At 48.7% G+C, this 138,170-nt stretch overlaps 6 protein-coding genes, 2 long non-coding RNA genes and 2 other non-coding genes across 25 annotated transcripts; 8 read left to right on the plus strand and 2 right to left on the minus strand.

The window, feature by feature from the left end:
• The first annotated feature begins 3,687 nt into the window (after positions 1-3,687).
• On the plus strand, positions 3,688-36,448 carry SRCAP (Snf2 related CREBBP activator protein). 6 transcript variants are annotated; one of them, XM_060123374.1, is made up of 35 exons: positions 3,725-4,019; positions 5,461-5,534; positions 6,105-6,367; positions 7,785-8,036; positions 9,368-9,553; positions 9,791-9,931; positions 11,303-11,525; positions 11,641-11,918; positions 12,561-12,654; positions 12,793-12,882; positions 13,375-13,563; positions 13,653-13,981; positions 14,458-14,635; positions 15,530-15,666; positions 15,893-16,062; positions 16,179-16,371; positions 18,141-18,277; positions 18,366-18,552; positions 20,064-20,233; positions 20,653-20,918; positions 21,130-21,417; positions 21,940-22,104; positions 22,379-22,564; positions 22,782-23,048; positions 23,394-24,889; positions 28,034-28,299; positions 28,436-28,638; positions 30,428-30,597; positions 30,747-30,943; positions 31,039-31,153; positions 31,362-31,481; positions 32,819-33,013; positions 33,170-33,253; positions 33,357-33,492; positions 34,175-34,434. In XM_060123374.1, the coding sequence occupies exons 3-35, from the start codon at positions 6,314-6,316 to the stop codon at positions 34,288-34,290; spliced, it is 7,278 nt and encodes a 2,425-aa protein (XP_059979357.1). In that variant the 5' UTR covers positions 3,725-4,019; positions 5,461-5,534; positions 6,105-6,313; the 3' UTR covers positions 34,291-34,434. The 6 variants fall into 6 exon arrangements, with proteins under 6 accessions (XP_059979355.1, XP_059979357.1, XP_059979358.1 ...); XM_060123375.1 differs by having other exon boundaries at positions 33,357-33,404; positions 34,175-34,371; XM_060123372.1 differs by having other exon boundaries at positions 3,688-3,793; positions 33,357-36,448.
• LOC132506552 (small nucleolar RNA SNORA30/SNORA37 family) lies at positions 12,340-12,470 on the plus strand. Its single transcript, XR_009535877.1, has one exon. It is a non-coding gene; the product is annotated as a small nucleolar RNA SNORA30/SNORA37 family (small nucleolar RNA).
• A 52-nt stretch (positions 36,449-36,500) lies between the features above and the next one.
• On the plus strand, positions 36,501-39,981 carry TMEM265 (transmembrane protein 265). Its single transcript, XM_060123407.1, has 4 exons — positions 36,501-36,630; positions 36,799-37,015; positions 38,064-38,234; positions 39,511-39,981. The coding sequence occupies exons 3-4, from the start codon at positions 38,067-38,069 to the stop codon at positions 39,670-39,672; spliced, it is 330 nt and encodes a 109-aa protein (XP_059979390.1). The 5' UTR covers positions 36,501-36,630; positions 36,799-37,015; positions 38,064-38,066; the 3' UTR covers positions 39,673-39,981.
• A 3,973-nt stretch (positions 39,982-43,954) lies between these two features.
• On the plus strand, positions 43,955-56,333 carry PHKG2 (phosphorylase kinase catalytic subunit gamma 2). Of its 3 annotated transcripts, none has more exons than XM_060123395.1 (10): positions 43,960-44,416; positions 44,821-44,933; positions 51,496-51,671; positions 51,927-51,981; positions 53,011-53,076; positions 53,160-53,323; positions 55,135-55,225; positions 55,321-55,474; positions 55,547-55,672; positions 55,771-56,333. In XM_060123395.1, the coding sequence occupies exons 2-10, from the start codon at positions 44,839-44,841 to the stop codon at positions 56,062-56,064; spliced, it is 1,221 nt and encodes a 406-aa protein (XP_059979378.1). In that variant the 5' UTR covers positions 43,960-44,416; positions 44,821-44,838; the 3' UTR covers positions 56,065-56,333. The 3 variants fall into 3 exon arrangements, with proteins under 3 accessions (XP_059979379.1, XP_059979378.1, XP_059979377.1); XM_060123394.1 differs by having other exon boundaries at positions 43,962-44,489; XM_060123396.1 differs by lacking the exon at positions 53,011-53,076 and having other exon boundaries at positions 43,955-44,489.
• A 53-nt stretch (positions 56,334-56,386) lies between these two features.
• CFAP119 (cilia and flagella associated protein 119) lies at positions 56,387-60,923 on the minus strand. 6 transcript variants are annotated; one of them, XM_060123400.1, is made up of 9 exons: positions 60,322-60,788; positions 59,958-59,989; positions 59,310-59,375; positions 58,968-59,137; positions 58,314-58,384; positions 58,013-58,129; positions 57,862-57,931; positions 57,700-57,789; positions 56,387-56,621 (listed from the first exon to the last, which is right to left on the minus strand). In XM_060123400.1, exons 1-9 carry the CDS (start codon positions 60,523-60,525, stop codon positions 56,446-56,448), a joined length of 996 nt encoding a protein of 331 aa, XP_059979383.1. In that variant the 5' UTR covers positions 60,526-60,788; the 3' UTR covers positions 56,387-56,445. The 6 variants fall into 6 exon arrangements, 5 of the variants coding, with proteins under 5 accessions (XP_059979383.1, XP_059979381.1, XP_059979382.1 ...); XM_060123398.1 differs by having other exon boundaries at positions 57,862-58,129; positions 60,322-60,893; XM_060123399.1 differs by having other exon boundaries at positions 57,700-57,931; positions 60,322-60,783.
• Positions 60,924-61,020: 97 nt separating this feature from the next.
• Positions 61,021-73,404, plus strand: RNF40 (ring finger protein 40). The gene is made up of 20 exons (XM_060123379.1): positions 61,021-61,109; positions 61,219-61,422; positions 61,851-62,018; positions 62,153-62,294; positions 62,955-63,161; positions 63,729-63,850; positions 63,972-64,118; positions 64,216-64,290; positions 65,268-65,387; positions 65,485-65,664; positions 65,871-66,006; positions 66,859-66,980; positions 67,066-67,493; positions 67,580-67,697; positions 67,820-67,969; positions 68,148-68,360; positions 68,441-68,566; positions 69,809-69,949; positions 70,040-70,141; positions 72,159-73,404. The coding sequence occupies exons 2-20, from the start codon at positions 61,291-61,293 to the stop codon at positions 72,333-72,335; spliced, it is 3,006 nt and encodes a 1,001-aa protein (XP_059979362.1). The 5' UTR covers positions 61,021-61,109; positions 61,219-61,290; the 3' UTR covers positions 72,336-73,404.
• A 3,296-nt stretch (positions 73,405-76,700) lies between these two features.
• Positions 76,701-85,542, minus strand: ZNF629 (zinc finger protein 629). Of its 3 annotated transcripts, none has more exons than XM_060123381.1 (3): positions 85,355-85,542; positions 82,756-82,863; positions 76,701-82,601 (listed from the first exon to the last, which is right to left on the minus strand). In XM_060123381.1, the coding sequence occupies exons 2-3, from the start codon at positions 82,826-82,828 to the stop codon at positions 80,068-80,070; spliced, it is 2,607 nt and encodes an 868-aa protein (XP_059979364.1). In that variant the 5' UTR covers positions 82,829-82,863; positions 85,355-85,542; the 3' UTR covers positions 76,701-80,067. The 3 variants fall into 3 exon arrangements, with proteins under 3 accessions (XP_059979364.1, XP_059979365.1, XP_059979363.1); XM_060123382.1 differs by having other exon boundaries at positions 76,701-82,620; XM_060123380.1 differs by having other exon boundaries at positions 76,701-82,863.
• Positions 85,543-90,027: 4,485 nt separating this feature from the next.
• LOC132505372 (uncharacterized) lies at positions 90,028-94,137 on the plus strand. Of its 2 annotated transcripts, none has more exons than XR_009535384.1 (3): positions 90,028-90,193; positions 91,212-91,332; positions 92,439-94,137. It is a non-coding gene; the product is annotated as an uncharacterized LOC132505372 (long non-coding RNA). The 2 variants fall into 2 exon arrangements; XR_009535385.1 differs by lacking the exon at positions 90,028-90,193 and adding an exon at positions 90,442-90,586.
• Positions 94,138-96,510: 2,373 nt separating this feature from the next.
• On the plus strand, positions 96,511-106,924 carry LOC132505371 (uncharacterized). Its single transcript, XR_009535382.1, has 4 exons — positions 96,511-96,748; positions 98,125-98,201; positions 103,430-103,554; positions 106,819-106,924. It is a non-coding gene; the product is annotated as an uncharacterized LOC132505371 (long non-coding RNA).
• Positions 106,925-133,516: 26,592 nt separating this feature from the next.
• Positions 133,517-133,589, plus strand: TRNAK-UUU (transfer RNA lysine (anticodon UUU)). The gene has a single exon. It is a non-coding gene; the product is annotated as a tRNA-Lys (tRNA).
• The last annotated feature ends 4,581 nt before the right edge of the window (positions 133,590-138,170 follow it).

Consider the following 138,170-nt stretch of genomic DNA (forward strand, 5'->3'; position numbering starts at 1 on the left):
TGCCACAACTACTAAAGCCCACGCACCTGGAGCCAGTGCTCCACAACAAGAGAAGCCACCGCAAGGAGAAGCCCGCGAACCGCAACGACGAGTAGCCCCTGCTCACTGCAACTAGAGAAAGCCTGCACACAGCAACGAAGACCCAACACAGCCAAAAATAAAAAAATTATTTTTTATAAAAAGGCCGAGCACCGCAACGAAGAGTAGCCCCCACTCGCCACAACTAGAGAAAGCGTGTGCACAGCAACGAAGACCCAACGCAGCCAAAAAAAAAAAAAAAAAAGTCATCATTGCCACATACAAGGTCATCTAGATTTTCTCCTGTGTTATCTTCTAGGAATTTTATAGTTTTGTGCTTTACATTTAAGTGTGTGATCCATTTTGAGTTAATTTTTGTGAAGGGTATAAGATCTGTGTCTAGATTAAATTTTTGCATGTGGATGTCCAGTCGTTCCAGCGCCATTTGTTGAAAAGACTACCTTTGTTCTATTGTATCGCCTTTGCTCCTTTGTCAAAGATCAGTAGACTATATTTATGTGGGTCTATTTCTGGGCTCTCTTTTCTGTTCCATTGATCTGTCTATTCTTTTGCCAATACCACACTGTCTTGATTACTGCAGGTAAGGCTTGAAGTCTGGTAGTGTCAGTCTTGCAACTTGGTTCTCCTTCAATACTGTTTTGGCTGTTCTGATCTTTTGCCTCTCCATACAAATTTTAGAATCAGCTTGTTGATATCCACAAAGTAACTTGCTGGGATTTTGATTGGATTGCATTGAATCTATAGATCAAGTTGGGAAGAACTGGCATCTTGACAATATTGAGTCTTCATTATTCACTTTTCATTCAACCAAAATTTCATTTGCCTAATGGAACAATCTCTTCTTCACAGGGTTGTTTGAAATGGTTTTCATATATTAATTATCTAGAGATACTGTGAATGCTGTGACAATGTACCTGCTCTCAAGGAGTTTATCTTTTAGTGGGAAGGGGGCAGACAATAAACAAACATACAAATAAATTAATAACTTCAGGTAAGGGTTGTGAAAAAGGCATGTGATAAAGAGTGACAGGCAGTGAAAGGGCTATTTAATGTCAGGGAACTTCTCTGAGGAGGCAACATTTGAACTAAGACCTTCATGAAAAGGAAGAGTTGGCCATGAGAAAAATTTTTATTATTTTGGGGGATCTGAGTTCCCCGACCAGGGACTGAACCCAGGCCCACGCAGTGAAAGCGTTGAGTTTTAACCACTGGATCGCCAGGGAATTCCAAGAAAAATTTTTAGATGGAGGGAACAATGGAGATGAAGGCTCTGGAAGCAGAAATGAATTGGATGGATGGTTTGGAGAAGGGCATGGTGGCTATAGTATAGTGAACAAGGGGTAAATGAGGTTAAAAAAAATAGACAGGGATCATATCCTGTAGGTTATTTTATTGAAAAAAAAAGTATAAAATACATGTTGTGAGATACATAAAGTGTACAAATTTTACGTGCACATTTCAGTGAATGTTTACATCTGTATACACCCCTGGATGTGACCTCATCCAGATCAAGATATAGGACAGGAGTCAGCAAACTTTTTATTGTAAGATGCCAGATAGAAAATAGTTTAGGCTTTGTGGGCTATGGTCTCTGCTGCAACTACTCAGCTCTGCTACTATAGCAGGAAAGCAGCCACAGTTGCTATGTAACGAAGAGGCATGGTCAGATTCCCATAAACCTTTAGTTGCGGGCACTGAAATTTGAATAACTTGTAATTTTAACATATCACAAAATATTTTTTCTTCTTTTGATTTTTTCCTCAACCATTTGAAAATGTAAAAACCATTCTTAGCTTGCCAGCTGTACAGAAACAGGTGGTGGGCAAGACTTGCCCTTTGGGCCATAGTTTACCAACCTGATACATTTCTAGTATCCCCCTTGTGCATCTTTCCAGTTAAAACCTTTCTCTCCCAATGGTTATTGTTCTGATTTTTATCACCATCAATTAATTTTGTCTGCTCTTGAACTTTATATAATTGGAATCATATGTATTTACTCTCGTGTCTGGCTTCTTCAGCTCAACATAATGTCTGTCCTATGGGAATTTTAAACCATGATACATCATTTTCATTTAAGAGAACTAGGATGATCTTAAGTGTGAGAGCATGATGATCTGATTTATATGAAAAGGTCACTCTGGTTGCTGTGTGGAGAACGGAGTAAAGGGAAACAGGAGTGGAAGTGGGAGGCCCAGTCAGGAGTAATCCAAGCCAAGAGATGATGGTGGCTGGACCAGGGTTATAGTCAATGAAAATGGAAGACAGACTTTAGACTTACCTTGAGTTTGAGCTCACATATCCAATACGTTATTTCTGTGTTTCATAAGGTGTGATAATACTAGTAAATTTCCTGAATAATCTTTCTGAGACTGGCATAGTGAATTGTCAGGTATAAACCATGTCTTTACCCTCAAGGGGTTAACAACAGTTTTGGGCGTGGGGTGGACAGACCATGAATCCAGATACAATGCAATCAGTTCTTTATGGAGCCCAGGAGGCTATGGGAGCCAGAAGGGTAGTCAAGAGAGATCATCTGGGGGTTGTGGCCCTTGAGCTAAATTCTGAAGGAAAAATATCGAAAAAGGGTAAAAAAGTATATGGGAAGGCCAAGAAATGTGAGCTCTCTTGGGAGTTCAGTGCGGTTCTATGGAGTCTCAGAAATATGTAAGCTTGGCCTGGAAAGATTTTGAACTGGGCCTAAATGGATGGGCACTTACCCACTTTTTCAATCAAACAATCCATCCTTGATACTTCTGTGTGCCCTGAGGCTCCAGCATAGGACAGAGGTAGCAAACTGACAGCCTGTGGCTGAATCTGATGTATTTTGCCCCTCTTTGCTTTATTTACACTACCTTCCTGGTCCTCCTAGGTTTTTGAGTTTTCAACCCCTGGTTTTTGCTGTAACAAAAACAGTACTTGAAATCAACGACACAGAGAGAGAATCAGCTCTTTGAGTAGAATGGGGAAGAGCTCAACTGAGTGGATGAAGAGGAGCTGAATGAGAGCTTTATCTGGGATTCTGTACCTGGCTCCTAGGGTGGGCTTTAGGTGGTAAATTTTGTGTTTGTATCCTTGTGACTTTGACTGCTTTGTTATGAATCTTCGTTCTGGACTCTGTCACTAGTTAATCTATGAGCCTCAAATCATTTGTAAAATGGAGCACTGCTGGGATTAAAAGAGATAATCAAGTGCACAAAGTGGCCTCAATAGAAGGTATCTGTTATTATTATTTTATTTCGGGGTGACGGTATCATATTCCCAAAGGGGTTCTTAACCTAAAAAGTTGGCTAACAGATGGCATAAGTGCTTAGGAGTTACTGGGAATACCATCCTTGTGTAAAACGAAGCAGCTCTACATAAGTGGACTGTCGTGGGAATCCAGAGGCCCAGGTTCCACTACTAACTTGTTGAAAGTACCTGAGAAATTGCTTCAGCTTTCTGGGTGATCTATTAAAAAAAAGTGGGGTGTATCGATCCGAGTTGGCAGCCGCAGAGCACCCCAGCGGCAGGTTCCGTGGTGGAGGGTAAAAGCTTTCCGCCGCGGACCAAGCGGCGAGCCTCCGGGAGGACTACATCTCCCAGCCTGCCTTGCACTTCGGACAGCGCCCTACGCTAGCACGCGAACCTCTCCGCTCCCCGAACCTCCTGTTACTGTCTCTCGCGAGAAGACGGGCCGCGCCGGCGGTAGCGATAGTGAGCTGTGGTGGTGGCGGTGGTGTTGGTGGTGGCGGCCGAGACGGCGGCGGCCATTTTGGTGAGGCCTCGGAAGCGGCGGTGGCGGTTCGCTGCGAGTAGCGTCTCCCATTTTTCCCACCCACCGCCCGCATCTCTGTGCCGCGAGAGGAAGCAGTGGAAGCAAGGCGGTGACAGTAACCGCGGGCCCCAGGGGAATTTAAAGGCCGCGAAGGCGGCGGCCAAGAGGGGGCCCTCCCCCCTCCTCGGCGGGAGGGGGGGTGGTGCGCACGCCCCCGAGGACGCAGGTAAGGAGAGGGAGACAAGATGGCGGACGCCCCACAGCTCCCCCTCCCCTTACGGGTGACTGCGCGCGCATCTTTCCGCCACCGCCTCCCCTCCCACCTTCCCGGGGTGCTGCGCGCGCACCTTCGGCCGGGGCCCCGGGGCCGGTGCGCGAGGCTGTCGGCGCGCGCCCATAGCGACAGGCTGAGGGGGGCCAGGCCGGCCGGTTCTGGGCCCGGGCGCGTCTCCTCTCCCCTCCTGCCCGTCTGCGCACGCGTGCCTGAGCGAGCGAGCGAGCCCTGAGAGGACGGACCCAGGTGCGCTCCTGCCCGCCCACCAACCCCAGTCCCCCCTAAGGGGCGCGCGGGAAGAGGAAGGGGGGCGTGGGACGAGTAGTCGGGGCCCGCGCCCACCATATCCAGTCAGGAGCCAGGACCTGGCGGCACGAACCCTCCCTTATCTCAGCCTTTCGCGGTCTGGTGGTGGGGGCTCCCTGACGGGCAGGGATGAGAGGCTTCCTAGTCCTGCGACCCTTGGGTGCGTGGGCTTGGGTTCTGGCGGGAGCCCCCGGGCGGTGCGCGCAGCCGGCTCTCTCCGCCTCCAGGCGCGCACGCGCGGGCCCCTCCCCCAGTCGCGCACGTTGGGTGGGGTGGGAGTCTAGGAGGGGGCGGGGCTATCTTAGGGCTAGTGGCAAGTTGGGGCAGAGGTCAGGGGTCACGCTGGGTCAGGCTGTGGGGACGGGTTGGGAGACGGTAATAAAGCCGGGGGTCGAGAGTTCAAGCTTCTTGAATTCTGGTTAGCTCGATTCCAGTGACTCTGTTGTGGAAGGTGGAGTGAATCGAAGGCTGCACTGTGGTTAAAGAATTTCCTTAAACACTGGAGAAACACTTCCGGGCCTTGTGTGGGTTTACCCTGCCTATTTCCGGGGTATGGTTCTTTGCTGCTCGGGCTTCCTTACCTTTGCTCCTCTAAGGTCTCCTGCTCTAGTTCTGCTGTTTGGGGAAGTGTCATATGGCGCAGGTATAGGAGTCGCAGGGCCTGCCCTGAGGAAGGGTGGATCCTCCTACGTTTAGCCCTCACTGGAAAGGAGAGCCGGCTGCCAGGCAGCCAGCACCTTTTGAGCTTATGGATGTGACAGCTTTTTTGGCTTTGTTAATTTGTCCTCCATTCAGAAGTTGGAGCCTTTTACCCTTAAGCTTTTTAAACTTGTTTGGGGGGCTTCACTTCCCTGCTTCTCCTCCCCAGCCAGAATCTCATGTTACTAGGGAATTCTGTTTTCACAAAACGTGGTTTGTTTTCATTTTTCTGAAATGTGATTTTTTTTTACTACTGTAGTTCTCTTCCGCCTTTAAACTGATTTGAGTATATTTAAAAGCCTCAAAAGTTGGTGTAAAGAAGGCTTTGATGGGTGTTGGTAAATGTGGATTAGTTCCTCACTGCCGTTTTCCTCCCTTTTTGTTTCAGGCGTGATTCCCCTCAGTACGGCGGCACCGTGGAAGTACAGACTTTCACAGGGGGTGTGGTCTCAGCTCACACAGGTGAGGGCTCATATACCATTTCATGTGCTGATGCTAATGGGAAAGATGTTTGAGATAATGATTGTGGTGCAATAACAGATCTGGGACTATGGAGAGAGAAAGATCTGATCACCCTGACTCTACCAAGGAGAGTAGCACGTTCTCTTGGTTTTGGCATCAGACTGTCTAGGTTTGTCCTCCTCCTCCTACTTCCTTACTGTGACCTTATGCAAGTCTTCTGGTCTCTTTGTATTCTGATTTCCTAATTTATAAAACAGAGGAAATATTAGAATGTAAGCTAAGTTTATGTCAGCGGTCTTTTCTGCGTAGCTCTGTTTTTGGTATGTAGAAGGAGCTAAGTAAGCATTTATCATAGCATGAAATGTATCTGGTTTATAAGGTAGATGTGAGGATTATAGAACACATCAAGTAAGTACTCAGTAAAGTATTTGACACATAGTAGATGCTCAAGAAACGTAAGCTATAATCATTGTGTTTGATTATCTTTATTTGTTAGTGTTATCCCTGTTTTTTAAGAAGATTCTTTAATCTTTCTAAATCCCATTTCTACTCTTTTTTACCCTACTTTAGGTGCTCCAGAGGCCGGTGAACCTGAGTGGAGGCTGGGACGCCCTAGTGGGCCCCGGGCCCTGGAAGGCGGGTCCCGGTGGCCGGTGGCCCAGAATGAGGCCAGCTCCCAGCATGCCCTGCAGCCGGACGCCAGCCCCTCGGCCAGCAGCAGTGGTGACAACGACCCAGTCGTTCTTCAGGCATCCAAAGAGGAGCCTGGGAGTGGGACCATGCAGAGCAGCCCCTCCCCTGCTCACCCTCAGCTCCCAATCTTGCAAACACAGGTTTGAAAGTGGGGAGGGTTCCTTCTCTGCTTCTGCTTTGTGGGCTGCTGGCTTTGAGGCAGAAGAAATGTGGCAGGTCTTAGCCGGGTTTCCATGATCCTAGCTACCTTGGTAACTGAGTTTGGAGAATCTTTGATGCTCAGGTGGGCTGTCAAGCCTGTTGGATACTCATATTCTACTTGACATTAATATAATGTTGATCTCTAAGAGCATGGAAATTCCTCGTTACCTGAAAAAAGTTGAATTAAGCCAGGTTGGAAATGGGGTTTGTGACAAAATGCTTTTAAGACTGCGTACTTTGAGAATAGCTCGGTTTCTTTTGGAACTGTAATGAGGTAAGCCTTATGGATGGTGTGTAGTATTCATTCTTTTCTCATACTGAGGGAGTGCTGGAGGTAGAAGAAAATCATGACTTTTAAAAAACTGGACAGACCTAGGTTTCCCGTACAGTAGGCTTTTGATGGTTATGGGTTTGATATGATTTTCCTGAGCAGCTGGGGAATTATGCGACATAATGTTTTTCTTCATTTAGTTGAGGTAGGAGTTTGAGTGGCCCACTATGAGGCTTGTGTGCCAGAGTGAATTTCATGAGTTCCCTCACTGTGCACATTTAAGTAGGACTTCGTTCTATACTCATTATTGCTTATGCGGTACCTTGTAATAGGTGGATATTTGAGAACAGTGACTAATCCTCCCTTTCCTCATCTACCTCTCCAGTAAAGGAAACTACCGAGGCTGGCGATGAACATAAAGAGGTTTAGGTGATCTTGGATTTTTTGATGCTTTTTGAATTTGGTGGTAGCTCAGATTTATTCGCATGGGTGAATCTGTCATACTTGCTGTGAAAAGGAGGGAAAAACAGGGAGTTGTTTATGTGAGTGAAATCATTGAGGTTCTGAAAAGATCATTAAAATTTGAGGTCATGTGCTATAGTAGTAGTCTTGAATTTGGGAATCATGTAAATGTCAGGCTCTAATTCCTCTTGCATGCCAAGTGTTTACTGGAAACTTGGCTTTGCCGTCTTGAGTACCTTATTAAAACTTTATCCCAAATGTTGTGTTTATAAAAATGAGGTTGAGGGGCTTCCCTGGTGGCGCAGTGGTTGGGAGTCCACCTGCCGATGCAGGGGACGCGGGTTCGTGCCCCGGTCCGGGAGGATCCCACATGCCGCGGAGCGGCTGGGCCCATGGGCCATGGCCGCTGAGCCAGCACGTCCGGAGCCTGTGCTCTGCAACGAGAGAGGCCACGACAGTGAGAGGCCCACATAATGCAAAAAAAAAAAAACAAAAAACAAAAATGAGGTTGATACCTTACTCCAGAGCTTTTTCTTGTGGAGATAGAATGAAGGAATGTACTTAAAACCCATGGTAGAGTGCTGCTAAGCATTCATCTTATCTGTCATTTCTCCCTTTTCTAGATGGTGTCGGACGGCATGACAGGCAGCAATCCTGTGTCCCCTGCCTCATCCAGTTCCCCAGCCTCTAGTGGGGCAGGTGGCATCTCCCCCCAGCATATAGCTCAAGATTCCTCTTTGGATGGACCTCCAGGGCCCCCAGATGGTGCCACAGTGCCCCTGGAGGGGCTCAGCTTACCCCAGGCTGCTGACCTGGCTAACAAGGGCCCAAAGTGGGAGAAGAGCCATGCTGAGATTGCAGAGCAGGCCAAGCATGTATGTATTGGGAAGGCCCATGAGGCTTCTTGGGAGTCTTCCTCCCTGAACTCCTATGTCCCATGGGTATTTTACATTTCTTTCCTTATCTTTGATTTACAGTACAGTCTCTGCTTTGATCTTGAACAAGTTTCTTGAACTCTGAGCCTCATTTTCTTTTTTTTAAAATAGGGATGGTGTAGTAGTGAATAGGCTGATAAAAGGTTTAAGTTAAAGGAGAAAATAGACACAAAAGTGCTTTGTAAGCTATGAGCCTCCTAAGATTTATTGGTTTCTACTTCACGTTTTTCTCCTGTAGTCTCTGTTAAACTTACCAGAGGTAAATGTTGTCTCTGGGCCAGCAACATCAGCATTACCTGGGAACTTATTAGAAATGCAAATTCTTCGTACCCTTCTTCTACCTACCCATTTAAAACTCTAGGCGTGGGGTCCAGCACTGTCTTAAAAAGCACTACAGATGATTCTGATGCATGCTCAAACTTGAGAGCCATTGGTCTAATATCCATGTCTTTCTTGGTGTTTCCTTGGTGACCATCAGGCCATTTAGTTCCTTGTCTCCTCTGTGGCTGTTAGTTCCTTTGATTTAGTTTTTGTCAGGAGAGGACAAAAATAATGAGGGCAGTTGTCCTGAGTTTATAAGTCACCTCTGTTAAATAAAAATTTCAAGTGCTTTCATTTTTCTTTTTATGATATAACGAGTGTAGAAACGTTGTTATCTTTTTGTAATACTAACCACTGTTAATCTTTTTGTGTATAACTGTTCAGTATTTTCCACAAAAAAGTACATTTTTTTAAAAAAGTACATTTTTATAAAAATAATATTTTTTAAAAACTAACTGGATTATGTAAATTGGATTTTATAGCATATTTTTAAGTACGAACATATACTCTTGTGTAAGTAGAATTCTGCGGCAGTGAAGGTCCCTTCAGTGTATCTAGAGTCAGTAAGGAAGCATGCTTTCCTTGTTCTCTGGGAAGCTTCCCTTGGATATGTTTTCCTAAGTTGTGCCTATATTCATAAGGTATGGAGTGTGAAAAAATGGAAAAAGCATGAAATCTGGTGTGTGGAGTCAGACGTATTTTTAATTCCCAGTACTTATCAGCTCCTATCTTTGTAATCTCAAGTAAATCACTCAATCTCCCTGATCTTCTTTTTGCTCACCTGAAGAGCGTATAATATCAACTCATAGGATTGGTATGTGGACTCAAGACAAGCATATAACACTCAGTCCAGTCAGTGCCTGTACGTAGTCAGAGGTCAGGGATTCAGCCGTGGTCATGAGGTGAAGTATATGTCAAGTAACTTGATTGACCTAGCTCTTCCTCATTAGGAGGCTGAGATTGAGACTCGGATTGCTGAGCTGCGGAAGGAGGGTTTCTGGTCACTGAAGAGACTGCCTAAAGTGCCCGAGCCTCCCCGCCCCAAGGGCCACTGGGACTATCTGTGCGAGGAGATGCAGTGGCTCTCTGCCGACTTTGCTCAGGAGCGCCGTTGGAAACGGGGTGTGGCCCGTAAGGTATGTCCTCAACTGGACCTACTACTTTCCATTTTGTTTTCAGGTTTGCTTTTTCTTGATGGGTAGGTTGGTTGGAAGGGAACCAAACATAATGGTGTACAGTGCTTGTAAATGCTTCTAGTCTCGAGAGGCAAGCTCTGACTTCCCAGGTTTCTTGGCTTTGACTTTTCTCTTTACCCTTGACTTGGGGATGGGCCAAGCGTCTGGCCTTGGAGTGTTTTCACCTCATCCCCACAGGTGGTGCGAATGGTGATCCGGCACCACGAGGAGCAGCGGCAGAAAGAGGAACGGGCCCGGAGGGAGGAGCAGGCCAAGCTGCGCCGAATCGCCTCAACCATGGCCAAGGATGTTAGGCAGTTTTGGAGCAATGTGGAGAAGGTAGGCAGCAGAGATTGGGAAAGGGAAATGCCTTGGGGTTGACTGGTGGGTAGCATGGTAGCAGGAATGATCAAAAGTTCTCCTGGGGAGAGTGGATAATTATTTCATGCAACTCTGATGACGTTTCTGTTGTGTGCTGGACCTTTCAAGCATTGAGTTCTACGAGGAAGAGAGAAGTACAATGGAAAAATATGGGTCCTGCATTTGGGGATTGCTAATAGGACTTCTTGACTCCCCTTGGCCATCTGTCCTTTGCAGCCCGTTCAGCGTGCTTTTTTCAAGTGTGTGCCATTTACCTGCTTAAATACCATCAAAGTTCTCATTAACTGAATTGTTCTCATTTATTAAGTTGTAATTGTTTCTTTTTTTTAAATGTCATTTTGTTTATTTTCTTTTATCTTTTTGGGCTGTGTCAGGGTCTTCGTTGTGGTGCACAGGCTTCTCTCTAGTTGCGGTGTGTGAGCTCTCTAGTTGTGACGTGTGGGTTTTCTCTCTCTAGTTGTGGCGCCCGGGCTCCAGGGCACACGGGCTCTGTAGTTTGCAGCACGTGGGCTCTGTCATTGAGGCGTGCGAGCTCAGTAGTCATGGTGCGTGGACTTAGTTGAACCACGGCATGTGGGATCTTAGTTCCCCAACCAGGGATCGAACCCATGTCCCCTGCATTGTAAGGGGGATTCTTTACCACTGGACCACCAGGGAAGTTCCTGTAATTATTTCTTAAGTATTACCTGGCTTCTGTCTATATTTTCATTCTTGTATTCTGCCAGTTCCTTTTCTTTTCTTCTTTTTTCTTTTCTTTCTTTTTTTTTTTTTTTTTTTTTGCGGTACGCGGGCCTCTCACGGTTCTGGCCTCTCCCGTTGCGGAGCACAGGCTCCGGATGCGCAGGCTCAGTGGCCATGGCTCACGGGTCCAGCCGCTCCGCAGCATGAGGGATCTTCCCGGACCGGGACACGAACCCGTGTCCCCTGCATCGGCAGGCGGACTCTCAACCACTGCGCCACCAGGGAAGCCCCCTTTTCTTCTTTCCACTTCAAACATTCTCTTGTATGTCCGTGGCCATTTACACATGCTTTTTCTGCTGCAGGGGATGCCTTTTTCCTCATCTTCACTTAGGGAACACCTACTTAATCTTTAAGATTCAGCTCCAGATACATTTGTAAGTCTTTCCCCACTGCCAGAGACTAAGCTGGCTCTTCTCTATCCTGTGCTTCCTTTCTGCTTTCCTCAGAAGCACCCTTAAGGTCATTTAGCTCTTCCCTCCTGAAAAGCCAGCCCAGGGCCTAGCATAGTGGAGGCTTCCCTAAATGTTGAGTAAGAATACATGAGTAAAAGATTATCTCGGTGATCCCTCCATTTCATGCTTGTGTCAGGTGGTGCAATTCAAACAACAGTCCCGGCTTGAGGAAAAGCGGAAAAAAGCCCTGGACCTGCACCTGGACTTCATCGTGGGGCAAACTGAAAAGTACTCAGACCTTCTGTCTCAGAGCCTCAACCAGCCACTAACCTCCAGCAAAGCTGGTTCCTCCCCTTGCCTTGGCTCTTCCTCAGCTGCCTCTAGTCCTCCACCCCCAGTTTCCCGGATGGATGATGAAGGTGTGTGTCCTCTTTAGCTCTGTTACTCTTCCTCATGTACCCTTTCCAGAGCTGAAAACCCACCCTGTGGCTTGCAGGGCCCCGTGGACTTTGTGACCTTGTTCTCCTGCTATAGATGGGGACTTCCAACCCCAAGAGGAGGAGGAAGAGGATGATGAGGAGACGATTGAGGTTGAAGAACAACAGGAAGGCAATGATGCAGAGACCCAGAGGCGTGAGATTGAGCTACTTCGACGTGAGGGAGAACTGCCACTGGAAGAGCTGCTCCGTTCCCTCCCCCCTCAGCTGCTAGGAGGGCCTTCCAGCCCCTCAAGAACCCCCTCATCTCATGATAGTGACACCCGAGATGGGCCTGAAGAAGGTGGTGAAGAAGAGTCCTCTCAGGTGTTGAAGGTATGGGCAGAAGGGGATAGAAGGTGGGTTCAGAGTGGGAGCAGAGGGAGAGCCTTAAGGACTGAGTTCTTCCAGTCTATGAGGTTGGTTGTGGTTTTTAGGAGTCCTCCGTGGTGTGAGCATTTGGGCTCTCATTTGAGGTTGGATAGGAAAGAACCTGGGTTTGGGGCAAGTTACAGTGTGAGATGGCCAGGTTTCTGATGTGTGGAAGAGTGTACTGTACTCTTAGAATTGCTGTGTGAGCTTGAAAAAAAACTTACTTTGGTCCTTGTCGTTTCTGTGAAACGGCCCTAATACTCACTTGCTGGTTTGTAGGTTCGGAGCTGAGATGGTAACCTTGAAGTCTCTTCTGGACCTAAGCTTTTTGTTTTTCCATGTGTCCGAGTGCATGGGGTTGCTGTTGGGGGCCTGTGTTTCTCTTCTGGCACTTTCACAGGTCCTCCCCCGGGCAGTGGGGCCAGGATTTGGTAGCTGGTACTGAAATTGAAAACCCTTGATTGTATCCTTGCCCTGGGACGGTGTCAGTGGCAACTGTCACTCAGTGGGACAGAGAGACTATTCTGTGACATCTTACTCAACGTTGTGTCTTGCTCTTGCTGCTCTAACCATAGGCCTTCTCCTTTTTCATCCTCTGCCAAACAGGTAAAGCCCCCACTCTCCTCTGTCACACAGCGCAACAAACAGCCTTGGCATCCAGATGAGGATGATGAAGAGTTTGCTGCCAATGAAGATGAAGGTCAGGCCTGTTCTCAGTCCTGTTGCCTCTTACCCCTTAAATTGTCTGGACCTAATATTTCAGACTTTCTCACCTCTTCCACTTGGACTGTGTTCTGAGCCTCTGACCCCGTTGATCTTGGTTCATTCTCTTTCCTAGCGGAGGATGAAGAGGATACCATAGCAGCTGAGGAGCAGTTGGAAGGGGAGGTGGATCATGCCATGGAGCTGAGCGAGTTGGCTCGAGAAGGTGACACCAGACATTTTACTGAGTACCCACTTGGTGTCTCTGTGCAGAATGCCAGAGATAAAGAAATGAATAAGACACTCTTATCCCTTCTGGAGATACTCTAGATCTAATGACAGAGACAGATTTATAGATGGTTATAAGTAGAAAATTATGATTGGTTATGATGGAAGTTTGAACAAAGTGATGTGAGAGCTGAGTGGAGGGAAGAACTATTGGAAGAGGATAGTGGCCATGTTTGATCTGAACCTTAAAGGGGAGGTTCCTCAGATTGATGCCGTCCTTCCCAGTGGAAGGCAGGACCATCCACAGTTCTAGCCCACGTTACGGGGCTTGGCTGAAAATAGCTGCTGCTGAAAGTAAACTCTTTTGCCTCCCTTCAGACATGGGCCTAGCAGTGTCTGTAGAAGCTGAGGTAAAATGAACTGGCACCACTCAGACCTCCCCTTCTTCCCCGTGAAGCATGTGAAGGCTTATCCTTCACTTCTCTTCCAGGTGAGCTGTCTGTGGAGGAGCTACTGCAGCAGTACGCAGGAGCCTATGCCTCTGATGCCTCTGCCCCAGGTTCTGGGAGTAGTGAAGAGGAAGATGAAGATGAAGTTGAGGCTAACAGCTCTGACTGTGAACCAGAGGGGGCCACAGAAGCTGAAGAGGCTACTCAAGAGGATAGTAGCAGTCAGTCAGGTGAATGTGTGGTCATGAGGCAAGAGCTGGGGAGGGCAAGACTGGAGGAGTAGGTATGGTGAACACTAAGCCTTGATCTTGTGCTTTAGACTCTGCTGAGGAACAGAGTGAGGATGAGGAAGATGAGCACTCAGAAGAGGAAGAAACAAGCGGGAGTTCGGAATCGGAGGAATCTGAGTCTGAGGAATCTGAGGAGTCCCAGTCACAGAGCCAAGCAGATGAGGAAGAGGAGGAAGATGATGACTTTGGGGTGGAGTACTTGCTTGCCAGGGACGAAGAGCAGAGTGAGGCAGATGGAGGCAGTGGACCTCCCACCCCAGGGCCCACCACCACTCTAGGCCCTAAGAAAGAAATTACTGACATCGCTGCAGCAGCTGAAAGTCTCCAGCCCAAGGGTTATACCTTGGCCACTACCCAGGTATTTCCAGGCCCAAGCTTCTGCTTTCTCATATCTTTTTTTTTTTTTTAATTTATTTATTTATTTATTTTTGGCTGCCTAGGGTCTTCGTTGCTGCGTGCGGGCTTTCTCTTGTTGCGGCGAGTGGGGGCTACTCTTCGTTGTGGTGTGCGGGCTTCTCATTGCGGTGGCTTCTCTCGTTGTGGAGCATGGGCTCTAGGCATGCGGGCTTCAGTGGTTGTGGCACTTGGGCTCAGTAGTTGTGGCTGGCGGGCTCTAGAGAGCAGGCTCAGTAGTTGTGGCACACTGGCTTCGTTGCTCCATGGCATGTGGGATCTTCCCGGACCAGGGCTCGAACCCGTGTCCCCTGCATTGGCAGGTGCATTCTTAACCACTGCGCCACCAGGGAAGCCCCTGCTTTCTCATATCTTGAGTCTCCTGTTTCTCAGTGACAGATTCCTCAATTCCATTGTGTTACCTCTCCTCCTACCTACTAGGTGAAGACACCCATCCCCCTGCTCCTACGGGGCCAGCTCCGGGAGTACCAACACATTGGGCTGGACTGGCTGGTTACTATGTATGAGAAGAAGCTTAATGGCATTCTTGCTGATGAGATGGGGCTAGGCAAGACGATCCAGACCATTTCCCTGCTTGCCCACTTGGCCTGTGAGAAAGGTAACTAGGCCGGGCCCTTCTTCTTGGGTCTCCCTTGGCCAATTTCCTGGGAAGCTTATTTAATGACTTCAACTATAGCACGGTGAAACAGTCTCTTGCTGATAAGTAGCTTCATTGACTCTGGTCAATAACTGTATAGAGAGGTCATTGTAGGCACTAGGATTCCCCAACCCCCCCCCCCAAATTTTGACTTAGTTGATTTACAATTTTCGTTTAGTTTCAGGGGGTACAGCAAAGTGATTTGGTTATACGTATGTATGTATATGTTCTTTTTCAGATTCTTTTTCTTTTAGGTTATTGTAAGATATTGAATGTAATTTATTGTGCTATGTAGTAAATTCTTTTCATCTATTTTACATGTAGTAGTGTGTATCTGTCATTCCCATACGCCTAATTTATCCCTTCTCCCCTTTCCCTTTGGGTAACCATAATTTTGTTTTCTGTGTCTATACGTCTGTTTCTGTTTTGTAAATAAGTTCATTTGTATTATGGTGCTAGGATTCTTAGGAAGGGCCATTAGGACAGAATCGTCAGGGTTTTATACCTGAGTTCCAGAACCCCAAAGTTTGTATTTCCTTACCATCTCTCATCTTTTTAAAATTCCTCTGCCCCAGATCTCTCCGAATCTTACTTTATTTTTTAAAACTGAGTTATAATTAACATTTAACACTATATTTCAGATGTACAGTATAAAGATTTGGTATGTGTATACACTGCAGAATGATCATCATAGTAAGACTAATTAAGGTCCATCATCATACATAGTTACAAAACATTTTGTTTTTTCCTGTGGTGAGAACTTTTAAGATTTACTCTTAGTAATTTCACATGTGCAATACAGTATTATTAACTGCAGTCACCGTGTTGTACATCTCTCATTCTTTCGCTAAACAGGTAACTGGGGTCCCCATTTGATCATTGTCCCCACCAGCGTGATGTTGAACTGGGAGATGGAGCTGAAACGTTGGTGCCCCAGCTTTAAAATCCTTACTTACTATGGAGCCCAGAAGGAGAGGAAGCTCAAGCGGCAGGTTTGCTTCCCCATGTGTTTGCTCCCTTCCCCTATTGATGTTTCCTATACTTTTAGGCCCTTTCCTCAAATGAGTTCCTTTCCCTTCCCTTTCTGTTACCCCATTCTGCTCCTGGGACTTTTCTCCTTTCTCCCAACGTGATTTCTGTCCCTTGAAGATCTTAGGATGTCTTCTTTTTGCTCTTTCTTTTTACCCCACTTTCTGCTACTTTCTCCTGATACTGCAGGGCTGGACCAAGCCCAATGCCTTCCATGTGTGTATCACATCTTACAAGCTGGTGCTGCAGGACCACCAGGCCTTCCGCCGCAAGAACTGGCGCTATCTCATTCTGGATGAGGCTCAGAACATCAAGAACTTCAAGTCTCAGCGCTGGCAGTCATTGCTCAACTTCAACAGGTGGAGATGGAGATGTCTGAGATTCATGGGAGGGTTGACTTGGCCTGCCGGGTGGGATGCTTGCACAGTTGGGACTTTGCTGACCATCCTCCCTGTAATTCCCTGTCTCTTTGCAGCCAGAGACGCCTGCTCCTGACAGGAACACCCTTGCAGAACAGCCTCATGGAACTGTGGTCCTTGATGCACTTTTTGATGCCCCATGTCTTCCAGTCTCATCGCGAGTTCAAGGAATGGTTCTCTAATCCCCTAACTGGCATGATTGAGGGCAGCCAAGAGTACAATGAAGGTCTAGTCAAACGCCTTCACAAGGTAGGGCCTGTACCAGTTTGTCAAGGGCATTGGGAATGGCAAGGAACTAAGGGCAATACTCAGAAAAGCCTTAGGAAGAGGGAAGTCAGTGCTAGGTTGAATTTACCCGGTTGTCAAACTGCAGTGTTCCAGTGACTTAACTCATTGCCAGATTGAGTGACCCCATCTTAGTCATCATTCTGCTTGTTTTCTTTAATGGTAGCGTTTCTGTTTTTATTCTTTGAGTAGAATGATAATGCTGATCAGTTCCTGGCTTGGGTTTCTCTTTACCTGACTTTCCACAATTACATAGTTTTGTTGTGTTCTCTTTTTCTTTTCTTCTTTTATTTTTTTATTTTTGGTCTTCTCTGGCTCCTCTTCCTTTGTCCAGTGTCCAGCTTTTAAATAACATCTCTCAGCATTCTGATCTTTACTTTTTTTTTGTCACCCAGTTTACTTATCTCATCGGCATACTGATTTATATAATTCCTTGACTCTCTAGACCATTCAACCTGTATTTAAATTTCTGATAATGTCTTTAATTGAAAGTTCCTCTTTTTGTGAAATTTTATTTATTTATTTTTGTTATCTGCCCCCCCCAACCCCTTTGAACCCCATCTGATGGACATTTTTATACAGAAAACAATAAAAATTTCCCTCTCAGGGCTTCCCTGGTGGCGCAGTGGTTGAGAGTCCGCCTCCCGATGCAGGGGACACGGGTTCGTGCCCTGTCAGGAAGATCCCACATGCCGCGGAGCGGCTGGGCCCGTGAGCCATGGCCACTGAGCCTGCGCGTCCAGAGCCTGTGCTCCGCAGTGGGAGAGGCCACAACAGTGAGAGGCCTGCGTACCGCAAAAAAAAAAAAAAAAAAAAATTTCCCTCTCAGCTTGGTGCCTTCAGCCTGACATTTTTGGAATACAAGGGGCACTTCCCTCTCTCCTTAGCCCCTGGGGCTCAGCCCTGCCTTGGCAGCTGTCGCCTACCCTGCCAGAAAGTTCCTCTTGAACTCACTCTGTTATAAGCCAAACATCTCAAGCCTTATAGCCTATTATTTCTACTCCATTTTGGTCAATCACACCATCAGTTTGGTAAATCAAACTATTCAGTAGAAACCAAGATGTCTTCCTTAACTATACTTCCTCGTTTTTAAAGTTTTAAGATATTTTTAATATTATTCCTATTTTATTGAGATATAACTGACATATAGCACTGTATAAGTTTAAGGTGTACAACATAATGATGTGACTTATATACATCATGAAATGATTACCACACTAGATTTAGTGAAACTATATCTCTTTATTTTCTCTTTTTTCACTTCTTCCATGTCAAGTTGATGACTGTGTCATATCAGATTTTATCTCCTGAGATCTCAGATTTGTCTTTGGTTTTCTTTGCTGCTGTCAGTGCCACAGATTTGTTCTCAGCTTCTTGGCTGGATTTACTTTCACAGTCTTGTAAATTTACAGTTACTCCTTGGAACTGTAGTTTGACTCATCCCTTCTGCTTAGTTAGTTGCTCTGTCCTCAGTGCCTTCTTTATCACTTCTTGTGTTGTGGTATTATCTTTATGTTCGTCTCTTTCATTATAATAAATTCCTTGAGAGGAGGGCTTGCATCTGATTCACCTTTGTGTGATTGGTTCCCGGCATGCTGCATGGCTCCATGAGTGTTTACTGATGGGCTAAGCCAGCGCTCTGCTGGTCATCAGGCCAAGACCCAGGTAGAGGGTCTAGGCTGGGGTATAGTGCCCGCTGTTCTCCTGTCAGCCTCCTGCTTATTTGCTTTTAGGTTTTGCGGCCTTTTTTGCTGCGCCGAGTTAAGGTGGATGTTGAGAAGCAGATGCCCAAAAAATATGAGCATGTTATCCGCTGCCGGCTCTCCAAGCGCCAGCGCTGTCTCTATGATGACTTCATGGCACAGACCACGTAAGGGAGGACCGAGGGTGGGACTGGGACCCTACAGTGGAGCGGAGGTGACTATCAAGATGTCCTATTTATTTCTCCTTTCTCCCAGAACTAAGGAGACATTAGCCACGGGCCATTTCATGAGCGTCATCAACATTTTGATGCAGCTGCGAAAAGTCTGCAATCATCCAAACCTGTTTGACCCTCGACCCGTTACCTCCCCCTTCATCACTCCAGGCATCTGTTTCAGCACCGCCTCTCTGGTGCTAAGGGCCACTGATGTCCACCCTCTCCAGGTAAGCAGTTGCCTCCAAGGTTATTGGCCCTACCCACCCCTGCACCTCTTTTCTTTATGCTGGAGTCTGACCTTTTGCATACTTACTTGCCCTGTCACCTCAGCATTATTCCAGTTTCATCGTTTTCTAACTGTGTCACTTTGGGCAAGCTAATTATTAACCTTTAACCCTAAATTTGCTTGCCCTTCAAAACTGGGGTTATAAGGCCTATTCTGCAGTATGTTTGTGAGAATTGTGTTAATATTTTTAGAATTGCCTGGCATATTAATAATGCTTAAATATTTTAACTGTTTCTAAGCATATGGTACAGTGGCACTAAGTACATTCACATAGTTGTACAGCCATCACTATCATCCATCTTCAGAAATTTTTTCATCTTTCTAAACTGAAACTCCATACCCATTAAATAATAACTCCGCATTCTCCCTCTGTTCCCAGCACCTGGCAGCCACCATTCTACTTTCTGTTTCTATAAACTTACTATTCTAGGTACTTCATGTATGTGTGATCATACAGTATTTGTCCTTTTGTGACTGGCATATTTACTTAGTAGAATGTCTTCAAGCATGTGTAAGGATTTCCTTGGTTGGGTAATATTCTATTGTACATGTTCTTGTGTATGTGTATACATGTATGTGGGTATGCACATGTATACATTTACATACATAGAGACAAATACCACGTTTATCTGTTCATCAGTGGACACTGCGGTTGTTTCCACCTTTTGGTTACTGTGAATAATGCTGCTGTGAGCATAGGTGTACAAATGTGTGTTTAAGTCCCTACTTTCAATTCTTCTGGGTATATATACACAGAAATGGAATTGCTGCATCATATGATTATTCTATTTTTAATTTTTTGAGCAACAGCTATACTGATTTCCGTAGCAGCTGCACTATTTTACATTCCTACCAGCATTTTGCAAAGGTTCTGAGTTCTCCACATCATTGCCAACACCTGTTTTCTGTTTTTTTGATAACGGCTGTCTGAGTAGGTGAGGTGGTATCTCATTGTGATTTTGATTTCCCTAATGATTAGTTATGTTGAACATCTTTTCACGTGCTTATTGTATATTTTCTCTGGAGAAATGTCTGTTTGAGACCTTTGCCAATTTTTATTTTTATTTTTGGCCACGCTGTGGGGCCTGTGGGATCTTAATTCCCCGAGCAGGGCTTGAACCTGGTTCTTCAGCAGTGAAAGTGCAGAGTCCTAACCACTGGACCGCCAGGAAATTCCCGCCAGTTTTTAAATTGGATTGTTTGTTTTTTTTGTTGAGTTGTAGTAGGACTTTGTGTGTTCTGGATGTTAGCCTCTTACCAGATACATGATTTGCAAATAATTTTGGTCCTAATCTGTGGGTTGCCTTTTCACTTTATTAATAGTGTCTTTTGATGCAGTCTAATTTATCAGTTTTTTTTCTTTTGTTGTCTGTGCTTTTGGTGTGATATCCAAGAAATCATTGCCAAATTGGCTCCTTTGACACTATGCTCTTGTGTTCCTTCTTATGTCAGCGGATAGACATGGGTCGATTTGATCTCATTGGCCTGGAGGGTCGTGTCTCTAGATATGAGGCCGACACATTTCTACCCCAGCACCGCCTTCCCCGCCGGGTTCTGCTAGAGGTGGCTACTGCTCCGGACCCCCCACCCCGGCCCAAGCCAGTCAAGATGAAGGTCAACAGGTACCAGGGCCGAGGAATAAGGAAGTGGGTTCCTAGAAAAAAGTGGCTGCAGCTGGCTGGGGGGAATTGGGGTGGAAAGGTAAGAGTTGGAGGCTAGGCTGGAATATTCATATAGATGGATGAAAAATACTTGGAGGAATCGGGGGATAGAATAACCAGAAGATGGTTTTGGGAGAGGCCCTTGTGTTTGTCACTGATTTTTTTTTTTCTCCCTCCTCTCTCTGCTTCGTGCTTTTTCTTTTTTCGCTTTGTGCTTTTTGGTTATCGGATTTCTTTCCCGCTTTCTCCATTGGGTCTTACCTTTCTCTCCTTTGCTTTTATAATCTGTCTGTTTTTCTGCCTCATCTTCCTTATTAATTTCTTTTCCTATTCTTCACTCTCCCTCCTTCCCTACCCATCCCCTTGTTTTTTCCTCGTAGGATGCTGCAGCCAATGCCCAAGCAAGAAGGCCGGACAGTGGTGGTGGTGAACAGTCCACGGACTCCCCTGGGCCCTGTCCCAGTCCGACCCCCTCCAGGCCCTGAGCTCTCAGCCCAGCCCACGCCTGGCCCAACCCCCCCAGTGCTGCCAGCACCACTGATGGTGTCGGCCTCGCCTTCTGGGCCCCCACTCATTCCGGCATCCCGGCCTCCTGGCCCTGTTCTTTTGCCCCCACTGCAGCCAAACGGTGGGCCTCTTCCCCAGGGTGAGTTCCAAGGGAGCCAGGATGCTGGGGGATACTTCAGGCAGATTGTTCAGATTGGGGGAGAAGTAATGAAATTAGTGTTTGAGGAGCTGGGTTGGAGACAGGGGTGTGGTGTTTGATGGGCTACAAGGGATTATGTATGGAGGTTTCTAGGACCAGGCTGAGGCTTTAGTCAAGGTATATCTGACAGGTGTTTGCTTTGTGTTTACAGTGATGCCATCCCCTCTGGGGGTCTTGAGTGGGACCTCACGGCCTCCCACGCCAACCCTATCCTTGAAGCCAGCCCCACCTGCTCCTGTTCGCCTGAGCCCTGCCCCGCCCCCAGGCTCCTCCAGCCTGTTGAAGCCCCTTACCGTGCCACCGGGCTATACCTTCCCTTCTGCTGCTGTCACCACCACCTGTACCACCACAGCCACGGCTCCCACCACGGCAGTGCCAGCTCCTACTCCTGCTCCACAGCGCCTCATCCTGTCTCCCGATATGCAAGCTCGCCTGCCCTGTAAGTTCCCAGGGCTCTGTGAGGGTGAAGGACTTGAGATGGGAGGAAAGCCTACATGCCATGGAGCTGGAGAGGAAAAGCTCAGGACCATGAGTGTATCATGGTGGCTAACATATATTAGGTATTTTGCCAGGCATTGGTAATTCATAATCAAGTAAGAGCCCTCAAGTAGTTCACAGTCTCTAGTTGGGGAGATGATCCATAGATGAATAAATAGTGGTAAGCCTAGCAGTAGAAAATTATTTGGGGTAAAAGGGCAGTGTAGAGGAGGCAGGTGGTGATTAGCTCAGTATGGTGGAAAGCTGTTAGAGGATGTAAAGGAGATTGCAAAGCAAACAGGTGGGATTGGAAGGAGTAGCATGTCAAAAGCTCAAAGGCTGTAGGTGGAGGCTAAGCTTATTGGAACATGGTAAGTTGAGGGGGAGGGTTGGAGAAACTGGAGACTTGTGCCTCGTGAAGGTCTGTGAAGTGAGTTTGAGCAGAGTGAGCCCCATGTACATTAAGCCTCTTCTTTATTCATAGCAGGTGAAGTGGTCAGCATCGGGCAGTTAGCCTCACTGGCACAGCGGCCAGTGGCTAGTACAGGGGGAAGCAAACCTCTCACCTTCCAAATCCAGGGCAACAAGCTGACTTTGACTGGTGCGCAGGTGCGCCAGCTTGCTGTGGGGCAGCCCCGCCCGCTGCAAAGTAGGTAAAACCCACCCCCTGTCCTGCCTTTTTCCTCCTCCTCTTTGTCCCTTTGTTTTTGTGGCTCTTTTCAGATGTCAGCCTTTATGTTTCTTTCCTTACCTTTTGGTGGGTGGGGCCAAGGGGAATGGTTGGAGGGGGTCTTTTGATCAAGATAGGTATGAGTTTATTCTGGAGAAGTTATTCCCTCTTCGTTCTTTCTCTCTTCTCTTGCCTCTGCCCTCCTCCGGCTGATAGCTGCTTCTTTCTTTCTTTCTCTCTTCCCTTAACCCAGGGAATGTGGTGCACCTGGTGTCAGCAGGGGGGCAGCACCACCTCATCAGCCAGCCTGCCCATGTGGCCCTCATCCAGGCCGTGGCCCCGACCCCTGGCCCTACCCCTGTCTCTGTGCTGCCTTCTTCGACCCCCAGCACCACCCCTGCCCCCACTGGCCTCAGCCTTCCGCTTGCTGCTAACCAGGGTGAGGCTTCTGGCCTTCCTACTTACTTAGCCCTGCTGGCCTTGGTCCTTCCAGGCATGCCCTGGGCTACTGTCTGTCTAGCCTTCCCTCAGTGTTGTTTTCCTTTGCCAGTATCTCTGATATCTGTCTGCTACCCTCTCCTGCCCTTGGACTTCTTCCATCCTTTGGGTCTCTTGTTTCTTTTCTACCTTCCCCTCAATCTAGCTTCCTCTTGCAGTGCCACCAACCATGGTGAATAATACAGGCGTGGTGAAGATTGTAGTGAGACAGGCCCCTCGGGATGGACTGACTCCTGTTCCTCCGTTGGCCCCAGCACCCCGGCCTCCGAGCTCTGGGCTTCCAGCTGTGTTGACTCCACGCCCCACATTAACCCCTGGCCGGCTACCCACACCTGCTCTGGGTACTGCCCGGGCTCCCATACCCACATCCACTCTGGTGAGGCCACTTCTCAAGCTGGTCCACAGTCCTACGCCTGAAGTCAGTGGTGAGTTCAGGTGGCTGAGGCCACAAATTTTTGTCAGGAATGGAGATAGGGTGGCCCAGAGGGTTTCTAAGTCACAATAGATCCTTTCGTTATCAGTATACTGATTTGCATTAGCCCCCAAAATGGTCTGCTGAGCCCTTGCCTAATTCCAAGATACATAAGTTGGAACTTCGGAGGGAAAGGAAATGTTGAATTGTTAGATACCTTGAATCTTTGATCTCATGGTGTGGGAGTGAAGGTCTTCTGGGAAACAGGTGAAGCTTGGGGGTAAGGGAAGGGGTGGGACAGGGTAATAGAAGGAGCAAGAAAAGAATTTGGGGGCTAACTTATCCTCTGTCTCCACAGCTTCAGCACCCGGAGCTGCTCCCTTGACCATCTCTTCTCCTCTCCCCGTGCCATCCTCACTACCTGGGCCAGCCTCTTCTCCAATGCCAGTTCCCAACTCCTCTCCCCTTGCTAGTCCTGTGTCTTCTACAGTCCCAGTTCCAGTATCATCTTCACTCCCCATCTCTGTCTGCACAACGCTTCCGTCCCCAGCCTCAGCTCCACTCACCATCCCCATCTCAGCCCCCTTGCCTGTTTCGGCTTCAGGCCCAGCTCTGTTGACTAATGTGACTCCAACACTGGCAGCGGCTCCTGGACCTCCCTCTTTGGCACCAGTTGGGACTTCTCCATCAGCGTCAGCCTTGACTCTAGGTTTGGCCACAACTCCATCCCTGTCCCCATCTCAGGCACCTGGTCACCCTCTGTTGTTGGCTCCAGCCTCTTCACATGTTCCAGGGTTGAACTCAGCCGTGGCCCCAGCATGTTCACCTGTCCTGGTGCCAGCTTCTGCTCTGGCCAGTCCTTTTCCGGCAGCATCAAATCAAGCTCCAGCTCAGGCTTCCCTTTTGGCTCCAGCACCTACTGCATCTCAGGCTCTAGCCACCTCTCTGGCTCCCATGGTGGCTCCACAGACAGCAATCCTGGCTCCTTCTCCAGCTCCTTCTCTGGCTCCTCTTCCAGTCCTGGCTCCATCACTAGGTCCTACTCCTGTACTGGCTCCATCGCAGACTTCGGTTCCACTTCTGGCTTCATCATCTACTCCAGGAACTCCTTTAGCCTCAGCTTCCTCACTGGTGCCAGCCCCAGCTCCTGTGTTGGTTCCATCATCAGCTCAAACTATGGTACCAGCCCCGGTTCCGTCACCTCTCCCGAGTCCGGCTTCTACGCAGACACTGGCTTTACCCCCAGCTTTAGCATCCACTCTTGGCGGATCGTCTCCATCTCAGACACTCTCTTTGGGAACTGGGAACCCCCAAGGTTCTTTTCCAGCTCAGACATTGTCATTGACTCCAGCAGCATCCCTAGTACCAGCTCCAGCCCAGACACTGTCTTTGGCACCGGGACCACCACTGTGTCCATCTCAGACGCTGTCTTTGGCTCCAGCACCCCCTCTGGCTCCAGTTTCTCCAATGGGCCCGGCCCCAGCTCACACACTGACTTTGGCTACGGTGTCGTCATCTGCTTCACTCCTGGCCCCAGCTTCAGTGCAAACACTGACCTTGAGCCCTGCCCCAGTGCCGGTGCCCACCTTGGGCCCAGCGGCAGCTCAGACTCTGGCACTGGCCCCAGCCTCAACACAGGCCCCAGCTTCCCAGGCATCTTCCCTCGTGGTTTCGGCAACCGGTGCCGCTCCCTTGCCTGTCACCATGGTATCCCGGCTGCCTGTTTCCAAGGATGAGCCTGAGACACTGACATTACGCTCTGGTCCCCCCAGCCCTCCCTCCACTGCTACCTCGTTCAGTGGTCCCCGACCTCGACGCCAGCCCCCACCACCACCTCGTTCCCCTTTCTATCTGGTAAGTTTTACTGCCTCAAAGGAGAGGGAACAGGAAATTGAATTTCTTTGGAGTGTTGCTACAGAGTGGATGGAACAAAATAATGTCACCTTTATCTTGGTAAATTACGAAGCCTAGTTTTGTGGACCTAATACTTGAATGTCACTGGACAAAGCCCTTCCCTGGGCCTTTACTCTTATTTGTAAAATGGGAAGAATAATCCATGTCCTACTTTTCACAGAGGAAGTAATTGAGGACATAATGTGCTTTTAAAACTATTAATCACTGATGTGTTCAAGGCTATCTTGTTACATTTGGTCTCTTTGGTTCTTGCTTACTCTTTTGAGTTAGTGTTGGCATCTAATTGCCCCATTTTACAGATGAAACTAGCCTACTAAATGATGTTTTAAAATTTATACAACTTGTGAGAACACAGATGTGCTGGCTCCATTGCTTTCTCTTCTTCCCCACAAGAGGCAGTCCTCAGAGACAGGAGGATTTTTCTCAGTTGCTAAAACTGTCACCATTAAGTATTTGAACTTCTAGGGGAGAAAGGACACCACGGAATACAGTTCCCTAAAGATCATGAGCGTTTGACTTTGACGGTCATTTGCTGTAGTTTTTTACCTCCATGGTGATTAAGTGGGAAATAAAAAGAACTCTGTCCCTTCATGAGCTTTCTGGTAGCCATTTTTTTCTATCATATATATAGTTGTATATATATTTGGTTAAATAAAAGTTGCAACTCAGAGTAAGTAACCCAGGACCCAATAATGAGAAAGATCTAGTGAGTCCTTCCAGGCCCTCTTGTCTTTTTCTCACTCTGATAATAGAGCTGCTTATTCTCGGCCCCAGTCCCCCACCCTCCCATCTTTGCCACTTGCTTCCACCTTTGGTCTTTCTCTAATGCTGCCAGGTTGGTCTGGCTTTTTGGAAGTAGAGAGAGGAGAGCCTAGATCCTAGCCCAAGGGTGCAACCCCATGGTCTGTGTTAAATTTTCATTGCTCTGCAAGTAGGTAGCAGCTTCTTGATACTTTTTCTTTAAACAGTTTGAGATATAAATCACATACCATACAGTTCACCTATTTAAACCATACAGTTCATTGGCTTTTAGTATATTCACAGAGTTATGCAACCATGACAACAATCAACTTCAGAACATTTTCATTGCCCTAAAAAAAAAGAAACCCCACACCCTTAACCATCATCCCTGACCTTTCCATCCCTCCTAGCTCTAAGTAACTTGTATCTGTAGATTTACTTATGGAGTCATATACGGTTTTTTGTGACTGGCTTCTTTTACTTAATATTTTTGAGGTTCATCCATGTTATGCTATAACTGACATATATATATGTATATATATCAGTACTTCATTTTTTAAAAATTGTTGAATAATATGCCATTGTATGAATATACCACATTTTATATATCTATTCATCAGTTGATTGGGGGACATTTGGTTTGTTTTTTCTTTTTGGCTGTTATGAATAATGCTGCTGTGAACATTCATGTATAAGATTTTGTATCTTTTCATATATGTTCGGTTATATTGGATGTAAATTTAGGAGTGGAATTAACTGGGTTATGGTAACTATGTTTGTTCGAGGAACTGACAAACTGTTTTCCAAAGTGGCTGTACCATTTTACATTCCCACCAGCGCTTGTGAGGGTTCCAGGTTGTCTACATCTTTGCCAAAAACTTGTTATTATTTGTCTTTTTTGATTATAGCCATCCTAGTGGGTTTGAAGTGGTATCCTGTGGTTTTTAAATATTTATTTATTTGGTTGCGCCGGGCCTTAGTTGCAGCGGGGGGCTCCTTAGTTGCAGCTCCAGGGCACTGCAGTTGCAGCTCGCCAGCTCCTTAGTTGTGGCATGCGAACGCTTAGTTGAGGTATGCATGTGGGATCTAGTTCCCTGACCAGGGATCGAACCCGGGCCTCCTGTATTGGGAGCACAGAGTAGAGTCTTATCCACTGCACCACCAGGGAAGTCCCTTTTGTGGTTTTGATTTGCATTTTTCTGATGGCTAATGATGTTGAGCATCTTTTCAGTGGTTGTTAGCCATTTGTATATCTTCTTTGAAGAAATGTCTATTCAGATCCTTTCCCTTTTTTAATTGGGTTATTTTATTCTTTTCCTTTTTGTTATTGAGTTGTAAGAGTTCTTTATTCTTGATACAAGTCCTTTTTCAGGTAGATGATTTGCAAATATTGTCTCCTTTGCTGCTACTTAATGAGAGCTGGCCTTAATGATTTTTCCCTCTGCTAGGATGCTTTCCTTCCTCACTTATTAGACCACCAGGAGCCAAGAGGTCAAGCTTAAGGTAGCAGTCAGGAAGGGAGATTTGGGACACTGCTTTTTTTCAGGACCATCTTGTAGGGTCCAGTCTCCTTCACTATTTGTTCATTCTAATAACATATTTATTGAAAGCCTACTTTGTGCCAGATACTGAGTTGGATACTGGATGATTACAGTGAGGGGCTTACAGTTTAGTGGGTAGAAGATGTTAATCAAAGAATCCTATACATGTAAAACTACAAGTGTGATAAGTGCTACAAAAGAGTTAGGTGGTTTTATAGCCTGTGAAACTGGAAGCACAAAGATGGGAAAGGATTGGGTCAAAGTCATACAGGTATCCTGTCAGCCAGGGCACTCCCCTTTTCTCTCTCGGGGTTACCTAGATGTCTGGTTAGCTGTTCCCATCCCACCCCGTTCCAGTCTGACCTTGGACAAAAACCTGCCATGGATTTGATTAGCCTCTCTGTATCCTGGTCAGCGATTTGAGGAGGGATTTTAATAATTGTTTTGGATCTACTGCAAGAAGATAAATTAACTTGGATATTCCTGGATTTAAGTGTTACATGGGAAAACTCACGCAAATCATCCATTCTATAAGTTTGTCAAACATACGGATCTTAATTTTGAATATTCAGGCACCTGCTTTGGTAGCATACAGGGAAGATCAGTTTTCTTTTGTGGAGAAGTTATTTCATTTAACATTGGGAAAAGAATAACTCCCATTATTGACAATTTGGAAGAACCAAAATAGTGTATTGTTGAATCTTATGGTTTCCACAGATTATGTTTAATTCTGGGAGGAACTGCCAGATTTTCTATAAGGACGCTGATCACTTTTTCTGTGTTTTTCTCCTCTTATCCTCAGGACTCTCTGGAGGAAAAGCGGAAGCAGCAGCGGTCTGAACGCCTGGAACGGATTTTCCAACTTAGTGAGGCTCATGGGGCCCTGGCACCCGTGTATGGGACTGAAGTCTTGGATTTCTGTACCCTGCCCCAACCTGTTGCCAGCCCCATCGGCCCTCGTTCTCCTGGCCCCAGCCACCCCACCTTTTGGACTTATACCGAGGCTGCCCGCCAGGCTGTACTGTTTCCCCAGCAACGACTAGACCAGCTGTCAGAAATCATTGAGAGGTTGGCAGGGCTAAGTGCTAATGGGAAGTGGGTCTTGGGGCCTCTGAGTGGATATAGTGGTTAGGGCTGGTAAAGGTGCTAACTTCTGGGGCCATTCAGAGTTCCATATTTTATACTGCTTGCCTTCTTTTTACAGGTTCATCTTTGTCATGCCTCCTGTGGAGGCACCTCCCCCTTCCTTGCACGCCTGCCACCCACCTCCTTGGCTGGCCCCTCGTCAGGCAGCCTTCCAGGAGCAATTGGCTCGTGAGCTCTGGCCCCGGGCTCGTCCTTTGCACCGTATTGTGTGTAACATGCGTACCCAGTTTCCTGACCTGAGGCTTATCCAGTATGATTGCGGTGAGTTCTTCGGCCAGTGAGGGTCTCTTGACCTCTTTTCTTGTCTTAGCCTGAAGACTGTTACATCAAAGGGATGCTGTACATAAGGTCTCTGTGGATTTCATTAAACATCAGATAGTCTTTTAGGTTATGCTTCTGGGTGAGATGAAGAAATGTAGGCCTCATGATAGATTCTTGGCATTCATGAATTTGACTTTGATGAAAGTTGAAAATGTTTGCTAACTCATTTATTCAGTGATTATTTTGTGAACATGTTACATCATTTGGGATACAATGGCAAATGACATAGCACAGCGTGGAGTTTTCAGATTTATGGGGAAAGGTGTGTGGTGGTATAAGACTGCACAGTAAATAGTAGATTTTGGGGAATTCCCTGGTGGTCCAGTGGTAGGACTCCACGCTTTCACTGCTGAGGGCACAGGTTCCATCCCTGGTTGGGGAATTAAGATCTCGTAAGCCAGGTGGCCAAAAAAAAAAAAAGTAAATAGTAGATTTTGTTTTGGGGAAAGATTTGAACAAGGATGCTTGCCTTTTGAATAGAATCTTATTGGTTAGAAGAAATTTGGCTGCAGGTAACAGAAAACCAACCAACGGTGACTTAAACCACAAGATCATTTATTGTTTACTAAATGAGAAATGCCGAGAATGGTGGTATATGGCTGGTTCAGCAGCTTAGTGGTATCTTCATGGACCCGGGACTTTACCTACTATCCTTAGCTTTTATCTTTTTATTCTCATGGTTATTTCTTCATGGTCTTAAGATGGCTGCTATAACTCCAGGGAGCACACCAGTGCTCCAGGCAGGAAGCAAGGGGCTGAAATAAAACACTCGCAAGTCTTTCATTTTTTTCTGGGAAAGAAAGCCCTCCCAGTTGACTTTGATTCAAAATTCATTGGCTCAGATTGGGCCATATGCCCATCCTTAGAGTAATCACTGACAAAAGGAAAAAGGAACTGTGGCTTATTTAGAACAATAATGATTCATTTTCTGGGGTTGGTTTGGCATGCGCCTTCCGTGGGTATCAAGGGATCTCTGCCAGGTGTCCATAGGATTAATCGGGTTCTGTTAACCGAGAATGGCTGTTGGACAGTAGCGAATAGTTTCTGCCACACTGTGCACAGGTATTTCTATAGTAATATGTTTGTAGATTTCTATAGTAATATGTTTGCAGATTTCTTAAATGTCGTAGAACATAAGAAAGTCAGCAGAATTTTTATTAATATGTGTTCAATAAATATTTTAGTAAAAAGATAATTTTATAACATTTGAAACCATTCAGAATAGGTGAATTGAAAGTCTTTGTTAAAAGTGTTCAAACTGATTGAATCACTATTTTCGTGTTTGATGGGAGGTTAAACTAGATAACCTCATAAGATCCTGCCTCTCTGGTTCTTATCTCAGTGACCTTCCATCCAAGTGAGCTATGACATCAATGGATTTGTTGATGTTTATCTTGTGAATGGCTTGTGCTGCAGCTGGTATAACTCAGTGTAGTACTTGAAGGTCTTTTCTTGCTCATACACCATTGAGGATTTCTTTTTTCCCCCTGAGGGTCTGTATTACCCTGCCCCTAGTTAGACTGAAAGAAGTCAGATCCAAGACAGGAGCAGACTGAAGAGGAAGAACCCTTAAGAGAAGAAAATATATAAAGTTAAATATTTTTGATTCCCCTGGGTTGATCGAAACCCTGGCGTAAAACTTGATCTTTCAACTACACAGGCTTCCAGTGCTGTGTTTTTCCCACTCCAGTTTATAGCTAGCTCCCTGTACCCCTTCATATCTCTTTAGGAAAGTTGCAAACGTTGGCAGTGCTGTTGCGACAGCTCAAGGCGGAGGGCCACCGGGTGCTCATATTCACCCAGATGACCCGAATGCTGGATGTGTTGGAGCAGTTTCTCACCTACCATGGCCACCTCTACTTGCGTCTGGATGGGTCTACTAGAGTTGAACAGAGACAGGTAACCCAGGCATCTCTGGCCCTTAGAGGCTTGCCTCAGCTCTGTCTCCTTTTTCCAGGGTTCAGAGTCCCAGGAGGGGCCCCCACTAAGCCTTGGTGTGTTTTTGGGGATATGTCTCCCAATACTATCTTTTTTTCCTTTTCCTCTAGGCCTTGATGGAACGATTCAATGCAGACAAACGCATATTCTGCTTCATCCTTTCAACTCGGAGTGGGGGTGTGGGCGTGAACCTGACGGGGGCAGACACTGTTGTTTTTTATGACAGCGACTGGAATCCTACCATGGATGCTCAGGCCCAGGATCGCTGTCACCGAATTGGCCAGACCCGAGATGTCCACATATATAGGTATTGCCTAGTCTCCCCTTACCTTACTTTCCCTTTGCTAATAGGGTTTTACTGATGTATTTGGCTGTTTATACATGTCCTTTATCACCCCCTAGGCTTATCAGTGAACGGACAGTGGAAGAGAACATCCTAAAAAAGGCAAACCAGAAGAGAATGTTGGGAGACATGGCAATTGAGGGAGGCAACTTCACCACAGCCTATTTTAAACAGGTACTAAGATCTTCCAGTCTGTGCAAGAGAGAACTGCTATGCCTGTAGGAGTTACTACTGCTTATTAAAAAGGATGCTTTGGCCTCCACAGATCTGCCTCTTCAACTAGTGGTGCTTCTGATACTACTAAGAGCTATCAGCTTCATAGCTATAGATCTGGGACCAACATTCCGTTGGCTCTGACACTTTTCATGTGTTCTTTCCAAAGCAGACCATCCGAGAGCTGTTTGATATGCCTCTGGAGGAACCATCTGGCTCATCTATACCCTCTGCCCCTGAAGATGAGGAAGAGACTGTGGCCAGCAAGCAGACCCATATCCTGGAGCAGGTGAAAAAAGAGTGGGCAGGGACTTCACTGGCCATCCAGTGGTTAAGACTCTGTGCTTCCACTGCAGGGGGCACGGGTTCGATCCCTGGTCGGGGAACAAAGATCCCGCCGCAGAAAAAGAGTGGGCAGTCCCCAGAGTAGAGCTAATGGTTGTAGTGTGTGTTGTCTCTCAGTCTTTTGAGTTTGTCCAAGGGGAAAGAACTATTTCTGCTGCTTCCCAGATTACAGTTGGCCTTTGATAGTTGTGAGTAGATTGTTTATTGGTTCACATGATTTCATAGATAGAACACAGGATATGGAGTCCACGGTTCTAGGTTTGAGCTCCAACAGTGCTTCTTCTTTTTTTTTTTTTTTTTTGCGGTACGCGGGCCTGTCACTGTTGTGGCCTCTCCCGTTGCGGAGCACAGGCTCCGGACACGCAGGCTCAGCGGCCATGGCTCACGGGCCCAGCCGCTCCGCGGCACGTGGGATCCTCCCGGACCGGGGCACAAACCCGTGTCCCCTCCATCGGCAGGTGGACTCTCAACCACTGCACCACCAGGGAAGCCCCAACAGTGCTTCTTAATAGTGTTCATTAAGCCACATCCATTTAGTCTTCTGAGCCTCACTTCCGACTTTTCTGAAATGCTAAATTAGAAGGAAGTAACTGAAGGTTAAATAGCATAGTGGATGTAAGAAGTGCTTTGTATATGGTGTAAAACTCTCATTTCCCAAACATTAATGCATACTGGAATCACTTGGAAGGCTTTGAAAAAGATTGATTCCTAAGTCCCATCTCACAGTCTACTTAAATCATGATTTTGAGTGGTGAGGTCTGGGCATTTGTATTTTTTCAGAAGTAGACAGATGTTTGGGAACTGTAGATGTGGATTATCATGGAGAAATTTTCCCCTACCAAGTGCCTTCCTCTCATGCTCTAGGCTACTTCCCTCAGTGACTTTGCTGTGATCTCCCTGGATATTCATCTCAGGGGAATGATCATATGTTAACCTGTTGTCATGAGGCATCTCAGCGCAAAAAAGAATTGTGGATTATTTTGTATTCACCACTTCTGGGATTGCTTTTTTAAAGAGATTTGAGGCTTACTTGAATGGAAAGTAAGTGGAACTAGAGGTCTCTAAAACAGTTATTTTGTCCCTGGTGGCTCTCCTGGTTGAATCTGTTCCATTCTTTGTGGACCACTGTGTTGCTTTGGTAATTTTGGGGGCCCAGAAGAGAGTTGAGTTCTGATGTAAATCTGGTTTGGTGTAAACGTGGCCTCAAACATTTGCCAGAATCAAATCACAGGATGTAAAGTTCTTTAATTCTCATGGTTATTCTTCCCCACACCCTCATAGGCATTGTGTCGGGCAGAGGATGAAGAGGATATCCGTGCGGCCACCCAGGCCAAGGCTGAACAGGTGGCTGAGCTTGCAGAATTCAATGAGAATGATGGGTTTCCTGCTGCTGACGGAGAGGAGGCTGGTCGGCCTGGGGCTGAAGATGAGGAGATGTCCCGGGCTGAGCAGGAAATTGCTGCCCTTGTAGAACAGGTCTGTGTTGGATCCACTAGTTCTCAACCTCACCCTCCACAACTCCTTCCTCTGGACTCTGCGACCTTCTTTCTGTCTTCTCTGGTGAAAATAATCAAGGGTGATGGGCCCTGGGCACCAGGTCCCTATGTTCATCATCGCTGCTCTTCCCCACAGCTGACCCCCATTGAGCGCTATGCCATGAAATTCCTGGAAGCCTCACTGGAGGAGGTGAGCCGAGAGGAGCTCAAGCAGGCAGAAGTGAGTATGGGGGTGGGGATAGAAGTGGAAAGTGGCTGCTTTCTACCCACTCCCCATGCCTCTTGCCTCCCTCTGACCACTCATTGGGCACTGTTTTTGGTAGGAGCAAGTGGAAGCTGCCCGCAAGGACCTGGACCAAGCGAAGGAGGAGGTGTTCCGCCTACCCCAGGAGGAGGAGGAGGGGCCAGGGGCTGGGGATGAGGTTTCCTGTGGGACTGGTGGAGGCAGCCACCGGCGCAGTAAGAAGGCCAAGGCCCCCGAAAGGCCAGGGACTCGCGTCAGTGAGCGTCTTCGTGGAGCCCGGGCTGAAACTCAAGGGGCAAACCACACTCCTGTCACATCCACGCATCACCCCCGCAGCACCTCCACCCCCCCCTGCTGCAGCCCTGCCAGGGACCGAGTTCCCCGGCCAGCGCCTAGGCCTCGACCCACTCCAGCTTCAGCTCCTGCTGCAATTCCTGCCCCAGTCCCTGCCCCAATCTCTGCCCCAATCCCCATTTCAGCCCCAAATCCAATAACCATGCTTCCTGTCCATATCTTGCCTTCTCCCCCTCTTCCTTCTGCACAGATTCCTCCTTCTTGTTCTTCTGCCTGTACCCCTCCTCCTGCCTGTACCCCTCCACCAGCTCATACCCCACCTCCAGCCCAAACTTCTCTCTTAACTCCTTCCTCCCCTCTCTTGCTTGGTCTACCTTCTGTGCCCATTTCCCCACCAGTCACCAACCTCCCCTTGGGCATGGGGCCTGAGGCAGAGCTGTGTGCACAAGCAATGGCATCTACTGAGTCCCTGGAGCTGGCTGATATGGCCAGTTCCGAGACTTCCCCAATTACTCTTGTGCCCCCTAAGGATCTGTTGCCAGTTGCTGTTGAGATCCTGCCTATGTCAGAGAAGAACCTTTCTCTCACCTCTTCTGCACCTAGCCCAAACCTGGCAGCTGGCAGCGTCCCCAACGGTCAAGAGCAGGAGGTGCCCGAGCCTGCTGAGGCGACCATCCTCTCAGTGCTGCCTGATGGTGAGGAAGTGGCCACGTGTCTGAGTGAGAGCAATAGGCTGGAGCTCCCACCCTCAGCAGCATCTGATGAGCTACTTCAGGAGCCACTGGAGGCTGACAAGAACTCAGAAGAGCTGGTGGAAGCCCAGACCCCAACGTCTACCCCAGAGAAACCACAGGAACTTGTTTCAGCTGAGGCCGCAGCCCCATCAACCTCATCCTCGGCCACCTCCACACCTGAGGGTCCTTCGCCTGCCCGGCCCCCTCGGCGTCGCACCAGTGCCGATGTAGAAATTAGGGGTCAGGGGGCTGGTCGGCCAGGGCAGCCTCCAGGTCCCAAAGTGCTTCGCAAGCTGCCAGGACGGCTAGTGACTGTGGTAGAGGAAAAGGAACTGGTGAGGCGGCGGCGACAGCAGCGGGGAACTGCCAGCACCCTAGTGCCTGGGGTCTCTGAGACTGGTGCCAGCCCGGGAAGCCCATCTACCCGCAGCATGTCGGGGCCAGAATCCTCACCTCCCACCAGTGGTCCCTGTGAAGCTGCTCCCCCATCCACACTGCCCACCCCAACCCAGCAGCCCTTCATAGCTCGCCGTCACATTGAGCTGGGGCTGACTGGTGGGGGCAGCCCAGAAAATGGAGAAGGGGCACTACTTGCCATCACCCCTCCTGCTGTGAAACGTCGCAGGGGGAGGCCCCCCAAGAAGAACAGGTCTCCAGCAGATGCTGGGCGAGGGGTGGATGAGGCACCTTCATCCACCTCTAAGGGAAAAACCAGTGGGGCTGACTCAGTCCCTGGGGCTGAGACCCTTATTGTTGCGGAGCCTGTCCTGGCACCCCAGCTTATTCCTGGGCCCCAGCCTCTTGGACCCCAGCCAGTTCATAGACCCGAGCCTGTCATCCTATCACCTGTGGAGAAAAGAAGGCGTGGGCGGCCCCCTAAGGCCCGAGATTTGCCCATTCCTGGGACCATTTCCTCTCCAGGGGATGGCAGCTTAGAGAGCCGGACACAGCCACTCCCGATACCGCCACCCCTGCCACCGCTCCCACCACTCCTAGCCTGTCCCACTGCTACTGTCGCCAACACTGTCACCACTCTCACCATTTCAACATCCCCACCCAAGCGGAAGCGGGGCCGACCTCCCAAGAATCCACCGTCACCTCGGCCCAGCCAGCTCCCTGTCTTGGACCGCGACAGCTCTCCTGTCCTTGAGAGCTGTGGATTGGGGAAGCAGCGGCAACCCCAGGGCCAGGGGGAGAGTGAGGGTAGTTCATCTGATGAGGATGGAAGCCGCCCCCTCACCCGCCTGGCCCGCTTACGTCTTGAAGCAGAAGGAATGAGGGGACGAAAGAGTGAAGGGTCCATGGTAGTGGCTGTAATTCAGGATGATCTGGATTTAGCGGATAGTGGGCCAGGCGGGTTAGAATTGACACCTCCCGTGGTCTCATTGGCTCCAAAACTGCGTTCGACCCGGCTGCGTCCAGGGTCTCTAGTGCCCCCACTAGAGACTGAGAAGGTGCCTCGCAAACGGGCAGGGGCCCCAGTTGGCTGTGGTCCTGGGCTGGCAAAGCGGAGCCGCCTGCAGCCCCCAAGTCCCCTGGGGCCTGAGGGTTCAGTAGAGGAGTCTGAGGCTGAAGCCTCAGGTGAGGAGGAGGAAGGGGATGGGACCCCACGGCGCCGGCCTGGCCCCCGCCGGCTTGGTGGGGCCACCAACCAAGGGGACCAGCGTATCTTGCGCAGCAGCGCCCCTTCCCACTTGGCTGGCCCTACCATTAGTCACAGAGGCCGTAAAGCCAAGACGTGAGTGGGCTGCCCCCCTTCACCTAGGCTTTCTGCCATGGCCCCTCTCCCTCCATGACCAGGCCTGACTCTGTTAACCACTACTTGAAGTCTTTTGAGGGGGGAATCCTCCAGGGAGACATAGGGGCCTTCTCCCTTCTTTCCACCAAAGTAGGGGGTAGGCAACTGGTTGTCATGGAAACGGGGCTTTTCACATATCCCCTTCCCTTCCACCCCACATGGCTGGGCAGTGTTAAGGGTGGCAAGATAGTCTTTGTCCCCACCCCCTTGTACTTGATTTCCCCAGCTATCTTTCACAGCCCCCCACCCTTAGGGGAAGGGGGAGGGGCTTCTCTACAATGAGTTTTTTTCTTTTTTTTTTTTTTTAAGAAGAAAAAAATAATAAACTTAGTTTCTGTATGAGCATCCGCGTAAGGAGGCTTCTGATTTTCTGGTCTGGTGGAGGGTTGGGTGGGAACTTGGGTATCAGTTTTCTCTTCTCTCTTGCTCTTGCTAAGACCCTAGTACCCGATCTCTAACTCAGAATTATGTATCTTTGAGGCAGAAATCTCCACGCAAGAAGAGGGAAGAATGGCAAATCTTATCTGGTAGGGTACCTTTCCCTAAAGTTTCAATTTTAAGTCATTCAGACTCATACTTTTCCTCTCCTCCCTTCTATTCCCTTGGTTGCTGGACTTTCCTTGGGAGCTATCTGATGCCTCAGACTTTTCCCTGCTTTAATCCCTCTTGCTCAGGTGCTTTCACTCCCTTTCCAGAAGGCAGGCATTCTACCTCCAGTTACTCCATCTAGCCAGACTGGTTTGAATCAGCCACACCCCCTTCCGAGCTTCTGGGGCTCTTCGGATGGTGGCTGGCCACTCAACCCCACCCCTGGGCTTGGCTTGGAGCCCTGAGTCAGCTCCATCTCCACCCAAGCCAAATCAAACCTGAGGCAGGAGCCGAAACTCACAGTTCCTCAAGGCCTATAGCCAGGTAAGAGTCCCCATTTGTTTTTACATTTTCTCTGACCTCAATTCCCTGGACCCTCTCCTTGTGTTCTCCCCTGATGACTGTACTGTGTTTATCTCATCTCAGTTCTTTCCTCACATCCATTCTCCTGCAGCTTTGTGGCACATATCATTCTTGGCTCTTGCCTCTTCTTTTTAACCTTTCCTATCCTTTGTTACTTGTGTTCTGAGAACTGCACATGTTTTCATTTTGTCTAGGGTGAAGGGGAATGGTTGGGGATGAAGGTAGAAAGGCAGCTTGATGCCAGGGCTCTGAGGGCTTGGGAAATAGGGAGATGAGAAATGATTAGGGCATCATTATGCAGGTTTCTGTGTGGCTTATGAGGTCATTCGGACTCAGTGTTAATCTGATTGTGTTGTATGACCCGGGTTAAATGGAGAGAGGAGGTGGAAGGGAGTCAGCATAGCAAGGGAGGCTCTGATTTGGGGAGGGTGAGGTGTTTCTGAAGTTGAGTTTCCTCAGCTACAAAGAGAGCTTAGATGGGTACTTTTCCCCTACTTTCCCCCATCCCCAGCACTGTGTTTTCACATGAAATGGCTGATATCCTTAAAGTGGAGTAGAGGACCTAGGATGCCATTCTCTGATTCCTCCTTAATATTTGAGGGCAGCCTCTAAGGAACTTCAGGGCCCTTTGAAATACAGTTTAAAATCACTGAATTGGGTAGTCTCAGACTCCTAGCAGTTTTTGAGATTCTGTGTTTTTCTACTGCCTCTCAGCATGCACCTGTCATTTTGCTTTTCCCCACTTGCCAAAACAGTAAGTAAAACAGATAATGCTACATTGACACCAGCTTGCCTTTAAAGACTGGGAACCTTAGGCTGAGGAAAAAGGATTCCAGACACACATTTCCTCTCAGTCTATGAGTCACTAGGGGAATTCCCCAGGTAAGGCAGCATTTCTGAGAGTTCGACTAGGCCATGACATGATCAGAGAGGCGGGTAGAGTCTGAGCAAGACTCTACCAGGGGTTCAGTTGTTGGGCTTACAAGTATCTTGACTATATCGCCTACAGGTGATGGAGGACGAGGAGAAGGCAGTGGAGAGCTTGGTGAGCAACACGGAAGCTGCTCGTTCTCCATCCCCCATTCGCTGCTGCTCGCTCCGCCTCCGCTACTTGGCAGCTACTAGCATTATATGTGGCTGCTCTTGCCTGGGAGTCGTGGCCCTTGTGTTTGCCATCAAGGTGAGGAAAGCAATTCCTATGGAAGCAGGGGTGTGGGTGTAGTAAGGCAATGGTTCTGTATACCCGATCTATCTATATTGATCAAACAGTTAATAAGTACCTGCCAGAGCCTGGCTGTGGGCCTGGTGCCAGAAATAGGAATAAGACATGGTTCCTGCCGTCAAAGGGCCCACAGTCTAGCAAAAGAGATGGCTGTGAAAATGGGTAACTATTAATGGAATACAGCTCATCAGTACTATGATAGAGGAAGCACAGTGTATTCCAGGAGCTATGTATGTGTATATATATGTATGTAAGTACATGTATGTGTATAATAGAGTAGGTGAACAGGAAAGGCATCCTAAGGGAGTAAAAAGAAAGTAATCTTAAAGGATGAGTGAATAAGGGTAAAAGCGCATTCCAGGCGAAGGGAGCAAAGGCAGCCTATACAAAGGCAACCTGGACTATTAGTTCAGCGTGAATGAACCAGTAAGGAACAGTGAGAGATGAAGCCAGAGGATCTAGATTCCCAAGAGCCTCCAGTGCTGTGCTTAGGAGTTTCAGCTTTATCTGGGAAGTACTGGGGAGCCTTTCAAGGATTTTTGCAAAGGAGAATGACATGGTCAGATTTGTGTTGTAGTTAAGGTCCACTCTCAAGGCCTATAAAGAGGATGAATGGGAAGGGGCAAGACTCAGGGCAGCCGAGCAGTAAGTAGAACAATCTATAGGAGTTCGGAAGAAGCTATGAAGTTTTTGAGAGGGCTTCACCATTTCAAAACATCTAACAGAAACCTCATGTGTACCTTTCGGAATTTCCTTGACCTTAGCTGTATTTTTATCAGAAACTGTTTTCTTATCGTCATAATTTCTGGATTTCATTAGGGCAAAATCATAAAAAGAATCCTTAATGAAAAAGAGGAGGCTCTTTGGGCTAATGAGAACGGAGTGTTGTTTGGTTCGACATGAGTGAAATACTCCAAGATTGGTCACTGTTTCTTGCCAAGAATTCCAAATTCTGAATGAATCTGAAATGAGTAGAAAAGAATGGGGAATAAAATGAAAAGTATTTTTCCATACATGATCTTCTGAGCAAAACAAAAGCCATCCTGAAAAGGAGGCAGAGCAGAGTGGGTACCTTACTTTGCGGTTGAGACATGAGAGTTAGAAACTGGAAAGGGAGGTGGAGGGTTTGGGTGTGAGATTTTGAGCCAAGACGAGGATGTAGGATTGGAGTGGGGCAGAGGGCATTTTGGGGCAGAAGCAGGGGGAGAACCTAACCAAAAACCTGCCCCCACAGGCGGAAGAGCGGCATAAGGCAGGCCGGTTGGAGGAGGCAGTGCACTGGGGGGCCCGGGCCCGGAGGTTCATCCTGGCCAGCTTTGCCGTCTGGCTTGCTGTCCTTGTTCTGGGCCCGCTGCTTCTATGGCTGCTCTCCTACGCCATCGCCCAGGCTGAGTGACCCTAGCTGGCCTTTGCTGAGAGTCAGCCGAGACATCCTGAATCCTGCAATGCGGCATTGCTAGGGTCTGGTGCCAACAATGGTACTTCCTGGCTGGAAGGATGGTGCCTCTCTCAAAGGGCTTTGGAAGAGAGAGGCAGCAGCTGAGACTGATGAGGGGAGGTCAGCCTGCTCTGTTCTTTCAGTGCCCACCATCCCCTATTCCCCCCAATTTCCTCCATCCTAGGGGCCTCTAGGAGGTGGGATTGAAGCCCAGGCCTGATTTTATTAGTATTTGTTTTGTAATAAAAGTCTTTTTTAGTGGCGAAATGCTCCTGTCTAATTGTTCTTCCCCTGCTTTTCCCTGGGCCCTTAGTGAGAGCCAGACTGGACATCTGACTGATGGGAGAAGCCTGCATCTCCCCTTACCTAGGGGCTTCAAGAGGAGGAAAGGATTTTTTTCCCCCTTTTCCTTCTTCTTCTGGAAGTTTCCCTTCTTGGAAAGACCCAAACTTCTCCCTTACCTATCAACAGAGACCCTTAGGCCACAGAGGAAAAGTCGTAGCAGCAGCTACTAGTTATTGAGTGCTTACTATATTCCAGGCTGTGTGCTAAGCATTTTATATTTCTTAATTTCTTCAGTCCTCAAAATCACTCAATAGTAGGTACTACTGTTTTTATTTTATAGTTGAGGAAACAGGCACAGATTATCCAAGGTCACACAGCTAGTAAGTGGCAGAGCTGGAATTCAACCTAGACAGTTAGTTCCAGAGCTGAGAGAGGAGTGAAAGGATTGGATAATAGCAACCACCACCCTGTATGTAGAAACTTGTATGATTATGATGAATTTTCATATCCTTTATCTTGGGCCTTGTGATAATATTTTAAACATTTTTAAAATTGTGAGGTACACAAAGCAAAATATCCAAAACAATAGACAGCTCAATAAGTTAACACAAAGAAAACATCTGAAAAACCACCATTCAGTCAATGTAACCAATTTAACATTGCCAGCACTCCAAAGCCTCCTTTATACCCCTCCCAATCACTACACCTTCGTTTCTTCCCACAGGTAACTTTGTTTGTTACCCACAAGTATTCTGACTTCTAACAATGTAGTTTAGTTTTGCCTGCATTTGAACACTATATAAATGGAATCATATGTATTCTTTTTATGTCTTGCTTCTTTTACTTAACATTGCTTGTGAGATTGATCAATATTTGGTGTAGCTGTAGTTTTCATTACTGTATAGTATTCCATTATATGACTATATTACAATTTACCGATTTTCTGTTAGTGGACTTTTGGAATGTTTCCCATTAGGATATTATGAATCATGCTGCTTTGGACATTCTTGTACATGTTCTTTGAAGTACATGTACCCTGGGAATGAAATTTTGGGGTGATTTCACCAGCAGAGAGACCAACAGAGCACCTAAAGGAATTAGAGATGTTGCACAATGAAGATTAAAGGGGAAGGAGGGGCACATGATGGTTGTTTTCAGTGTTCCAGAGTGTTTCAGGAAGGAAAAGTGAAGGGAATCCATTGTTGGTCCAGAGGTTAGAACTACAACAATGGGTAGAAGCCATATAAACAGCAGTGGTTCTGAACCTTGACTTCACAATGGAACCTCCTGGGGAGCCTTAAAAAGTAACTTATGCCTGAGCTTTACCACCCACCCCCCCGAGATTCTGATTTAATTTGTGTGAGGTGCTGCCTGGGCATCAGGATAACTCATTTTAGAGAGATTTTTTACAAAAAATTTTTAAAGCTAGTATTTGATTAATTAGCAGCTTCAGTTTACTAGAATATCCCATTTCCCCAAACTGATTACATGAGGTCTTGCTATTTTTTAACTCCTTATTTTGAAAAAATTTCAAATCTATAGAACAATAACAGTACAATGAACTCATGTGTACTCTTACCTAGATTTATAATGTTTAACTTCACCACATTTGCTTTATATCTTTCTAAATATACGTAATTGTTACTGCTGAATCATTTGAGGGTAAGTTGAAGGCCCTTCATCTCTAAATACCTCATGATCTATATCTCCTAAGAACAAGGATATTCTCTCACATAACTACAGTACAATTATATAATTCAGAGAAGTTAACATCAGTACAATATTATCTTCTAATATATAGTCCATATTCAAACTTGCCAGTTGTCCCAATAATGTCCTGTATAGCAATTTCTGCTTTAGGGTCCAGTGTGGGAACACTTACTGCATTTAGTTTGTCATATCTCTTTAGCATTCTTCAATTTTTAGTAGGTCCTCATCCTTTCTTTTTTTGTCTTTCATGACATTTTTGAGGTGAGGCCATTTGTAGAATGTCTCTCAGTTTGGGTTCTTATGACTGAATTCAGGTTACGCATTTTTGGCTAAAATATTACATAAGCTGTATGTCCTCAATACATCACATCGAGAGGCATATGTCAATTTGCCCTTTTACTGGTGGAGGTAACATTGACAACTTGATTTTAAGGTAGTGTCTGTCAGATTTCTGCAGAGGTAAAGATACTTTTTTTCCTTTGTAATTAAAAAGTTATCTGTATAGGGACTTCCCTGGTGGCGCAGTGCTTAAGAATCCGCCTGCCAATGCAGGGGACACGGGTTCAAGCCCTGGTCTGGGAAGATCCCACATGCCGCGGAGCAACTAAGCCCGTGCGCCACAACTACTGAGCCCGCGTGCTGCAACTACTGAAGCCTGCAAGCCTAGAGTCCATGCTCTGCAACAAGAGAAGCCACCACAGTGTGAAGCCCACGCACCGCAACGAAGAGTAGCCCCTGCTCACCACAACCAGAGAAAGCCCGTGCGCAGCAACGAAGACCCAATGCAGACAAAAATAAAATAAATAAATTTACCAAAAAAAAAAAGTTACCTGTATAAATACCTCAGCAAATTTTTACCAGTAACTTTAATGTCCATTTTGCCCAAGTCAGTTATTCTGAGGCTTACAAAATGTTGATGTTTTAACTTTATCATTCTTTCTATACTTATTAGTTGGCATTCTACTATAAAGAAGGTCTTTTTCTCTTTCATTTATTTATTTACAATTTTTAGTGTCAGTATGGTCTCAGATTGTTTTTAAATTCAATTTGTTATACCCATTACTGTCATTAGCCTTCTTAAATTGTTTTGTTGAGGTATAATTTACCTACAGTAAAGTACACAGATCTTATGTGTGCCGAATGGTGAATGTTTTTACACGAACACACCTGTGTAATCACCACCTAGGTGAATAGAACATTTCTAGTACATCAGAAGGCTCCCTCATAGCCCTCTCAGTCTCATTATCCTTTTTGTCCCTGATTTCAACCTGGTTCTTGTGTTTAAGTCCCCATCTTACTTCACTTGCTTTCTGGCACAAATTATTCCAGGCTCATCTTGTACTTTCTCTGCTCCAGCCTGGGAATTGGCCATTTCTCCCAAGGAGCCCTGGTTTCTTTTATTGAGGACTGTTACTTTGAAATCAGTATCTAGACACTAGCTATGCTCACTCTACTGGGACATTATTGCTTCTAGGCCCTTTCAGAGGTTAGAGCTAGAAAATATCGAATTTTATCTATCTTAAGTCATTTCTTAAAATCATACCTCCAATTTCAATCAATCATAAGGTGCTCTCCTTTCCCTATTCCAAATTCCATATTCCCACAGTAAGAATCTAGGCCGCCAACTACATCAATCTTTATTGACTTGCTCAATTTCAAAATAATTATCCCATTATGCTACCAAACAACAAGTCTACTAAGTACAAGATTTCTTTGCAACTATTTTGTCTTTAGATTAATGGTATAAGGTCAAAGTACTCTGTTAAAAAGTTACTTGGATTCGTTTTTCTCCTCTTACATGCTTGCAATCCCAAAGTGACATTTCTAAGATAGAAGATTAAATGAATTCATTCTCTGCCTCCTGGAACACAACCTCCACAAGGGTAGGGACCTTATTTTTTTTCATTGCTATTAGTCTAACTCTTAGACGCTCAACAAATATTTGTTGAATGAGTAAGTGAATGCCAGGGTTGAGCTGTGCACTGAGAATATTTATGAAGTGAGTCGCTCCTGGCAGAATCTCATAAACTGGTAGGCTTCGAACAAAGTGTGATATTCCCCAAGGCTTTCGGGAGGTGGTAGTGGATGACTGGGAAAATGTATAACCCCAGATGGTGAGCACTAGGGCTTTGGAGGTATTCAAGAGTCGGAGCAGCCACAGGACGACAAAGCCTCTTCTGCCTGACGGGCCGTGGCTCGTACAAGTTCGTACCAAGTAGCCAAGTTGAGGTCCAAGCTGCATGCTCTGCCCCTCAAAGCAGGCGCTTTGGACTAGGCTGCTAATATTTTTAAAAGCCGAATTGAGATAGGGATTCTGAGAGGCTGAGGGGACCATGCCCAAGTCCGGGAGTCGAAGGCGCAGCGAGTCCCGCGTCCCAGGTACCCGGAGGTCACACTTACCGGTAAATCTAACTTCCGGGTCCCGTTCCAGGCCTCCAGCCCCACTGGTCAATAAGCTCCGCCCCCTGCTGGCCCCAGCAGATGCCGTGCCCTGATTGGCCGTATCTGAAGCCCCGCCCTAGCGTCGCAACCTCAGGTAACTCCGAGCTCCAACTCCCGCGCCAGCCTCGGGACTCTCGGCTTCTTATTGGACTACCAGTTTCCAATCGGAAGGGTTTTTGAACCTCAGTCTTCGGGTGGCGCTGGCCATTGGCGGACAGAATGGGGGCGGGGCCTGAGGTCGTCGCCGGCATTGCCTGTGGATAAGGTAAGGGACTAGAGGCGAACCCGGCGACAAGGAGGCATCGCGTCGACTCTGACTTCTCTCCCCGCCCCCGCGGGTGAGCCCGCGCGAGACCCCGCGCCCCCTCCCAGCGCCCGCCCAAGTGCGCCTGCGCAGCAACAGCCACCAGCCCGACTGCCCCTTCCCCTCTTCCTCCGCACTTTTTCCCTTCCTCTCCCCCGCCCCCCTCCCTGCCTTGCCATCCCGTCCCGACCCCTAAGGCCCTTTCGTGGGGTCTCCCTAGTCCCTGTCCTTCCCCCACCCCGTCCCCATCCCACAGGATCCTGGCTCCCCAGCCGCAAGGGCTGCGCCTCTGCGAGCCGCGATGTTCGTCTTCTCAGAGCCTGTGGGCCTCCCTGCCTTCACTGCCCTCCGTTTCCTCCACACAGGCCCCCACCTACTTCAAAATGACGCTAGACGTGGGGCCGGAGGATGAGCTGCCCGACTGGGCTGCGGCCAAGGAGTTTTACCAGAAGTACGACCCTAAGGACGTCATTGGCAGGTGAGCCCACGGCAGGGAAACAGAGGTCCAGAGAGGTCAGGTCCTAGCCAGGGTACACAGTTCCCTCTGAGGGCTGAAGAGTTCTAAATGAGAAGGGTCAGTGGTGAGTGGAGGAACATTTGGTGACTAGACTCTTACTCTGGGTCAACCCCCATTTTTTCACGAATTCATTCATTTATGTGTTCAACAAACATAATTCAAGCACCTACCGGGTGCCAGACACAAAGATAAACATGGGGAGTGTAGAAGAGATGTTTATGCCTTGGAGGTACTCCCAAGTGATGTGACTGAAGGAGACACATGAACATATAAAAAGTATCAGGCTGTGTAAAAAGTGCTGCTGGGTCTCAGAAAACCACATCTTCCCAGAAGTGGTGATATTTGGGTCTTGAAGGATGAGTAGGAGTTCAGCACACACCAAATAGAAGGAAGCCGTCACCTGTAGAGGCAGTGGCCGATACATTTATTCATCAAGGTTTCCTAAGCATGTACAATGTGCTGGGTGCACTGTGCTAGGCACTGGAGATGTAAGACCCACACCTTAACATCTTACAAGATTTCTGTTCTCCTGGAGTTTATGTTCCAGTGGTAGAGAGAGACAATAGACACGAAAACAAGTTAAAGTTCATTGTAAGTGCTAGGGAGAAAATAAATAGGGTGGAACAAGAGTAATTAATGGAGCTGAGACTTGGACGATGAGAATGAACAGGTCATGCGCTGAGGCAGGATATATTCCGGGCAGAGGGAACTGCCGTGTTCAAAGACTCAGCATAGGAAAGGGCCTATTCAAGCAACAGATAGAAGATCATAGTGACTAGAATGTTGTAAGAGTGGGAAAAGGTGGAGGAAATTAAGTTGGAGAGGTAAATAGAGGTTGGATTATGTAGAGCCTTGGGCCAGGATAAGGAATTTTTTAAAAAATAAATTTATTTATTTATTTATTATTTATTTTTGGCTGTGTTGGGTCTTCGTTGCTGCCTCGGGCTTTTCTCTAGTTGCGGTGAGTGGGAGCTACTCTTCGTTGCGGTGCACGGGCTTCTCATCGCGGTGGCTTCCCTTGTTGCGGAGCACAGGCTATAGGCACCTGGGCTTCAGTAGTTGTGGCTTGTGGGCTCTAGAGCGCAGGCTCAGTAGTTGTGGTGCACGGGCCCAGTTGCTCCACGGCATGTGGGGTCTTCCTGGACCAGGGCTCGAACCTGTGTCCCCTGCATTGGCAGGCGGATTCTTAACCACTGCGCTACCAGTGAAGTTCCAGGAATTTTTTTTTTAAGATTTTTTTTGATGCGGACCATCTTTAAATTCTTTACTGATTGTTACAATATTGCTTCTGTTTTATGTTTTGGTTTTTTGGCCGCAAGGCACGTGGGATCCTAGCTCCCCAGGGATCGAACCCACACCCCCTGCATTGGAAGGCAAAGTCTTAACCACTGGACTGCCAGGGAATTCCCTAGGGTAAGGAACGTAAAGTTTACTCTGGTGATACTGGTGGTTTCCAGTAGGGTAGTAATATGGTCTGATTTACATTTCTGTGATTTGGGGCCTACGAACTTAACCTTTCTATGCCTCAAAGTGTCTCCATTGTAAATGAGAGAATTAAAAAAAGAGCCTACCTTGTAGGTTGCTGTGAGGACAGAAAGAGTTAATATGGTACTCTTAGGACACGTCCTGGCACATGGTGAGTGCTTAATACAGGTGTGTTGCTACATTTAAAAAAGATCATTCTGGCTCTTATGTGGAGAGTAGATAGGAGAGGGGCAAGAATGGAAGCATAGAGACCAGCTAGGAAGCTATTGATTCATTCAGGCTAGAGATGGTGATGGTTTAGAATAGAGTGGTAGTGGTAGAGATGGAGAGAAGTGGATAATTTAGGTGATGGCTTGAAGGGAGACTTGATACAATTTCCTGAAGGATTGGATATGGACCACAAGGGAAAGGGAAGAAAACAAGAATAAATTCTAAGGTTTGGATTTGAGTGCTTGAGTACCATTTACTGAAATGAAGAAGACTGGGGAAGATCAGTCTGGAGGGAGGTGTGAGCAAGTCAAGAGTTCCACCAACTGGAGCTGTCCAGTGGGCATGTGAGTCTGGAACTCAAGCAAGAGCGCTGGGCTAGAGCTGTTAACTTGGGAGGCATCAGCATATAGATAGTAGTTGGCAAGAGAAATGTGAAGTAGTGAAAGAGACCTAGGCTCAGACTGTGGGGCATGTCACCATTAAAGAGTTAGAGAAGGAGGAGCCAGCAAGGGAAACTATAGAGATGCCATCTGTGAGTTAGAAAGAAAAACACAAGAGTATGTTTGGGACTTCCCTGGTGTTTAGTGGTTAAGAATCTCCCTGCCAGTGCAGGGGACATGGGTTCAATCCCTGGTCCAGGAAGATCCCATATGCCACAGAGCAATGAAGCCCGTGCGCCACAACTACTGAGCCTGCATTCTAGAGCCCGTGAGCCACAACTGCTGAGACCACATGCCACAACTACTGAAGCCCGCGCGCCTAGAGCCCGTGCTCCACAACAAGAGAAGCCACGGCAGTGAAAAGCCCGCGCACCGCAACGAAGAGTAGCCCCCCCCCTCCGCTTGCTGCAACTAGAGAAAGCCCGCGCGCAGCAACGAAGACCCAATGCAGCCAAAAATAAATTAATAAATTATTTTTTTTAAAAACCCACCAACTTTAAAAAAAAGGAAGAGTATGTTTCTGGAAGGTTGGCATGGTCTGCTGTGACACATGCTGCTGAGGCCAGGAAATCCAGTGGTGGTGTGACCGTTAGATTTGTTCAGACTCCTTTTAGATAGCACATGGAGATGTCAAAAAGGTTGTTGGAATCAGGAATTCTGGAGAGAAATCAAGGCTTGAGACAGCGTAGCAGGAAGCATTTGCACATAGTTGGTATTTAAAGCCCCTGGGGGGAATTTCCTGCGGTCTAGTGGTTAGGACTCTGTGCTTCCACTGAAGGGGGCATGGATTTGATCCCTGGTCAGGGGACTAAGATCCCACATGCCGCGCATGGCGTGACCAAAATTAAAAAAAAAAAAACAAAACTCCTGGGTCTGGTTGGAGGTCACAGGGAAGAGAGAATATTGGGAAAAGAAGAGAGCTGAGATCCAAGTCCTGAGATGCTACAAGGTTTCAGGACCAGGTGAGGGAAGATGCACTGAGGCTAGGAAGAGCCCTTAGGTAAAAACAGTGGTTCCACTGCCAAGGGCACAGAAGGACCAGTTTTGAAGAAGGCAGATCAGAGAGTAGGGTCCTTATCATTTCATTCCAAGATTACTGTGGTAGCATCATCCCTCGTCTCTCTCTTCTACCTTTTCCCTCTTGTTTTTCCTGCACACTCTAACTAAATTACTTTTTCCAGAGTACCAATTTCAGACCTGAAGCTTTAAAAGAGCTTGACACATTCTGGAAATTGGTGACAAGTTATAAGTCATGAAACAAAGGTTGAAGAGCAGGGTTATAGCCAGGGATGAGGCTGAAAAGAGACTAAGAAGTTGGTGAAGGCCTTGAGTGACAGATGAAGGAATTTGGATTTGATTTTTATCTTGTAATTAATAGGGAGGCAGTATGGAAAGAAAACAAGAATTTTGAATGCATTCCACAGGTAACTGTAAGGTTGAAAGTATTAGGTATCATTTAAAAAGAGGACAGTTGCTTTAGGGGTACTGCTGAGGAATGAGGGGACACAGAACTTAGTAAAGAATTTAAACAGGGAAGTTTTTAAGCAGTGAATGACACGATTGGGGCTGTTTTAAGAAGCTAGTTCTCAAAGCAGTGTGGCAGATGGGTGGCAGTGGTTGAGATTAGCAGCAGGGAGATCAGTTAGGAGGCCATTGTGGTGGTGGGGTTGGAGTACTAGGAAACAGATTTGAGAGAGAATACAGGATGGGCTGGACTGGTTGGATGTTGTAGATTGTGAAGGAGAGGGCGAAGCCAAGAATGGCACCAGGGTTTCTAGTTTGGGAGTCGGATTGAATGGCATTGCTATTAACTGAGATCAGGAATTGAGGAGCTAGTGTTGGGAAGATGAAGTGTTCAGTGGTCATGATGACAGTGAGAGGTCTCTAGGACCCTTGGGAAGCAATTTATTCAGTAAGATGTGTTGGCCTGACATCTAGGGGAGTTCGCTGGTGGCCTAGTGGTTAGGTTTCCGGGCTTTCACTGCCATGGTCCGAGTTCAATCCCTGGTCGAGGAACTGAGATCTCGCAAGCTGTGTGGTGCAGCCAAAAAAAAAAAAAAAAAAAAAAAAAAGGCGGGGGGGTGGGGTAGACATCTCGGCATGAATGTTGAAGTCGTGGAGGTGGATAAGATTACTGAGAGTGTATATAGCCTGAGAACAGGGCCAAGGATGGGATCCTGGGGAAGTCTTAACATTTAAGGGGTGGGCAGAGAACAAGGTACTGGGGTGCATCAGTAGGAAGAGTTTGGACTTTGAGTCTGAATACCCAGGTTTCCCATGTAGATAGTCATGACACATAGTAGGAAGGCTTAATTAAAAGGGAATGCTCCTACAGGTAGGGGCTTCCCTGGTGGCGCAGTGGTTGAGAATCCACCTGCCAATGCAGGGGACATGGGTTCGAGCCCTGGTCCGGGAAGATCCCATGTGCCAAGGAGCAACTAAGCCCATGCACCACAACTACTGAGCCTGCTCTCTAGAGCCCGCGAGCCACAGCTACTGAAGCCCGCCTGCCTAGAGCCCATGCTCCGCAACAAGAGAAGCTACTGCGGTGAGAAGCCCGTGCACCGCAATGAAGAGTAGCCCCCGCTCACCTCAACTAGAGAACTTCGCGCATAGCAACGAAGACCCAATGCAGCCAAAAAAAAAGAATAAATAAATTAATTAAGAAAAGAAAAAAAGGGGAATGCTCCTACAGTTAACATGCTATAGGATACCAGCGAAGGGAGTGGTCCCTCCCTCCTGGAGAATAAACAAAGAATTGGTAGACGCAGCATTCATTTTGGGCCTTAAAGCGGGGATTCTTTGCTTTATGGCTTCAAAGGATCTTTGACCACCCCCGCCGCCCTGAAATAATGAAAATGTTGGATATATGTGGCAGAGGTCTCCAGCTTTCCACAAATTCTCAGAGGTTCATTAAAAGATGAGTAATAATTAGACCAGGGACCTCGAACTCAGGTGCCCTTAGTAGTTGGGCAGAAAATGAAAACTGTGAAGTGGCCAAGAGTAAAAGAGTAGGAAGTGGTGGGCTTCCCTGGTGGCGCAGTGGTTGAGAGTCCGCCTGCCGATGCAGGGGACGCGGGTTCGTGCCCCAGTCTGAGAAGATCCCACATGCCGCGGAGCAGCTGGGCCCGTGAGCCATGGCCGCTGAGCCTGCGCGTCCGCGTCCGGAGCCTATGCTCCACAACGGGAGAGGCCACAACAGTGAGAGGCCCGCGTACTGCAAAAAAAAAAAAAAAGAGTAGGAAGTGGTGAGCATTGTGGCAGCTAGAGCGTTCTTGTTCCAGCTAAGATATGTGAATTCAGATTCGTAAATAACAATGCACTGACCACAGTGTAATATATCTGTGGGCTGTGTTTGCCTGAAGGGTCAATGGTTTGCATCCACTGATTGAACCAGAGATGTGGATGACAGGCATTTCCAGCAAAAGGAGTTATATAAAGGCAAGGAGGCCCTGGGAGCACGGCAGTGAGGTTATGTGAATGGCATCCAGGGAACCAGCATGCGAAATGTGGTATGAGGTCAGATCCTGGAGAGATTTTCACCTTAGCCTGAAATACTTGTAGGGTCACACGGAGTTGGTGACAGAGCCAAGCAAGGAAATCCCTGTCTAGGACTTTGTCTTTTTTTCAGCCGTGCCATGCGGCTTGTGTAATCTTAGTTCCCCGACCAGGGATCGAACCCGAGCCCTCTGCAGTGGAAGAGTGGAGTCCTAACCACTGGACCACATGGAATTCCCTAGGACTTTGTCTTTACAAAGCCAAATGGGCTTTCCTCTCTCTACCTCATTAACGCCTTTCAGCATCCCTTCAAGATACTGTTGGCCACGTTTCAGAGCAGGTGAAGTGGAAGCCCAGAGACCTTATGTCAGTGGGTCACTTGGAGGTTAATTAGTGACAGATTTGGGGCCTAAACCAAGATCTCCTACTTCTCAACTTTGGTCTTCTGGTCAGTGGCCCAGTATTTATTTGGAGCCTCCTTCGCTTGAGGTATTGTAGGGGAACTTTGGGATTTAGATGGGGTAACCGTGGAAGTGGGTAAAATCTGGAGGAAGCCTTCCCACTTTCTCCTTGTGGGGTTCTAGGGCAAGGGGCAGGTTCTGGGGCCCAGTGCCTAGGCTCACCCATGGAGGGAGTGGCAGAGACTGGAACCCAGGACCCCTGCCTGCCTGCCTTATGAGCTTTGTGTTGCACATTGCTGGATACCCAGGTTGCTTGCTGATGCTGCTGTGAAGCTCCTGCAGGCCAGGGTGAACTCCTTGGGAGTTCACCCTGTTGTCTAAATGGGTTTCCAGAGTCTGGCATAGTGAGTGTGAGGCTGCCAAGGCCCTACTCTGCGTGGAAATGAGAGAGCAGGAGGCCCTGACTTGCGCGTTGTCTGACTCTGGCAGAGGAGTGAGCTCTGTAGTCCGCCGTTGCGTTCATCGAGTTACTGGCCGGGAGTTTGCGGTGAAGATCATGGAGGTGACAGCTGAGCGGCTGAGTCCTGAGCAGCTGGAGGAGGTGCGAGAAGCCACGCGGCGAGAGACACACATCCTTCGCCAGGTCGCCGGCCACCCCCACATCAGTGAGGCTGCATTCCCTGCTCCTGTTAGCCCTGCCCACAGCCCACTTCCCCCAGCACTGCCTCCATGCCTCTGCTCCCTTAGTCCTGGCTCCGCTGCACCTCAAAGTGTGGCCAGCCTTTGGGTCCCTACTGCCTCCTTTGGTTCTCCTTCCTTCCCAGTAACAGCCCACTGCTGCCTCAGGGTGGAAAAGGCCCTTTAATGTGCATCTGCTCCTTTCCATCTCTGTCTCTCTGCCTTTCTGCCTCTTTCCCCAGTCACTCTCATCGATTCCTACGAGTCTTCTAGCTTCATGTTCCTGGTGTTTGACCTGTGAGTATCTCCCAGCCCCAATCAAGAAGCCTCCTCCTCACCTCCATGCATGGCCACAGCCTTACAGCACAGTGGGCTGAAGACCACCCTGCTCACACCTTCCTCTGCTCCCGCTCAGGCCTGCCTGCCAGCTCAGGGCTCTGGCCCTTCTCCCTAGGTGCCCAGATTGAGGCAAGTTCTTCAAGAGTCATAGTGACCAGCTAAGTACAAAGGGTCTTCATGAGACCCTGTTTTAGGAGGAGAGTGTTTATTCGTGAGCTGACCACATGTAAATAGACTCTCCCTCACCAGTCTCCCAGTGTTTAACACCCTCCACTGGAGTCTCTGTCTGCCCATCAGTTCTTTTTCTGGTCGGTCTAAAGCTGAATGTCAGATATTATACAGTGCTATAATGCAAACCAGTTGCAAAGGTACTTCAAAAGAGAATGGTTTGGATACCAGATGTTTAAGAGAGGCCCTTGGAAGAAATTTACAAAGTCTTCAGACAAGAAATGACCCTCTGCAAAAGTCGAGGGGAAGTGGGAAGTGTCTGTTACACCACATGCAACTTTGCAGAACCTGGTGTGTGCTTTATTTCAAGGATTGATGCAGAGTTGCAATTATAACCTCAGTTTTAAAAGACAAGATAAAATAAGCAAAATTCAAAGTAAAGTCCCATTCAACTTTCTTGCTACTATTAACTGGAAAATTTTGGTCCGTGGTCTAAATAGATTCACTTCAGAAGGCGTTTTGTGAGTGTATTCTCAGATAACACAGACTTCCTGTAAATGATTATTATCATAAGGCACTTATTCTTGCTAAAATAGCCCCCTTGTGGCACAGTGCAGATATTTCGACGGCCAACCCATTGGGCCAAAGTGCCCCTGACACCTGGTTCACTCTTGGAGTGCTCTGTCTCGAGACCCTTTCATTTGTCTACAGAGGGATCTCTTTACTGGCCTCTTCCGTGGTATTTTCTGTGAGCACTGGCTTCTTTTCTCAGCCGCCACTGTGAGGTGCACCTATCTCCCAACCCCTCCTATCCCTTAGGATGCGGAAGGGAGAGCTGTTTGACTATCTCACAGAGAAGGTGGCCCTCTCAGAAAAGGAAACCAGGTAATGGGTGAGCCTGCAACCCCTGGGATGAGCAGGGGGTGGGGCGGGACAGGGAGAAGCAAAGGAGACTGTGCCTCCCTCAGGTCCATCATGAGGTCTCTGCTGGAAGCAGTGAGCTTTCTCCACGCCAACAACATTGTACACCGAGACCTGAAGCCTGAGAATATTCTCCTAGATGACAATATGCAGATCCGACTGTCAGATTTTGGGTTCTCCTGCCACTTGGAACCTGACGAGAAGCTTCGAGGTGAGGGGACCTGGTACCCTGAGAGGCTTGGGAGGGAAAGAGGCTCAGGCCTGGGGCTGGTTGGCTGGGTCTGAGAACTGGGTCCCAAGTACCAAGGAAAGGAAGGTCAGTGAGCACTTGCCAGGTCCCCACTGGGTGCAGAGCCTCGTGTGCAAATCAGTGTGGGCTTCCTGACCTGGAGGCAGACAAGTGAGCAGATCATGGCACGCAGCAGGCAAGGGGCCATGCCAGGAAGCCAGGAAGGAGTACCTGATTCAGCTGTAGGGACCCACAGAGGAAGGGGCTCGGACCTCGGCCTGGGGAGGCTGGGCTTGTCACAGGAGGAAAAAGAGGGGGCGAGGGATAGCAGGGCTCAGCTGTGCCTTTGGGGTCTGGCAGAGGCAGGTCCACAGTGTGCTGCTTAGGTGCTATGAGGAGCCTGGTGTGGCGCCGACAGCCCTTCTCACCTCGTGCCCACACATTTGTTGTGAAAACCATTTCTAGTGCAAGTGGAAAACTAAACAAAGTTCAACTGTGAGACTCCTCAGAGCCTTTAATATACTACTTCCTCTCCTTCAGTGGCTCTGCATTGGACTTACTAATAGCTAACATTCACTGGGCACTTATTGTGAGTAAGGCACCACGCTGAGTCTACATGGCTTATTTCTCTAGATCCTCTCAACAGCTCTGAAATAGTATTTGTGTCTCTATTTTATAAGTGGGCTTAATGAGGTGAGGTGACTTGCCCAAGGTCACATAGGTGTGATTTGAACTTGGGCAGTATGACTCCAGAGTTCATGGTCTTAATCTGTGGACTTACACATCTTCCAGATGCTGTGCTTTGTGTCCCTTTGGGCTGCCACATACACTTCCCTATTCTGCATCATTTTTGCCCCTGCCCACTCCAGCCTCTCCCTTGGCTTGGATAATTCAGCTTTTACTTTAAAGTTCTATGTCAGGTTAGAGCCCTTGGTTTTTGCTCTTATATCTCCCCCACTTCATGATACATGTCTTACTCTGTTATTTGTTTGCTTTCTGGTAGGTGGTGAGCTTGGTAAGGGCACATCAAATTCGCCACTGTGTCTAGTGTGGTGCTTGGCACATGGTAGGCGTTCAGTAAATAGTTTGACTTGGAATGAATTTCCCCAGAGAAATTCAGTTTCTCAATTCAGGCCTATTAAGATCTCTTCGAAGTGTGCCATGGATCACAGTTTGGAAATTGCTGAGATGGAAGACTTGGTGCCAGAAGAAACTAAAAATACAGGCTTAGATCAAGTCATGGAGGGCTCTGTGCTGTAGGAGTCTAGACTTGATCCTGAGGCCATGATGGGAAGCCAGGGAAGGGTTTTAAACAAACAATTTACCCAGAATGTGCCTTAAGAAATCCCATATTCCTACTCATTCCCCTTGGTTGAGTGGTGGTTCCACTAACTGCAGTAGAGATTATAGGAGGAGGAATAGATTTGGGCAGAAAGGAATGCAGAAAAGATTTAAGTTTTGTTTTCTATGTGTGTATATATGTAAAAACGTGGTAAAAAGTTGTGTGAGGATTGGGTTGGCTGGAGGGTTGGGGGAGGCAAGTGATACAGTTGGATAGCACCTTTAAGTCAATCTAAAAATCGGGTTTTCCCAGGAAGGCCACCAGGAGCCTTGGTGGGTCCTTGAATTGTTCAGCAGGGCTAGGGTCTAATACCGAGACTTCGCAGAAGGCAGGCAGGAGCAGAATGGGAACACTTGGGGCTCTGGTGGTGTTGAGGCTCCAGCAGAGGTCTGGTGTTAAGGGTCCTTGAGGGGGCTGTGACATCCCATCAATCTCAGGCCTCTCTCCCCAGAGTTGTGTGGGACTCCAGGGTATCTAGCACCAGAGATCCTTAAGTGCTCCATGGATGAAACCCACCCAGGCTACGGCAAGGAGGTCGATCTGTGAGTTTCTGGTCTCCCCCTTCCCTCCTCCTTTGTGTAATGTCCTTCAACACATTCGCTCACCTAGTCCTCCCTGACTGTGGTCTCTTTCTCAGCTGGGCCTGTGGGGTGATCTTGTTCACACTCCTGGCTGGCTCGCCACCATTCTGGCACCGACGCCAGATCCTGATGTTACGCATGATCATGGAGGGCCAGTACCAGTTTAGTTCACCTGAGTGGGATGACCGTTCTGACACTGTGAAAGACCTGGTGAGCTGGGGCCATGAGAGGGCAAGGAGGGAGGCCCAAGAGCTGCCCTTCATGCTCTGGCATTTCCCGTAGATCTCGAGGCTGCTGCAGGTGGATCCTGAGGAGCGCCTGACAGCTGAGCAAGCCCTACAGCACCCATTCTTTGAGCGCTGTGAAGGCAGCCAACCCTGGAACCTCAGCCCCCGCCAGCGGTTCCGGGTAAGCCTGAGAGTGTCAGGGTGTGGGCCTGCTCCTCTGTCCCATGATTTTTCTTTTGGTGGATGTGCCCGTGGAGCTCACACTGCCCCCTTTCCCAGGTGGCAGTGTGGACAGTGCTGGCTGCTGGACGGGTGGCCTTAAGCACCCACCGTGTACGGCCGCTGACCAAGAGTGCACTGTTGAGGGACCCTTATGCGCTGCGGCCAGTGCGGCGCCTCATTGACAGCTGTGCCTTCCGGCTCTATGGACACTGGGTGAAGAAGGGTGAGCAGCAGAACCGGGCAGCCCTCTTCCAGCACCGGCCCCCAGGGCCTTTATCCATGATGGGCCCTGAAGAGGAGGGGGACTCAGCTACTATCACTGAAGATGAGGCCATGATGGTGCTGGGCTAGTACTTCAGCCCTGAGGAATCCCAGGAAGCAGAACTCTCCAGGAGGAGGATTTTTATCATTCCAGCCCCTCTGGGCTATGGCCTCAGGCCCCCATGCCTGGCCAGGCCCGCCACTGATCAAAGTATCATAGAGACCAGCCCTGTACACCTACCCACACTGGCCAGGGCTTTGAGATCAGAGCTGAAGAGGAAGAGAGCCACCCAGAGTGCCATGCCTGGCCTTATCCATGCTGCCTGTGCCACGTATGCAATAAAATCTGCTACACGCCAGGGAGAGCCAGCGTCCTGTGTCTGGTGCAGGGAAGCCCAGAAGGTGCTCAGGATGGGGGCAGGGTAGGGCCACTTTGGTCCAGGTCTTTATTGGGGGAGAGGGTGGGGGTCACTAGGTCTTGTTCTTGCCTTTGCCTGGAGGTAGCTGGAGGGGCCGCTCGAGTGCGGTCAGCTTGCTGCTGAGCCTTTCCTCACTGGCCTTGAGCCGTTCCTCCACCAGTTGTTGGAGCTGCTCCAGTTCCTTGTTCATCTGGGTCTTGATGTAGGCCCGGAGGATGGAGACCTGGCCTGCAGGGGCAGGGAAGAAGGGACATGTCAGAAGAGATGCCGTCTGGGGCTGAGGGATTGCCCCTAGCCATGCAAACACAACCTTCCAGGGTGCCCCTGGGAGCTACACTAGTGGCGGTGTTGCTTCAATTCAGAAAATGTCAGCCAGCCCTTCTGTGAGAGAAATATGGGCAGAGTGGCTGTGCTGCTGCATTTTCTGGATTGCTACTTAGTAGCCTTGTGACCTTAGGCAGGTGACTTAACCTTTCCATGCCTCAGTTTCCTCTGTGTAAAATGCAGATAGTGATAGCACCTAGCAACTAGGATTGAGAGAGGATTAAATGGGTTAATAGATGTAAAATGTGGGAATTCCCTGGCAGTCCAGTGGTTACAACTCCACAATTCCACTGCAGGGGGCATGGGTTCGATTCCTGGTCAGGGAGCTAAGATCCTGCAAGCCACACGGCACAGACAAAAAAAAAAAAAAAAGGTATATATATATATATATATATATATGCTTAAAATGGGGCCTGCCTGGCACATAGTGTTGTCAAACGTGTGCTGGCTATTATTGTCATTGGGTTGGTTTTTTTTTTCCTAATATTTATTTATTTACTTTTGGCTGTGTTAGGTCTCCATTGCCGTGCATGGGCTTTCTTTAGTTGTGGCGAGCGGGGGTACTCTTCCTTGTGGCACGCGGATTTCTCATTGTGGTGGCTTCTCTTGTTGTGGAGCACAGGCTCTAGGCACGCGGGCTTCAGTAGTTGTGGCTCACAGGCTTAGTTGCTCCACGACATGTGGGATCTTCCCGGACCAGGGCTTGAACCCATGTCCCTTGCATTGGCAGGTGGATTCTTAACCACTGCACCGCCAGGGAAGCCCTATTGTCATTGGTTTTATAATCCTTTTCTGGGACTCCTGCCTCACCCCCAGCAGCTGTGCTTTTATCTGTTTGCCATCTTGGACTTCTGCATAAGGAATCATTTGGAGAAAGGACACCATGACTAAAACAAAAATTCTGAAGTCCTGATATGGTCTAAACCCTTCATTTCACACCTGCCCAAAGTCACAGGGAACCCTAACCCCTCCAGGTCCTCACTTGGCTCTGGCTCTGGCTGGACCACTGTTTCCGGTTCCTCCTCATCTGGGGTGAGTGCCTGCTCCTCCACCTCTTCGCCCTCTTCTTTCTCTGCAAGCCAGAAGGCAGGAGGAGGCTTCAGCCCCAGCCCAGTCCAGCCCTCGCCCCGGCATTCTCCCTTACCCGTCTCATCCTTTGGCCAGAGCTTGGGTGCCTGTAGCCCCATGTAAGTCAAAGATAGATCCAGCCGCACCTGGAAAGAGGGAGGAAGACGTCTGCACTGAGGGAAAGGGGGGAGATGAGGGGTGGCCTCTTGTAGCCCATGGCCCAGTACCTGGGGTGTGAAGACATATTTGTAGAGCTTGAAGTGGCGGAAGTAGGTGTTGACCACATAATCTGCCAGGGCCAGCAGCTGTTCCTCCGTAAAGAGGTTGATACTGAAGGGGGGCCGCTGTGGGGATGATTGGGAGTTAGAGGACTGACCACCTCCTGAAGCCCTCACCTTTTCTCCAAGTGCCCGGCAATCCAGGAGCAGGAAGAGCCCACTGTGGCCTTCAGAGGAAGATGAGGGTCATGTGTGTAAGAGAGGGTGGGAGGCTGGGCTAGACCTTATCTGGGGGGAGAGTGAAACTGACCCTGATTCCGTGGCAAAAAAGAACACTGGTGAAGTAGCGGTAACATTCCTCCACGTTGCCCAAGGGGGTTGCTGGGAGGGAAGGCAAGATGTGACAGTGAGTACTCTCCCTGATAATCATTCATTTTAGTCACTCAACAGCTACTTATTGAGCATGAGCTTTAGAAGTAGAAAGATATAGGCAACAAATATTGAGTACCCACTATGCACTGTTCTGGGCACTGAACCAGACAAGTTCCTGCCCTTAAGAAGCGTATTTTCTAGTGGAAGTGACAGACAATAAACCAAGAAATACATAGTTTAGCTCTCGTCAAACATTCTGTAGAAAATTAGTTCCAGGAGTAAAATTAGTTCCAGGAGTAAAATTAGTTCCAGGAGTAAAATTAGTTCCAGGAGCTGTTTTATTGAGCACTGTGCATATATCTACATCTATTATATATAATATTTCTCAGAACAGTTTCATAACGTTAGTGCTGTAGCCTTATTATAGATAAGGAAATAGAGGATTTCAAAGGTGAAATAACGGGTGTGATACTGCTGCTAGTGATGACAGAACAAAGATTTCAGGTGCTAATCCTGCTTTTACTTCCCCTGGTCACTTATGCCAGCCTTCTCCTCTCCCCTGGACTCACAGCCTTCGGGGGCCTTCTCTTACCAATACAGGCCTTGTGAAGATCTTGGAGCAGGGCACAAGCCGTTGATGTCTGCTCCAGGGAGAAGCCTTGTTGGCGGCAGAAGATGAGTGCATGGGAGAAGAGGTCCAGGGTGATGGCGTCCCGCAGGCTCTGCGCAGGAGAGCCTAGTCCCAACAGCTCGGCCAGCACCCTTGGGAGGGAGAGAGGAAGGAATGAGTGACAACCGGAGCCTCTCTTCACCGCCCCACACTAGTGTACAACAGGCTTTGGAGCCAGGCATTCCTCATGCCTTCCCAGCCCATCCACCTCCCAGCCTTCCCCAAGAGCTAGCTCTTATTCCCCTCCCTGCTCCCCTTGCATACTCCCTCATCTCCTCAACATTGGCTGTCTTCTCCAGCCTGTGCATGGAATGGATGTCCAGGTACTTCCTGTCATAGGAAAAGAGGGGAAAAGGTGTTGGTGGCCATTATGCATTACCCTCATAACAGGGCTATGATGGCTAGAGCACTGGACTGGGAACCAAGAGACCCGAGTTAGAGGTTTGGCCCTTCCACTGAATTGCTGTGTAACCTTAGGCAGGTCACTTCCCTCTCTGGGCCTCACTTTCTCCATCTGTAAATAGAGGGTATGGCCAAAATGAACTCTTATGATCCTCTTCATTTCTAAAGCGTAGGGTTAGGAAACTTGAGTTCTGGTCTCTGCCACTCCCTACCGTATAACTGGGCAAGTCTCCCTCTGTGAACCTCAGTGTCCCCATTTGTACAATGCTCCGTAGAGGCACTGATACTACATTTACATTCTCAGTCTTTGGCTCCCCTCTTCTCACACTCTCTTTGGACTGGGGCAGCAGGAGACCTGACTTAGTCATCTCGGGTAATTGCATCTCTGGGCCTCAGTCTCCTCATCTGTAAAATGAGGATACCGTCGCTGTTTCACAGGATTGTGGGGAAGCCCTAAAGGAGTAATACAAGTGTGAAGGGTAACTTTCCCCCAAAGCTCTTCACACTCACCATATGCAGATCCGGGGCTGGGGCAGTGGCGGCTGCAGAGAGAAAGCGCATTGGGAAAGGCAGAGCTGTGTTGTTCATGGCCCCTAGTTCTTGAGCCGTTGCGAATCTCTAGCGGGCCTAAGAACGCGCTAACTTGCCTTCTCATCTTAAAGACTAGCTACGAGCAATGCTGGCGGGCTGGGCTTCAGCGACCCCTAAGTACTATTCATGAGCATATTAACAAGGGGGGGTCACACACCCCCGTCTCTTCACCAAGGCAGCCCGGGAAACGTCTTGAACGTTAGAAAGCATAACGACGGGTGGCGCCCTGCTGGGGAGCCCTTTTATAAACATTCATGAGCGGACGACTCTGTCCAGTCCTCACCGGGAACAAGTCGGCTGCAGGATCCTCATCCGCATTCACCGAAGCCACGGTTCCCGACTCGGTATGCACACCTGTTCCCATCCGCGTGGCCGATTCATCCAATGACCTGAGGTCTTTCTTGGGTTCTCTCCGCAGTTCGTAGTGCTGTTCAAGCTCCGATTGCATTTTCAGTCCCTGGAATTGGCTGGACTTCCGGCGGATCATCTTGTCGCTCCTCTGTGCCGCGGGGCACCACAGGTTCTGTCCTGCCTCGGTTCTGGGACAGCCGGTTCTCCGGCAGAGGCTGCCAAGGCCTGGCCCTCTATCGACGCTTCAGCCAATCTACGCTGCAGAGAGGCCCGGTGCAGCCCATTCGCTGGGGGCGTCTTCCTCCGTCTCAACGGTGACCGTTGCTAAGGGGGTTCTTGGAGCAAGAGAGAAAGTGTACGGCGCTCGCCAATCAGTGAGAAGAGAATGCGCGTGCGTAATAAGCCGCAAGGTCCGCCCCCGTGCCCTCGCTTCAAAGTTGCTATTCTGAGGCAGGCGATGTCATTAGGACTGGAGAGTGGAAGTGTGTTGTCGGTTACCATAGGAACTGTCTACTGGCCAATCACTGAGAGGAAGAGGCGGTGTTCAGGAAGAAACCAAACGGGACCCGAAAGGCGGCACAAAGCGCGACCAATAGAAACAGGAAGTGGAGAAGATTTCTCCACATCCGGTACTGCCTGTGGCGCCTGCGCTCTGTGCTGGGGAGGCCAGTGACGTCCAGGGGAGTCCAAGATGGCGGCGGTGGGGTGATTCTGCTGCCGGTGAGGGGCCCGGGGCCGGCGGGGCGGGGTCCAGCAGGTGGGTGCGGAGGAGGCTCGGGGCCGCAGGAGCTCCGGCCGCTTCCACATCTCTGCTCTCTGTGTTCTGCAGGTGACGGAAGCGTCGCCTCCGCCTGCCTGACGTGCCTCGGGAGAGCCTGCGCCGCTCCTCCCCGCCGCGGCCATGTCTGGGCCCGGCAACAAACGCGCCGCCGGCGATGGGGGCTCGGGGCCCCCAGAGAAGAAGCTGAGTCGCGAGGAGAAGACCACAACCACGCTTATAGAGCCCATTCGTCTTGGGGGCATCTCTTCCACGGTTCGTGGGCTCCTGTTTCAGGCCTCACAACTTACCAGAACTCCCATCTCTGTTCTCCGTCCACGTCGTCCAGAACCTTACTCCCAGTTCCCCAGGTTTAGCAAGATCCACTTTTCAGAACACTCTGTTGAAAGAAACCGAGCACACAACGTCTGCCTTCCCTTTACAGATAGGAAAACAGGTTTCCAGAGGGCGTGTGACTTGTCAAAGACTTCAGAGTTAGGAAGAGGCAGAAGCAGAACGTGACCCTCCTCACAACCGAGACGCTTTCTCTGTGGGTGTCTGAGCCTCTTTAAATCCTGTTAGCAGTTAGTCTGGGGTTACTCCCCTCTCCCATCCATTCCATTTTGCTTTTCTTTGTCTCTTTCTATGATTGGGTTCTTGGTCCCTGCTTGACCCTCTTCTCCGCCCCTTTGTTTCCTTGGTAGGAGGAGATGGACTTGAAGGTTTTGCAGTTCAAGAATAAGAAACTGGCAGAGCGGTTGGAACAGAGACAGGCTTGTGAAGATGAACTCCGAGAACGAATTGAGAAGTTGGAGAAGCGGCAGGCCACAGATGACGCCACACTCCTCATTGTCAATCGCTACTGGGCCCAGGTGGATGCCCTTCTACTTTCCAAGACCTGGCCTTGATCCAGCTGCCAATCCTCAGACTCCTCTGCTAGGAAAGGAGTATCATGCTGGGAAGCACCTGAGGGATTCATAACATTTTTGGTGCTTTCTCCCTTCAGCTGGATGAAACTGTGGAAGCCCTTCTCCGACACCATGAGAGCCAGGGGGAGCTGTCTTCAGGGACAGAGGCGCCTGGGACCCAGGAGGGGCCAACACGTGATGAGACCCCTCTCACAGAGCCAGGGACATCGGAGCTGAGGGGTAGGGCCAGAGCCTTGGGATCTGGGAAGCTTAATTAAGTTCTGGGGAAGGTCCTGGAGAGGAGGGAACTTTGACATTAGGCTGCTGAATTCCCTGCTTGCGCACGCACGCACGCACACACACACACACACACACACAAATTGATTTCATATCTGGGCAGCAAAGGGCAGTGGGTAAGAACACAGGTTTTGGAATCTGAGTGACATGGTTAAGAGTGCAATTCATGTTTTGACATTCTTAGTTCAAAAAAGTATTAAAAGCTGACTGTGTAGTTGACATTGTTGTAGCTTTGGAGGAGACAAAGAAAATGAAAAAGAAATACTTACTGCCCCAGCCATTAGAGAGGAAGTGGTTATAAACCATAAAAAAAAGTATAGGGGTCCCTGAATGGGAATTAGTGTGTATGCACACTAGTTTAGCTTAGGAAGGCAGAGAAGGCCTTCCCTGAGGAAGTGATTTGGTAGCTCTCTGGCTTTGAGGAAATTACCTCACTGAACTGCAGTTATTTCACTTTTAAGATGGGGATAACAACAGTACTACAGGTGTTGGTTATGTTGACTCAGTGAGCCATAGAGAGTTGAAGGAGGCGATCTGGAACTTGATAAAGAGTGGTGGTAACTGTTACCATTATCCTCATGAGGGTCTGTCCGTCCCTCCCAGAGCCCCTGCCAATGCAGCTGCGGCCACCTCTCAGTGAGCCAGCCTTGGCTTTTGTGGTGGCCCTGGGTGCAAGCAGTAGTGAGGAGGTGGAGCTGCAGCTGCAGGGCCGCATGGAATTCTCCAAGGCAGCTGTGTCCCGTGTCGTGGAGGCCTCTGACCGCCTACAGCGCCAGGTGGAGGAACTCTGTCAGCGAGTATACAGCCGAGGTTAGTTCTTTGTGCCCCCACCCCAGAGGTGTCCAACTCCATTTGCATCTCTATGGTATCCCCTCCTCAGTGCTCCTGGCCCAGAGGCAGCCACAGTTCCCCAAGGAATAAATCAGCCATGTTTTCAGGTGCAGGCTTAGGCTGTTGATGGTGGCTCTCGCTTTGATTCCTGGAGTTGAGCTCTAGAGAGACGGGTGGGAGGAGTTGTTGATGCCGGGGGAGCCTCCCCCTTGTGGCTGGAGACCTCTTGGGAGCATTGTGCACAAATCTTGGTGGCAGTTGCTGACCCACGAGGCATAGCAGCAAGTGCCCAGGCTTTGCAGGCAGACTGACTTCTCTCAGCCTTAGTTCTGTCAGTCCAGCCTGGGCGTTCTGAGCAGATGGCTCTCCTCTCTGAGCTGGTTTCCTCCTTTGTGCAGTGGGGACAAAGACTCCTGGCTTTGTCATGAGAAAATGGCAAGACAGCTGGTGGATCACACTGGGCAATGACCTAGCAGACTCCAGGATGAGTTAGTACTTTGACCCATTGCCTTGGACTTGGCTCTTACCCGAGCCCTCCCTTCACAGGGGACAGTGAGCCCCCCAGTGAGGCGGCTCGGGCACGCACCCGGGAGCTGGGCCGTGAGAACCGGCGACTGCAGGACTTGGCCACCCAGCTACAGGAGAAGCACCACCGCATCTCGTTGGAGGTGGGAGTTGGGCTTTTAGGGTGGGATTAGAACCAGGGCAGGGTTTGGATTAGATGGGCACCCAAGGATCTCAGGGAGCCGGGTCTCTTATCTAAGTACCTGTCCCCTTCCTTGTCCCCAGTACTCTGAGCTCCAGGATAAAGTGACATCTGCAGAGACCAAAGTGCTGGAGATGGAGACGACAGTAGAAGACCTGCAGTGGGACATTGAGAAGTTGCGGAAGCGTGAGCAAAAGCTCAATAAGCACCTAGCGGAGGCCTTGGAGCAGGTGGGGTCAGACATTGGGTCAGATGGAGCCAGAGCAGGGTACTTGGGGCCCTCGCTTCTCTCCTCCACACCCTGTCTCCTCTGTCTTCTCTCCACAGCTCAACTCTGGCTACTATGTATCTGGGAGCTCCTCAGGCTTTCAGGGGGGCCAGATCACACTCAGCATGCAGAAGGTGAGCAGCAGCATTCTTCCTCGTCCCTCCCACCACCTTTTCTCTACCCTACCCTTGAACATCCCCTCAGGATTAAGGACAGACGTCCAGCTGTGGTCTCGGAGGTCTTTCCCCGTTACTCACAGTGCTCTTTATTTCATTCTTTCATATGTGTATTCAGTAAATAATTGCTGAACACTAAGTGCTAGGTACTGTGTAGGAAGCAGGCATTTTGGAGAACGAAACAGACAGGAATTAAACCTTTCATGGAGCTTAAGTTCTAGTTTGGGTAACTGACAAGAATTAGGTAAGGTCGTATGTACATCAGCTGGTTAAAAGTACCACTTAGGGGCTTCCCTGGTGGCGCAGTGGTTGAGAGTCCGCCTGCCGATGCAGGGGACACGGGTTCGTGCCCCGGTCCGGGAGGATCCCACATGCCGCGGAGCAGCTGGGCCCGTGAGCCACGGCCGCTGAGCCTGCGCGTCCGGAGCCTGTGCTCCACAGCGGGAGAGACCACAACAGTGAGAGGCCCGCGTACTGCAAAAAAAAAAGTACCACTTAGAAAAGAGATGTTGGGGTATGTTGGAGTGAATTGGCATTCTCAGTTGTGTAGCTGAGAAAGGGCCTTGCTGCCGCTGTCTCATTCCTTGTCCTGCTTTTGCTCTCTCAATTCTTGGTCGTTGCACACTTTTTTGGTGCTACAGGGTCACTGCGCCCTGTCTCCCCTTGCTCAGCTTGCTCTTCAGGTCTTCCAGGAAGGCTTCCCTGACCCCCTGTCAGTTACAAGCCTTGCTTCCCAGCACTGACCAGGCAGTACTGAGTTTTCTCCTACTTGCCTGGGAGCCCTTAGGAAAGTGCCTGGGTCCGGCTTGTCACTGGGCCTTCAGAGTACATCACTGCTCTGCAGATGGGAGCTTGGGTAGGGCATATGGTGGGGCTATGAGGGAAGCATGCGTCCTGGCCTGGCCCTGCCTCCCACTGCCCTTCCCACTCCTCAGTTTGAGATGCTGAATGCGGAGTTGGAGGAAAACCAGGAATTGGCCAATAGCCGCATGGCAGAGCTGGAGAAGCTGCAGGCAGAACTTCAGGGGGCTGTGCGGACCAATGAGCGCCTCAAGGTGAGCTGTGTTTGGGGCTGGGAGGGCCTGAGCCTGCACGGTAGGAGCTGAGCTCTGAAACCTCTTGCTGATTGCCTTTGGACATCCCTACCCCTAGGTAGCCCTGCGGAGTCTTCCTGAGGAGGTGGTACGGGAGACAGGGGAGTACCGAATGCTGCAGGCGCAGTTCTCACTGCTCTACAATGAGTCTCTGCAAGTGAAGACCCAGCTGGACGAGGCCCGTGGGCTGCTGCTCGCCACCAAGAATTCCCACCTGAGGCACATTGAGCACATGGAGGTATGCCCTTGGAACAGGGACAGGGGACAGGGGTAAAGGCCAGACCCTTAGGGTCAGATTGTTCCTGGGTCAAGGGTGTCAGAGGCCCTGTGTGCCGGCCAGAGGTCCCTTGGGAGTAAATTCCTCCTGAGCTGCTGAGGCCTGAGGTAGGGGGGGCTTGCCAGGAACTAAGGGGTTGGGTGGGTCCTTAATGCCTCAACCCACAGAGTGATGAGCTGGGGCTGCAGAAGAAGCTGCGCACAGAGGTTATCCAGCTGGAGGATACGCTGGCCCAGGTACGCAAGGAGTACGAGATGCTGCGCATCGAGTTTGAACAGAACCTGGCGGCCAACGAGCAGGCGGGTATGTGGTGAGGACAGGGTTGAGGTGGGGCCTTATCTGGGATTGCTGGGCCCTGGTGTGGCCAGATGCTTATCCAGATGTAAGAGGTTAAGTCCTTTCTTCTCCCAGAGCCTCATCTCTCTGTGGAAAATGGGGACCACACCACCTGACTCAAAGGCGCAGTGAGGCTTACAGCCAGATGAGGTGGCTCATGGAGCAGACTCAGGCAGAACGGGAGCTGTCACCCTCATCCATACTTCTCTGGCCTTATGGTGCCTCTCTGAGATACTAATTCATTTTTCACAGATTTATTGAACACTTTCTATGACCCAGGCTCAGTTCTAGGCTTTGGGATGATACCAGTGAACAAAACACGACGGATCCCTGTTGTGGAGCAGTGTTACAGTGAGGGAAGACAGACAACAAAGGAGGAAAAAGTTGAACGTGTATATTAGGTTGTGACAAATATATCAAGAAAAATAAAGCAGGGAGGGAAGATAGGAAGTATTATGAGAAATGCCGGGGAAATGTAACTAAGAAGATGATATTTGTTTAAAAAGCTAAAAGAAGTGGACTGACTTACTTTTATGAATTTACAGTTAGTCATGTGTTCCTTTGAAAGGAAATTTGGAAATATTTTAGAAGTCTGCATTAGCAGAAATAACACACATAGGCAGTGTCAAGTTATGTTTAGGTGATTTCTTTTCATTTGTTTGATGAGATCACACTCTCTACATAAGGCTTCAGTTGTTATCTCCTTTGTAATGAGAGTGATGGCTCTGGCCCTGCCCCTTCCCCCACTGAGGGGTTGGGCCCCTAACCCAGGGACCAACCCAGCCTTCAACCCAGCCTTGGTTTCCTGTACTCTTCCAGGGCCCATCAACCGGGAGATGCGCCACCTGATCAGCAGCCTCCAAAACCACAACCACCAGCTAAAGGGGGACGCTCAGCGATACAAGCGGAAGCTGCGGGAAGTGCAGGCTGAGATTGCCAAGGTGAGGAGGGGCTGCCTGGGGAAAGCTGCGGCTAGACCCCAGTGAGCACGTCTCACCTCAGCCCTGTTCTCTCTGTGCTTTGCAGCTCCGGGCCCAGGCCAGTGGCTCTACCCACTCCATCCCCACCCTGGGCCACCCGGAGGACTCTGGCCTGAGTGCCCCAGCCCCAGGGAAAGAAGAGGGTGGGCCAGGCCCTGTTGGTGCCCCTGATGCCAGAAAGGAGATGGCTTCAATGCCTGGCGCTGCCATTACTACCTCCTTGGTGAAGAAGGAAGACCTGGTCCCTTCTGAGGAAGAGGCCCAGGCCCTGACCCCCGGGGCCCAGGGCCCCTCCTCCCGGGCCCGAGAACCTGAGGCTAAACCCAAGCGGGAGCTTCGGGAGCGGGAAGGGCCTGGGCTGGGACCCCCATCTGTAGCCTCAGCTCTCTCAAGGACTGATCGGGAGAAGGTCAAGGTGGAGGAGGCCAAGAGGAAGGAGTCAGAGCTCCTCAAAGGTCTCCGAGCAGAGCTCAAGTGAGGCCCTGTTCCTTCCTCCTTCCCGCCCCTGCCAAGTGGCCTCCAACCCTACTCACCAAGCCTTCCTCCTATGCCTCCCCCAGGAAGGCCCAGGAAAGTCAGAAGGAGATGAAACTGCTGCTGGACATGTATAAGTCTGCACCCAAGGAGCAGCGGGATAAGGTGCAGCTCATGGCAGCGGAACGCAAGGCCAAGGCTGAGGTGAGGGCAGGTAGGGCCTATGAGGTGTGCAGAGAGGCTGCCCCAGGGGGTTGTAACCAGAGCAGAGCCCTAGGTCAGCAGGAAGCAGTGACAAGAGAGCTCCCTCCTTCTGGTGGTTATAGGTCGATGAGCTACGGAGCCGTATCCGGGAATTAGAGGAGAGGGATCGGAGGGAGAGCAAGAAGATCGCGGATGAGGATGCCCTGCGGCGCATTCGTCAGGCAGAGGAGCAGATAGAACACCTGCAACGCAAGTTGGGTGCCACCAAGCAGGTGCGACCCCGTTCTGGTCCCCTTGCTTCTGAATATTGGAATTCGCTAAACCTCCTGTTCTAGCACATGGCCTGGGTCCATTCTGTGGTTCTTTGCTCAGCCATGTTTTCCTGTGGTTTCCCCACTGTCGTCTTGTCCATCTACTACATTCCATCTTGTCCTTGCCCACTTGCTGCAGGAGGAGGAGGCTCTGCTCTCAGAGATGGATGTGACAGGCCAGGCTTTTGAGGACATGCAGGAGCAGAATGGGCGGCTGCTACAGCAGTTGCGGGAAAAGGACGATGCCAACTTTAAGCTGATGTCAGAGCGGATCAAGGCCAACCAGATTCATAAGCTACTGCGGGAGGAGAAGGATGAGCTGGGCGAGCAGGTTCTTGGCCTCAAGTCTCAGGTATGGCTGCCCTGGGCTTGTTAGAGTGGAGCTGGAGAGGCAGGGGCTCCCCAGCACTGAGTCCCCACCCCTGTCCTCAGGTGGATGCCCAGCTGCTGACCGTGCAGAAGCTGGAGGAAAAAGAGCGGGCCTTGCAGGGCAGCCTCGGGGGTGTGGAGAAGGAGCTGACACTGCGCAGCCAGGCCCTGGAGCTCAACAAGAGGAAGGTGAGGCCAGACCTATGCGAGGGGACAGCAACCTGGGATGCTGGCTCACAGCCTCACTTTGTGACTCTGCCTAGAGAACTTGAAGCAGATGACCTGGGCCGAAGTCTGGCTCTGCTTCATCTCACAGCCCAGCTCATGTCTCAGACACTTACTGTGTTCCAAACTGTGTGCTGGAGGACTTTGCATGCTTGGTCACATTTCAGTCTGAAAATAATCCTACAACAGTTTTTGTTATTACCTTTCATAAGTAAGAAGATTGAGGCTCAGGGAGGTAGCTGACTTGCTCAAGAAAAAGTGGAACTGGAATTTGGGCCCGGGGTCTCCTTGGCTCCTCAGCCCACGTCCTGACACTGCATTGGTTAGCTGTGAAATGTGCATGGTGGTCTCTGTCATGTAGTTGTATTAAACCTAAGAAATGTTTAGCTTGTGGTAGTTGTTCTTCTGAGGGTAACAGAGTTAGGAATGATCTGTGGCGCCCTCTTGGTGATATCACTCCTCTAGCTTATGGTAAAGGCTTAAGATTAACATTGACTTTCATCTTTTTTCCCCTCCTGGACTTTTTTTCTTCTCCATTTGGCTCATTCATTTAAGCAGTATTAGTCATACCCTTGTTATATCCCAGGACCTGCACTGAGTGCTGGGGAGATCACGGGAACAAGACCGCCCTGCTGGAAGTGGGAACTTCCAGTTTTGAGGGGCAGATAGCAAGCCGATAATCCCACAGACAAAATAACATCATTACAGATCATGGCATGTGTTTTGTGTGTGTGGGGGGGGGAGGGGCACGCTGCACAACTTGTGGGCCACGGCAGTGAAAGCCTGGAATCCTAACTACTAGGCCACCAGGGAACTCACAGTATGTCTTATGAAGGAAATAGAGGCGGATGAAAGAAAAATAGGACAGTGTGTCTCAGGAGGTGACATTTGAGCTGAGGCCTCAGGGGGTTGCAGGAAAAAAATGTGTGTTGAGGGGAGCAGAAAGAGGAGCCCGGTGAAGCCTCAAAGACAGGAGAGAGCGTTATGCCGGTGAGGAACTGAAGGTGTTGGGAATGAGGTAGACTAGGAGGAGGTGAGGGTTCAGAGGTCAGGAGACAGAACCAGTTCCAGTGAAGATACTAGACTTACCCCAAGAGCAGGTATCACTGGATGGTTGACACTAGCATCTGTGGGCCATGGCTCCACATGCCTGACTCCCCAGGCTCAGGCAAACGGTGCCCCTCCTCCCCGCTCCACCCACCTCAGGCTGTGGAAGCAGCTCAGCTGGCCGAGGACCTGAAGGTACAGCTGGAGCACGTGCAGACACGGCTGCGAGAGATCCAGCCTTGCCTGGCAGAGAGCCGGGCTGCCCGTGAGAAAGAGAGCTTCAACCTCAAGAGGGCTCAGGTGTGTGGTGGGCAGGGGTGGGGGCGGGGTGGGGGCAGGAGGTTCAGATTGAGGACCCTTGCACTCAGCCTAGCCCCTCTCCTGCCCCAGGAGGACATCTCACGGCTGCGGCGCAAGCTGGAGAAGCAGAGGAAGGTGGAGGTTTACGCAGATGCCGATGAAATCCTCCAGGAGGAGATCAAGGAGTACAAGGTGGGGCCTTGGGGCTGGGTTGTGCTCCAGGAATCTTAGGTGACCTAGGAATCTTAGATGGGGGGTTGGTGAGAGCTCTGGTGGGTAGTCTGGGGAACCCAGAAATAAGGTAGAATGGCAAAACCTGCGCAGAACCCGATGTGGAGAATCAGATAACTATCAAGTATGGTACACATACTACGTGCCAGGCAGAGTGCCTGGCTAGGTATGAGAGGGCTAGGCACTAGACCTGGTCTCAGATCTCTTGAAACTGACAGTCTGTTGGAGGAGGCAGCCAAGTAATTCTCCCATCTGAGTGATGAGCAGTGTGATGGCAGAGGCCAGAGGGGCTGTGGGAAATCAGGGGAGCCCCTTAACAGCCCTGGTGGTCAGCAGGCTTCCTGGAAGGAATATCATCCAAAGAAAAACTGAAGAGTGAGTCAGCGTTGGCCGTGATGAACAGGGATGAAAGGGTTCCAGCAAAGGGAAAGGCAGAGGTGGAGGCCTTTAGTTGAGAGAGGCGTGCTGGAGGACAGAGCTGGACAGTCGTAGTTGGAGGACAGAACATGGGTTTTGTGGTGAGTGACAAGCCTGGTGGGGGTTGGGCAGTGTTAGATCCTGAAGGGTTTGTAAACCAGGTTGAGCTGCTTGGCGTATCCTGTAGTCACTGTGCAGAGAGCGATGTCTCAAGGATGTTGAGGATGAGGTGCCTGTGGGACTTCTTGGGAGGCTGTCTGGGAAGGCACTCAAAGCAAAAGGGCTGGTGTGGAGGACAGGAGTTTGTGGGGGATTGTCAGCAGAGGCAAAGGTAGAAGCCACATATAACTGTCGTCACCCAGGGAGGGTCTGTGGCATGACACGGAACAGTGTCATGAGGTGAGGGCAGGTAGGGCCTTTGAGGAGCTCTGACTCCTCCCCCGCCGTGGCGGGGGATGGCATCGGCCGTCACTCCCCCTGAGGAGCCTCGAAACTTAAATGATGGACAGAGGAAGAGGAGCCTGTAGCTTAGGAGGAAGTAGAGCGATCTAGAGGGAATTGATTGGGGAAGAGTTTCAAGGAGGCAGGGGTGAGCTCAGAACTGCCAAGAAGGCAAATGAAGCAGGTGTTGAGAGATGCCTCTTGGATTTGGCAGCCTTGGTGGGAGTTCTTGGGCAGAGGTGGAGGTGGAGGTCAGATCACCTGGACTCTCACCTACTGCAGTGAGGAAAGGGTGGAGAGTGAGTCAGTAAGTAGACAACCTGTTGAAGCAGTTTGGCCTTGAAGGGGCAGAGGCAGCTCGAGGCAGCCATGAGGGAGCAGGGAAGGGTTTTTGGAGAAACAACAGACTGCAGCCTGTCAAATGCTGATGGGCAGGGTTCTGAGAGCTAGGGAAGAGGTGATGCTTGTGGGGAATTGCTGAGGTGGCGGGCAGGGCAGAGGATGAATGTTGGGAATGCTGAGTTGTGGGAATTTCCTGTCTGGAGTTGGAAGTGAGACCTGGTGGCAGGTGGGAAGTTTCAAGATAGGAGAGGAGATTTGTAAAACCTCCTTAGAGAGAAATGAATCCCAGGACCCACAGCAGGATTTCTGGGCAGCACCAGGGATGGGCCCAGTTGAGGGTTGAGAACAGCAGATTTCTAGTGGCACTGCCATGCCCAGCTGTGACTTACCAGATGCAGGTGGAGAGAAGGTAGACAGTCGGCTTAAGCCAGGATTGGGGTTTTGCCAGAGAAGGCCAAAGGGGCAAGAGATGAAGCCCCAGGGCAGAGGAGCTCAGGTTGGAGCCTGTGGGTCATTGACCTTTAGAGGGGACATGTGACCACTGGCCATCACCACCCAGATTAGAGGCTAGACTGTGCTACTTTCTAGTTTTGAAACCTGGGCTTTTGAGCCTCAGTTTCCTCATCTGGAGGATGCTTATCCCTACCTCCTAGGGCTATGGTGAGAGTTAGGTGCAGTCTGCTCTGTGGTGGTCTTAGTCTGGACCACCTCTTGCTATCAGCTTGGGATCCGGGCCCTGTCAGGATTGTTCCTGAGCTGATGCCTGTGCCCTGCCCAGGCGCGGTTGACCTGCCCCTGCTGTAACACCCGCAAGAAGGATGCAGTCCTCACCAAGTGCTTCCACGTTTTCTGCTTCGAGTGCGTACGGGGCCGCTATGAGGCCCGCCAGAGGAAGTGCCCCAAGTGCAACGCAGCCTTTGGTGCCCATGACTTCCACCGTGTCTACATCAGCTGAACCCGTAACTCAGGGGACTTTGGAACACCCATGGACCCTGGGGGCTGTGCCTGCAGTCCCTCCCCACCCCACACCCAGGGGCCCCCACCCTCCATTCCGGACCCTGTGGGCCCAGCCCCTCCCCATGTAGTTGGTTTTGGGGGCCCCAGTGCATGCTAGTGGGAGTGGGATTAACCAAGCTCAGTTTCACCTTTTCCCCAAGGTCAGAACTACAGCCTAGGGGGCACTTGCCCTGCACAAAAGGTCTGCTGTGAGAGGCCTGAGGGGCCCAGAGCACTCAACAGAACTTCTTGGAACCTGGCCCTAAACCTTCTCCAACTGACTCCACGGGCCCATCCCAGCCCTAAAGGGGAAATTCCCCAGGCTGTGACTTCCCACACAAGTGGAAGTTCACTACCTGCTTACACACCCACAAGTAAGGACCAGGGATGGGTCAGATCCCCAGCTCCTTGCTCTGAGACTGGGCTCTGGGGCCCAGGGAGTTTCTTTACCCTCTGCTCCCCAGACCTAGGCAGACCTTCCCTCCTGTGGAGTTCCTTGGGCTCTTTGGTCTGGTCTTATACTAAGAGCACCTCCTTGATGGGGGCACTGTCTTCTGGGAAGCTCTAAGGTTGCTGCAGTCACCTTGCACTCATCTTGGGAGTGCTGAACTAAGATCATCAGTTTCTATTCTAATCAGACCCCTCCCAATCTCTACTTCGCTCCCAGGCCCCACTTACAGCCCTGATGCTTCCCAGGGCTCCGCTGGGTCCCCAGCTCTGACCCTGCTTTCATCCTGGTGGCCTTAACTTTAGTGGAGGCAGAACTTCCAGGGGGAAAAAGGGACAGACTAGCGTGCTGGGCCGACTTCCAATCATTCCAGGTAGAAGAGCATCTAACACCCTGTGACTGAGCCTATACCCACAATGCTTCCTGTGTTGCCTGCCCAAGCACACTCTATGGGCTGTGAAGGCAGTATGCAGGGGCCTGGAAGGTGGAGCTGCTGAGAGGTGCAAGGCTCCTCTCGGCCCCTGCTCTAGAGATGTCTTGTATAGGCTGTTAATTGTTTTGAATAAACGTCCAACCCTCAGCCTATAGTCCGGGTAGCCAGGCTTCCTGCCCTAAATGTGGTTCCGGATTTTGGCTGTTACACTTGTTCCCAGCGCTGCCCTGGCTGGCGTGTGAGCCTGGAGGGCCTGCACAGATGAGACCCCACTCCCAACAGCTGGTTAGACTGGGCCTTTGGGAGGGGCGCGTCTGCAGGGAGAAAGCGTCGTGGTCAGCACTCTGTCGCCAGGCGGCCCCACCTGTTCCCATGGGGAGGGGCTGACACCCTGGATCTCCGCATCGCTGCCGGCCCGGTCCGTGCGGGCTCGCAACAGCCCGCGCAGTCATTGGCGGCAGGGGTGCTGGGAACCCCGAGGTGCATCCTGGGAAATGTAGTTCTATATTGGTGCTTCTAGGCAAGATCCTCGGAGGGGAGAGCCGGGTCCCCGGTTGTGCTGGCCAGAGGCGGGCCTGGGCCCAGTCTGTGGGCCGTTTTTCCCCAATGGCTTCACCCGCCCTTCCCCCTCGGACGGACAAGCAGGACGCCTCAGCGGGTCACTTATTTCATTGCGACCTGCACTGGCCACTGGCCTTGTTCTCGGGAACTGTGTGTCCAGCGGCGCCTGTGGGTTCAGTGTGCTGTCGAGTCCGCGGCCGGAGGCTGCACTGGGGCTCGCGCTCTGGCCGGTGTTGACCGGGCTTGGTGCCGGAGCTGGAGCTGCAGCCATGGCCACGGGAGCGGCCGCCGCCTTGTCAGCAGTCACGCCCTTGCGCGTAGCTGCGGCTTTATCAGAGGTCTCACCTTTGCTGGGGCTCGCGGCCTTGTCCGCCTTCGGGCTCCACATGGTGCCCAAGGTATCGGCGGGGCCGCAGCGGTTGGACCAGGTCGGACCGGAGACGGGGGCTACAGTGACTTCCGGCTCAGGGCTGGCGGCAGTGGGCGCGCTCGCTGAGGCTCTCGCCGTGGCGGGGGATGGCATCGGGCCGTCGAGGAGGTGTCCGTGGCTCCCGCCAGTGGTGGCCAAGGTGGGAAAAAACACAACACATTGCATCATAGAGATGCCGTCTGGCTCTGAGGGGAGCGCTGCGCCCTGGAGCGGGCCGGGGTCTGCCAATCTTCTGTGAGCACTACCCAGGAGTCACCTCCACGTGAGCTCCTTAACAAATGCAAGTGACTGGACACCTCCCCAAATATCTCTCCTGGGCTAGTCTCCATATCCAGTAGGGCTAAAATCTCTGAGTCCTCATGCTTAATAAAGTATGCCCAAACCACTTTCTCAAGCTCCAGACCAAGGGAGTGGGATAAAAATCCCAGAATTTGTGGGACGAGCAAGCACTGATGCTGCAGGAAGAACAGAGTAAACTCACCGTAAACGTTGGTTTGCAATGAGCCTGCCCAGTGCTAGGAGGATCTGCCTTAGGGGCTGGTCAGCCCCTTGCACTCAGGATGTTTGATCCCTTACAACCTCAGTGGCTGTGTGATACCCTGGGCCCTTGGGATGGGCAGGCCAAAGCTCCTCCTGAACCAATCTTGACCTTGGCTGGCCTCGGAGGGTAAGCAGATGCTGGCCTCAGTGGCAAAGTTACGTGTTTTAGCCAGAATTAAGGCTGCTGTCTGTGGCCACAGGGTCCAGGGGAGCATTTGACATTAACCACTCTCTTTAAAACTTCCCTTGGGCCCTGTGGTGCTGCACTCTCCTGCTTTTCCTCATACTTACTATCTTCTCATGGTCCTCCTCTACCTATAAGCTAGACCCTCTCCTTTCTACTCTACTGCTCTCCCTGGGTGTGTTTATCCAGGACCATGGCTACAGCTAGGCTGCTAAGGCCCAACTCCTCCAACCCAGTTCTTTCCTGAGCTCCAGACCTGGTAAATCACCATCATTCGTGGCCAGGGTTGGGTGAGGGGGATAAGATCACATCACTCTCCTTAACCCCCTCTCCCCCAGTGGTGCCCTTATTCCAAAGTTACTCAAACGGGATGCTCTACACTCCAGGCTCTGCTCTCTCCCTTTTCTCAGTTTCTACTCCACTATGCTCTAAGCCTACACCTAACTGTTATGCACCTTCTATCCCCCACCACACCCCTGGCCCCTACACTTACTATTTCCTGTTCCTGCAGGTCACTTCCTCTGCCAGTTTCCTGACCCTCTGCTGTGGCAGGTACCACGTCTGGATACATAGCCCCTTCTGCTAAGTATGAACCAATGTGCTCCAGTGTCTGTTCTTACCCTGTAGTCCCCTCACTTTGCTGAGGATCCTCCTGTGCTGAGGTACCTCAGTGTCCCCAGGGAATATAGAATAGCCTTCTTTACTCGCTTCTACGTGAAACGCAATTCCCTCCTCTCTTCCCCCCTTCCCCACCGTCCCCCACCCCTTGCTTTCCAGATGGAAAAGGGGAAGGAGAGACAATTGAGTCTGCCTTGGGAGTCTGGGTCAGAGAAGCACAGGGAAGGTGGGGAGACAGCTTCCTGGCTGGGGCAGGGGCCCCCGGCAGAATGCGGCAGAGGCAGGCAACAGGTTAGAGCAAGTATTGACCTCAAGCAGCCACTCAGGGGCCATGGCCAGGTCTAGGTTCAGGAGATAGTACTGAGGCAAGCCTGCAAGGCGGATTCAGCGGAGCAACCCCTGCCTGGCCCAGACAGTGTGGAGCCCAGGCCAGGCCCAGGCAGGCCCAGCGGTGGGGGAGGAGAGGCTTGGTTGGGTGCAGAGCTTGCTCCTGGCCATTCTGGTTTCCCTCGCATCTTAGGCAAATGGCTGCCTCCTGTTAGCCTCAGCCTCTCCACACGTTGGGGGCTCACGGGCTACATCCTGAGAGTGAGATGACGAGCCAGGTCACCACCCACCTCTCCTCGGGGGCTAGGAGGCTCTGGTCCAGAGGAAGAGCTGGGCCAGGGCCAGGACCCAGACGAACCAGGGGAGGTGGCTGCCGGCTTCTGGAACTAGAATCTTAGGCACTTTGCCTTGTGGCCATCTGGGGAGGGTGCAGGTGTTGGGGCCCAAGAGGCCTCCCTGGGGCAGCACAGCTGGACCCGAGCCAGCGAGTGCCAGAGTCACCAGGCTGCCACCCAGAAGTCGGCATGTCGTGCTGCTTGGCTCTGCCACCTTCTCAACACATTTCTGCCCCTGTCTCCCAAGGGAGCAGATTTTAAAACTCCATAAACCCTCAGGCTCCCACCAGCAAGCTCTGGATGGGGATTTTAGGCCTCTGGGAAGAGGGCTGCAAGGGCGGCCTGGGGCTGGGCTGAGCTTTTGAGGTTACACATGGAAGCTGCCCTGGGAGAGGACGGGCTCTCTCAGCTTGCTCTAGGCTTGAAAGAGAAGACAGAAACCACCTGGGAAATCTTATTCCCTTTATTCTCTTCAACTATTCAACATGACCACCAGTGACACAACACTGTTATTGACACACAACACTCAAAAGTGGGGCCTCTCTTCACTCCAGGGGGGACAAGTCAGGTGAGTGGGGCTTCCCTCACGGGGGCAAAGGAGTCGGGACTGCTCACCTGAGGGGCGGGTGCCATGGAACCCACCTCTTGGTTGTGATGGTTTCGAGTTGCCCCACCATTCAGGATTCATGCCCATGCTCCCTTCTGACCTCCATATCCATAGCAGTTTCAAGTTTCAGCCTAAGCTCAGATCAGTTTCTGTTCTCCCCTCTGCTTTCACCAATGACGCTGTGACCCTGTGTCGCACTCCTCCACGAGGGCCCTTCTTAAGAGTCAGGCTTGCGTGGAGTTGAACGAGAGGGTTTGGCTACGCTCTGCCTTCCAGACCCAGTTCTGGTGGGAAAGTGCCACGACCCCTGGGCCTTGGCCTGAGCTGGTCAGAGGGACTCGACACTGCCACCTCCCCCAGCCTGTTCCCTGTTTAGTTCCTCCCAAGATGTAGCTTGCTCTGGGAGGAAAGTACCCAGCTAAAAGAGTTTGGGGAGGTGGGCAACAGAGAACAGGTGACACCCCAAAGTTCTCTGACTCTGCCCCCTTTCTTGCTATGAAACCCCAGACCCCAACTAATCGTGTCCACATTATCCATTCAGTACCGGAGCCAAGACCTCTGGCCCTCACGCTACAACATGCGAGCGTCCTACTACGTATGCTACACCCTAGTCCTCGGTTGGCCTTCAGTCGGCCTTTGACCACACTGACCATCTTCCCCTGGACTGACCCTGGAGCCCCAAGGGCTCTCCAGGACCCTTCTGGAGACAGATTCCTCAGACCTGTTTCTGAGAGGATCTGCTTCTAGCTTTACAAGGGGTTTGTCTCTACAACTGAAGTTTCTCTCTGCTGCCATCTTACAGGGAAAAAAACCTGCTTGGAGAATCGTCTCCTCTTCCTCAGTCTCAGAGGGACACCCCCTTGGTCCATGCTGTCAGTAGAGGCAGGCAGCCTTCTTCTCCCCTCTTGGTGGTGCTCTCTGACCTGGCACTTGGGTGGGGCGGGGCTTTATGCAGATGTTAACAAGGGTCTCCCCGTAGTCATCCAAGGCCTGCCTTTTCCTTCTCCCCAGCAGGCCTCGCTTCTTCCGCCTACAGCGTTCTATGACTTCGATCTTTGAATTTGAGGGTCATCCCTTTGGGAACAGGATAGACGAAGGGTGAAGGACTTTCACCTTTTGAACTTTTAGGTAGTGGAATCAGAGGTCTCTTCCACAAGTTTGTAGGAAGCTGGGTCACCCTCTCCAGGGATGTGACTCCTCACCTGGCATCTCAGTCCTCTTACTTCAGGACCACAGTGCGTTACAGGGGCCAGCGTGGGGTCAGTGGGCACTTCCATTGAACCCAGCACTGGACGGAGTCCTCTCCTTCTTTAAGGGTCTCTAGGGTTAGGGGATGGGGTTCTTGTTACAGATGTTTCAGGAGTTTTCTCTCTCCAACCATTTTAGAAGAAAACAGTCTGTTTCCCCTGCCACACACTCCCAGTCATGTGAGCGGGTTTGGCTGGGTTAATGAAAGTATGTCACTGTGTGTGGTGTGTGAGGACTGGAGACAAGCCTGGCCAGGGAGTGTGTTTCTCATCCTTCCATTTCCCTCTGAAGGTTTCTGGCTAAGGAGGAAAGGAGCCAAGTGGGTGGAATCTGTCCCTTTGCAAGCCCACAGTCGGGCTGGGTTGTTAACAACCTCACAGGGCTCCAGGTACCAGGGTGAGGTGGTCAGGTGGTCAGGTCTCCATACTCTTCAGGGACCCACGGTCCAGTCTGTGGGGCGTTTGGACACCCATCACAGTGTGCAGGCTGGCTTGTCCTGCTAGCAGCCTTGCTAACAGCTCAGATGAAAGAGTGAGGTTTAAAATCAGGTTGCTGGCTAATCAAAGCTCTCTATTCTGTCAACTTGCTGTCCCTCGTTGCCACAGAGAGCCCACACATAGCTCTCTTGACTTGGAGAAGTCTGGGGAGGATTTAAGCACACACAGGCCTTGAGTCTCTGAAGGGCTTTATTCTTTGGAGGTCGACTAGCAGCGGTTCTCCCTCTCTGACTGAGGACAGAATCTGAGGAAATGGGCTGCCACTGCAGCAGGACTGGTGGCAGTTAGATTTCAGGAGAAGCCTCCTGACAGTGAGACCTGAGAACGTGGCAGGAGGGACCCTCCATCCCTGGAGGCCTCTGAGAGTAGACGTCCCCAGCTGGGCTGGGGAGAGGGGAGTCCTGCCTGCTTTGGGGGTGGGGGGAACCCTCATGGCCTGAGCTGGGATCTGCTTGTACTTGTAGTTTAACAAGCTCCTGGAGACAGGGAAGACTGGGCAGCCTGGAGTTTGTTGGGTTCCATCGGAACAGTTTCTCCACCTTGGTCTGCTTTCCTCAAAGCACTATAACCAACCCCCTACTCTTCCTCCCTAATTTTTGTGGTCTCCTTATACTTAAAGCTTTTATGCACCCCAAACTTCAGCCTTTAAAAAGGCTGGATTTTTTTTTTCCTTCCCCATTTTTGGGTTCTTTCTGATCAGGAATTCCATGGGCCTCTTCCTTTCACACACACAATCATCTAAGGCTGCCCTCGTACCCCAAGGAACCCCCAGTGTCCTGAGCTACACCTTCTTTTCCTAGTTCCTGGGTCATTTCTCCTCTGTGGATCTGAGGGCTCCTCATCACTTATTTTTCTCCTCTGTTTTCTTCCTTTTCTGGTTCCACCCCATTCCCGCGCTCCTCCCCAGACGAGCAGTTTCCTCAGTGTAACTGTCCACGGCTCTGGGAAAGAGGTTCCCTCCCATACTCCAAGGGGAGAGAATGCAAGTTCATGGGAGGAGCAAGTTCATGGGAGGTTCTTCTACACCTTCTAAGGGTCACTCCTCCCAAGTCAACGCCATTGTCATATTCCCTGCACTTCCCTGACCCTATAGTTTCACAAGGATTTCAATACAGTTTTATAGAGTTGTCTAGAGACATATTGGGACCTCTTCCTACAATTAATAGGGCTTTTATCCACTATGGTTTATAGGGTTTTTCTGCTACAGACTTAAAGGGCTTTTTTTTCCTACGTATTTATAGGGTTTCTAACCCAACAGTTTTTCTCTACTGCCGTATAAGTGGTTCCCACCAACAATTTTAAAGGGTTTCTCATCACTGATGTAAAAGCACTATTTTTACCCACCATTCTTTATCCTGTGCCTCGCTACAATCTGAAAGAGTTTTCCTCCTTTCCCCACATAATTTTTGGGGAGATCCAGTGTTCCTCTCAGGGAAGAGAGGCCCCTGGTCTCCAGACCCATTTCACAGGGTGACCCCTGGGTGGCAGCTCCTATGGAGGAGGAGGGCTGCGACTTCTGTGAAGCCGTCTCCACACTCGGGGCACAAATAGGGCTTTTCTTCCAAAAGGGTTTTGGGGCTTCCCCCTTCCCCGTGGCTGCTGCTCTCTGTGGGGATGGGGGCTTCCTCCTCATTTTCCTGGCCTGTGGACAGGGTGGCTGGCTCTGGGTGGGGGTCCTCAGGTTTGGGGGACTTTTCTTGGGTATGGGTCTCCTGGTGCCGGATGAGGGCTAGGCGATCGAGGAAGGAGGCCCCACAATCTGAGCAGCTGTAGGGTCTGGCCCCCAGCGGGCTCCTGAGGTGCTCCAGGAGGACCGAAGAGCTCTTCCCCAGCTCCGGACTCTTCTGGGGTTTCCCGCCGGCGTGGACTTTCTGGTGCAGCAGCAGCTCGGAGCTGAGGCCAAAGCTTTTTTTGCATTCGGGGCATTTAAAGGGCTTTCCACTTAGGAAGGGACTGGGCCCTGCCCCTTCCCCTAGGCCAATCCTATAATCAGGAAAGAGAAAGGGCTTTTCGTTGCCGTGGGTGAGCTGATGTTGAAGGAGGACAGCGCGATCCAAAAAGCTTTCTCCACAGTGGGAACAGATGTAGGACTTGGAGGACAGCAGACCCAGCCTTTGGCTGAAGCTCTCCTGCCCATCAGGCATTTTAAAGGGCTGTCCTGGGGGGTCAGCTCTGCCCTCCGCCGCACCTGGATAGGAATTTCCTCCAAAAGGGAGCCTGGGGGGTCGAAACTGAGGCGGCTTGGGGGCGGAGTGTGCAGGGAGGCCATCTGAATTTTTGTAGGGGTTTTCTCCAATATGGATCCTCTGATGCTGCATGAAAATGCCCTCGTCATTGAACCCCTTTCCGCAGACGAGACACTTGTGTGGTTTGGCTCCAGGGGGTGGGGTCAGCAGGGCAGGGTCCCCGAGCCCCAGGAGGCTGTCGCCCTGAGCTCTTCGGGCGGGGGTCTTGCCCCTTTCATGGATCACTCGATGCTGCTCCAGCTCGTGCGCCTCCAAGAAGGCCTTCCCGCAGTCGGAGCACACGAAGAGGTTCTCATCCATGTGGGTGCGCACGTGCGTAATGAGGTTCGAGCTCTGGCTGAAGCTCTTGCCGCACTCGGGGCACTTGTAGGGCTTCTCGCCCGTGTGCGTGCGCCGGTGCTGGATGAGGTGGGAGCTGCGGATGAAGCTCTTGCCGCAATCGGAGCACTTGTAGGGCTTCTCGCCGGTGTGGATGCGCTGGTGGCGGATGAGGGTGGAGCTCATGATGAAGCTCTTGCCGCAGTCGGCACAGATGTAGGGCCGCTCGCCGCGGTGGATGCGCTGGTGATTGATGAGGTTGGAGCTGACGCTGAAGCTCTTGCCGCACTCGGGGCACTTGTAGGGCCGCTCGCCCGTGTGTGTGCGCTGGTGCCGCAGCAGCGTGGCGCTCAGCGTGAAGGTCTTGCCGCACACCGGGCACTTGAACGGGTCCTCGCGCAGGTGAGTCCGCTGGTGCTTGATGAGGGTGGAGCTGTGGCCGAAGCTCTTGCCGCACTCCAGGCACTCGTAGGGCTTCTCTCCGGTGTGCGTGCGCTGGTGCTGGGTCAGCTCCGAGCTCTGGATGAAGCTCTTGCCGCACTCGGTGCAGCGGTACGGCTTCTCGCCGGCGTGGATCTTCTGGTGCTTGAGGAGGTTGTGGTTCTGGCCGAAGCGCTTGCCGCACTCGGGGCACTTGTAGGGCTTCTCGCCCGTGTGGGTGGCCTGGTGCTGGATGAGGTCCGAGCTGCGGTAGAAAGCCCGCCGGCACTCGCCGCACTTGTACGGCTTCTCGCCCGTGTGAGAGCGCTGGTGCTTGATGAGGTTGGTGCTCTGGGTGAAGGCCTTCTCGCACTCGGTGCACTTGTAGGGCTTCTCGCCCGTGTGCGTGCGCTGGTGCTGCACCAGGTTGGAGCTCCAGCTGAAGCACTTGCCGCAGTCGGGGCACTTGTAGGGCTTCTCGCCCGTGTGCGTGCGCTGGTGCTGCACCAGGTGTGAGCTCTGCGTGAAGCTCTTGCCGCACTCGGAGCAGGTGTTGGGCCGCTCGCCTGTGTGGATGCGCTGGTGCCGCAGCAGCTTGGACCACTGGCTGAAGCTCTTGCCGCACTCGTTGCAGATGTAGGGCTTCTCGGCCCCGGAAGGGCGGCCTTGCACCAGCTCCCGCAGGCTGGGCTCGTTGGCCGGGACCACCGGGGGGCTGTTCCAGGTGGTCAGAGTCCCCCACTGCCAACTGGCCTCACAGGCCTTGGTCCAGTCAGACGGGGTCGGGACTACCTCGGGAGTTGGGGGGTCCAGAGGGGTCTGGTGGTCTGAGGGGTTGGAGTGACCCAGCGGGGCCGGGGGGTCCTGGGGGACTGAGGGATCCTGGGAGGGTGTCTCCAGGGGCATCTCTGGTGGGTCCTTGAATTCTGGACTCTGAGTTGGATCTCCCAAGATGACCTCCTCCCCAGAACTTTCCTGCTGAGGGCTCTCCTCTTCGTTCCCACTGTCGGCACCTACAGAGAGAAAGGGAGTCTCCAGCCCCCATTTCCTTTCAGAACACGGGCCGAGCATCACTTCCCTCCCCTGGGTTTCCCCCAGAGTCTGCGCCCCTCCCTGAACTGGGGCTACTGTCTTGTCAGGACCGCAGTCCCTTCTTGTGTCCCTCACCTCGATGAGCATCGTCGGGGCTCAGCTCAGGACCCTGCAGATCAGGGCCCCACAGCGCTGCCTCGGGCTCCATCCCAGAACTCAGGACTGCCCAGTGCTCCAGGGACCCTGGGGAGGGGAGGGGAGGGGAGAGAGCACACCATGGGAGCTGACCTCCCGCCTTCCTTTACTCCCCCAGCCCCACTCCCCCACCTGCCCACCCCCCAGCCCCTATTTCTCCTGATCTGAACTGCAGTCTCCTACCTCCCCATTTTTCTGGGCATCAGTTCTCACTGCGCCCACACCCCTCCCCCCACCCCGCCCCCGCAGGCCAGATTCTTGCTCCAGATCTTAAGATCACAACTAAGCAAGTAGGTGAATTTAAGAGTGTAATTAAAAGCTCATCAGTCATAACCCTTTGAACCCACACTGGGGGCTGGAGAGGTATTATCTGACACTCACAGGGGAAGCAGGCTCTCACCCTACCCCTCTGATGCCCAGAGGCTGGGAAACCTGTTATTTTGCTAATCAGAGGAAGTTCATTAAAGACTCTAATTTTCCTCCTTAATGGGGCTGCTAATTGGGACCAATAAACTTTCCTTATGAGCCCCATAGACAACCAAGACTGCCTGGAACACTTAAAGAGTTAAAAAAAGAAAGTAACCACCCTGATTTCCCTGAGGGGACAGGGCCCTCCAAAAGACTGGGGCACTTTCCCGTTATCCAAGCACAGAAAGAAGGTCGAAGCTCGGGCCAGAGGTAGGGAGAGGGGTCAGTTTAAAGCCATCGGGGGCTTCTGCAGGAACTACCTTGAGAGGGAATTGGAAAGGAAAAGAGAGGCGGGATGAGTGTGTGGAGACCACCTGGCAGCTGACAGCTAGCTGACACAGTGCCCGCTGTGCTGTCCTCATTGTCGCACCCCATCTTCCCCACAGTCCTGTGAGGAGACCCAGGAATCAGGCTGTCCATTTTCCAGATTAGGAAATCAATGCCCAGGGAGATTTCTCCAAGGTCACAGGCTGGGAAGTGGCAGAGCTAAGACCAGATATGCAAGGCTCTGTGTCTGGCTTGTCGCAGCCTCTAAGAGAGGGAAGTGACCTTGAAAGTCATGTGAAACTCATAAACGTGGGCAGCTGGGGAAAGAAGCTCAGACAGAGCCTGCTGGCCATGGGAACGGGATGGAGAAATTCCTGGGATCAAGAGGTTTCCCTGGCTGTAAAAGGAGGGGTTGGATCCTGACAATCTGTAGCTGTGAACTCGAAACAGAGTACTCCCCACTGAAGGCTTCCACTACCACTCCCATCCTGGTACCCCTTCCTCTAATCCATCTTCTCTTTCGTTACTGCTGTATCCCATCCCTAACACGTAATAGGTGCTCAATAAATTTTGAATGAACAAAAGATGAATGAATGAGATGCCCCTTGCTCCTAGAAAACCTGTTTGGTCCAATGCCTTTAAAGGGGATGGCAGCAGAGGAGCAGGAGTTCAGAGTAAAACACAGGCAGCTGTCACTCCAGAGACAGTCATATGATTCCATGATGAGGGAACAGGGCCACAGGAGTTAAGTGCTAGGAGAAGAACTCCCCAGAGAGACCCTGGGGAGGGCCTGGGCTTTGAGTGGCCGTGTGGGATGACCACTGTGTGTATGGGGGTGGTGGTGCAAGGACTTGTGAGAAGGCAGCAGGGTGGTGACCAAAGTGAAGCAGGAGCTAGCTGAAGCCTGCCAAACAGCAGTAGGAGAGAGAGGGCTTAGATGTTAGGAAGTAAATGAACTTCTTCATCTCCGCAGCTCCTTAGGCTATGAGAATCCCCCACCCCCATCTGTAAGTGTCTTTGGGAAGGTGGAAGCAGGGACTTCTGCCAAGCTGGGGGCTGCCTGACTATGTTGAAGAGGCCTGCTGTGTTTGCTGAGGACAGGTAAGAATTTATGTACCACGATCGTCTCTCGAGAAATTCAAACTCAGCGATCCAGGGTAGAAGGGAAGGGGTTAATGACAAGGCCGACATGGAGTATCAAAGTGGGGAGAAGGAGGGAGGCAAGAAGTGCTTCGGCCTGCAGCGGCCTCGACCTCAGGCCAGCCCCACTGCGGAGGGAGGGAGGGAGGGAAGGAGAGGAGGAGGCTGCCTCACAGAGAGGTGTGGAGAGCGGCCCAGGGTGACCCTGACATGGAGGCAGCCGCGGGAATACAGCCACCCTGGCCCCGGCCCCCCGACGCCCACACCAGCCCGGACCCTGGACTTCTGCTCCAGCCGGTCCCCACGACCCTCCTTCTGGCTCCCAACCCCGAGCCTGGCATCCTCCCCTCCCCCGCCCGGGGCACCCAGGATTCCCGGCTCTCCGGCGGCGCCCCGGCCCCCAGCCCGGCCCGCCAGGCCGAATTCCCTCTTCCCAGAATGCTCACGCCCTCCCCTCCCCCACAGCCAGACCCTCGCGCTCTTCCCAGAATCCTCGGCCCTCACGGCCCCTTCCCGGCCCCCACCCCTAACCCGGGCGGCCCGGGGGCGGGGGAGGGGGCTCAGTCCCGCGCCCGGCCCCTGCCTCTCGCGCCCCATTGTTCCCCGGCGGCCGTCCCGGGCCCTCCGGGCCAACCCCCCGGGAACCCAGGCGCCCCCAACTCACGGCTCTGGGGTCTGGGAAAGGCCGGAAGGCAGAATCCAGCCCCAGGGGACTTAACCCCTTGAATGCCCTGCCTCGGGGGGCGGGCTAGATGCCGAGGACTCTGGGGTCCTTCTCAAGGGGTGATCCCAGGCTGAGGACCCGGGGACCAGTTCAGGGTGACTGGGACGGAGCAGGAAGTGACCCCAGCTTCCCGGGCCCCTCTAGCCTGGAGTCAGAGCATCAGCTCTATGGGATTTAACCCTTTGCCTCCCACAGCCTGGGAGAAAAAGAGGACGGGAAGCAGGGAGGTGGCTGAGACGACGCCCCTCTCTCCGTCTCCAGTGGAAGCCAGTTCTCGGGGGAACCCAGATACCAGTGAGGGGCTCCGGATTTATGGCCACCCTCCATTTCACAGGGGCTCCGCCTGCCGCTCCCAGAAAGCCCTATCTCAGATTTGTTGGCTGCTGGTCTCCGGGGCCTGCCTTTGTTGGGACTCAGACCCACGCATGGGTCCTGGATGCCTGGATTATGGGGTGGGAGCCAGGGCTGGCAGGACAGACCTGGAGACGGAACATCCTACAGACCAAAAATGGCTTAGATGAAATAAGAAGTCACAGCAACAAGCATTTGGGCTGAGGGGACCAGCGCAGCCACGAGAGATTTGTGGCAGCCCTGTGTCCCTAGCCCCAGCCTCACTGGGAAGTGTGTGCTGGCCCCTCTTCCCCAGTTAGCTCCCCTCAGAGGAGGAAACTCAGGCCCCGTGGTGGCAGGAGGGAGGAGGGCAAGAACGTTTCCCAGTAGCCCCAGGGGCACCCAACTCAGAGCAAGAGAAAAACCCTGGTGGCCTCAAGTCCAGGTTATCTAGGCCCCCAATTTTTATAGCCTTTTTCTCTTTTCCTCCTCATCACAATCAATGATTATCCCCATTTTACAGGAGAGGAAACTAAGGTGTGAGAAGTGAGGGAACGTGCTTAAGCCATGCCATTATTTCAGTTTAACACATCGGTATATGGAAGCCTATTATTTCTGGGCACTGTGGGGAACATAACGGCAGGGAGACCTCAGAGCTGAACAAAAATTGGGCTCTCTACCCTCAAGAACTCAAGAGGTTTGATTGTGTGTGTTTGTGTGTGTGTGATAAACACAAAGGAATTACAAATCACATTCACAAAGAGAATGTGAAAAGGGCTATCTGTCCAGAGATGTGAGGGAGTGAGGGGAGGAACAAACTGTCAGAAATTGCTAAGGGGAGGCAAGTCCTCTGGGGCTACATATGCGGTTTAGAGAGTGTGACCAGCAGAAGAGGCCCTGCTGGCCCTGCCTCTGCTCCTTATCAGAGCTGTCTCCTTCCACCTTCCCTAGCAGGCATATCTCCATCTTATCCTTGGCTTCTGTCACCTTTGACACCTCAGTCAAGCCTCAGGGCCTTTGCTCCTCCTGGCTTCCCTTCCCCTGCTCTGTTTCTCCGAAGCACGCATCACCTCTGGCACTGCCTTCCCCTCCCGCACACACAGGGGTTAAGGTCTGCTCCATCAGCGCAGGGGCCTGGCCTCTTGTAATCACTGCTGTCTCCACTGCACCTAGAACAGTAATGGCAGGTAGTAGGTGCTCAGTGTGTGGAATGAAGTCATCCTTCTGCCTCTTCCATCTGTTTCTGGATTAATCCCTAGGCTAGACAGATGGGGTAGAGTTGGGCAGAGCCTCCACTGCACAATCACATTCGTTCCCAGACATCCCCACTCTCCCCTTTGCTCTGAGGGACAGGTGAGAAGGAGGCCGACTTGGGATCAGAGAGGCTTGTGGGCAGATCCCGCCCTCAAGGCTCTCTTCTGCCCTCCCAGGGCTGCAAAAGCCTGACCTGGCTGTGGGGCAGTAAGTCTACAGGAAAGCTGTACCCTGGAGGCTCACAGAAGAGTTGAATTTGGCCTACAAGGTTTTGGGGTTTTTTAAAAACTGAATTAATTGCCACATTTAAAAATTGGTACATTTCACATAAAAATTCAAATTTTGGAAAATCCGAAGATGTGGCAACATCACCCAAATTTTCACATGGCAACAACTGGCTGGGCGGTAGCTTCCTTCTTTAGAGGGGCACGGGCTTTCCAGTTTGTCACAATCCTTGTCACTCCTCTTGTATTCCCCAACTGTGAGGCTGAAAGGTGGTTTCAGGATGTTAATCATCTTTCACTGTTGATGCTCCAGCACCCACTTAACTGTAGCTATTGATTCTGTACCCCTTGATCTGTGTCTACCAGGTTCAGAGTAATAAATAGGATGATGTCTGCTGACGTAGTTCCTTTGATTATTCACTACATGCTGGGCACTGTTCCAAGGGTTTACATGTAGTAACTCCATGAACCTTCAAAACAACTCATGAAACCAATATTATTATTATTTGAGGATAGAGTAAGTCACTTGTACACAGCTTACTAGTGACAGAGATGGATTCAAACCCAGGCATGCTGACTTCAGAACCATCAGGGCTCAGGTTGGCTGCGTGTGTGTGTGTGTGTGTGTGTCTGTGTCTGTGTGTGTTTCTGGGACCACAGAGTAAGCCTCTCAGCCCTGCCATTCTCTCCTCATCTTGCTCCACAAGCTGGAGAGAGGAATAGGGAAGGGCAGGGCACTCCGGATGGGCCAAGCCATTTTCCAGAAAGTTTCCTGTCCTGCTTCTAAGGGAGGCAAAGGGCGCTCTGACTATAGACGACAGTGTGCTGTCCTGTTGCCTATAGTCAGTTGGCACAGTGGCCGTGAAGGAGACCCTCCTGGCAGGGGAATTCCTGGAAGGATGAGGATTGGATTGACTCCCTGCCTTTCATGGACAACCCACCGCCACGTTCTTCTTGGTCACAGCTCACGAGCCTCCCACATGGCCCCTTAATACAGGGCCTTGTGCCCCGAGGCCCAGGTTGCTTTGAGGGCAGTGAGGTCCTGGAGGTAGATCCTGATCCAAACCCTGCTCCATCCTCACTGCCAGGATGATCTTGGGCAAGTCACTTTGCCTCTTGGAGATTTAACTTCCTCTTCTTTGGAAAGAGGATGAGCCTTGGTTTCCAAGGGACGGGAGGGTTAAATGAGATGATGCAAGAATTTGGAGCTGACCAACTCTAGCCACGTCTGCCTCAGTCTTCCTCATCAGAGGGCACAGCCCTCAGCCTGGTGGGCAGGAGAGCCAGGAGTCTGGAAATCTGGGTAATGTCCTGAGTAATCTGGGAGGACTTGGGGCCACGACTAGACACTCCAATCCCCTGCTGTATGGATGGGGACGCTCTCAGGGCAGGATGCAAGGACTGGGAAGGTGAAGCTGGAGGAGGCCACTCACCTCACCACCCCAGGCACCTTGTCACCAGGACAGCTGTCTAACCACAGGCAGAAAGGCTGCCAGATGCTGCCACCAGGAATGGATGGGGCCTTCTTCCGCGGAGATATGCGTGCCCACAGGGAACATTGGGAGCTGCTATTCAGGAACGTGGTTCTCAAATGCGGAACAAGAGCTGGGTCTGGGGACCTGGGGGTCCCTTCCACCTCTGAGAGTCTGAGATTCCAGACTCAGGAACTGCTCAAGTGCCAACGGTGGCTCCTAAGTCTTTGTCACAACAAGTCCTTCCCTCCTGGTGCCTCCCGACCACCGTGTCCCCTGAGCTCAGAACCAAGTCCTTCCTTTACATTCTCTTCCTCAGAAATCTCCTGTTGCATGTGGTCAGTTCCAAATCCTTAGCTGTTAGCTGCCCAACTCTGCCCCATCCTCAAAGCCTTAGCTCTTTCTCTCCATCTGCCGAACAGACCCGTCCACTTCGCCCTCATCCCAGATTCACCGGCTCCTTTTCCCTACACGATACCAAGCCTGGGGGGGTCCATCTTCTGTACCCCTTAGCCAGTAGGTCCTCAGGCCTATGGCACCACTGCTGAGTCCATCCAGCTCTTCCATCCGCCTGCCCCAGGCCACTGCAGCCCCCTGGTTCTCATTCCTGAATTACCACAGTGACTTTCCAGACAGCTGTCCTGCTTCCAGTGTCCTTTACTTCTCCCCACCCATCTGGTGCCCATGGGTCTCCCCAAAGGCACTGCAGTGTTTGCCGTCAGAATGACTCCATGGTCCTCATCCTCAACAGAGATGGTTTGTTTGTTTTTTTAATTTTTGGAAATTACGGAACTTTTCTATTTTTATAAAGTTAAAATAACTTTGATTAAGCTACTGAAGACCACATATATCATTGTGTAAATAAAATTAACTTATATATTAAGTAAATGTGTATATTATATATATGTGTGTATATTATATATATATAATACAAATGAAGAGAAATGAAATCTTTGTATACTGTTTTGAAACCAAATATTTGCATTAAGGTATGATCTGAACTAACTCTAGTCGCTAAGCTTTCAGGGCCTCAGTTACCACCTCTGCAAAATGACATGGTCGCTCAGATGTTCTCCAACCACAAGAGTCCGACTCTGTGAGTGACTTTTGTGTATATCTTGACTATTCTGGGGAGTTTGCATAAGTACCTGGAAAGAGTTACTTCTGGGGAGGAGAACTGAGAATCTGAAGTAAGAGCAAGACTTAGCTTTGTAATCTTTTGTTCTGTTTGATGATTTCCAATTTAGAGGAAAAAGAAAAAACAACACTTTTTTTTTTTTTTTTTGTGGTACGCGGGCCTCTCACTGTTGTGGCCTCTCCCGTTGCGGAGCACAGGCTCCGGACGCGCAGGCCCAGCGGCCATGGCTCACGGTCCCAGCTGCTCCGCGGCACGTGAAGTCCCCCTGGACCGGGGCACGAACCCGCGACGCCTGCATCGGCAGGCGGACTCCCAACCACTGCGCCACCAGGGAAGCCCACAACCACTTTTTAAATGGAAGGTTACGAGTGGAGATTGTGAGATTTAAAAAAAAGTTGATTTCCTTTTCAGGTTTGTACTAATCCGAGTCAAATTAGGTCGATACAACTGATTTCCTATCCATATGTGACACATGGACTAACCTTCTGGAGAGGTTCCCATCAGCCCTGGGAACAAATGCTCTACTGGGGCCTAGGGAAAGGGAAAGGAGGTTGAAGACAGATGGAGGAGAGTATTATATTGTCACACACATTAAAGTTCTTTTAAAAAAATCGGGAAGCTCTCAAAAGTTTGAAGCCTGATTCCACCATTGACATCCCCCAAGGAACCTGTAACTGTGTCTGTAGAACAGTGAAGTTCAAAGCCCCGGAGGGCCTGGCCCTATCTGAACGCAGCCTTTCTGCCTCCCTCACAGGTAATCCCCACCCCCCCACATAGCAAGGGCTCCACCCCACCCATCCCCTGACAGAGTAAGGGCTGTCCTGCTTCTGGGCCTTTCACCAAACCCTGACTCCCTCCCTCTGCTCTAAAGCACTTCCCCTCCTCCTGTCCACGTAGCTGAGTCTGGTCTGTCTGCAGGGTCCTGATCAAATACCAGCCAACTTAAATCTAGGCCCTGATAGTAGCTCACATTGAGTAAGCATTTTACAACTTATACTTTCATTCACATGAAGGCATTTGTTTCTACCTTTGAGAGGCAAGTATTATCATCCTCTTTTTACTCACAAGGGAATGGGACTTCAAACAAGTCAGATAACATGTTCTGGGCCACAGATCAACTGTGAAGTCTTGGATTTCCCAGCTTTAAGACTGGGGCTTCTCTCCTTCGAAATCCAGCTAAATCCTACCCCTTCCTTCCCTGACTACAGTGTCTCCTAGATAACTGTCCTCACCTTTGTCTGGGGGTCTGACCTCAGGGATTCCTAAGTTCTACTTAACACCTTTGCCACATCTGGGTACCCACTGTACTATTATTTATGTGATATATTTCCTTCAATTTGACTCATTTTTCTTTTTCTTTTTTTGGCCACGGTGAGCAGCTTGCGGGATCTTAGCTCCCTGACCAGCGCTCAAACCCAGGCCCCCTGCCGTGGAAGCACAGAGTCCTAACCACTGGACCACCAGGGAATTCCCTGACTGACGCCTTCTGACTGCTGAGAGGTTCTTGTTTTGCTTTGTAGGTCTGTTTATTTCCAAATACAGCTTCATAAGCAGAACTATGAAGTCAAAGATATGCAGCCTTTCTCTAAGATTTATGTCCTCAGATATTAAAATGACCCCTTTAAGTTGGTACCATAAGGGAGATGAGGGAACCTGGCAGTTGTGTTTGTTTCTTTATTTGTACCTTGCTTGGTTTCAACAAAGACTTGAAGCATTGCAACAGGTGCCTGGCATCTAGTAAGCCTCACAGCCGCTAAAACGCTGGCCATAATTACTGACAGTAGCAGTAGTAGGGTATCATGATCAAGATAAAAAATAAAATGGCAAAGGGAAAATAAGGGGTGAAATGATAACATGAATCCAGGGTTGGTATACAATACATATGTATAAAGCTCTGTTTATAACTACTAAAAGTGGGTTACAGATTTGCTGTGCTTTCTAGAGGCTGAAGCAAATATTGGTTACAAAACTCATGTGAGGTTTGGGAGAAAGTTCTCCGGTGAGTCCTCATCAAGCTGACATTTTGAGATGCCGAGGGCCATGTCTTCAACCCATCCCCTAATTCTGGATCCAGTCCAACACAGAGACAGATGGCAAACACAGCTCCGACGGGGCATGATAAGCAGCATGGCTGCCATAAATGCAGCCGGTTTTAAAGACACTATTACAAATCACACATCCTGCTCATAATCCCAATAGGGGGATTAACTACAACATACATCTTTAGGCTTTTTTGGGGGGTTGGCAGATTAGATACACAGTACCTCTTCCTTGTCGTCTCCAGGGGCCATTCACAAAGAATGAAACATTGGTGGCCCTAGAAATACCCAACTGATAAGAAGACGGTTTTGTTTCAAGCTTTAAGGGGGATAGTATTTGGAGGTTTTGTTTGTCTGGTTTTTCACCCTTGAGATCTGATCACTAGATTTGGAAAATACTGCCTTTTACAGGGGCAATCAAGCTGCTCTGGCTTACAGCTGTTCTATCTCCAGATCATCTGTCCAGCTTTCTTCCCCTTTCCTCAGATGTCTAGGGCCTATAACCTCAGAGGGCTCAGGTTTGACCTCCTTCCTTCCACTTTAACTAATATCTTTTTTTTTTTCCAGCCACACTGTGCAGCTTGTGGGATCTTAGTTCCTGGACCAGGGATTGAACCCAGGCCCACGGCAGTGAAAGCCCCAAGTCCTAACCACTGGACCGCCAGGGAACTCCCACTGATATCTTTTGTGCCAAGCATTTTCCATGAGTTATTTTAGTTTTTGCCATAACTCTGGCACATGGCTATTACTGCCCCTATTTTATGCTGAAGAAGTGGAAGTTCAGAGATATATGAAGTAGCTTGCCCAAGGTCACCCTGTTAGGTAAAAGCTGTGATTATTGCAGTCTGATAGGACTCAGTGTCCTTCCTCTTCCCTACACCATGCCATTGTACTCACAAATCATCCATTTGATGGTCTGGTTTAGAATTCTAGCTGAGTTAAACATCAAGATTCCTGGCTGTTGGTTTGTGTTACTGATATCTTTCCCCTCTTTTGAAAATCATGATTTCATTTGTCTGTCTTTTGTACCTCTTCTCCAAGGAGTCAGGTGGCTTAGAGCTCATTGGCAAATTTTCTCAATTTCTTCGTCCAAGTCAGATCAGACGTGACTTAGTTCAAAGCAGCATGATGCTTTCTTAAAATCTCACACCTCCAATGTCAGGTTTCAATTTTCTCTCACCAGTGTTGGTTATAAAACAAACCTCAGGGACTTTCCTGGTGGCACAGTGGTTAAGAATCCGCCTGCCAATGCAGAGGACATAGGTTCGATCCCTGGTCCGGGAAGATCCTACATGCCACAGAGCAACTAAGCCTGTGAGCCACAGCTACTGAGCCTGCGTGCCACAACTACTCAAGCCTGCTCACCTAGAGCCCGTGCTCCGCAACAAGAGAAGCCACCACAATGAGAAGCACGTGCACCGCAATGAAGACTAGACCCCACTCGCCGCAACTAGAGAAAGCCCGCGTGCAGCAACAAAGGCCCAACGCAGCCAGAAATAAATAAATAAAATAAATAAATTTATAAAAGAAAAAAACCCCGTAATGCAAATAAAAACAACCATGAAACACTGTTTTTAATCTAAGAAGTTATCAAATATAAATAGTCTGATTATATACTTTGTGGAGAAACAGACCTCTCAAACATGATTAATAAGAGGATACATCTGCACTGCCTCTTTGGAGGAAGGAGAAATTTGCTACACTGATCAAAATTCAAAATGCCCACACCCTTTGACCCAACAATTCCATTTCTAGATCCTACAGGCTTGGTGACACGTGCACACAAAGATGTATGCACAATCATATGCACTGAAATGTTGTTTTTATAGCAAAAGACTGTGAATAATCTACATGTCCACCAATAGGGGAACTGATTAAATAAATTATGGCATATCCATATAATGGTATACTCAGCAGCTGTGAAAATAAATGAACTAGTTATGTACAAACTGACTCGAAACATTCTCCAAAATATGTTGTTATGTGAGGGCTTCTTGGTGGTGCAGTGGTTGAGAATCCGCCTACCAGTGCAGGGGACACGGGTTTGATCCCTGGTCCAGGAAGATCCCGTATGCTGCAGAGCAGCTAAGCCCATGCGCCACAACTACTGAGCCCATGTGCCATAACTACTGAAGCCCACACACCTAGAGCCTGTGCTCCGCAACAAGAGAAGCCACCACAATGAGAAGCCCACGAACCGCAACGAAGAGTAGCCCCTACTCGCCACAACCAGAGAAAAAAGCCCGCGCGCAGCAACGAAGACTCAATGCAGCCAGAAACAATAAATAAATAAAAATTTAAAATTTATTTTTAAATAAATTGTTGCTATGTGAAAAAAAGCCAGGGGAAAAGCAAGTATCTACAGTGCGCTATCATTTTTATGTTTTTCTAAAAGGAGATGCTTGCATATGCATAAAGTATCTCTAGAAAGATACATAAGAAATTGGTAACATGCTCACCTCAGCAGGTGTTGATAGGGGATGGGGCAGCCAGAGGCAGGAGGTTGGCTGGCCTTGCACTTTTATCTTTTCATACCATTTGAATTTTTTTTTCAAACTATGAAAAGAAGTGAGGGCTTCCCTGGTGGCGCAGTGGTTGAGAGTCTGCCTGCCGATACAGGGGACGCGGGTTCGTGTCCCAGTCCGGGAAGATCCCACATGTCACGGAGCAGCTGGGCCTGTGAGCCATGGCCGCTGAGCCTGCGCGTCTGGAGCCTGTGCTCCGCAACGGGAGAGGCCACAACAGTGAGAGGCCCACGTACCGCAAAAAAAAAAAAGAAAAAAAAGAAGTGAAAAGGAAAAATTATTAGAAAACATCTCCCCTGTATTGTATGGACATGGTTTCTCTTACTGGAGAAAGTGTGTATGGTCTTTGAACCAGTGTGGCCTCACGCTCCTTTTCCTGCCTTGGGTACATTAAATGAGGTATTCATGTCCTAAGCAGTCCTGACTAAACCATTAACTTGTGGAGTGATCCTGGGAAAGCCCCACTCTTGCTTGCAGAAGCGACAAGATGGACAATGTCTAGCCCTCTCAAAGCTTCAACCAGGCAGAGGGAGCAGCGTGCCTAAGGACATGGGGAGGAGGAGGGGAAGAAAGTTGGTGCCCACCAACTCCAGTTCCTCATCTCCCATTGCCTCTCACCCCTTTCACTCACAGCTTCCAGGCCCACGCTCTCCTGGGCTGCTCTCCTGCATGCCTGTCTAGTTGCTAAATCCCTAGAGAATGAAAGGAAGAAAGAACAGCCGCCCACGTCCTCCAGGCTTCCACACACTCTAAGGACCTTTAGTAGTACTAAGCGCTAGAGACCAGTGAAAACTGCTCAGAGGGACCCTGAGGAGTTGAAGCAGGAAGAAACGGCCAGTCAAACTGGCCCCTGAGGTTTCCACAGGGTGTGTGAAAGGGCGGGCTGGATGGTAATTGTTTTTGCACATAAAAACATGGTTTTAATTTATCCTTAAAATGTATGCTTAACGCCTTTCTCTCTTTGGACGTCTACAACTTGCTTTTTTTTCCTCCTATTTTTTGGCCGCACCACATGGCATGCGGGATCTTAGTTCCGGCACCAGGAATCGTACCCACTGCAGTGGACCTCCAGGGGAATCTGCGCAACTTGCTCCTTTTTAAGGTCACAAGATCCTTTTCTTCAAGCAAGGATGGTGTCCATCCCGGGGCAGTTCCCTTCATTATTGACTTTTGTCCCGTTGGAGGAATTAGGTGATTTTGCACAGCCTCCTCAGCTCTGGACTAACTAGACATCCATGTCTGTTTTGATGCTTTAGTTTGGAATTCCCAGAAAAAGTTTTCAATATCAGAGACGCAGTGTGGAGGAGAAGAAGAGCATGTGCCCTGGAACCAGAGGGATCTGAGTTCAAATCAGACTCTGACATACACTCAGTTACCTATAAAATGGGACAAAGAATAATACTCCCTTCACAGAATTGCCCTAAGGCCATAGAGATAAGGTCTGTAAGTAACCTAGCAAGAAGGTCCTCAATCAATAGCAGCCCTTACTATTGTCTCTACCGTGTTCCTTATTCTTGTGTCACAAAACTGACCCTCTACCGACAGACCTTTTAAAAAAGACAGCAGTAATAATAGTAATAATAATGACGTTGGCTAGCATTTATTGAGCACTTATTATGTGTCAAGCACACTTTTAAGTGCTTACATGTATTAATTCATTGAATCCTTACAGCAAGCCTTTGAGCTAGCTTGGTTATGTTTGCAGGTAAGAAAGCCAAGGCTCAGAGAGGTGAAATGACCTCAGCCGAGCTGGGATAGAAACCGAGGCAGCTGGGCTTCGCCCTCCTGATCTAGGCACCAGAATCATCAAAACGTCCCCCGGAGTGAGCACCAGGCAACTCAACCCTTCTCAGGGAGCAAGTGTACCAATTCCTCCAGAAGCCGATTTCATTTGCCGGGGCCGAAGGGGTTATTCCCACTGAGAAGCCCGCACCCCGGGTTCCTAGAGCGGCCGCGCTGGGGGCGGGAGGAAAATGCGCTTCCGGCCGTGTCGGGACTCGGGAATCGGGCGGGCTGGCTGCGGGCTGCGGCGCTCGGACCCCGCCTCGGCCTGGGCCTCCCCGTGGGGAGGATGAGCTGCGGACGGGAGCAGGGGCAGGACTCCAGAAAGCGGGGACTGAGCTGGGGAGGGGAGGGCCGGCCCGCGCAGACCAGGGGCCCACCGGGGTGCGGGGAGTGGGGGGTGGTGCCCCTGAACTTGGCCGCCCCGGAGGCTTGTGGTCTTTCCACCGCAGGCTGGGCCGGGGAGGCGCCGGGCGGGCGGCTGTTTCTCCTGGAAGGGCCAGCAGCCCGGTCGCCCGCCGGGGCCCTCGCCGGCCCCTCCCCGAGACCTCGAACGTTCCAGAGCCCGGGGTAAGACTGCGTTCGCTCGTTCCTCCCCGCTCCCAAGTGCGGCCCCGTCCGCCTCCTGCTTAACGCCCACAACCTACCTGAGAAGTCGGCGGCATCACCCCCATTTTGTAGGCAACTGACTTATAAAGTCAATTTATAAACGGGCTTGTCCCAGACCCTCAGGGGGCCAGGAGCGGAGCCAGGACCGCGCCGCGGTGCTCTGGCCCGCGGACTCATTACCGGCTCAGCATTCGGGTGGTGGGTTAGCATCAGGCTAACTTCTTTCAACTCAGCAGGCCTGAAACCAAGCTGGTTGGCCTTTTCTCTTTGCGAGAGAGCTGGTTCATTCCAAGTCGAGTTGGAACTCCCAGTTATCTTTTCTCCTGCCACCCCCTCTGCTTCCCCCATCTTTTCCTTATCATCTTGTTAGTCTTTGTCTTTTTTTTTTCTCCCAACCTATCTTTCCAGTCCCACTGCCACCATCTTTCAGCTTTCATTGCTGCAAACCTGCGTTGTTGCAGTAACCTTCAATCCTGACTGCTTCCCCTGTTATTTCATATGCCACACCTCCCCACTTTACTCCAGTTGCCCCCAAACCCTTGCATCAAGCCACTCCCCTGTTCAAACAGCCCTTTTAGTCTATCAAACTGAAGTTGTCTATAGGCTTAAGTCAGACCTCTCTAAGCATGGCATTCAAGGCCATTTGAAACTTCACTTCAGCCCATCTTTCTAACCTCATCTCTCTTGGTTCCCTAAATAGAGGTTATAGACTGATAGCTACAGTTGGAAAATGTGTTTCAATGGTCGCAGAGTTTCTTTTCAAAATTCAAGTTGGGACTTCCCTGGCGGTCCAGTAGTTAAGACTCTGTGCTTCCAATGCAGGGGGCACAGTTTCCATCCCTGGCCGGGGAACTAGGATCCCGTGTGCCACGTGGCACGGCCAAAAAAGAAATAAAACTAACAAAATTTGAGTTGATATTTAACATTGGGAGATTCCATTAAAGAAAAAACCAAACAGGTTTCCAGCTTTCGATCCATCAAAAGAACTGGAAACAGCAGGCCGAGGTTCTTGCCTCCAGCATCTAGTTTGAACCGAGCAGTGCCTGCCCCCTTTTAGATAGGGCTGTGTTTCCCAGTTCACCCTAGTCCCGTCCACTCCAGAATCCTCCCTGTCTCTGAGCCTGAGGATCAGCTGTTGCACTTGCACTGATGTTTTTCCTAGAATAGAGAAGTAGGTTTTGGCTCCTGGGTTTCTATCAAAAGGACTCAAATGGAAAGTAAACCCAGAGGGACCTTTGTGTAAAGACAACAGAGAGAGTAAGCTCCCAGCATCCTTCATGCTTTTCCCTTTCTTTCTTGGACCCCATTTCCATTTGAATTTTCCACTTGCCCTACAGGAACCCTCACATCAGCTAGATTGCCTCACAGCCTCTCAGATGAACCGGAGGACCATATCTTTGCAGTATCTTCTCCAGTGAGTAGATTCTATTCAGCAGTGTCCTCGGCTTGTTCTCCTATTCTGTGAAACCTTCCCTGACAACCAAACATCCAACCAGCCCCATCCGTCTCATCAGCATTCCTGGAAGCCAGGCACTAGTTTAGATGAGTATGACTAAACCACCATCATTTCTCCCTCCCCTGGATTTCTATGGCCGTGCTTGAATCAATGTCTTATACAGCATCTTGCACATGGTAGGCAGTCAACAAATAATTATCAGCTGATAAATGGCCCAGTCACACATGTCTTATCCTCTTGGTTGAACTGTAAGATCTTCGAGGATGGGGTCCAAATTGGATCTATCTCTGCACTGCCCTAGCAACCATTACAGTGCCCAGCACATAGCAGACACGTGGTAATGGCTAAGGAAATAGGTGCCATAAGGAGGTGCCCCAGACAAGCAATAAATACCGAGTTTCAGTGCAGTCCCATGGCTGGAAGCAGCACCCCTTGCTCCCCCAAGCCCCAGAGGAATGGAGAGGCAGCCCCAGAGAAGAGAGAGCAGAGGCTTACTCAGTCCTGAAAGCCAGGAGCACTTCACAGACCCCTCAACCTGGAGGCTCTGCTCAGGATTCAGCTAAAGCTACATCTAGGACTGAGCTGTATCCATGTGACCTTGTGAGTGAAACCCAACCTGATTCTGATTCTGAATTCCAAGCTCTAGAATAACAACAATGGTTCACATGTACTGAGGCTCCCTCTGAGCGAAGCACTGCCCCTTGCTATACACCCATGGCCTTCCAGCCTCTCCAGGGCCATGGCGTCAATACTGTGAGTATCTCCTCTTCACAGAGAGAAGGCCGAGACTCTAATGCCTGAGTAACTCACTTAGGGCCACATAGTAACAGGCTGGCCAGGAGCTAAGTCCACGTGGGTTGATTCCAGGGCTTCTGAGCTTAGCACTGTGATCCTTCCAAACATCTGAGGCTCTATTTAATACCAAAGAACTGCACATTTCAGAATGGTTAAGATGGTAAATTTTTTTTTTTTTTTTTTTTTTTTTTTTTGTGGTACGCGGGCCTCTCACTGCCGTGGCCTCTCCCGTGGCGGAGCACTGGCTCCGGACGCACAGGCTCAGCGGCCATGGCTCATGGGCCCAGCCTCTCCGCGGCATGTGGGATCTTCCTGGACCGGGGCACGAACCCATGTCCCCTGCATCGGCAGGCGGACTCTCAACCACTGTGCCACCAGGGAAGCCCAAGATGGTAAATTTTATGTTGTGTGTATTTTAACTCAATTTTTTTTTTCTTTCTTTCTTTCTTCTTTTTCTTCTTTTTTTTGGCTGCACCACGGCATGTGGGATCTTAGTTCCCCAACCAGGGACTGAACCCATGCCCCCTGCATTGGAAGCGTGGAGTCTTAACCACTGGACCGCCAGGGAAGTCCCTTAGCTCAATTATTTAAAAGAAAAAAAAAAAAAATCTGAGACTGAGGAGGACATTGGGCCAGACCCAGGGACTCAAACAGATAAAAAAAAAAAGTCCTGCCCTCACAGAGGTTAAATTTTAAGGAAGACAGAAAAGCAAAATAACAAAGTGGGAAGGGGGCTAGGAAGTGTCAGGGTCAGGGAAGTTGTTGCAGTTTTGGAGAAGGAGGCTGGGCGGCTGGGCGGGGACTTCTCTAAGAAGATGAGTTTTCATGTGAAAGACTGACAGGAAGCAGATGTGTAACAACTGCCTGTCTGCTGCTTCCTTCAAGAACTAGAGAAAGAAGACAACCTAGACCAAGGAAAGCGATTCAGGTGCCATCTGCTATCCTTGAAGTATTCCAGGAGGGGGAAAAGAAAACACAAAAAGTGAAGTTGATTCTTTTCCTTCTCAACATTCCCTTTCGTTTCTTCTCATTTTGCCCTAGATCGTTTCTCACTTCTCCAATCTCCTGCAAGACTCACCTCTATTCTGCCTTGTCTGTCCTTCCTTTCTTTATCCCAGCGCCATCCAGAGTGGCCAAGAAATGAGGTGGCAGAGGAGGGGGTGAGCAGGCGGGCAGGGGAACTAGCATGCTTCCTTCTATTACATGGAGCCTTGCAGAATGTGAAGGGGTGGCAAGAGCAGGAGGCAGGCAACCCTGGAGGTGACACATTTGGAGATTCAGGAAACATCTGCAGGGCCAGATGGCCCAGATCCCCTAAGAGTGAGAGGATTAAACACGCAGAACCTAGGGAAGAAGCAAAGGCACATGTTGGTTGGTTTTAGTTTTGCTTTTTGTATGCCTCTTTTGTTATAACAGCTTAATTGAGGTAGAATTCACATACTGTATACTTAAAGTGGACAATTCTGTGAATTTTAATCTAATCACAGAGTTGTGCAACCATCACCATAATTTTAGAACATTTGATCACTCCCCAAATAAACATCCTATCTATCGGGAGTCACTTCTTGTCTGCCCCCTTCCCAATCTCCCCCCTGCCCTTTCACTCCCACCCCTCCCACCCCCTCCACTCTAGGCAACCACTAATGTACTTTCTGTCTCTGTAGATTTGCCTAGGCTGGACATTCTGTATAAATGGCCCACTTTGGTTTTGGTTTTAGTTGGCTTTTTTTTCCCCCCCTTTTTTTTGGAAGGTGGGTGGGTGACCACTGAAGAGTCTTACAAAGGTGGGTTTGGAACATTAGAAGTTGAGAAGCTCTTCCAAGGAGACAAAGGTGACAGGAAAAGCAGAAGAGGGAAATAACTTGCTTCTGTTTTATTTTTTATTGCTCTATTTCTTCTTTGTTAGTCACCCCAAATGTCAGGAGGAGAGGAATCCTAAGTAAATGAAAGTGGGAAGTGCTCCAGATTACATTGTCTGCTTTTATTTCTGTGAACAATTTTTTTAACCTGTTTTAACACAGTTACGCCTTCTCTTTGCCAGCACTGTAAAGTGTAAAGGGACCAATCATGGAGTCAATTCAGGAAACCTGGTTCTTCCCATTAGCATCCTGACTCAGCTCTTCTCAAAGCTGCTTCTTCTGGGCTTCCCTGGTGGCGCAGTGGTTGGGATTCCGCCTGCCGATGTAGGGGATGCGGGTTCGTGCCCCGGTCCGGGAAGATCCCACGTGCCGCGGAGCGGCTGGGCCCGTGAGCCATAGCCGCTGAGCCTGCGCGTCTGGATGACTGTGCTCTGCAACTGGAGAGGCCACAACAGTGAAAGGCCCGCATACCGCAAAAAAAAAAAAAAAAAAAAGTTTTTTCTTCTGTAAATTGAGGGGGTTAAAGATTATTCCACCTCCTCTCCAGCATCATCTCCTGAGCGGCAGGCAGTCAGCCTTTTCCGTATCTGTTGACAGTCCGTATTTCATTTTTAGGTGCCACCCTAGACTCTTTCTCCGTTCCTGGAACTGCTGGGTACAGAAAGTAAGGAGGATGAGAAGATAGCGTCGTAAATTGCTTACAATTTATATAACGGGTCAAATATTTATGAAGAACTTTTATACATGTTACCTGGGCTGTTTCATAGCTAGGAAGGAATAACTAGAAGGGACCTTGGGGAACATCTAGTCCAGTCCCTTCATGCCAGGATGAGGAAACAGGCCCAGAAATAGGATATAACTTGTCTAAGGCCAAACAGCAAGTGAGTGCCATAGCGGGGCACTATTCATTTACACTTGAGGAAGCCAGAGCCCAGAGACTTCCATGAAGAATAGGGCCTGACAGTCGGGGAAGGCTCCTTGGAGGTCATCTAGAATCCAAAACCTCTTTTAACAGCGGTTTAGAAGAGGTGACGGCCCCGGCCAGGTTTCTCGGAATTTACTGGACCTGGATCCAGACCTACGGTCTCGCACTGTAGCATGAATGAATGTGATCTTAGGGGTCCCTGCCGGCAGAGGCACCTCTACTTGCGTTGGGCCGGGGCGATTACTCGGGGCGGGGCTCAGGTGTCCTGGCTTTTGAGGTCCCCTTCCCAGGGAGGAGCCTTCAGGATCTCCTCGTAACCCGGCCCGGAGCAGCGGACCGCTTGGGGCGCGGCGCGAGTCCGGGTTGGGGGCGTGGCCCGCAAGCTGCGAACCAATACCAAGCCAGATCGTGAATAGGGGCGGGGTGTGCTCGCTCCGCCCATTTTCCCTCAGCTTCCGGAAAGCCGGGCGGTGACCTAGGCAACCGCCCTAGAGTAAAACCCCCCCTTGCCAAAATTGCTTCGTCCTGTCCCTCTTGGCACAACCAATCGGAAAGTGAAGTCATTTACCGGGGCAAGAGAAAAAAAAGAACGGCGATTGTTGATTGGTTGGTTGATGAGTCGGGTACAATCACTGGCGTGACCCTGGGGCTGGGGAGTGGGACCTCGCCCAGGTTGGAAACCGTGAGCCTGGGACATACACTTTCTAGAAGCTGAGCAGAGAAAAGAGCTTTGGTGAACTGCAAATTCCGTGTTTCCAATTCGAAGTAGCTGCTCTCCTAGGTGTGGGCGAAGGTAGTGGGAGACCAAAACCCACCCGATATCGTTAGTTATACTTCTCGGTGGTTGTAGTATTGCGAGGAATACAAGCATTTAATGTTTAAATTGAACATTTATTGAGCGCCTGCTGGGTGCCAGACACTGGTCTAGGTGCTTGGGCTCAGTGAGCAAACCTGATTATTGCCTTCTTGGAGGTTGTATTCTAACGAGGGGAGATCATACCTTACGTAGTGTGTTAGAAGATGAGACAAGGCTGTGGGGGAAAAAAAAGTAGAGCAAGGGGGGGGACTTCCCTGGCGGTCTAGTGGTTAATCAGACTCCGCGCTGCCAACACAGAGGGTGCGGGTTTGATCCCTGGTCGGGGAACTAAGATCCCACGTGCTGCCTGGCCAAAAAAAAAAAAGTGAAAAGACAGCCTACAGAATGGGAGAAAATGTTTGGAACTCATATATCTGAAGGGACTTGGAGTCATAATAAATAATGAACTCTTACAATTTAACAATAAAAAGATAACACCCCCCCAAAAAAAATAAAAAAGTAGAGCAAGGTAAGATGGAGCAGGTTGCATCATTAACGAGGTGGCCAGGTTGGACACCACTGCAAAAGTGAGATCTGAACAAAGAACTGAAGGAGGCAAGACGGTTTGCCAGTGGGCTATCTGGGAGAGTATCCAAGGCAAGAGGGAACATCTGACTGGTATTAGTGAAAAACGGCGAGGAGAAAACTGGCTGGAGCGTGTGAGTGAAGGGAGAGTGGTGGGAAACGATTGAGGGGACAGGGAGTACAGATCTTACGGGGTCTTGTATGCTTGGCTTTTGCTTTGAAATAGGGAGCCATTGCAGGGTTTCTGGCAGAAGAGTGACATTATGTGACATATTTAAAATAACCCTTCTGGCTGCTGTGTTGGTAATGAATCAAAGATGCAAGGATGGAAGCAAGGAAGTCTGCTAAAAGGTAATTGCAATAATGCATGTTAGGGAATTCCCTGGTGGTCCAGTGGTTAGGACTCCACACTCCTTGGGCTGCCAAGGGCCCAGGTTCATCCCTGGTCGGGGGAAATAAGATCCTGCGAGCTGAGCGGCATGGCCAAAAATAAAATAAGGGACTTCCCTGGTTGTCCAGTGGTTAAGACTTCGTGCTCCCAATGCAGGGGGCAAGGTTCCATCCCTGGTCAGGGAACTAGATCCTGCATGCCGCAACTAAAGATCCTGCATGCTGCAACTAAGACCCTGTGCAGCCAAATAAATAGATAGACATTAAAATAAAATAAAAGCAGCTTGGTTAAAAAAAAAAAAAGCATGCTAGTGTATAAGAGATGAGGGTAGTTTGGACCAGGGTGGTGGTGGTGTAAGTGGTGAAAAGTGGTCAGATTCTGGATATATTTTGAAGGTAGAGCCCAAAAGGTTTCCCCCAAAATTGGAAATGGGATATGAGATAAAGACAGGAATTAAGAATCACTCTAAGGATTGTGGCCTGAACAACGGAAGGAATCGCCATCAATTGACATAGAAAAGGCGGGGGGTGGACCAGACTTGGGGTCTTGGGAAAATCAATATTTACAGGTGGAGTTTTTCAATCAGAGAAACACAGGGGTGACCAGAGCACATAACAGGGTTCAGTTAACTTAGTTGAGAGTCAAGAAAGCTTCCTCTCACCTATGTAAGCTACCCCAGTGATCCTCTAATTAATGATGAGGTCATATCAGAATCACTTGGGAAATCTTTTCAATCTAAACCACAGAGGCAATCTTCATTCCCCCAAATCTTGATTATGGTGAGGGGTGGGGGAAGGAGTGGTGCGAGCATTGGTGTGTGCAGTCAGTCCAGCAAGGAAGACTGAGGCTGATAAAACAGAGGGAGGGAAGGGTATCTACTCTCTAGTAAAGGGCTCATCTTGTGGAACAACTATTTCCTTCCCCCAAGTTGAAATTTAGCCATCAGGTGACAGGACCAGAGAGAAGCATCCCGTCCAGCCTCTAGAATTTTATTATTTCATTTGCAAAAATCATATAACAATGACATTAATGGGAGACTTCTGGTTAAATATGGTGGTCTGTAAGCACTTTATCTCTGACTTTTCTTAAAACTCCTTTAAAATGAAAGTAAAGACCTTTTCAACAGGTTGAAGTACACAAGACAAAGAGAACTAGAGAGGAAATGAAAGAAGATAAGAGATAAATAATATTTTTTGAAGCTTGAAAGCATAGAACGCTTTCTGGTAAATATGGCAGGCTATTCAGAGCAATCTATTCACTGAAAACAATAAAAATGTGGAATAATAATAATAAATTTTCTTAAAAGTACTGAAGGACAAAGAAGGAATTATCAGACTAAAATTTAGCTGAAAGTGTGAACCCACAGAGGAACTTGAACACAAACTGCTTTTACCCTGAAAGCATTTGCCAAACTAGATGAACTTTAGCATGCTTCACAGAACAGAAATTCAAGCCCTGCGTCTGCCCATTGCTTACGGAGAGACACCCCCTGCCGAGATCGAACAGGATTAAACCAGGAGCTGGGAGAAGAAACTACTTCTGAGAAGTTGTGATGACAAGCCAGCCCTGGGGTGGATATGTAGCTCCAAATCACCTCACTTGTGTGGTCAAAAGCAAAAACATTAAGCTATAATTTTAAATTGGCTGTCGATTGCCTGTGTTTGGGCACTGGCAGAAGCAAATACAAATTCCCCCAAATAAGTTTTCAAGGAGAATATACGGATAGAAATATCCAGGGATACAGAGAAATAACCAGAAGAAGAAACCAACCTGCAAACATTTCCTATATTGGAATTATCACACCCAAATTATAAAATACCTCTGATTATTATGTTTAAAGAAATAAAACATAGACTTAAAATATCTGCCAGGGAGCAGGAAATAATAACGCCACCAAATGACCAAGCAGACTTGAAAAGAATCAAATAGAACTTTTAAAAATTAAAAGTACAATAACTGACATTAAAAACTCTTAACCACTTCCCAGGTGGCACAGTGGTTAAAGAATCTGCCTGCCAATTCAGGGGACATGGGTTCAAGCCCTGGTCCGGGAAGATCCCACAGGCTGCAGAGCAACCAAGCCCGTGCGCCACAACTACTGAGCCTGCGCTCTGGAGCCCGCGAGCCACAACTACTGAGCCCTTGTGCCACAACTACTGAAGCCCGTGCACCTAGAGCCCGTGTGCCGCAACTACTGAACCCATGTGCCGCAACTACTGAAGCCCGTGCCTAGAGCCCATGCTCCGCAACAAGAGAAGCCACGACAGTGAGAAGCCCACACACTGCAATGAAGAGTGGCCCCCACTCGCTGCAACTAGAGAAAGCCCATGCACAGCAATGAAGACCCAACGCAGCCAAAAATAAATAAGTAAATAAATGCCCTGTTTTAAAAAAACATTAATATATAATGTCCTTATTTGTCTCTTATTACCTTTTTTTGATTTAAAGTCTATGTTTTCTGATAATAATACAGCAAACCCAGCGCTGTTTTGGTTACTACTTGCATGGTATATCTTTTTTTCCATTCTTTTACTTTCATCTAAAGTGAGTCCTTATTTCTAAAGGACTCTTTGTGTTCTTATATCTAAAGTGAGTCTCTTGTAGAGAGCATATAGATGGATCCTTAGGGGTTTTTTTTTGGGTTTTTTTTGTTTAATCCAAGCTACTGATCTGTACTTATTTATAAATTTATTTATTTATCTTTTATCTTTATCTTAAGCTACTGATCTGTATTTATTTATAAATTTATTTATTTATCTTTAAACTTGTACTTTATTTATTTATGTTGGCTGCGTTGGGTCTTCGTTGCTGAGCGCGGGCTTTCTCTAGTTGCCGTGAGCAGGGGCTACTCTTGATTGCGTTGCGCCGGCTTCTCATTGCGGTGGCTTCTCTTGTTGTGGAGCATGGGCTCTTGGCGCGTGGGCTTCAGTAGTTGCGGCACGTGGGCTCAGTAGTTGTGGCTCACGGGCTCTAGAGCACAAGGCTCAGTAGTTGTGGTGTACGGGCTTCGTTGCTTCGCGGCATGTGGGATCTTCCCGGACCAGGGCTCGAATCTGTGTCCCCTGCATTGGCAGGCAGATTCCACTGCGCCACCAGGGAAGTCCTGATCTGTGTTTTAATAGAAGGGTTTACATTTAGTGTGATTGCTGGTAAAGAATTTACTTCTGTTATTTAGCTATTTGTTTTATGTGTGTCATGTATTTTTTGTTCCTTGATTCTTCCAGAGTCAGACTGGAACTTACACCATCAGCTCTCCTGGGTCTGGACTCCTCAGCCTCTATAACTGCACGAGCCAATTCCATATAATAAATCTCTTTATATATATCTCTATCCTACTGGTTCAGTTTCTCTGGAGAACCCTGCCTAACACCTCATTTTAACCCTTTTGAAGTGCACAATTCATTAGCATGAAATATATTCACAATCTTTTGCAACCATCACCACTATCCATTTTGAAACTTCTTTTTTATCACCCCAAACAGAAATTCTGTCCTCATTAAACAATAACTCCCTATGCCCCTTCCCACTATCCCCTGGTAACCTTTATTCTACTTTTTACCTCTATGAATTTGCCTATTCTAGGTACTTCATATAAATGCAATCATAACAAATATTTGTCCTTTTGTGTCTCACTAACTTCATTAGCCTAATGTTTTCAAGGTTCTTTCATGTTGTAGCATGTATCAGAATTTCCTTCCTTTTTAAGGCTGAATAATATTCCATTGTATGTATATACAACATTTTGTTTATTCATTCATCTGTTGATGGACATTTGAGTTGTTTTCACCTTTTGGTTTGTGACTAGTGCTGCTGTGAACATGGGTATACAAGTAAGCCATGCCTTTTTAACTTCATTCTTCATCAAAAGAACTGTGTGGTGGGCATCTAGTTTTTTGTCCAGCACCCCTCCTTCCTTCTGGTCACAGCCCCTCTTTCACTAGGAATAGAAGAGATTCATGGGGACTAGGTGACTCCTTATCCCCAATTGTGGCCATTTGGTACCATGCTGGACAAACCAGGGGCAGAGCTGAGGAAAGTGAGGTGGAGATACTCTTTGCAGCCTCATTTCCAGCTATTTGGAAATACAACTCTCAGGGAATAAAGCAGACATGAGTAAAAGCATAAGTAAAGTTGGAGAAAGGGGAATTTCCTGGTCCAGTGGTTAGGGCTCCACACTTTCACTGCTAAGGGCACGGGTTCAATCCCTGGTCAGGGAACTAAGATCCCGCAGGCCACGTGGCACGGCCAAAAAGAAAAAATATGTTGGGTAGAGAATGTCCTGATTCCAGATGCTTCTATGGCCCAGGTGTACTCATCTCCTCCTTGTGATCACTTAAGATATCGCAGCATCCTTCTAACCACTCCCCCTTTTGTCTAAGCTAGTACCTTTGGGGTTATGTCCCTTGCAACCAAAGGGACAAAAACTGACTACTGTGTTCTCTCCACATCCAAATTCCTCCTGTTAGGAGGGAGTGAAGCAGTTTATCTTAGGTCAGATTCTCCTGGAAGCTTAACCTGGGCCAAGGATTAAAGTACAAGTGATAGGGGCTTCCCTGGTGGCGCAGTGGTTGAGAATCTGCTTGCCAGTGCAGGGAACATGGGTTCGATCCCTGGTCTGGGACGATCCCCCATGCAGCGGAGCAACTAGGCCCGTGCACCACAACTACTGTGCCTGTGCTCTAGAGCCCGCGAGCCACAGCTACTGAGCCCACGTGCCACAAGTACTGAGCCCACGTGCCACAAGTACTGAAGCCCACGTGCCTAGAACCCATGCTGCACAACAAGAGAAGCCACCACAATGAGAAACCTGCGCACCGCAGCAAAGAGCAGCCCCCGCTCGATGCAACTAAAGAAAGCCCGCGTGCAGCAACGAAGACCCAACGCAGCCAACATAAATAAATAAAGTACAAGTGATGTATTAAGGAAGTGTTCCCAGGAATAACCAGTAAGGGAGTGAGGTAGGCAGGTTAGCAAGTGTGTTAGCAGCTCTGGGATATAAATAACACCTTAGAGTTTGTCCTACTTCAGGCCAAGCAGCTGGGCTTTTGTACTTCACACCAGTCTTTGGCTATAAGCCCCCTTGGGGGAGGGAGGGCATGGGGAAAGTGGCTCCGGCATTGAGGGCAAGCATCTGAAGGTGGCAGGTGGAAGCTATTGACAGGAATCCTACAGCGTTCTGGCTCACAGCACTGGTGGAAGGGATGTGAGGCTCTGAGGGCTGGACAGTAGTGTTCAATACAACATCCAGGGAAGGCTGGGTCCTCCCCCTCTTCTCCCGTCCTACCTGCCCTCCCCACCCCCACATTAGTGGCAGCAGGCCACTGACACTCACCCAGTGATCCCACCATCAAAGCCAAAGTGTGTCACTGCATTTGCATGCTGGGAAGTTGTCAGCTTTTTTTTTTCTTCCTGTTTTCCACAATGCCTCCTGGCTGCATGGCGCCGCTTGCAGGATCTTAGTTTCCCCCACCAGGGATTGAATACTCGCCCCTTGGCAGTGAAAGCGTGGAGTCATAACCACTGGACCGCCAGGGAATTCCCCACAATGTCTTCTAAAGTTCTGCATGAAGAAGCATTCTGTTTACCAAATGTTTACTGGATGGAGAAAAAGAAAGAGGTTCCCAGAGACCTTTTCTCCACAACAGAGGCCTCGAATGCCAGGAATGGTCAGCCAGGCAACATAACAGTGATTGTAGCAGTGAATTCTGGCTTTATTGAGCACTTACCTTGTGCCAAGCAGCATTCTAAATGCTTTCTATTCATCATCTCATTTAATCCAACAACTATACAAGGGACAAGGGAAATACCATTTTTTTTTTTTAAAAATTGCAGGGCCAAGCAAAGAGAAGAGACAGCTTGTGCTTAAAAAACCCAAACTTGGAAATACCATTACTAGCCCCATTTTGCAGATAAGGAATCTAAGCTGAGAGATGGTGGAGCTGGGGTGTGAATCCAGGCTGTCTTGAGTCCAGAATGCGAGCTCTTGACCTCACTCTCTAAAGGTATACTTGCACAACATTGTAACTCAACTGTACTTCAATAAAAAGTAAAATCAAATTAAAAAAAATAAAAGGTATACTTCACAGTGAAGGGGTTTCTTATGTGTTAAATAACAACAAAGATCCATGCAATCAAATATTTCATAATACAAGAAGAAACATGAGAAACACTTTTATTGGAAATATCCTAACACGTTTTCCAAACAAATAATCAAAAAATAAATAAGGACATAAAAGATAGGAACATATAAATTTTTGACCCTGAAAACAGTGTACCTTCATTTCAAGTTTCATGGACAGTGATAAAATTCAATAAATATTAAGCTACAGAGAATATTTTGGTGAATTTTGAAAAGTGGGAATTCTAGAAGTCAGTCTCGGATCAAAATGCAGTAGAACTAACAATAACATAAAACACACCACTCAGAAACTGAAAAACATAAATAACATCTCAAAGTACCCTTAGGACAAGAAGTAAATCAAGGATAAAAAGCAACCTATTTAGAAAATAATAATTTTTAAAAAAGGATACAGAGCTATCTGCAGAGGCATAATTAATAGCATTAAATACTTTTAGTGTCAAAAAGAGAAAAATAAAACAAATGAATTAAGCATGCAAGTTGAGATTTTGGAAAAGAGTATAAAACACTCCCCCACCCCCAAAATGGGAAAGGAAATATTTGAAATAGAAAACAGAAAAAATGAATATGCCCAGAAGCCTGAGTAGGAGAGATGTGCCTTCTGACCTGTGGACAGAGAAGTATGTTGCTGTGCTCCACGTGAACTTGGTCCTCTGACGTGTGTCCTCAGACCTCCCCCGCTTCTCGCTGTCCCACTTTGCCTGATACACTCATCTGCTCCCGAGGCCTCAGCTCCCTTCAGCCCCTTTCTCGCTTCTTGTACGCGCTGTGCCTCTACGGCAGCATCTACCCGTGCCCTACAATAAATTCGTTCCACTTGTGGCTCCCTTTCTAGCAGACGTGACGTCTTCATAACAGGAACCATGTCCTCCTCATCGTCGTCGTAGTCTCGGGCCTGGGATGTGGTGGGTCTTGCTGAATGGAAGAATGAGCGGGTGGGCTCAAGCACTGATTCCTGAGTTGCATTTGGTCCCAAGTTGCTTCTGTCCCCAGTGCCCAGCCCCAAGCCCCAAGCCAATGTCACGAGGCCTGGTATGAATTATTCCAACAGTCAGAGAACTAACAATGGAGGATCTGCCTAACAGGATATTTATGCAACCGATAACGACTGTGTTGAGAATGTCAATAAAATATGAGGACGCAGGACTTTGATTTTTTTTCTTTCCTCTTTTCCACAGAATAATCCTCTACCCTCAAGGCCTGATTCAAATGCCACCTTCTCAGGGGACCTTTCCTGATTTCTCCAACTAGAAACAATCTTGCCTTTCCTGGGCTTCCAGAGCATCTGCCCCTCCCTCTGGCCTCTTAAAATGTCCGCTTTTGGTTGTTTGTGTCTCCATCCAAACAGGTGCCGACACCCTTTGGGCAGAACTGCAGGTCCCCTGCACAGCACCACCCCTGCTAAGGAGAGGATGCACTGAGATGTTCTTCCAGACGCGACCCACCTCCCCCTGCATGTGTGGGTGTGGGGAGGGGACGACATACAGGTTTAAATGGGCAGTTGCACAGGGGGCAGAGACCACGCTAAACTCAAAGCAGGCCGGGTCAGAGGATCACGGTCCCTAAACAGACTCTCACAAACCTCAGAGACCATCCCCTGCACACCTACACTTTGCCTGGCTCAAAAGGTTCAAACCCCCCGCCCCCCGCAAAAATAGCCTCCAGCCAAAATGAGGCAAGGAGATGGGGGTTTGCTGTCACATTACCTGGGACTGATAAGTGCAGCTGGGGCAGATGTTCGGTTCATCTTTTTTTGTGCCCAGATGGACAAGGAGAGGGCATCTAGGTGCAGGTGGCCATCTGAGCAAGTTCCAGTGGCAAAAGAGAAACCGATTTACTTTAGAAAGAACCGTAGCATTAGCTACTGTCATGACCTTCCAAATCATCCCTGCTTGGCTCTCAGAACAATCTTTCTAAAACTCAAATCATTCCCTGTCACTCACTTCCCTACTCAGAACCCTTCAATGCTTTCCCAGAGCCTTCAGGATTTGGCCTGACATTCCAGGCTCCATGGGTTCTGACCCCACAGACCCGTCCATTGCCATCTCCTGCCGCGCACCTCCAGACCTCTAAACAGTGAACTCCCTCAGGATTCCCCTGCCTGATCCCTCTCTCTCCTCTACACTTCCCTCTCACAGCATTTCATCCAGGACCATGGATTCAGAAATCATCCATCTGTGGCAGTCCTAAATTTTCTTCTGGTTTGGACTTCTCTCATCAGCTGCAGAACAATATATCCAATTGTCTACTTGACTCCTTCGCTCAGATGTCAAAGACATCTCAAACTCAACTGTCTAAAATACCCATCCCACCCGACCCCCTCACTCTGCTTGTCTTTCCCACATCAGTAAACGACTCCACCATCCCTGCAGCCACTTTGGTCACTCCTGACTTCTCCCTCTCTGACCTCTCACACATTCACCCCCCATCTGCACCCGCTAAGTCCTGCTGATTCTACCACCAAAGTTCCTCCAACGTCCATCCATTCTCTCCATCCAATATGTCACCGCCCCAGTCTAAGCCACGTTTCCCTCCTGAACTACACAAGAGCTTCTCATCAGGTCTCCCTATGTCTGTGCCCCTACGACACACTGTCACACAATAAAAGGTGGTCATATGTGCAAACAGAATCATGCTACTCCACTGAAGTGGGGATAAAAACCAGGCTTCTAGTTTTAAGGGGCTCCCACTGCCCAAATCTGGAGCAATTTGAGCACCAAAATAAGTAAGGTTAATAACTATAAAACTATTGGAAAATAATATAAATCTCAAAGTCCCTACTACTAATAAATATTAAATAAGTAGGCAGAAGAATGTCAAGTGGAGGGAGTCCTGGAGTTGAAGTCATCATTTTGTAACCATCGTAATAAAGACTGATCTGATTCAGGCAAGAATCATGAAGAGATAGTCAATCTCACCTATTTAATAATCTATGGAATAGGGTAGCTGCATGGTTGTAATGTATCTCCCTGACGGCTTATCAGTTATGAGGGAAAAATTTTAACTAGAGATTGGAGAAATCAGACAAAATCACTAAGGAGTAGACAGACATAGTGTGCCTCTTGCTGTCACACTGAGAAGGATATGACAACATTTATGCAGTCTTCCGGCCGGGAATTCTTAACCCATATATGATAATGAAGAAACCGTAGACAAAGCTCAAATGAGGAACATTCTATTAAAGGGGAAGATGGCATTTTTCTACCATGTCAATGTCATAAAAGACAAAGGCTAACTATTCCAGATTAAAGGAGGCTAAAGAGAAATGACAACTTAATGCAATACATCGTTTCTAGCCTGGATTCTGGACTAGAGGGGAAAATACTACATCAAGGATATTATTGAGACAATTGACAAAGTGAATTATAAATTAGGTACCATATGGCATCAATGTTAAATTTAGTGAAGTGGATAACTGTACTGCACTGGGGCAGGGAATTCTAAGAATTTAAGGGTAAGAGAACAAGATGTATGCAACTTATTCTCAAATAGTTCAGAATAAAAGTCACATGTATATACTACATATAGAGGGAGAACAAGTAATTTTTAACAGATGAGTTTGGAGCAGAGGACATACGGATGCCCTTCGTACTTTTCTGTAACTTCAAAATTATTTCCAAATAAAAAGTTAAACCAAAAAATCCAGGCTCCTTACCATGGCCCACAAGGCACCTGCCACCGTCCCCAGCCAACCAGGCCAGTCTTGTCTTGCCCACATGCCCCAGCATACTCAGAGCCATAGACACGAGCTGCCTTTCAGTTTTCCCAACACACCGCATTCTTGTCCACCTCTGGGTCTTTGTGTGTGTACCTACGGTTGCTTCTATGTGGAATCCTCTTCCCTCAACTAAGTTCTCAGGAATATATTAATTGTCACTTTCTCCAAATGGCCTTTGACCCCCTCCCCCCACCCAATATAGATTTACCACGTTCTTTCATAGCACCCTGAACGTTTCCTTCATGATACTTGTCACAGTTTGTAAGAGCTGGTATTTGGGGAGGATTGCTTGAGGTCCGTCTTCTCTAGTGGCCTGAAAGCTCCCTGAAGCCAGGGATCCTGTCTGTTTCATTCATGATTGTGTCCTCGACCCCTGCTATTAGACCAGGCCCACTGCCAGGCACTTAGCAGACAGCTGATTAAACGATGCATTCTACCCTCCAAGTTCACCGCCAAACCCATGGCAGCTCTCAAAGCACACACCTCACAGTCCCTCTCCAGCCCCAAGAACTGACTCAAGAGGCTTTATCTAGGAAGACTTCTAGGGTTCCTCACCACTACACCAGTATTTGAAACTAGGAGGCCATGGTAAGGAGGAAGGGGAACTCAGGAGGCGAGGCATGTTAAGGGGGAGAGGATGAATTTGGTTGGGAGGCTGGAACGTCAGAGGGGATGTCAAGGAGGCAGTTGGCTAGATTGAGCTGGTGCTCAGAGGGGCAGTCTGGATTAGAAGGAGAGATGGGGAATTCCCTGGCGGTCCAGTGGTTAGGACTCTGCGCTTTCACTGCCGAGGGCCCAGGTTCGATCCCTGGTCAGGGAACTAAGATCCCACAAATCGCATGATGCAGTCAAAGAATTAAAAAAATATAATAAAAAAATAAAAAATAGGAGAGATGACTGGCAGCGGAAACTGTGGGCATAAAGATCTCTCGTAGTCCTGTACAAAAGAAAAGAGTCCAAGGATGGGGCCCAGAAAACCTGGACTTAAGGGCTAAGCAGAGAAAAACATCCCTGGAAGCAAAGAAACAGTGTCCAGAAAAGTAGGCATCGTATGGGGAGAGAGAGTTGTTACAGAAGGCAAGAGAGGAGGCCACTTGAGGCACTAAATCCTGTAGGTCTGTGTTTCCTTCTTCCTTGTTCAAGCTCAGCATCTGGCACCCGGTGAGTTGAGGAAGCCTGGCGGAGGCTAAGCGTTTGGACTTGGTCTGAATCTTGACTCCACAACATATAGGCTATGTGACTTCGGGCGATGGACTTAACTTTCCCAGACTCCAAGCCCTCAGCTACAGAACGGGAGTAATGCTAGCATTTACTTTATGGGGCTGCTGTCAGGATTACACAAGATCATCTTTGGAGAGCCCTTTGATTCGTGTTTTGTCCACAGTCTAAGAATGAATGAGCATTATAAGTGCACACATGGCAGGAGCAGGATGCACTGGTTCCAGCTTATAGAATTGTTTCCTAAGTTCAGCCAATAAGAGGGCTTCAGACAACAGTCAAACAGCCCCTCACCACCTTCTATCACACGCCCCCTTCTCTTGATTTGATCCCTATTAAACCAACCTATGGTGGGCAGGCTCTGTTAAATATTGTCCTTTCTCCAAAGCTTCCTTCTGAAAACTGGCTTTCCCCAAAGTGTGCCCACAGTCAGGTGATGCTGGAGTTTGCCTACCTGATTGCAACTAAACCTTCTTTCCCAGGTAACCATGGTGACACTGCCTCCTCAACACAGCTACCTTCTGTGGGTACAGGTAGGTATTCTTGGGCTCCTTACTGGGAGAAACCCCTGACGTCTGCCAGGAGCTTCTGGCCATCTCATCTCTGAAGGAAAGGGAAGTGTGTGGATGACCATTTCACAGCTTAGAAAGCACTTCCACAATATAACCTCCCTTTCATCCTCACAACTGCCCTGTGAGGTAGTAGATACAGCAGATAATAACTATACTGGTCCACACGCATCAAGGATTCACAATGTACCATGCTCTGTGTTAAGTGTTTTTATAGGTGATCTCATTTGAACTCACCAAAATCCTATGAAATGGGTTCAATCAGTTTTTCCATTTTACAGAAGAGAAAAAATGGGGCTCAGAGTGGTTAGACCTTGCCCCAGATCAAAGAGGTAGTAAGCAGTAGATTCAAACCTCAGACTGTCTGACTCCAAAGCCACACTTTTAACCCTTCTTCAGTACCGCCTCACAAAGCAAGCAAGTTATTTCGCAGGTAGCATTCTATCCATTAGATTGAAGCTCAGAGAGGTAAAGTGACTTGCCCAAGGTCTCACAATCAGGAACTGGCAGAGCTGGAATCCATAATTGGATCTTCTGACTCTGAGGTTCCTGAAACCATGAAACTTCAGTGACTGGGCTTTATGCTATACAGGATAATTATTTCTGCAGCGTATTTGCCTTGCCAACCCTACTCAGCTCAGAAGAGTATTTTGATGCAGGAAGTCCTTCCCGACCATTTTCAGGAAATTTGTGTTTTTGTTTTTGGCCGCACCCTGCAGCATGCAAAACTTCCAGGGAAGTCCTGAAATTTGTGTTTTTCTGAATCCCAGAAACAATCAGTCAAGAAATTGGGGGCTTCCCTGGTGGCGCAGGGGTTGAGAGTCCGCCTGCCGATGTAGGGGGACACGGGTTCCTGCCCTGGTCCGGGAAGATCCCACATGCCGCGGAGCGGCTGGGCCCGTGAGCCATGGCCGCTGGGCCTGCGCGTCTGGAGCCTGTGCTCCGCAACGGGAGAGGCCACAGCAGTGAGAGGCCCGCGTACCGCAAAAAAAAAAAAAAAAAAAAAGGGAAAACAGGAAAAACTATTATAATTCTCCTGTGAGAACGAATGCTTAACAATAAACATCGAGGAATTCCTGGTTTGAAGGAATACACTGATGTCAAGTAAAAAGCACGGCACAAGAATGAAACGCTGACAGAGTCCAAGGTTAAGGTAGACATTTCTGGAACTTGGGACCGAAGTACATAGGAGATAAGTGATCACAACTAATCAGTCTTTTTTTGTAGCTGTTGCCATGTAAAAAACGTATTCGTGGGAATTCCCTGGCGGTCCAGTGATTAGGATCCCACGCTTTCACTGCTGAGGGCCTGGGTTCGATCCCTGGTCGGGGAACTAGGATCCCACAAGCCACCACAAACAAACAAATAAAAAAACGTATTCGTGGCCCTACTTGTTGTTAACAGTGAGTCATTCTCACAGATTAAAATATTAACCTGTTTACATGTATTGTATATCTTATACAAATCCTATGAATGATGTTCTGAGAAGTAAAAAGTTTTAGAAACAAGTGCTTAAATTGGCAATTTCAACACATGGTTCTGTGTAGTGTAGTTGATCTTGTTGAAGGTTTAAACATTTTGTTATCCAAATACTACCCAGTAATGTTCTCTGGTATTTTCCTGGTTTTGAATATTTGCTATAGCCTACAGTTCTTTGTAACTACCACTAAATGTTTATTTCTTATTTATTAAAAAAATATAGAAAGTTATGAAAAATACAGAATAACATGACTTCAGGAATTCCTAAGAATTCCCATTTTTCAATCCCCAATCCTAGATTGATATGTGTTGGGAATTTAGAAACCTTAGCCCAGAGAAACTCGATGACCTTCCTAAGCAATTCAGTGGGATGGCAAACTGGGGAGAGGCCATCTTTCTTGGCCTCCAGGAAGGTTCCACACAGAAGCTGGCCCTGCAGCAGAGCTTCCCTGGTCAACATCCCTCCAAAGGCAGAGGTCTGAGAAGAGGTTGGTTCAGGGAGTCGGGGGCTGAGCCTGAAACCTTGACCTTGGCATATGGAATATCTCCGGCGTCTCAAGCTGCATTTCAATCTTGGCACAAATATTCACTTTCATTCCTGGGAGTATCTGCTCACTTTAGTATAAAAAGTGTTTTATGTAATTATCACGAGAAAAATGAATGCTTCATAAGTAGATGTCCTGTCAAACCTGCACCCTTCACTCGTGTACCGGCAGGAGAAGCAGTGCCATGGGGCGGGCTGTGGAGTCAGGCAGGCAGACCTGGGTCTGAATGCCGGTTCTGCCACATACTGGCCGTGTGACTTTGGGCCGGTCCCTTAACCTCTCTGAGACTTAGTTTCTCCTTCTGTAAAATGCTGATAATGAGAACCCCAATGGCACAGGAGTGTGGTGAGGATTGAATGAGGTCAAACCCATAAAGCACAAAGCCTGGCACGGAGTAAGCCCTCAACCAATGGGAGACGTGATTATTTCGTAGTACGACGGGCCCAGCAGTGGAGTGGGCAAACAAGAACTCGGTGACGTCCATTGGAACGGCGCAAAGGGCTCACTTGCCCCGGGCCTTCTCCAGGTGGGGTCTGCTGGGGGCGGCTCAGAAGCTTTGTGAGCTCCCCGCCAGCCAGCCCAGGCCACCTTCCGCATCCCCACGTGGGCGAGGCGGGCGCCTGGGCGGGAAGGGTTCCGGCTCCCGGGGGCCCCGCCGGGAGGTCTTGCTGCAGGTCCTCCAGGGATCAACGGAACCCACCCGCAGGCGGGGCATCCGTAGGCCTTCGGGGAGGCAGTAGGGAGGGGGTGGAGAGATGCGCGTGTGACGCAGGGTCTCTGCGCTTGTGCTGCTTCCCCGGGCCTCGGCCGGAGGCTGGCGGAGGCCCGGGCGCTTCCCGTGCAGCCCCTCCCGGGGTGGAGGCCGGGCGCGCACCCAGCACTCCGGACCCTCTGGCTGCGATGCGTCCTCAGGCGCTTGATGTGGTACGATTGTGCCCGATGCCCTTCCCACACTTGGGGTGTGGTCGAGCCCGCTCTGAGCGGGTGTCAGTGGCGAGCCAGATGGGTGCTATGGCCTTAGGTTCGGGTCAGGCTGGGGCCACTCGCCCTCGATGATCCCGCGGTGGCTGTGGAGCTGGGAAGCTCTCTGCACCCTCGGGGGGCACGGGTGGGTGGCTGGATCTTGGGGCGGCCAAGGGAAGCCTAAGGGCCTCACCTTGCCTGGGGAGCCGGCTCACCTCCCCTTCCCCTGGGGGGTCGTCCTCGGTGCCCTCGGGGCCTTGCTTCCTCCCACGGGAGCTCTGGGATCCTGAGGCACCACAGAACTGGGCCGGGCGTTTGTCCGGAGGCCCCTCCTGGGAAGGAGCCGCCTGAGGGGCTCTGTTTTCAGGCCTTTCTCGTGGAGGGCTCTCCTGGTCATCCTCACTCCTGAATCCTGCAGTGAAGAAAGAAGAAGCTGTAGTGTTTTCTCTTCTCCTCAACCCAGCCAAGACCAGGAAGACCCTGCCTTGGGAGTTCTAAATGGGGCAACTTGATGGAAAGTCTTTGTAAACGATGTATTTCTGACAGCGGGCAGAGGTGGAGGCTGGGCCCTGTGGGAACTCAGTTTCTGAAATTTAATAGAGCCGGGCAGCTCTACACTTATTTGCAGTGATTTCAGGCAAGTTACATAACCTCTTACAAAGTCTTAGTTTGTTCAGCTATCGGGTGGGGATAATAGTAAGGGCAGCATCATGGTAGCTACAGACTGTCAGGAAGGCAGGGCACAGCAGCGACATGTTAAATTGGAAAGATCAATATAAACCTGTAATGGGGACTTCCCTGGCGGTCCAGTGACTAGCACTCCACACTTTCACTGCCGAAGGCCCCGGTTAGTCCTTGGTTGGGGAACTAAGATCCCACAAGCTGCCCCGCACAGCAAAGAACAAAAACAAAAAACAAAACAAACAAAAACCAAAAAACCTGTACCTGAAAGAACACTTCTTTCTACCAGGTGAGGTCCAGTACCCCGCTACTAACTCTCATGTATACCCCTAATGCCCAGATGTTGGTGTCATATTATTTACCATTAAAATAACCAGGAGTCCTAGGAGGGTAGTGGATTCCATTTCTTGATACAAGAAAAATCAGGATGGGTCTACAAGCATCCTGTTGAGACCAGAAAGCAAGGATATTTTCAAGGATGTCAGGGGTAGTGTTACAAAGAGAAAGAAATGGACGGCCATTGTCCAACCTGTAACGATTTGAGCACCCTAAAAAAATATGATGATCGTTATGCTTAAGGGAAATATCTGGGAAAGGCTGTGAGACCCTAAGCTACCCCAAAGTATAGTTAATATCAAGTCTTCAAAAAGGTAGTTGTACTACCTTTCTTAGATAAAGAAAGGTGATGAGAATAGATATGTATAATCTTGATGCTTTTTATAAGTAGGAGAGTGTTAATATATGGAAATTTTGTTTCTTCTATTCTTCCTCTATTTATAAGGCATAAATATGAACTCATTCCTATCTGTGCAAGGAGGAAAGAATAGACCCAGGGAACTGTGGAGTCCAGTGACCCTGGAAGAACAGGGTTACCATGACTGGACAGCACTGATGGATACCTATAGTAACCAGGTAGGAAATTTCAACGCTCTATTCCTATAGGATGATATACCCATTTGTCCTGATGAGAACTAACATAAACACACTGTCTCATTTCCTAAGAGAGGACACGCGAAGGAGCTTTAAAAAATACCGATCTACAGGTCTCATCAAAAAGATCCCTGGATTCTATGATAAGCGATTAACATTCAGGCTATCTAAAGAACTCCCACAATATAAAAACAATAAAACAAACAACCCGACTGAAAAATGCGCAAAAAACTTGAAAAGACACTTCTCGAAAGAACATACACAAACTGACCAGCAAGCATATGAAAAGATGCTCAACATCACTAATTATTAGTAAAATGCAAATCAAAACCACAAGATGCCACCCCACACTCATTAGGATGGCTACTATTAAAAAAAAAACAAACAGAAAATAAATGTTGGTGAGGATGTGGAGAAATTGAAACCCTTGTTCACTGTTGGTGGAAATGTAAAATGGTGCAGCTGCTATGGAAAATAGTATGGTGGGCCCTCAAAAAAGATCCAGCAATTCCACTGCTACTGGGTATATATCCAAAAGAATTGAAAGCAGAGTCTCAAAAAAAATATTTGAACACCCATGTTTATAGCAGCATTATTCACAATAGTCAAGGGACAGAAACAACAGATGAATGGATAAACAAAATGTGGTATATACATGCAATGGAATATTATTCAGCCTTGAAAAGGAAGGAAATCCTATCTGACACATGAATTAGCATAGGTCCGTACTTCTGGCCATTTCTCATGCCGGACATAGTCAACAGCCAAAACGCACTGCTCGACGTCCTGTCCACTGTGAGGACTTTTCTTCAGCACTGTCCTCCAGGTTCACCCAGCTGGGGGGTGGGGGCTGTAGCTGTCCACTGTCAGGTCATAACGGCCTATCAGCCAGACCCATCTGTAAACAGGCTTGAGTCTTCATCAGTCAGCTGGGTGTAAGGGACACCCCAGAAGGTCATAGCCAGTGATTGAGGGAGAGAAGACCATGCAACAGGAGCCACCTGGTCCTGTAAATGGCTCGCACCTTCTGGACCTTTCCAAGCCTGATCTCTTATATCAAGTGATGATAGATTGCTGCTGTGCACACCCAACCTCGTGGTTGGGTTGGTCAGACAACACCCCATTCATGATGAGAAGCTCAGGTTGCATGGTCACCTGATGTTACCTTGTTAGGTGGTCGGTTCCTACCAAGTCCCAATAGCAAGCCAGAGACTCTTGCTGAAAAGCAGAAGAGTTATCTATAGAAAAGAGCCTACACTTATCAAAAGTCCTATGAGTCTGTGCTTTGATTCTGCTTTTGGTGCTTGCTGGAGTATCGCTGGCTCTGGGGGATCATAAATACCAAGAGATAGGGCAGCTGTAATGCAGCCTGAACATGTCACAGAGCCTCCTCTTGCTCTTGTCCCTACTCAAAACTGGCACCTCCCAGGTGACTCTATCGATGAGGTACACTGCCTCCAAAATCCAAATAGGCCTACCAAGCACTGGGCCTCTTTTAGGGGGAGCAGGTTGTATGAGGAGCAACTTGTCTTTCACCTTGGAGGAGATACCTTTTCATACTCTAGGCCACTGCATTTCCAGCAACTTCACTGAATCTTTAGTGGGGCTTATCTCCCACTTTCTAGTTTGCATATGTCTTATTAGGGCAATTAAAGTACTTGTTACTTGCTGCTCATCAGATCCAGTAATGTTGTCAATATAGTGGACCACTGTGGTGTTTTGTGGGATGTTAATGATTAAGATCTTTGCAGACTCTATTAGGGCAGAGCGGAACTGACAGAGCCCTGAGGCCACCTGAAGTTACATGGTGGCCTTGCCAGCTAAAAAGGAAACCGCTCTGGTGAACCTTGCATACTGGTATGGAAGAAAAACCAAGTTGATAGCTGCATACCAAATACCAGGGGAAAGGTACTAAATTTGGGACAGCAGCTGCAATTGGAAGCGTCACCTGATTAAGTTCATGAAGGTCCACCGTCATTTTCCATCTGACTCCTGCACAGGAGAGACTGGCGGGTTAAATGGGTATGTGATAGGTCTCACTACCCCTGCTTCTTTCAATTCTTTGGCATGAATCTCTGCACTTCTCCCAGGGATGTGGTATTTTTACTGGTTTGCTGTCTTTGTAGGAAGTGGGACTTTCACTTAGCCCTCCTTGCTATATTGGTCCCCAGTCTGTGGGTCAGAGACCCTATGTGGGGATTCTGCCACTAAGACAGTTTTCAATTTATTGCCTCTCAGCTCCAAATTCAGGCTCTAGTATCTGCTCTGAGATACTGGACTGGACTATTTATGCGTTTCTCCTGGCAGTTAAGCTTTGTCAGTAGAGGGCGCTAGAGGGACATTGAAAGAGGAAGGGGATGCTTTTCCTGGCTCTGATCCCGTTGAGGTTTGGGTTTTTTCTTGCGCTTGCTGCACAGTTTTGCAGGGGCACATCCAGTGGTTCCCTGCCTTAGATGTGTGTGAGAGTGAGGAGTCCTTTGAGGAGCTCGCAGCCCCCAACTTGCAACCACCTTGTCGCACCCTCTCTACCCCGACGTGGTCACCACAGACCCCAGACCACAAGCTGACTTTGCAGTGAGTGGACTCTTGACGCTTCAGACTTCTTTTGCACCTCACGAGGCTTCCTCTAGCACTGATCTCCGGCAGAGCAAGCTTTCTCCAGCACTTGACTTTGGCAGCAGTCTGGTTTTCTCCAGCACTTGACTTTGGTAGCAGTCTGGTTTCCTCCAGCACTGGACTTTGGTAGCAGTCTGGTTTCCTCCAGCACTCTGCTCTCACCGAGTGCACCTTCTCTAACGACAACAGTGCTTGATTCTTGGTGCGGCTTTCTCCAGCACTGGGCTCTCCCTGATTATACATCTGGCTCTTGACTGCACAATGGTATGACTTTATACAGTGCTTGATCCCTGTACTGGCAAAGCTCTCTCCAGCACTGGGTTCCTGTACAGAACACTTCCTACAATCTTGGTTCCAGCAGTGCTGGAACCCCATGAGGGCAAATTTCATGCATGACATGAAATTTCATGCATGACACCCCAGAGGGCAAATTTCCAGGAAGTCCCATTGGTGAGGCAGTCAGCGAGTTCTCTGCCATGTCCTTTCAAGTGAAGTCTGGATCTCAGCCTGGTGGGAGAGGACTCTTCCTTGGGCTCTCTATCTCAGTCCTAGAGAGAGTAGCTGATCTTAACACCTCTGTTTCTGTATTCTTTAGAATTGTCTTTAGCTCTAATTAGCCAATTCCCTATTATTCCAATCCCCTGTTAATAATTGTTTATGTTAAACTTTCCCATTGTGGCTTCTTTCTCCTGGTTAGACCTTGATTGATATAATAATTGGTACTGGGATGGTCCCAGGAGAAAGACTCACAAAGATGGGATTTTGCAATGATATGGTCATACCCTTGAGTTTGAGCACAGTGCTGAGCTCCTAACCAATGGGAAATGGGATGCTAGCAATCCACGGTATGCAGTGGCATCACAGTTAATCAAACTGTTGCCTGTGGTTGACTGTGATGAGATGCCAACTGAAGCTCATGCCTTGGGAGCCCAACTGGCTGCTGCCCTTGACTCCTACAGCAGTAGTAATGACTCAGACCTGTGGTGTAGGATGGATTCTTTGCAGTGCACTTGGGTGACTACAGAGAGAAAATGACAAACCCGGGTCTCTTCACTTCCAGCACAAGTCACAATCTGAGAACCAGGATACTTACATGACAGTCCTAAATCTATCTTTTAATTATGTAGACCCAGGGCTGATATTGCTAAAAGTCAGACACAAAATTTAATTGTGTAAGTTGATGATTTATAAGGACAGTTGAATTCACACTCTTATCAAATCTGTCATGGGAAACTAGGGTATCAATCAGGAAAGAAAAAGGTCCAGAAATTCGGAAGGTGCATCTGGTTGGAATCAGATGAAGCAGACAATAGTGAACTCCCAAGTCATTCTGAGTCTCCTTTGCCGGTGGAAGTGGCTTGCTCTTCTGTGTCTGATGAGACTAGCTGTTCTCTGTCTGAAAACCCTGTGAAAACCTCACCTGGGGCAAATGCCTTGAAAGGGGGTGCTCATTCCACTCAAAATTCACCACAACTACCCTGTTGCCTCTAAGCCTTTAACAAGGGTCAAGTCTCAACACATTTCAGGAAGACAGGTACACACCATGATCCAGGAAGAAACAGCTTACACATCGAAAGAATAGCAATACATTGCTAATATGTTGGCAGAAACCTAAGGAGTGTGTGAGAATGGATTCTAAGGGTGTTAGACCAATGAGGGTAGAATATAACACTAGATAGGGCCACATTCACTTATATGGGTGTATTTACTAAAGATCCCAGATTTAATGTGCTAGCTCACACACCTGAAGTTGGCACTGAGAAGTTATTTGGTTAGCTGACTGAAATGTAGTGAAGTTGAGATACTAGAGTTCTCCTGGCATCACATAGAAGAGAGAATCCAAAGGCTTGGGTGATAGACTGATTTATCGTGTGTAACCTGTCAACTGTATTCAGTGAGAGGACCCTTTGCTAAAACACTGAAGGGAGCATCTCCATGCTTGAAAAGCTCTCTGGTTATTCTTCTTTGTAGGCCTGGTATGACTGTAGGGGGTATCACCATTTATTTGGACTCCCTGCTATTGGTGGGTATCATGGGATCCAGATGAGGTGGACACATTAACTGTAAAGGGCAGCAGGGACCACCAGGCAATCTGATTTCTTGGCTAGCAGAGATCTTTGGCAATGGTATTTGTTCACTGTCCCTAGCAATGAAATAAATGGGAAGCCTACTCCACTATTGTTGGATTTGTTTCCTTCTTGACCTTCTATCTAGTTATTTCATCCATTATTGAAAGTACAGTATGAAAGTCTCCAACTATTATTGTTGAATTGTCTATTTCTCCCCTCAATTATGTCAGGTTTTGTTTCATGTATTTTGGGGTTCTGTTTTTAGGTACTTATATGTTTATAATTATTATGTCTTCCTGAGGGATCAACCTTTTTATCACTATAAAATGTCTTTTGTCTCTAGTAACAAGTTTTGTTTTAAATTCTGTTTTGTCTGGTAATTAGTATAGCCACTCCACATCTCTTATAGTTGCTTTTGCATAGCATATCTTTTTTTATCCTTTTACTTTCAACCTATTGATGTCATTGATTATAAAGACAGCATATAGTTGGATCACGTTGGGTTTTTAAAATCTATTCTGCCAATCTCTATCTTTTGACTGCAATGTTTAGTCCATTTACATTTAATGCAATTGCTAATAGATAGGATTTATATCTGTCATTTGGCTATTTGTTATTTATAATTCTTTTCTTTTTTGTTCCTATGTTTCTCCACTACCACTTTCTTTTTGTGTTAAATATTTTCTAGTAGTCCATTTTAATTCCCTTGTTGTTTTATTCTGTTCTTTTGAGTTACTTTTTTAGTGGTTTCCCTGGGAATTACAATTAACATATCTACTTAAAACAATCTAGTTGGGCTTCTCTGGTGGTGCAGTGGTTAAGAATCCACCTGCCAATGCAGGGGACTCAGGTTTGAGCCCTGGTCTGGGAGGATCCCACATGCCACAGAGCAACTAAGCCCACACACTACAACTACTGAGCCTGTGCTCTAGAGCCTGCAAGCCACAACTACTGAGCCCACGTGCCACAACTACTGAAGCCCATGTGCCTAGAGCCCGCGCTCTGCAACAAGAGAAGCCACCGCAATGAGAAGACTGCGTGCCACAATGAAGAGTAGTCCCCATTCACTGCAACTAGAGAAAGCCCACATGCAGCGACGAAGACCCAATGCAGCCAAAAATAAATAAATAAAATAAATTTATTAAAAAAAAAACAATCTAGTTCATGTTAATGCCAACTTAATTTCAGTAGTATATAAAAACTTGCTCCTATATAGCTCCCTTCTCTCACTCCTCCTTTGTGCTTTTATTTTTAAATTTATTTATTTATTTACTTATTTATCTTTGGCTGCTTTGGGTCTTCATTGCTGAGTGTGGGCTTTCTCTAGTTGCGGTGAGCAGGGGTTACTCTTCGTTGTGGTACATGGGCTTCTCATTGCGGTGACTTCTCTTGTTGCGGAGCATGGGCTCTCAGTGCGTGGGCTTCTGTAGTTGTGGCTCGCAGGCCTCTGTAGTTCTGGCTCACGGGCTCTAGAGCGCAGGCTCAGTAGTTGTGATGAACGGGCTTAGTTGCTCTGCAGCATGAGGGATCTTCCCGGACCAGGGCTCAAACCCATGAACCCTGCATTGGCAAGCGGATTCTTAACCACTGCACCACTAGGGAAGTCTCCTTTGTGCTATTATTGTCATACATGTTACATCTTTATTTATTATAAGCCCATAAACACAATTATTGCTTTTTGCAGTTGTCTTTTTTTAAATTATTATTTTTTAAATTTTATTGGGGTATATTGTTTTACAATGTTTGCAGTTGTCTTTACAATACAAAAATTATAAACAAAATATATTTATACTGTCTTTTCTATATACTTATATAGTTTCCGTTATTGATGTTCTTTATTTCCTCATGTGGATTTGAGTTACTGTCTAGTCCTTTCATTTCAGCCTGAAGGAGTCCCTCTGAATTTCTTGTAAGGTAGGTCTGCTAGGAACAAATTCTCTCCATTTTTGTTTATCTGGGAATGTCTTAATTTCTCCTTTATTTTTTTGAAGGATTGTTTTGCTGGGTATAGATTTCTTGGTTGATGATAGTTTTGTTCTTTCAGCACTTTGCATATGTTATCTCACTGTCTTCTGGCCTCCATAGTTTCTGATAAGAAGTTAGCTGTTGATCTTATGGAAGATCCCTTGTATATGATGATTCGTTTTTTCTCTTGCTGCTTTCAGTATTCTCTCTGTCTTTCAACAGTTTGATTATGATATGTCTAGATGTGAATCTCTCAGTTTATCCTACTTTGAGCTTCTTGGCTGTGTAGATTAATTTTTTAATTTATTTATTTAATTTATTTATTTTTGGCTGTGTTGGGTCTTTGTTGCTGTGCATGGGTTTTCTCTAGTTGTGGCGAGCGGGGGCTACTCCTTGTTGCAGTACGTGGGCTTCTCATTGCAGTGGCTTCTCTTGTTGCGGAGCATGGGCTCTAGATGTGCAGGCTTCAGTAGTTATGTCATGTGAGCTCAGTAGTTGTGGCTCGTGGGCTGTAAGCGCAGGCTCAGCAGTTGTGGTGCACAGGCTTAGTTGCTCTGTGGCATGTGGGATCTTCCCAACCAGGGCTTGAACCTGCGTCCCCTGGGTTAGCAGGTGGATTCTTAACCTCTGCACCACCAGGGAAGCCCCGATTAATTTTTTAAAACATCAAATTCAGGGAAATTATTTCTTCAAATACTTTTTTTTTTTGGCTGCGTTTGGGTCTTGGTTGCTGCATGTGGGCTTTCTCTAGTTGCAGTGAGCAGGGGCTACTCGTAGTTGTGGTACATGGGCTTCTCATTGTGGTGGCTTCTCATTGCAGAGCATGGGCTCTAGGTGCGGGGACTTCAGTAGTGGCAGCACGTGGGCTCAGGAGTTGCAGCACACGGGCCCTACAGCGCACAAGCTTCAGTAGTTGTGGCTTGTGGGCTCTGAGCGCAGGTTCAGTAGTTGTGGTATGCAGGCTTAGTTGTTCCGTGGCAGATGGGATCTCCCTGGGGCAGGGCTCGAACCTGTGTCCCCTGCATTGGCAGGCAGATTCTTAACCACTGCACCACCAGGGAAGTCCCCAGACACTCTTTCTGCCCCTTTCTCTTCTCTCCATCTGGGACTCTCATTATATGTATATTAGTACATCTGATGGTATCCCACAGGTGTCTGGGGGCTCCATTCCTTTTTCTTCATTCTTTTTTCTTTCTATTCCTCAGACTGGGTAATCGCAATTGACCTGTCTTCAAGTGTGTTGATTCTTTCTTCTGCCAAGTCAAATCCTCTATTGAGCCCTGTTAGTGAATCTTTCAATTGTACTTTTGTACTGTTGAGCTCCAAAATTTCTATTTCTATTTGAGATATATATATATATATGTATGCATGTGTATACACATACATACATGCACATTTTTAATATAAATTTAATCTTTCTATATGCTTATTAATAGTCTCTGTTTGGTGAGACATCATTCCCACACTTCCTTTTGATTCTTTAGGCATGGTTTCCTTTAGTTCTTTGAATATATTTATAATATCTGATTTAAAGACTTTGTCTGATAACTTCCTCAGGGACAGTTTCTTTTGACTCCTTTTTTTCCTTTGTATGGGCCATACTTTCCTGTTTCTTTGCATGTCTCATAATTTTTTTATTGACAGTGACATCTTAAATATTATAAGGTGGCAACTCCAAAAATCTGATTCCACCCCTCCTCAGGCTTTGTTGTTGTTGTTGCTGCTGTTTACGAACTTTCCTAGATGAATTCTGTAAAGACTGCATTCTTTGTGCATGGCCACTGAAGTCTGTGCTCGATTAGCTTGCTTAGTGGTCAGCTAATGATTGGACAGAGATTTCCTCGAATGCATTCAAGCAATAAATTTCCTAGCCTTTTCTGAGGGGCTCTGTGTGTGTGTGTGTGTGCACAACACTGCTTTAACTTCCACTTCCTGCTTGCACAGAGCATCAAGGTCAGCTAGAGGTAAGAGCTTAGGGTCTTCTCAGGTCTTTCCTGAGTGCATACAGCCCTACTCATGCTTGTGACCTTATAGGGATTCCCAGGAATGTGCCAGGGCTTTTCAAAGCCCTCTATGGATATTTCATTCCCTAGTTTTTCCTTTTAAGTTTTTTTTTGTGCTTTTTGGTCCAGCCTCTTTTTTTTTTTTTAATATTTATTTATTTAGTTGGTTGCGCCGGGTCTTAGTTGCAGTAGGTAGGCTCCTTAGGGAGTTGCGGCATGTGGGCTCCTTAGTTGTGGCACACGAACTCTTAGTTGCAGCATGCACGTGGGATCTAGTTCCCTGACCAGGAATGGAACCTGGGCCCCCTGCATTGGGAACGCAGAGCCTTAACCACTGTGCCACCAGGGAAGTCGCTAGCCTCTTTTTTTTTTTAAAGTTTTTATTTTTTAATTTTTTGGCCGTGCTGCACAGTTTGCGGGATCTTAGTTCCCCAACCAGGGACTGAGGTCCAGCCTCTCGTTATCCCAAAACTGGTATCACCATCTCAGGCTGCTGTGATATTAAACAATGGCCACTGATTGTTTTAAACTAGGGATGTTTCAACCTATCCCTAGGGATATGGCTGTAGCACAGGGAGAGTTCTGAGTCGGGTCAAATAAAGACAAACTCTGAGAATAGAGCTTTTCAGAGAGCTACCAAACAGAGATACTTCTCTGGGAATGGAGCTGTTACGGAGATTCAAACCTGTTCCCCCTCCTGTGGCTACTAAGCACGGGTTTTCACAATTCCTTTAGTTGTGAGGCTTTTAGTTTTCAAGGTTTCTGTGAACCTGTGAAGAGGAGAATGGGACTAAGGCAAGTTAAAACTGCACAAAGTTCACTGTTCTCACTAGGGCACAGCTGTTTTTCTGGAGTAAATGCTCCTTGGGTTGTAGCTAGGCTTTGGTTAATTTTCAGAGTTCTGAAAAAGCTTATTTTGACCATTTTAGCCAGAGTTCTTCTTGTTTTTATGAAGGAGTGAATTTTCAGAGATCCTCACTCCACCATTCTGGAAGTGTTTCTCTTCTGCTTGATCTACAGGAGAAACCCTAGGTCTGGTAGCCAAAATTCTGATTTGAGTTGTCACAGTGGAGAATCATAGCCTGTCACTAGTTCACAGACCCAAGTCAATCATAGACCTAGAGTCGCTTAACTGAGGGTGATGCTAAGTCTCCTTGAGGAAGGACCTTGTACCACTGCTGCAAGTATTCATCATAAGTGTTTCCCTAAGCCTTCCCCAAAGGGACCTGTGGCCGTTTTACTAGGGTGTGCACTGGGTAAAAGGAACTATCCAGACCCTTCATGGGTTATTAGACATTGGCTCTAATGGACACATTCCTAGGGACCCAAAATGCCACTGTGATCCACCAGTCAAAGTAGATGCTTACAGCAGCCAGGTGATAGATGGAATCTTAACTCCAGGCCAATTCAGTGGGCCTAGGTGGCCCATAGACCCATTCTGTGGTTATTTCTTCAATGCCTGAATTTATCATTAAAATAGACATACTTGGTAATTGGCACAGTCAGTAATGAGAGACTCAAAGATACTGGAAGAAATCTTACAACACATCAAAAATACAAGGGAAAAGAAATCATACCATTAAATGTAAATTTGAAGGACAGATCCAGAAGACTTAACACACAAATAATAGGAGTCCCCAAAGGAGAGAAAAGTAACAGGTGGAGAGGGAAATTTGAGTCTGAAGATTAAAAGACTGACATGAATGAAGATAAACATCTAGACATATCCTGATGAAATTCCTAAATTCCAGAGGCAGAAAACAACCACCACCACTACAATTTGCAAGCTTCCAGACAGAAAGACTAGGTTACTTATAAAGGAGCAAGAATCAGACTAGTTTAAGACCACCCATCTGCAATCCTATGAGCTAGGAGACAGTAGAATACAGACTGCTAAGAGAAAAGGAATGTAACCCCAAAATCGAAGGAAGTCATCGTGTCACTTCTCAACCAGGGCAAAAGAAAGACATCTGCTAGCCTACAAGATTCAGTGCATGCCTATCTGACGGAAGTGCTCAAGAAATTCTCTCAATAGTGATTGAGAGCTCATGATAATGCAAGAGGAAGAGATGGGGTAGCAGAGGTGAGCAACGAATCTTGCGATATATATAGTTCGGTTTAAATGGTAGGAGATAGACTGGGAATTTGTGCTTTAGGTATTAAGTAAGGATTCTTTTGCAGAAGTCATGAACTTTAATGGAAAACCTAATAATAGAGTAGAACAAAAAAAAAAAAACCCTGTAAACTATCTTAGTAAAACTCCAGGAGTAGGGAGAGTGGGGAAGTTAACAGCATTCTAAAGGTATCATCTTTCAGGAGATTGTGTGGGAATGGGCAAGTAAAACATTTTGGTGAAGGAGTAGGATTATTACCATGTACTGATACAACAATTTAAGAATAATTGTGATTGCTAGGAAAGAAAAGATAAACACTAGCAGCTTAATAAAGGGGAGGGTGGATGGCAATAAATAGAAACTTGACCAAGTCAACAAAAGTTAAAAAAAAAAAGCAAACAGGAAAACATTAATGAAAAATAAATAGTAAATGTAAAATAAGGTAGAAAGAAAAAAGTATATTGTTTATTACAATAAATATGAACAGACTGATTAACCTATTATAAGGCAGAAACTAAATGACTTTAAAATCTAGCTATAAGCAATTTATAGGAAACACATAAAGTGACAAAAATGTTTCAGATAAACGGACAAAAATTTTCAGGCAAATGCAACCAAAACAACAAGATTGAGGGAAGAGTTCTTGCCAAGATTCTGGCAATGTTTATTTCTGGTTCTGGGTGGTGGTTATGAGGGTATTTTGTTCTATAATATCATGTTAAGCTATTTCTCTATGAATGTCTATGCATGATATTTCATAACTGTGATAGGGAGAATAATGGCCTTTGTCTAATGTCCTAAAATGTCCACATCCTAATCCCCAGAACCTCTGAATCTGTTACTTTACATGGCAGAAGGGACTCTGCAGATGTGATTAAACTGAAGTCCTTGAGACAGGGACATTATCCGGGATAATCCAGGTGGCCAGTGTAATCATACGAGTCCTTAAAATTGGAAAACCTTTTCTGGTTATGGTCAGAGGGAGACGTAACTGTGGAAGAATGGTCAGAGAGATACAACATTGCTGCTCTGAAGAAGGGGGAAGGGGACCACAAGCCAAGGACTATGGAGTTCCTCCGCAGGAAAAGCAGGAAAAGGTGAGGAAACGGATCCTCCTCTAGAGCCTTGGAAGGAACACAGCGCTCCCTACCCCTTGATTTTAGCCCAGTGAGACCCATGTTGGACTTCTGACCTCTAACACTGTGAGATAATAAATCTATGTTATTTTAAGCCACCAAATATGTGGTAATTTGCTACAACAACAGAATGCTGATACAACAACAAAAAAAGCCTTAAGATGTTTGCCTTCCTGTTATGACCTATACTTCATCTTCCTTTTCTTTTCAGCTTCACTCTTTTTAAAATTTTATCTGATATATATTTTCGGCCACATTGCGTGCCTTGCGTGGTTCTTAGTTCCCGGACCAGAGATTGAACCCAGGCCCTCGGCACTGAAAGTGCAGAGTCCTAACTACTGGATTGCCAGGGAATTCCCCCAGCTTCACTCTTAAGCCAAACTTCCTCCTTGCCCATAGCTTTGTGAGTCAACAGTCATGGGGAGAGAACGAATGGAAAGAGCACTGAGCTTCAAGATAAGGAACCAAAGTTGTAGTTCTAGCTTTGCACTAACTTGCTGTGTGACTCTGAGCCAAATGCTTTCCCTCTCTGAGCCTATAACGTTAATTATTTTAATTAACAAAAATTATATATTGAACAAAATATTTAGCTAGATGTTGTTCAGGGGTATAATACTTCCCCAGTCACAAAGTCTACTTATCCAAACACTTAAATATGTGAATTTACTTCTTTCTGTTCAACTTATAGGCAACTCTGAGGATTTCAGATCCAGTTCATACAAATTTCAAATCATTCCTTGTTATGACCTTGGGACCTGGAGCTGTAAAAATTAAAAAGGCAACAAACATTCCATAGAAGAATATCCCTCTCAGAGGGCATGCTACCTATCCCAAAATAACCCACAGAAAGAATGAATCCTAAAACATTTCAAGAAAATAAGGAAGGGTATATAGAATATCCATTAATAGAGGAAGTAGTTTAAAAATATTTAAAATGCCACTCTATGCCTATTCAATAACTTTCAGTAAAAGAAAAAAATGTGTAGGATTTTTCATAGGTTTATATATCCCATGTAGCTGCTGAGCATTTATGGTGGAGCCTCACAGACACCTGGGACATTGGTCATGCCCTTTGAGATCCACGGAAGTCATGGGGTCCCTTGGAACGTCCTTGTTCCCTAGAAGTGGCACATTCACTCCCAGCACAGTGACCCCACCAGACTCCTGATATGGGCTCTCATGGCCCCTGCTGTTTCAGTTCACTTTTTCTGGGTCTGGCTTTCAAACTTCCCAAGAGGTTAGATCTGATCAGCTGGGTAGGCATGATCCAGTCGGGCAGTATTTCCAGGCCCAAACACCTCCCAGGCCACCAGGTCAGCCTACAGGAGTCCACTGGCGTTCTGGGTATGACCTTTGCTGTGGACACTGCCTGGTGAATTACAGGATGACCACCGTCCCTCGTTCCTGCTAACTGCATGCCTGTAGCGGCCTCAGAAATTATGACAATCAAATCTGCCCTATGCTTTTCTGAATGCTCAGGCCCCACTGAGAATCACTGTTATGGAAAATTGGGTTCAGATGCCAATTCCTGGGCCCATTGGGGATTTGAGAGGAGGAAAGTGGGGTGTCATGATGGGACTGCAGATGCAGCTGCCATGTGAATTAGGAGGACACCTCTCTAGTACAAGGTCTTGAATTCCTTAACTGGAATTTCTCCCACCATGGGGTTTTGAGGTGTGTAATCATTTAAACTGGAGAAAGAGTACGGTACATGTAGGGGCATAATGGGGGGGGGAACTTATTTTTATTTTATTATGAAAAAGAAAATACAGGGAATTCCCTGGTGGTCCAGTGGTTAGGACTCTGCGCTTTTACTGCCGAGGGCCCAGGTTCGATCCCTGGTCAGGGAACTAAGATCCCACAAGCCACACGGCATGGCCAAGAAAGAAAGAAAGTACAGAAATACAGATAAGAAAAAATAAGAGTAACACTATATTCCTACCACCCAGAGATTCCTATTGCTAACACCTTGAATTGTTCTTTTCTATCTTTCCTAAGAGCTCAGCATGGGGCCCAGCATAGAACAGAACTTCCATGGCTGTTGAGGAATGAACCGAAATGATTCCTCACCTATAAATTAGGAGGTATGAAGTGATCTCTAAAAAAACTCCCCTCTAAAAATCTAGAAGTGTAGAGTAGGGCGGTGGATAAAAACTTGACCTCTAGTGTGTGTCTCATGTAAACATACACATTACATATACCCCTCTATCTAGCACTTAACCTAGGGCCTGGCATGTTAGGAAGACCCAGTCAATGGGAGCCACTGTTACCATCATGTCCTTCCTCCCCACAAGGTTCAAGGATCCCCATCTCCTTTCCCCCAAACTCCAAGCCCCTCAGCCCACTTGCTGCTCTGAAAGCCGTGGCAGAAAATGTCTCCTTAGAGCAGACTGTGAGACTCCTTTCTTTACAGGAACACTCTCTTTACAGTGGTCTTTGAGTTTAATTTTGAAATTGAAAAAAAAAGGAAAAAAAAAAAAAAGAGCCTGCTTTCATACTTCCCTGGTGGCGCAGTGGTTAAAAATCCACCTGCCAGTGCAGGGGTCGTGGGTTCGAGCCCTGGTCTGGGAAGATCCCACATGCTGTGGAGCAACTAAGCCCATGCGCCACAACTACTGAGCCCGCGTGCCACAACTATTGAAGCCCACGCGCCTAGAGCCCGTGCTCTGCAACAAGAGAAGCCACTGCGGTGAGAATCCCGTGCACTGCAACCAAGAGTAGACCCCGCTCACCGCAACTAGAGAAAGCCCGTGCAAAGCAACGAAGACCCAACGCAGCCAAAAATAAATAAAGAAAAATTAAAAAAAAGAAAAAGCCTGCTTTCATTAGAAAGTTGCGAAGAATAGGGAACACTAAAATTTTGCTGTAGATGATGAAGGAAATAGTCTGACTTCAGAGTCTGTGCTCTGTGTTCGAGATCACATGCTCGCCAATCAGACTACGTGGACTCACATCTGCCTCTACTATTTACTGACTGGGGGACCTTGGACAAGTGACTTAACTTCTCCGTGCCTCAGTTTTCCCATCTGTAAAATGGACACAATAATACTACTTATCTCACAGAGTTGTTGAAATGATTTTTGTGAGGTTATGCATGTAGTTTCTTAGAGTATTACCTGGCTCCGGGTTAGCTATTTGGTTCTATATGGCCCAAAATTATTCTTAGATCTAAACTGCTTGGAGTGAGGGTTGAGATTCTCACTCAAGTTGAATAACAATGGACCCTAACTGCCTTTGAAGGAGGATAGGTGTGATTAACTTCAAGTTTGGGTCCAAGCTGAAATGCACAGCTATGTGAGGGGAGGACCAAGTATGTTTGTCTTCTGTATGCTACATTTTTAAAGTTAAGATTTAAAAATTAAGCTCCCTCCTTTCTTTGCCCTCAAGGAAAAGAAAACTAGTTTAAATGGAAATGGGCTCTGAGTTTAATGTGCTATCAAAGCCAACAGTGAAAGAATATGAAGTGTATTAAGAAGGGTAGGAGGGTGGGAGGCAGAGGGTCTTGGTGGAGGTGATGACAAGGGATGGAAAAGTCCCCAGGCCTGGAAGGGGAGAGCGGGAGTCCTGGCACATGCCCCAAGGCTGTGCTCCATGAAACTAGCCAGTCCTAGGAGTAGGTGGCTGCCTGATATTCCAGGAATCATGGGATCCTACATACAAGGAGTCTCAGGCAGCCCTAGATTCTGGTGCCTTGCATGTGGTATGGGGCAGAAGCCATGGACTTTAAAGGACCACTGTCCCTTGGACAGCGATGCCAACAGCAGCCAAGATGAACAAGGGATTAGACCCTCCCTGGCACCAACACACACACACATACACACACCCCTAGTTATCCAGGCAACACTTCTTGGATTCTGGTGTGCCCTTGAGAGAGGAAGAAAGCCCCAACAGTGCCTGAGATGGAATCTCTGCTTAGAGTCACAAATTGCACTGTTTTTTAAAAAAATATTTGATTATTTGTTTGAAGGGATACCCAAAACAACTAGCCTGGTCCCCACATGTTTTGGTCTAGTGGCTAGAGTCCTCTCTCAAGCCTGTTACTCCATTCCTCACCCCCAGTTTTACTTTCAAACTTGGTTAATAGGTAGTCTTTGGAATTAAAGAGACCTTAGGTTAAGTCTAGGTTCTGTCACTAGCTGTGTGACCTTGGACTAGTTACCATAGTTAACTTTTCTATACCTGTTCCTTTTTCTTTTTCTTTTTTTTTTTTTTTTTTGGTGGTACGCGGGCCTCTCACTGTTGGCGGACTCTCCCGTTGCGGAGCACAGGCTCCGGACGCACAGGTCCAGCGGCCATGGCTCACGGGCCCAGCCGCTCCGCGGCACGTGGGATCTTCCCAGATCGGGACACGAACCCGTATCCCCTGCATTGGCAGGTGGATTCGCAACCACTGCGCCACCAGGGAAGCCCCCCTTTTTCTTTTTTTTTTAAATTTATTTGGTTGCGCTGGGTCTTAGTTGCGGCAAGTGGCCTCCTTAGTTGCAGCTCGCAGGGTCCTTAGTTGTGACTTGAGGGATCCTTAGTTGTGGCACGTGGGATCCTTAGTTGCAGCAGGTGGGCTCCTCAGTTGCGGCTCACAGGATCCTTAGTTGCGGCTTGCTGGCTCCTTAGTTGCAGTACGCAGGCTCCTTAGTTGTGGTATGCGAACTCTTAGTTGCAGCATGCATGTGGAATCTAGTTCCCTGACCATGGATTGAACCCAGGGCCCCTGTATTGGGAGTGCAGAGTCTTAACCACTGCACCACCAGCGAAGTCCCTATACCTGTTTCTTCATCAGTAAAATGATGCACTTCCTCTTACGAACTGTTAGGAGATTGAATTGGAATAATAGGGTGGTTTTCCAACTATGTCCTGTAAAGCCTCAAATCAGACAACCTAGTGTTTTCAAAACTTCATTCATATCCCATGTTCCCAGCCTTCAGACACCTGTACACCATCTCTACTATTTGCTTAATCTTGTCCTTTAAAAATATCAACTTTTAAAATGGAAAAACATGTATTCAAGAAGGAAACTTTATATCACTACCATAAACAGGAAGTACCTATCACTTACCCTAGAATGGTAAAAAATAAATACAACAAAATCAAAACGATGGTATTCAATTCTCGCTTGCGATGGTTATAGGCCAAAGCTCTGAGCTCAAGGCCTGGACTTTGTTTAAAAAAGAGATTATCTCAGTCATAAAAGGCCACTTATGGCTGTATATGAAATGTCCAGAATAGGCAAGTCTACAGAGACAGAAAGTAGATTAGTGATAGTCTAGGGCTGGAGGAGAATGGGGATGACTGCTAATGGGTATGGTTTGAGGGTGATGAAAATGTTCTAAAGTTGACTGTGGTGATAGCTGCACAACTCTTTGAATATACTTAAAGAACCACTAGATTGTACACTTTAAATGGGTGAATTGTATGGTATATGAATGATCTCTCAATAAAAGTTGTTAGTAAAAAGAGAAAACGGTTAAATCTTATTTTTTTTCTCCTTGAGGTAAATGAAAGGATGCAAAGATACCTGAACCAGGACCACTATTATTTAACTTAACCAGGTCGGTGAGCATCCCTCGCTCCCCATCATCTCCCTGTGGCAAGCTTTTGCCCCCTTATGAAAGGATTCAGTCATAAGCACTCAATGTTAGCTAATATTCCCCCAAACAGATCTGCCAGTCAAGTCGCACAAACCTGGTTTATAACCCTCGCTACTCACCCACTGTCCTGCATCATGACTGTGGAGAAAATCGCCCTGAACCTCACTTTTCTTACTTGCAAAATGTGGACATCTCCCGAGGTATGTATGCACCGCTCCTGACACAGAGTAAGCTCTCAATAGTGGCTCTCATCATAAACGTCCTTAAACTCTTGGAGCAGCAGCGCTAGGAATCAAGGGACGTGGTTTTGAACTATGCCTCTGCCCGGACTAGATACACTGGTGGGAAAGCTTGTCTTTGCCATTCCAAAGTCACATTCTCTTACTGGGCCTCGGTTTCCTGGACTGTATAATGGGGAGACAGTGGATTCCCAGGGGCAAGTAAATAAAAGAAACCGACTGTGATCGGCTAGTCCCGGGATCCTCACGCCGGCATTACAGCCGGGGAGACAAAGGCCCAGAGGGTCCAGATGCTGCCCACGGTCAAAAATGCTGGTCAGGAACTCGGGGGAAGGGGGCACGTCCGCAGGTCCCGGCCTAGGTGACCCTGATCTGCTGCTGTAGAGCAGACACAACCTCGGCGGCACAGTCCCCCGCCCGCGCCCCGCAGCCCTGGGAAAAATCGTGTCCGGAGCGCCCGCACCGGAAGTCCGCCGCGGCCTCTCTAGGACCCGAGCTGGGCGCTCGGTGCCCTTAACACTTGATTCGGCGCGGGGCGCCCTCCCCGCGCTCGGCCGTTTCCGAGGCGCACTGCCCTCCTTTGTTTCCAGGAACCTTCACCAAAGGC

This window comes from Lagenorhynchus albirostris, chromosome 15 (genome assembly GCF_949774975.1).
Source record: "Lagenorhynchus albirostris chromosome 15, mLagAlb1.1, whole genome shotgun sequence".
Classification (NCBI taxonomy): Eukaryota; Metazoa; Chordata; class Mammalia; order Artiodactyla; family Delphinidae; genus Lagenorhynchus; species Lagenorhynchus albirostris.

Excerpts from the sequence above, each read along its gene's own strand:
- ZNF629 (XM_060123380.1), bottom strand. The coding sequence starts at position 82,767 with ATGCTCATCGAGGTGAGGGACACAAGAAGGGACTGCGGTCCTGACAAG.
- SRCAP (XM_060123372.1), top strand. The coding sequence starts at position 6,314 with ATGCAGAGCAGCCCCTCCCCTGCTCACCCTCAGCTCCCAATCTTGCAA. Across the intron at positions 22,105-22,378 it reads GCAGCCCCGCCCGCTGCAAA|GGAATGTGGTGCACCTGGTG; the intron begins GTAGGTAAAACC and ends CCCTTAACCCAG. Across the intron at positions 31,482-32,818 it reads AGACCCATATCCTGGAGCAG|GCATTGTGTCGGGCAGAGGA; the intron begins GTGAAAAAAGAG and ends ACACCCTCATAG.
- CFAP119 (XM_060123397.1), bottom strand. The coding sequence starts at position 60,525 with ATGATCCGCCGGAAGTCCAGCCAATTCCAGGGACTGAAAATGCAATCG. Across the intron at positions 59,990-60,321 it reads CTGCAGCCGACTTGTTCCCG|CCGCCACTGCCCCAGCCCCG; the intron begins GTGAGGACTGGA and ends TTCTCTCTGCAG. Across the intron at positions 59,376-59,957 it reads CAGCCCCGGATCTGCATATG|GAAGTACCTGGACATCCATT; the intron begins GTGAGTGTGAAG and ends TTCCTATGACAG.
- TMEM265 (XM_060123407.1), top strand. The coding sequence starts at position 38,067 with ATGGAGGACGAGGAGAAGGCAGTGGAGAGCTTGGTGAGCAACACGGAA. Across the intron at positions 38,235-39,510 it reads CCCTTGTGTTTGCCATCAAG|GCGGAAGAGCGGCATAAGGC; the intron begins GTGAGGAAAGCA and ends CTGCCCCCACAG.
- RNF40 (XM_060123379.1), top strand. The coding sequence starts at position 61,291 with ATGTCTGGGCCCGGCAACAAACGCGCCGCCGGCGATGGGGGCTCGGGG. Across the intron at positions 64,291-65,267 it reads TCACACTCAGCATGCAGAAG|TTTGAGATGCTGAATGCGGA; the intron begins GTGAGCAGCAGC and ends CCCACTCCTCAG. Across the intron at positions 66,007-66,858 it reads GGCGGCCAACGAGCAGGCGG|GGCCCATCAACCGGGAGATG; the intron begins GTATGTGGTGAG and ends GTACTCTTCCAG.
- PHKG2 (XM_060123395.1), top strand. The coding sequence starts at position 44,839 with ATGACGCTAGACGTGGGGCCGGAGGATGAGCTGCCCGACTGGGCTGCG. Across the intron at positions 51,982-53,010 it reads ATGTTCCTGGTGTTTGACCT|GATGCGGAAGGGAGAGCTGT; the intron begins GTGAGTATCTCC and ends CCTATCCCTTAG. Across the intron at positions 55,226-55,320 it reads TACGGCAAGGAGGTCGATCT|CTGGGCCTGTGGGGTGATCT; the intron begins GTGAGTTTCTGG and ends TCTCTTTCTCAG.